Source organism: Amblyomma americanum, chromosome 8 (genome assembly GCF_052857255.1).
Source record: "Amblyomma americanum isolate KBUSLIRL-KWMA chromosome 8, ASM5285725v1, whole genome shotgun sequence".
In the NCBI taxonomy this organism is placed as follows: domain Eukaryota; kingdom Metazoa; phylum Arthropoda; class Arachnida; order Ixodida; family Ixodidae; genus Amblyomma; species Amblyomma americanum.
Genome location: NC_135504.1, coordinates 24,032,967 through 24,176,051, shown reverse-complemented (window position 1 = coordinate 24,176,051; position 143,085 = coordinate 24,032,967). Strand labels below are relative to the sequence as shown.

Here is a 143,085-nt window from a genome sequence, read left to right as displayed (position 1 = left end):
GCAATAGGTCCACCAAGGTCGGACTTTGCTAAAAAATCAGCCCTCTCATTAGAAGCAATGTCAAAGTGTACAGGGACCCAGTGAAAGCGTACTTCGGTAATAAATAATACATAATTGGAATAAATAATTGAAGGGAACGGCTCATAGGGGTATCACTCCATTTTTCGAGCGCTGTCAAAACGGAAAGGCTGTCTGAAAGTATAATAACCTGAGAGAAGCTGCAGGGAATCCCTATTAAGGCCAACTAGCTGGCCAGTAACTCAGCGACAAAAATAGGTGTATAGTCAGGAGCCGGAAATGAATAACTCCAATCAAGAACCCTTGACTAAATGCCAATGGCTGCCTTTTCATTTTGCGGGGAGCCGTCTGTAAAAACGGCAATATGGTTAGAAAAGCTATCTAGATACTCCTCCATAATGCCGTTTAATACACTGGCGGGCAAATTCCTAGCATTGCCTGGGAGGGTGTCATCAGAGGAGACTACAATATCAGCCCGTTGGTAGTTTACTTGTACTACAGAATTTATGGATAGGGAAATTTTTGACGGTAGGGAGGGAATTAGTGAACACAACATGGGGGAGCTTACAGCCAAAAAGTATACAAAGAAGAGAGATCGGTTCGCTGTAAATATCGGGTCAGCCAATCCAGGAACAGGCTCCAAAGACCTTGAAAGCGTCCGCGCAGTGAGGCGCTGAAACCGCGAATTTAGATCAGGTATCCGTTCCTCCAAGGACAGCTCAACATAGCCACTGATTTAGGCAGACTTAAGCAAAGGCGCAGAGCGTGCCGCTCCATAACAGGGGTTTAAGCTTGTGCCTTGGGCACCCAGAAAAGAGAATAGAGCCGAATTCAATCATTGGCCATCGTACGTAGGCCTTATTAAGAAAGAGCAGTGTACCGAGGTGTTGCTGACCCTCACCAACCGGCCAAGGGCATGCTCACCTTTAAGCACAATGCTTCTAATTTGGGGCCGCCATTCTAACCGCGGGTCATACATTTCACCCAAGTATTTAATAGAACCAAATTGCGGGATTAGGATAGAGTGATACGACAAAGAATTGAAAAGAGGGGATGGCTGTGGGAAAACAAAGGCGGCACACTTTTTGCCATTTAAAGTTAACTTCAGGCTGTGCAGCCAAACTTCCAGAACATTTAAATACTCCAGCAACAATTCTGGCAATGAATATTTTTGGCAGAAGCGAAAAAAAAAAGCAATATCATCTACCTACACATAAACTTTGACGACCAACAGTGTTCGGCAGCCAGCAAGGGCGAGCCACTTCATCAGCGACCTCCATGCGCAACCAGAGAAAACCAGGTGGCAGTATTTGCCCCTAGATAGAGAGGGAGAGAAAGATAACTTTTATGTAGGTGATTAATTGCCAGGAGCCGGGTGTTCGGGGCTCCTCGTCCAGGCTCCGCTGGCGGCAGCTCAGTGGCGAACTGTCTGGATGATCCAATCCAGGCTTGCTGGTCCAGGCTGTCGATGGTCAGGGCCTCCTCCTACAGCTCGTGTGTGCCGGGTGCGGCAGTATTAATTTTTTGTCCGGTTTGTCCTGGCATGCCCGAGATGTATGGTAGAGCGTGGGGCTTGCCCCGCGCCAAGGACAGTAACTTGGGTATTGTGTGGGTATGATCGTGTGTAAAATGTAGACTTGGATATGTGTTTGTTTGTACTCTCCTCCAGTCAATGGCATCTGAGGAGGACAGTTGTTTGTGTGGCGGTAAGAAATGTCTTCTTTCTACCCTAAGGTGCTCTAGCCTGTCACCATGCGCTCCTGGGAGGGGGTGGGGTAGGGATGGGGATCCGCCAGGTTTGTGAGGGCTCGGGCTAGATCATTAGCTACCTCGTTTCCGGCTAGGCCTTCGTGACTAGGTGTCTATGTTGTTTTGTGTGAGAGTGTACTTAATTGTGTGCCCGCCATTCAGTGAGGTTTTCCAGCAAGATGACTTGCCCAATCGGTCTTGAGTCTTGATGGTAATGGCACATTGGCCATCATATGGCCAGTGATTCTACTTCCGCAGGGTTCTTGGCATATATTGAAGCTCCAATGATTGGCCTCTTCTCGTTGTCTACCGCAGCAATCGCGAACCTGCCTGGCCCGGCATAGGCCCCAATGTCCACCTTTACTGCTCCTGGGGCTTTTGACAGTTTTTTTTTGTCAGTGCTTTGACTCTGGCTCTTCTTCTACCTTTCTGCCAATCGTGGTACATGCGTTTGAGTACATGCGTTTGCACAGATTCTCTCCCTTGCAGAAGTAAGAATTTGGGACTTTTTATCACTAGTTCGTAGTGCCCGCCATAGCCCCAGTCTCGTCAGAATATCCGTACCCGCTTAAGCTGTGGTTAGGCATTTTTTTGTTTTTGGAGCCTCCAGGACCACCTTCCTGAGCTCATCGAAGGTGTTGTGTACTCCGAGTGCCCAAAGATGTTCCGTTGATGCTTTTGGTGGGATATTTAGGGCAGCTTTATAGGCACCCCTTATGATAGTGTCAATGACCCTTCTATCAACGATTCTAATCTGTTGATATGGGAGCCCGTAGGTTATCCTGCTTAATTACAACTAGGGCTTTGACGAGGCGGAGGGTGTTTTCTCCCTCATCTCTTTCCAATGCTAGGTTACCCTTCTAGTCATTCTTGGTATTTGGTTGACCATGGCCTTGACAGTTCTGATTGTATAACCTGCTCTTAGATTGCTTTGCAACCACAACACCAAAAATTCTGAAGCTTCTCTTTTTTTCTGAAATTTTCGGTTTCCTGGGTATTTGCCTCGAGAATTTACTAATTCGATAAAATTCTTAAGGGCCAGTCCAGTGTGCGGTGAATAATCGGATGATACACTGCAATCGCTGACTTTCATCATCCCGAATATGCCAGAATGTGCTCCTTATCTTTGAAATTTGCAAATGCTAATATTAACCTTATACTTTTAGTGATGCCAAATGAACCAATTCAGTGTACGCGTCTAAACTTCATTTTGCAGAGTTCAATTAACAAACACTTGGCATCATTCCAAATTTCTTCTGGGTTATCAGTCACGCATCTTAGACAAGGTTTGACCTGCGGGCGCTATGCTTGTACGCATGAACTTGTGACAAAAGGTGGGAAAGTTTTTATGAATTTAGTTTGCGACAGAATCAACATTATCTAACTTTTCTATAACTGCGGGAACAGAGAATCAATCTGGTTCAGATTTTAGGAGCCAACTTCTTACTTCTTCGCATGCCTTGTCATATTTCGAAAACTGCATCTAGATTACTTTTAATTCGTTCAGACACAGCTTATTAATAAAACAATATTAGATACATTTCGGCGTGATATCTGAAGCTGAGATGGGCGGGAAGGGAGGGAGGGGAGAGAAACATTTGCACATGACACTGTGGATGAAGCGTTTATTTCTTTTATAGCACTTTTTACCCCTCGGCATATTAAAAAAAAATCTCCGTATAAGACTTGTCACAAGCGTAAGCAACCCAGGAAGCCGTGGATCACACCTATAATCCTTAAATGATATAAAAAAGGCAAGTTGTTCAACAAATTCCTACAAACACGCAATAAAGAGGATTTTTCTCTTTTAAATCGTACCAGAGCAAACTGAACTCTGCTTCAAGGACAGCCAGAAACGCGTATCGTCTCAACCTGTTTGATGGTGTTAGTAACCAGAACCAAGCGTAGCTGAATATGCTTTTAAACCGAATTTATTCAAATCTAGTATATGCAGTTACTATCGACGGCGCCAAATATGATGATTGCAGCCTTACCAATAAGTTTAATGACTACTTTTCTGGACTAGTGGACAGTGCTCAGGACCACGAGGTGCTATCCTATATTAATAAACGCATTAGTAATACTATTTTTACGCAATGCTGCAATGATGGTGATGTACTCGGGTATCAACCAGGTGGCCCTAAATGGTTGGCGATACGTATGTAAAAAATATCAACTGCAGAAGGGAAAAACCGGGTCCGAAGGGCTATGTGTTCCGTCAGTCAACTGAAGTAGAGGTTACAGTGGGAACGCGGCAAGCAGTGAGAAACAGGCATGGGCTGGACAGAAGAAAGAAGCCTCAAAAAGCTCGCAAGGCCAAGAGAAAAGAATTTCTGTCTTGGCGACAATGGGGGAAAGGCGCCGCGTTGGGGGGGAGGGGGGGAGGAATTGAAAGGATAGTAATGTGAAGGGCCCCTCCTGTGCCAGGATGGAGGGGGAAAGGGCAAGCGGTTAAGACGCGCGCGTTTCCTCGCGGAGTTCCGGGGGAAGGAGGAGGTTGCAATTCAAGATAGGGAAGTTGTCGAAAAAAATAAACAGGCTGCAAGCCGCTGCCGCCGCGGAGAGCCCATTCAAAAAGTTCGCGGAAAAACACGTGTCCGCGGCACTCCCGGGACTGGATCATCTGTAAACGCTGTGTACTGCAGCGCGCGGCTCCGCCGTGGGGGCTAGAAAGTAACTTAGTTCTGTAGAAAATATTCAATTTTAGAACTTCACATGCACATGAAAAAGAGGTTTTGGCACCTGCCAACGCCTCGGGCTACTTTTCGCAACGGGAGCTGCGACAAGCAATTAATGCACAAGACAGAACAAATGGACTCGCCATAAATGCATACACACTGTGAATGATTAATAATGTCTTGCAATTAGTGAAGATAATCACATTAAAGAATAAAGAATCAATAAAGAGCACATATAAATAACCAATAAGCAAGACTATGTTTGTAGGTTGCATAATAACCACAAGCATATGCGCAAAACTGAAAGAGAACAACATTAAGGTCATTATTACAAATCCAGAGGTACAGCGACAGATTGATTGAGACAGTAAGGGAAAAAGAAATTGAGCTGAGTGCTTGGAGACAGGACGGAGACAGTGGGCCATACGTGAATTGTACCGTTGCGGACAGAATAGTATAGACCACTTTTCAGCAGTCAAGCTTATATGACGCGTTTGGAAGTGAAAATTACCAGATTTTTACATTTATGGAAGCAAATGCGGTTCTTGCGCCTGTGCCTAAATGAAGGCAGCAGCCTTTCTATTTCTGTTACGATATGCCAAATAAGAGTTAATTGGAACCTGGATCTTATAACCAAGATATTAAAAAAGGAGTGCCCTAGCAAGTTGTATGAAACCGACTAGTTGGGTGCTGCTATGAGCCGTGTGACCTAGTCTGCAACATTTTTACATCCCGAAAAGGTGTTCAGTTTTTAGGCTAATTGGCAATTGTTTCACATATTCGCCTAGGGAAAACCGCGCGATGCAGTAGCTAGCGCCTCAAGACGCACGCTCTGTGAAAACAAAATCCGCTCATTTCCGGAGCGCTGCCCCGACTCGATCGGCGTTGCGCTTGCAGCGGCCGCAAAATATGCGCCAGCAATCTGCTAACCCTTTCGTTGGCTAGTTCTTTTAGGAGGGTAAAAAATCGCTACGTAAATGATGTCTCATTGAAAATATTTCTTATCTGCTTCAAAATTTACTTTTTTTCCCGTGCCAGTATTTAAAAACTTAGGCTTATGATTCAAAGTAATTTTGCAGAACGAGCAACCTATAGACTTTGCCACATGATTTCCAACAGTGCTTATGTAAGGCACTTTCATAATATTTGCCCATGGCTTCTAAAAATTTGTATACAAAATAAATTTCCGGTGGGTGAGGAGTAATGGAATACCTATTACTCATCCACTTTTCTTAACCGTGCAGTAAACATCATGTCATGCTAGGAGGACAAAAAGGCGCCCCGATCATGAAGCATGCCAGGGACGAGCGAAGACGGCTTGCGAACTTAAACGGATGAGCTTATATAAGCGACCACGGCAAGAAGAGGAGCACAGTGGTCGTATCCAAGCAAATCTTGTCTCTATATAGCATGACGAGGTGCAGCAAAAGACTTGGGCACCATACAATAGCGTGAAAAGTTTGCATGGAGTAAATGAAAAAACGACAGTTTCGCTTGGGTAAAGTGATCGAATGTTCGGACGTTCACTGCAGTTCGAGCAAACAATATTGCAGAATACTTCTATTTTTACAGTTACAATTTCTTAATGTAGCGTGACGGCCTTATGATCGCTAAGTGAGTTGGATGCTGAATATCATGGATAATATCATAAAAGAAGGAAGGAAGAGAGGTGCCGTTGTGGAGGGCTCCTCCTTTTTCTGCTTTCACTCCCTCCTTTATCCCTTCCCTTACGGCGCGGTTCAGGTGTCCGCCGTTATATGAGACAAATACTGCGCCATTTCCTTTCCCCAAAAACCTATTAAAATTCTGTCTAACTTGATTGCCGTAATAATAATAATAATAATAATTGGTTTTTGGGGAAAGGAAATGGCGCAGTATCTGTCTCATTTATCTTTGGACACCTGAACCGCGCCGTAAAAGAAGGTTTGGTTTATGGTTTATGGGGGTTTAACGTCCCAAAGCGACTCAGGCTATGAGAGACGCCGTAGTGAAGGGCTCCGGAAATTTCGACCACCTGGTGTTCTTTAACGTGCACTGACATCGCACAGTACACGGGCCTCTAGAATTTCGCCTCCATCGAAATTCGACCGCCGCGGCCGGGATCGAACCCGCGTCTTTCGGGCCGGCAGCCGAGCGCCGTAACCACTCAGCCACCGCGGCGGCTGTAAAAGAAGGGATATAGGAGGGAGTGAAAGAAGAAAGGAAGAATAGGTGCCGTAGTGGAGGGCTCCGGAATAATTTCGACCACCTGGGGATCTTTAACGTGCACTGACATCGCACAGCACACGGGCGCCTTAGCGTTTTTCCTCCATAAAAACGCAGCCACCGAGGTCGGGATTGCCGTACGCTGTGTTGAGTTTGGTTGCGCCGCCTCATCGCACAGCATAATAGATTCTGTACTGCGGATGGCGGTGCGGCCGCCGCCGATGACGGTGACGCAAAACTGAGCGGCTGAGGTAAAAAGAGACAGCTCTAAAAAAGTTTCTAATGAAATCCCCGAAAACATAGGCATAACGCGACCGACTCGTATACACCTGGTCACACTGCTCGGCCGTGTTCGGTGCTGTGTACTTTGTGAAGTCACTCTGCCGCTGTCCCAGCTGCACCGATCGCCACATGACGACCTATTGTACAAACAGTGCACTCTCCGAGCTGGCTCGTTTCAAGGTCCTCCAAGGAATAGATTGAGACACTCAGTTAAACAAGGAGACCGTCAAGTAAAGTTTTCACCGTGCTTTGAATAAAGATTATTGAACCGAGTACTACCGACCTACTTCAGGTAGAACTACACATACAAGAACTCTAGAAAAGATTACAACCACGTAAAGAATTAAACTGCAATATTGCGCTAAAATATCTCTGAGGCGCTTCCGTTGGCGAGGCCTGGTGAGTCGGCCTTCGCTTCATAGGTCTCTTGCGCACAGCTGCCGCCATCTTTCCTGGCACCTGATCCAGCTCTACGGCGTCGTCGGTGCCAGTGTAAAGCAGCGGCCAATCCTGCGATCGCAGCACAACCAGGAGTGTATTTTGGGTAACTGTCTTGAGAAAGAACAAAATCACCCTAACAAATTTTTACACCGTCTATAGACTGCCCATAGACTTCTGTATATAATCTATAGACTGTCTTTAGACGAATCCGAGATAACCGTCTATAGGCATAACGGCCTGTGGAGCGAGTTGGTCCGAGTTATTTTTGCAGTCTATCGGCAATACAAATTCTCTATACAGTCTATAGAATATCTATAGATTTATGGCCATACACTTTTAGTAGACTTTTGTCTGTAGACAGTCTATAGACTATGAATAGACAAGAAGAAATATCTATAGGAAGGCGATAGAGTCTATAAGAAGTCTATGGAGTGTCTATACACCATTTTTAGTAAGGAAATAACGAAAAATATGACTGAGACAGGACGCAAGAAACACAGGGCCAGCACTGTTGCCTGCATTTCTTTATAGTGCGGATTTCTTAATCTTAGTCTCGTCTTCAGTGCTTTCTCAAGCCATGGAACAGCCCCAACTCGCCTGAGATACCTTACACCTAGGTCACAATGAAGGGCACAATGTTCTGTAACGATATCAGCAGAGGGGAATTTGTGAGGAATGAATAAGAATAAGATTGCAGCTTACATCTGCTAGGAAAACTTGCGCTAGCCACCGTCCAGACTCTTAAGTTATGCCGAGAAGTTCCATCACCATTGTTCTAACGAGCCCCTCTTTTTGATTCCCTTGTCTGCTTGTCCACGGGGTCGTAGGATGTCGGAACTATAAAATATCGCGTGTTCATTTTGTGAACGATGAGAGTATTACAGGTAGTTTAAGCTAAGGAAATTTTTTCGGATTAAACGGCGAATGCACAGTGTTATGATGTGGCAGGAACCATCGGCATTCAAGCCCTGCCCGACATGGGCCAGGGAGACGGCGGTGTGAATGTGTAACCAGATGAGTTTGCGCCATTTCAAACGGTCTTGTGATTCAGGTGCGGTTATAAGAATACACAACTCAAGAATGAAGCAGAAAATTACCCCAAGGAAGTCCCTACAACCAATGGCATTGACCTATTGTTAAGACGTCGTTGTCAACCACCTAGCATCTGCCAGAGCCGCTAGCTGCTGTGACAGATGCAAGCAGGTTCAATGCGGTTGACCAGGACATTGTGACAATGGGGGCACTTGCTGCTTTGTTCTGAGTTGTACCACACTAGTGTAGTGAGTGCATTGGAAGAGGTGGAAGGCGCAAGGCCTTTCGATATCAGTCCAATGTGTTTATAGAAACTCCCGCCACTGTGCAGTGGGCTTTTGATTAGTGAAGTCACGACAGTCGGATACAACCAAAAACGAATCGGTAAATGCCCCTCCCAAAGGAGGCCCTCCAGCAAATGTGTGGACGAATTTTCATAAAACACAGCGGTTAATCTGGTCAGGCCGTGCTTAACTACCTAGCTTGCATCTACCAGCCCCCTTTATGGTCGCGCAAGCACATCGAAGTGGATGAACCATTGCGTCACCCTTTTAGACTTGCTATGGTGATATACCAGGGGAAAGGAAATTAACCACAGCCTAACCGGATTAAGCGCGATTTATGTGATGAAAATCGATAGGCGCCACAGGCTGGAGGACTATATTGGGGAACATTTGTCAATTCGTTATTGAGTTGTACCTGGCTGTACTCACTAGCATCCGCCTGACCCCAATTCTACATTTATTTTGCTGCAGTTCTTTGCATTAGTTATTTGCTCCATTATTCACTGCATGCACCGTTCTATCTAAGAGGCGTTTGGCTGCTGGCGGGGCACTACACTATAAAAAAGGCGCAGCTCTGTAGCCGTGTAGAACTGTACATGCGTTGGCTGCTTTCGTGCGTAGGCTGATGTGTAATGAATTCCGTCATTAGCCTTCGTTATCACTTGTTCGCTCCAGCGGAGCGTGATACATCAGGGACATTTTTTAAGCATGTGAGATTGAGAAGTTGTCGGTTAAACTGCATTGGAGATGTGCAGCTTGCGCTGCGTGTGGTCAGTTTACGGAGTTTGGCTATCATAATCGTGGCAGAATGCACCATGCGAATATTTCTTCGAAAGCCCACTTTCTTTAGATTATGAAAAATGCATGAATACGCTAGAACACAACACCTTCCTTGTTTTTTCGGGAAGGATTCGTTTCAGAACAACCTGCTTACTGCAACAGTTTCTGTTACCGACAGCAACAAAGGAATAGAATGTCCGGATTCGCTTAACCCTCTCACTGCTGCATCAAATCTTCAGCTTGCCGAGAGTTCAGATTATTTTTCCAACGCGCTCCAGAAATAGAGATCGATAATTCTTCAGTTTCGGTAATTTTCTTCAGTTTCGATAGGTTTCGATAATTCTTCAGGTTATCTCCTGTCGTCACGACGGAGTCAATTCTGTCGCAACAACAGACAAGTGCGCAATACTTAAAAAAGTATGTCGTAAAGAAAGGACGATAAAAATTGCTGTTGTATTTTGTTTGGGACCAGCTCTTTTTTACAGAATAAAGACAATTCCCATCAGTGAATGCGCCATTGGAGAAATAATTTTATGCGGAACATGGCATATTTTTTACTTAGACTGGGGGATTCGATATATCAACTGCTTGTTTTGTAAAGCATAAGCGCCTAAAAACCTAAAATATCATTACTTGTTTACACAACGACTTATTGCCATAAATGAGTCGAAATAAGTACACTTGCCACCTCGCAAGTATTCGCAGTGTGTAAATTTGATAATTGGACAGAAATTGCAGATTTGATGGTCAATAGAGGGTGAGAATTTCTTCGGTGCAACCTTGACATACGTTCCTATCAAATACCTGTAAATCTCAAATTTTTTCTCCTTATGATTCACACTTCGTGACTGAACGGGTTCGTACGAGATGTTTGCTTGTCTGACCTGGCCTACAGCAGCGACAGGTGAAAGCCTATGACGATGATGGATTTTTATGGCGCAAGGGCATCTGTTGCCAAAGAGCGCTATGGCACAAGGTACTTTTATTCTTCTCAAGGTTGGGTCAAAGACCCGTTTTCCTAGCATTTCACCCTAAATAAGTCGAGCACCGGCTTATTTAGGCTGAAATGCTGTTTGTTTATGATGCCGGTGCGTATACACGGCGGCACTGGGGATCGAACCCCGCACCTCCCGCAAGCTAGGCGAATTCATTAACTCGTCATTGCCTATCACGAAAAGTGTTCAGCTTAAGATAAGGGCAGCGCAGCGAGCCATCGAAAGAGAAACAATAGGTGTAACGTTAAAAGACCGGGAGCGGGCAGAGTGGGTGAGGGAACAAACGCGTGTTAAGGACATCCTAGTTGAAATCAAGAGGAAGAAATGGACTTGGGCAATGCATGTAATGCAAAGGCAAGATAACCTCTGGTCCTTAAGGGTATCGGAGTGGATTCCAAGAGAAGCCAAGCGTAGCAGGGGACGGCAAAAGGTTAGGTGGGCGGATGACATTAGGTAGTTTGCAGGCATTGGGTGGGCGCAGCTGACAAAGGACAGGGTTAACAAGGAGGTTCATGGGAGCGGCCTTTGCCCTGCAGTGGATGTAATCAGGCTGATGCTGCTGCTGATGATGATGATGAGACCACCGTTGCGGTGCCCCTAAGCCTAAGCGAGTAGTGGCTCACACATTCCGGTGGCCAAGTAGGCGACCAGGAACAGCATGGAGGAATACGGTGAGGCAGACGCCGAGGGTCGTCTGCAGCGGGATTGGGCTGGGCGGTTTCTCCTTCACCTGGATGCGCTTGCTGCGTAAGAAGACGAACCGTTTGCGGTAATAGTTAGATGCGCAGCTCTCATTAGATAGCGCGCTGATCAGGCTTCTTGAGGAGGTAGAACAATACAAATCAGACTGACGTTGACGTGAATATGAGCACTTCAATTTGAGGGAAACTGCTGATGCAGCTTTGCTTCCCAGACATCAGTTGAAACGCATGCAGGATTGTTGTGCACAGTATTATGAGACGGTTTCTTGTGAGACTCAATTATCAGTGTGACATGAAAGGCAGCTCATTTACATGCAGCCAGTTTGTGTGCGGAGAAATTAACAGGGTACTAGAACGCAGTCAAATCCAGGCCGACAGTGATCGGCATGTCATCAAAGGCTGAAGCCACATGAGCACAAGAAAAAAAAAACCGTCAATATTTTTGTGCCGTCTTAATTGAACGTACCATTGAGGCACATTAATGCTCGTTACGAATCCAAACTGTGGTTTACGAAACTGCACCATTCTTCAGCTCGTCGTCGCTGTGTCCACTGCTTTCCATCCCCGAATTTCTAACGTTTAATGAATTTTTTTGTGCCAAAGTAAGTACGTGCTAGTGCCGTTTGGTACGATGCGCGTGGCCTATATATTATGAACGTCGTAGCGGAGGGCTCCGAATTCATATTGACCATCGAAGGTTCTTTAACGCGCAGTGAAACCTCGGCGCATGAAGCTTTCTCAATTCACCGACGCAGAAATGCGGCCGCCGCAGGCGGGACTGCACCTGCGAAGTCGTATGCAGAAGCCTTCTGCATAGGAGTTCGCAGGTCTTCGCAGGCCTTCTGCCAGAAGGCGAATGCCACTGCTATCGAGTAGTCATTTAGTAGCTCCTGAGCAGCCACTGAGTAGCCACTGATCGCTCAGTGGCCACTGATCACCGCTTTGGTAACAATGATTTGGTCTAAGGGGGTTCAACGTCCCAAAGCGACTCAGGCTATAATAGACAACGTAGTGGAGGGCTCCTGAAAATTTCGATCATCTGGGGTTGTTTAGCATGCACTGACATCGCACAGTACACGGGCCTCTAGTATTCCGCCTCCGTCGAAATGAGACTGCCATGGTCGGGATCGAGCCTGGGTACTCCGGCTACTTTAGTAATAAGCAATGTCGATGTTACACTATATTATAGTTACTTTGTGGTCTTCTGTGGGCTTCGATATTTTGGGGGCAAAAGTAACAGACCTCCCTCCAAGTTCCAGTCCATGCCGCTCTACGTGAAGGCGCCGCCTGATGAAATACTGCTGGTGTTGAGACCGGCGCAGGGGGCCCGTTTCGACATCGCAAGTGCATTGTCAGTTGGCGCCTCTAGTGGCATGGCCCGGAACTTAAAGGGAAGGTCTGTTATTTTTTGCCCCCCCCCTCCCCCCATGGTACAGACACCATCCTGAAAATTCTTGAGTTAACTTCGAATGCCGCCTTTTCTGCACTCCCCAGGTTCCAAGGCAACCATTACATTGTTTCCTGCAGACACAGCGCGCATGGGACACTCACCGTATGACTTCGAAGGACTCCACCCTCATTGCTCTTGGGCGGGCGGCGAAAGCGAACTGCGCAGAAGAGGGTGTCACGGGAGGGGAACAGTTGAGTACAATGTATGACACATACAATCACAACTGATTCGTACAAGAATAATAAAAGCGGTTTTGGAAAGCATGGCATATACAGCGAGTCCCGAAGCGCCTTCAGTGATATTTCTTTCTAGGCAAGTTGGCTAGTTTTTGCCCGAAGACTAAGAGCAAAAAACAATCATGCGAGAGCCGAAGAACATATATGCTCTGACCACTAGTTGTCACAGCCCTGTCTGTGATAGCTTGCCAGTTGTCAGCGCCATGTGACTCACCTGATGTGATAGCGCCATTTTTGAAGTAATTAAATTTTCGGACAAGCTGGAGATGGCAGCTCATTTAGTGATTACAACTATCGAACACCAATAAATATCCAGGCACGCGCTCTTACCCATTCTCTTATAAGACTGCAGCTCTTGCAGCACGGCAAAAAAGCTGATGGAAGCCCAAAGGACCGGCCAGTCTACGCGTCTTCCGAGACACGAGAATAAGTCCGACAGTTCTGCGCCGACTAGGCTACCCGGAACCGACCACTCCTTTGCAGCAGAGTTAATCACCACGCCATCCCGCCCACAATCACAGCTAAGATCCGAGTCGAGCCAGTTCCAAAGAACATGCACCCCGAGCTCCACGCCAGCGGTAGGACAGCCAGAGTCAAAGCACTCCTGCGCCAATACGGCTCTGACCAAAACGTACTACATGTCGATACGGCTAAATACCCGCCCGGCACCGACACTTTGGGACTAGTCGTTATAACTGCCACTGGTTCAATTGAAATATGGGCTCCATTCGGGGCATGAGCTCAAGCGCGGCGGCTGAGGAGACCGCCACGCGCCCACCCGAGCAGCAACCTCCCGGGCGCTGTCGACGGAAGCGGGGGAGAAAGCAGACACAGAGGGCGCCTTCGCGGCTGTGCACACTTACTCCCACATCACAGAATATTACCGTACACCAAGAAGAACAATGCCACCACTGCACCCAACACTGACAAAGGCCGAAGCTTTGGCATGGCGTCAACTTCCGACTCACACGTATCCTAATCCGTATCAAAAACACTTCTTCCCTACCCTCTACCCAGACAAATGCCCGAGCTGCCAAGAACACCGACCTACACTTTAGCATTCCGTTTGGACCTGCACAATACCACCCGGCGGCACAATACCACCCCATTACCCGGCACAATATCACCCCCCCCCCCTCTTTTCCCCTTGTGAAGATGCCCTGTTAAGCACAGAGCCGACCGACCAGCGCCGGCGTTATTGAGTGGGCCAAGAAGATAGCGGTGGCCAACGGGATCGTGGACTGAGACCCCTTCTTCCTGAGACGGCACGAACTCGCAAGACCAGCGACAGCTGCTCGGGCAAGCACGCAGGATGACGGCGGCACGTGGAGCCCTGAACTGAGGGCTCCACTCAGAAAGACAAGCACACTATAGTTAATAAAACTTTTCCTCCTCTTCCAACAAAACGCTGCACATGATGTATTGATGGCACCTGCGCTTCAAAAATCTTGCAAACATAAAATACAACAGAATTTGAATAATCACGTTTCGCGACATTTATCAGTAGGCTTCCCTGGCCCGGTTATTTAAGCTGTCGCCGAAATCCTCCTGCAGAAGTATAAAGGCGCCCACAAAAGATCTGAACCCCCTCCTTCAAAGCCGGTGGTGGTCCCTTATGTACACCAACTCTCCCACGACCTGAAAAAAAGTGGCTGGCAGGCACAATGTGTCCTTGGTGTTCTCAGCACCCAACAAGCTGTCTAGGCTATGCCCTCCCATCACTGGTTGTGCCAGTAGGGGCTGCAACAAAAAAACATGTGAGCGCCTAAGCTAAATGTGCAATAGGTGCGGTGTAGTGCATTCCCCTCTAATGTGGCGCTTCATGCGTTGGCCAAACTGGCCGCTGTATAAATGACCGGCTACGGCAGCATACCAGAAACAAAGAAAATAATGACACTAGTGCGAATCTCGTGCGGCACCTTGCTTCGTGCACGTGTAGGGCAAGATTTCAGAAGACCACGATTCTTGGAAAGAGCGGTAATAATAGGGTTAGACTCGTTCTAGAGTCTTTAATATATCAGAAAGCTGTCCGAACGGTGTGTCGGTGACACGTCTGTGCACGTATATTACGCTGAATGTGCTTTTCTAGATGGGTTTTTCAATTAACTTGTGCTCTTGACTGATGTGCGGTCTTTGTGCCTGTCTACGCGCATGCTCGACATTCTGTTCTTATATATCCCCTGTACTACAGCATGAATATGCTATATGGCTCATGCTATGGTTGATACCTGGTACCTGATTTAATATCGGCAGCGGGCCCTTGGACCTAAGACATTAAAGTTATTTTGGGATATGGCGGAGTGCTTGGCTTCAAGCAATCTGGCACGGGTCGGCACGGTATTGCACTGCCTCCGGGATCAGCCCGGGGCATATAAGCGCGGCACGTGTTTCATTTTACTCTTTCCTCTGCTATCCTTCACCCCTCCTACTTTCAGCACGCGGCAGCGAGCGTGGCTCTGCTTGAGCCAATAGGCAAGCCCGCGCTCTTTCCTTTTCCTTCTTCCTCTCAGAAACATCAATCAATCAATCATGAATAAACAGTTGGTAGTAGCGCTCGTGAACGTGTTTTTGTGTCCACTATACTCCTTCCCTCATCCGTCTTTTTTTGCGCTTCCTACTAAACATGCTATATGCATACGCGCATACCTGGTTCAAGCTGAGCAGCGTGACGACGATGCTCTTGGCCGCCGATACCCCCTTCTTGTCCCTCTCCTCGGCGGCGATGTGGCTCTGCTCAGCCGACAGGCAGAAGCTGGCAGTCTTGGTCATCTTCTCGCTCGCGTCCCGCTGCTTCCTCTTGCTGCCTTCCACCGCGGTGCCCGGCCGCTTGGGACTGCCGACAGTGCTGCGCGCAACAGAGATAGACACCGTCATAATCACCGTCATCTAAATTAGAAACGTGCAACGACACAATTCAAGACAACAGAGGAAAATTTTCCACTAAGGTGTCCTTCATCTAACGGCGTCAACCTGTTGTCGTGCCCATGCCTAAATTGTCGAGAAAAAAACTTTGAAAATCTGAAAAATTTATGGGGGGGGGGGGGGGGTTCAACGTCCCAAAGCGACTCAGGCTATTAGGGACGCCGTAGGGAGGGCCTCCGGAAATTTCGACCACCGCGGCTTGGATCGAAATCCGCGTCATTCGGGTCAGCAGCCGAGCGCCATAACCACTGAGCCACCACGGCGGGGCTTGAAAAAGATACTGTCAAGCAAATATTGACGTTGATGGTCCATTCTTCTGATATGTAGTAACATATTTCTTTTAAAGCGTTTCCATCGATTACATCGAACAGTTAAGACTGCCTTAGGAAAACTATGGCGAACGCTTTTGATGACAGTGAAAACGATACAAAAAAATGCAAGACTGCCGTCAGGCGGTCTGCGGATATATTGACTGTTGTAGTGAAATCTTACATTATAGGAAAAAAAATTGCGTTCATAAACGGTTTTCCGGTCCAAAATGCTTCTGTACAGAATTGTTGGGTACGTTTGTGGCGTTGAAGGATCCTTACACCTGCACTCTAAAAAGAAATGAGCAAAAGGGGTGTAACCTGTTCTCTGTCGCCCTCCCTTTTCATAAAATGAAATTCGTTAGAGGACAGCTTACTCCCTTTTTTATTCTCGTATAGGCGCATTCGAGTTTAGTTTGTACCAGCAGCCGGGGCAAGCAAGTACCAGGCTCACTGTCCCATCTTGCTAACCCTAACAGTCCGCCAGCTGAACACGGGAATCCTCAGGTGCGACATACTATACTGTGGACGACGCCAGTTACAGCACAGCCATGGTCGTGCATGGTCACACCAGGGAGCCAGTTGTGTGACCATGGCTGTGCACGTAAACAGCCATAGTCACAAGAGCTGCGCAGCGAGAGGTCACCTGGAAGCCGCCTTGAGTCCACCTGCATCCGCTGGAGGTAGCTTAACCGCACCGGGCTGCTGATGCGGCGCTAAGTCGGGCTTCATGAAAGCTCGCTGGACACGGAACAAAACCGGGTGGCGGTGACGTCGAAGATCTTGCACCCCGGCTGCTTAGCGGGATGTCTAGGGCCGACGAAAGACGCTCGGGCACGAGCTGTTGGTCTGGTTGCCACGTTCTTCGCGCTCTTTCGTTCTCTTCAAGGCGCTGCTTGTCTAGTAAGTAAAAAATAACGATAATAATTCAGCAACAATTTGCTCAATGACCGCTTTCAACAACAACAGGAACGATTTTTGTTGAAGGATGCTGCGTCGAATTATGTTCAACTTTTTCACTACTGCAAATAAGTTTACATCGATAACAATCAAGAACAAACCAGCCCACATAACATTTGTGAATGAACGAAAAATTATAGCATTACACAGGCAATTTTATGACCTGTTAGAATTAATGAGAATCGCTGTTGAGCCGCTATGGTGTGACATTACTCAAGCAAGGGAATGAACAATTGGTTTGTTCCTCTACAGGTATTATTTACACTGCAAATCGTTGGCGGCATTAGAAAATGTCCTTTTAAAGTTTAAGGGAGGTACATTCAAGGCTCCTTTGAAACAGTTATACGATGGCGAGATTGCTTTTGAAAAGTGATAATTTATATTCACCCCCACGATCATCAACCGAGCTGAGATCAGAGCTAAGGCCTCCCAGTTAGTGCAGTTAATCTAGTCACTTAACTTACAGGTTCAAACGAGTCAGCGTAATACATTTAATAAATGATTTATCCCGTGTGTGTGGTAAATCTATGAAAAGAACTGAACACGTTATACTCGAATGTGGTGGTATCCATCTGGATGTCGATTCAGGCACAGTCACTCTCCCTGAGGCCCTAGGGCTTAGCAATAACAATGATCGTGTGAACCAATCTGCGCTGGAAGTTAACAAAAAGCGATAGGAAGATTGGCTGCTCAAAAGTAGAGAGGGGACATGTGCAGGATTGAAAATGTATTTAAAGCAAATGGCGAGTTTATAGACCGATTTATAACACCGTTAAAGACTGAATATGAAAAAGAAATAAAAGGAAAAAAGCCGAGAAAGGTGGCAACTGTCATCTCCCAGTTTAAAAGGAGATGCTCCCATCTTCCATAACAATCCATCCACGAGTGCTCAAAACCTGCTTTCGTCAGCCGCTTTGCATAGTCTTCACTGGTAAATGCGCGCGTTTGGATGACAATGTTCCTAGCGCAGCATCTCTCAACGTAGCCCAGCCCCCAAGCAGCACAGATAATTGGCCCAATATTGGATATACATTGGCAATGCCGGTCCTACGTATTGCCAGATTAAAACCGCTCATATCCAATATTGGGCCGATTTTCTGTGCTGCTCGGGACATAGCTGGCCCACGCCGTGTGTGGCTTCGACAGAACGTGGAAGCTCATGTCTGTAAACGTAGCTATAGGAGGCGCGGATACGCTACGACGGGTGCCCAATACATCTGGGCAACAATTGCTGTTGAGCCAGTTGGTAAGCCAAGATCTCAGGAAAACCAGGGGATCCATTGTTGAGACTGTAAAGCTGTGAAAACAGGCTAGTCCACAATTTGAAAAAAAAAACAAAGCGAGGAACAGAAACACCCCGAACCGCACACGTAATCGGCCCAATATTGGAAAGTTCTACTTTCTTTCCGGTCCATTGTAATACCAGCTTTACCCAATATAATTCCAATGTCGTTAGTTGTGCTGCTGGGGAGGAGGCCCCGTAAAATCATTGAGGCAGTGAACATACTATCGCTGAAGGACAAGTGCATAAACAAGCCTTCTGTTTCACTACCAGAAAAAGAACTTATCTGACACGAAATTCGAGGCGTTAGCGGTGCAACCCTCCCACCATGTCTACTGTTTTTCGCACTTTCATCTCTTGAGAGATCGGTTGATCTCTACCTAAAACTTGGCTTTAATCTTAATTGATCCTTTAATCTTTCAATTCTTTTGCGGTCTTAGTTGTTAGCCTGTAAACTTTATATAACTTTTATCGTATTTAGCTTTCAAGACCGTGTTTTTATCACCGTTGGTTTATGGCGTGTTCCTTGTTGGCCGTTCATCTTCGCATTCCTTAATTTCTTTCCTGGATGTGTTATAATAAAGAGCTGTGTAGGTTTCTGCTTGCTTGTGCCGCTCTTTTCATACCCCGAGTCATTGTCATATCTAAATGGTCTTGCTCTGCTGCTGCTGTTGTCGTCAGGAAGAATGAAAAAAAGTGCACGAGCCTGCCCGCAAGCTCAAGCTGAGCCACAATCGCTGCCACGTGCTGAAAGTAGGCGAGTTGAACGACTGGACAGCAAAGATAAGAAAAGACGCGCGCTATTATGTCCCGGACCGATCCCGGGGGCCATACTGGGCAATCCCGTGCCGGAGTGCTTCAAGTGCTCTGCTGGCGCGTCATGGTCCCTGACAGGAAACTAACTACGTTGCACTAGTTTCTTCCGAAATAAAGTTGAAAGTTCAGCGCTTCTGTCTGGGTCGTCCTCTTTCATTCTTGTTCGTTGCCCTTTACCGCTGGTTCCCATATATCTGCGCCATCCACTCCCTACAGGCTGTGCATTACGGCGCTGCAATCAACAAGACAAATTTCAGCGTACATTACCTGCTGCCGTCCATCTAAAGCGCGTTTATCTTCCGACGTCCTCGGCGTGCGGGCGAGCGCCGGCGGTGGTCAGTCTCGTCAGGCTGGCGACGCCACGCCAGGCGTGAATTCGGCCCTTCTACAGCCCGTACACACCACCGACACGGCGCAGCGGCTGCGCCAGGAGACGCGCATGCGCAGAACGTTCGACGCGCCATCTGTCGCAGATTTTCGAAGGAGCGCCGCCCCGACGAGAGGCGGAAGCGGCCTGGCCGGGCCGGCGGAGGCTGACGCGCTCGGCGCGAAATCATCCGTGAAATACACATGCTCAATGTTACCGCCAGTGTGGTCGGGGTGCGCCGAAGCCGGCGAACGCGCCACCGGTCAAGCGCCGTTGGAGTGTAGGGGATCTCGCTTTGGCCAACGTGACATCGTCCTGCCGCGCGCACGCGCGTTATACGTCGGAGTATAAAGGCGCCTTAGGTATTCGTAATGCGTCTGCCTGCAACACGGTGGAAAGCTCCTTTCTACTTTCCGCATTCCTTTTCGAAAGCAAGGCAGCAATGTGGGCTAGTCGGTTGTACATTTGGTGTGAATAACGCGCTATACACTAACAAAACGATAACTGGAAGAACGGGGGACAGAGGACAAGCGCGCACTAACAACTGAGGTTCATTCTGGTACGAGTGTATGCAAAGACATTCCTTCACATGCTGAAACAGTCAATTCATTGTCAACGCCTGTGTCCCACGCTCATTCGTTTCTTGATTAGATGCAACTCCTCACTTGATAACACCGAGAGTGTGCTTACGCAAATTTCTTTTCTTGTTTTAAGCAGCTACAGCTGGCTGGAAAAATAGCGCTAATCTTTCTCGCGTTTGTAACGAAGCGCCGAAAGGGACCTGCGTTACGCGCGTAATCGCGCATTTTGAGCACGTGCGCGATTAATACCGCTGAATGAAACGCTCGAAAAGATAACCACGTCCACACGCACTGATATATGCAACTGCATAGTGTTAACATGAATGAACATTTCAGTTGCCTTGTGCTGAATGCGACAAAGCACCCTCTCGCCGGACACCCGCTCCATGGTGAGCAGGTGCACGTGCTCCGGGCGGGGAAGTGTAATGTATGCAGGGAATGAATCCCCTGCGGTGTTTATAATCAAGATCGCAATCATTCCCAGGGCATATAGCAGCCTGCCCTTGTCACGCTCAAGCCTACAAGTGTTGACAGCAGAAATGGGGTATTCAGAAAGAAAAAGTTTATTTTCGGAACGAAAAGGCAGCTCCATCGTCAATGCTAAAATACAGTCTCGTAGGCGCAACTAAATGGCGGTCAAGCTATAAAAACACGCAGATGCCACTAAGATCAGGCTGTACAGGCAACGATATGTTAAACACAAGACAAGCACAAATGGTCTGTAGACGCTAGGTAACCGGCGCTCGTTGTGGGTTTTGTGATTTGGTGGCGTCACATCGTATGAAACATGCTTCGAATCATTTCTCTCGCTTCAGCTTCGTCCGCCGTGGTCATTTCTTGAACTTTCGAAGTCAGAGCTGAGGTGTGGTGGACTCTGACCAATGAGTCCTCGCAGCGCGCGCTCCGCTCGCCGTAAACCACGAAATGCGCTGCGCAAGTGACGAATGCCACGTTACGGCCGAGGACGCCTTGGATGACTGCTCTCTCCTCTTGCGTCTCTACTTCCCCACCTTTTGACACGCGCAAGTCGATCATGGTATCATTCTGTGCAAAGTCTTCAGCGAGGAATTGGAGGAGCTTAGTGTTTTCGGCGGGGTCGCATGAGGAGAACAAAAACTCGCACAACGTCCTGTCTGTTAGCACAGCTTCGGCCAGGAACCGCAAATTGGCCAGGCCGAAACGAAACCTGGAGACGTTCAGTGTCCGCATGCTTGGGCTTCTGAACAGTGCCCGCAGAACAGGGTTGGGCGACTCTTCCCCCGTCAGGCGGCTCAGGTCGGGTTCGTCGCAACCGGCCAACTCGAGCTCTTTCAGCGAGGTTGCCTCCCTCAGGCATTGGTCCAATGCGCCAGCCAAGGCGTCGTCGAAGAATTCTTGAGACAGAAACAGTCGAAGCGTAGTTAGTTGGCACCAGCGAGGCGTCGTCATATTCAGCAACGTTTCACGGCAGACGACAGGGCTTGGTTCTCTGGAGGAATTAACAGAGGCATGACGTAGCACTTGTGGACAGTCTTCGAGAGCGTAGAGAAGCGCCGGGTAGACGAGGTATTCTGCATCGATGGACACTCTCTGGCACATGCCAGTGTCCCGGATGATTTGACCTACGTGTGGCAAATCTTTCCCAGCTACGCCACCCAAGAGGACAGTGCGGAGGGACTGCACGGACGCGAGGCCTTGAAAGAATATTCCGAAGTCCACTACAGTCAGGTGAAACAAGTCGAGAGCAAGGAACTTGAGGGTCGTGTTCTGAATGAACGCATCAACCCATGGGCGAACACGTCCGGAGATGTGCGGTCCCACGAGCCCCAGGCCATGTTCTACCTCCCGTGCTATAATCGAATAGGGACTGAGCGGCGCAACCCGTATCCAGCGGCATTCGATTATATCGAGGCTTTCCAAAGGGCCATTGCGTGTCAGGAGGCGAGAGAACTGATAGGCGCAGTCCTCATCGAACAGGAAGCCGAGGAACTTCAGCCTCAGTATATTGCTGCGTGGTAGCAGCAGCGCTTCGACTATCGACCTTACTTCGACAGTGGCTACTACGTCTCGGTCGTCCGTCACTGTGAGGGCCTGCAGCCGCTCGCAGTTGCCCACGTAAACTAGGAACCTCGCTGTACCGCTAGGAAATAGCGAGCAGAGGATGCTGACGTGCACAGAAAGCTCCAGGATTGTGCCGTTCCTTCCCAACGACGCGACCAGCCGTTTCGCATGCTCTACGTCGAAGTGTAGACCCGGTATCGACAGCTTAGAAATGTTCGCCTCAGAGTTCTCCAGGAGTACCCGAAGCGGGTTGATCAGGCCTAGAAACTCCCCCCTGTCCACGAAATCAAACTCCTGCAAGTCAGTCTTCGTGGCGATGGCCGCGAATAATGCTGGCCGTATGAAGTTGTAGTCGCGGAATCCACCGAGGCTCAACTTTTGCAGAGTAGAGTTACGTTGAAACGGTTCCGCGACGAGGTGATGAAACTGGCCAAAACTGCAGTCTTCGATGATGGCCTCGCACAGGTCTAGACTCACCACGCAGTGATGCTGGGTGATCAGCAGGCGGAAGAGGAGTCGCCCTTTGCGGCTTCGTTCTTCCTGTTCGTGGCCGCAGCCTTGGTCACGCACTTGCACGAGCGACAGTTCTCCGGGGGCCGTGAGTTCCCGCAGCTGCAATCCCACGTACCACAGGTAGCGATTCCAGCCGGACAGCTCTTGAAAGACGTGGCACAGTTCATCGCTGCCGTCGTACTTGGCTGTGCAAGGACGTGTTATCGGCAAGCCTGGCTGCTCTTCTACGTCGACGTCCATGTCGTTTCCGGCCGCAGAAGCTCCGGCATTTTCCGGGGGTGATGCGGGAGACGCATCTGCAGTCCTTGCAGATCTCTGCCGGACAAGCTTGAGCAACATGACGTGACAGCGATTGAGCGCTCCTAATGCTAGGCCCTTGGTGGTCCGAGCCTGAAGTGTGCGCGACAAGTACGCCTCTCGCGAATATATGCGCTCACAGCGTCGAAAGCGCGCCACTGGGCGTGCCAAGCGTGACGCCATCCTTCAGTCTTTTTTTCCGATTTGAGCGTTCAAAGATGGGTATCAGGCATTCGGCTTGTGTGTTGTTTTTTTTTACACTGACGTAGAAGACAGCGCAGCTTTTTTTTTAAACTGGACTGAACAAAAATCGTGTCTTGCTTATCTTCAGTGCACGCGTCAACAGCGCTCACTATGCGTTATGAAATCGCAATCCTTCGACTAAAGATGATAGGTTCATGGGCGAGTTGGCTTTTCATCAGCCTGAAAGAACATCTTTACGCCTGTCCCGATTATGGCGGCTGTGAAAGGGGATTCGTTACTTGAAGTTCCCCATTTGTTTCTTCTTCCTCAACCATTGCGAGAGAGAGAAAGAAAAACTTTAAATGCATAGAATGTTCGGGTGGGCCCTCATTCCAGAAGCCCATTCTATTGCCCGGTTCACCAGGGAAAGCTTGTCGTCCGAGTGTGAGCTGGACAGCGCCGCCTCCGAGTTCTCGGTTGTTGGGTTATTGATTCCTGGTATAGCTAGGTTTTTCTGGCACGCTCATTCCGTATGGTATAAGTCAGCCACTACTGAGGGCAAATCGTATGAAATTAGAAATATGTTGCAGAATTTGAAAGGATTTATATAAATATGCGATTGCAATTTCCTTAAAATGACCCCTTGCTCCCTGTTTAGATTTTTGTGCGGTTCGGTGCATACTTTCCTCCTTAATCTCGAATGTTAGAGTAAATCCCTGTAGCTTAATAGTGCATGGTCCAGAAGAATTATGTCCCTGCGAATGTTGGGGTACCCGGGGTTATAGCGCGCTGGCTGTGGCCTGAGCGCCTTCGTTTCCAATATCCCCAGAGTGTCCTGGAGTCCATATGACTGTGGATTTAAAGTCTGTACCTTCTTTAGTTCTGAGTATTATGTTTGCGCGTTTACCAACCATTCCTCTTGTATAGTTACGACATGCAGTCTGGAAGTCCGCAACTACACACAAGACCTTATTTGAAACTATCACGAAAGCTGACGCCGCTTCCTCAGCTTGGGCGATTCTCTGGCACCGAATTGATGCCCCAGTAACTAATTTCCCTTGCCCATCCGTGTATGCAATCGTTGATATCCCTTTGACCGGTCCTGCCGCGTCCACATAAATTCTCTTCCATCGCGCCCCATGTTGTCTTGATGGTATTCGCCCTATCCTTGCTTCTCTTATTATGACATTCGGGGTGCATATTTCTCGGAATGGGCTGCACCTCGATCTTGCCTCTAAGCTGATCTCACAAGTCCTCTCTGTCATCAATAGAAGAAAAGCATCTTTGCTCACAGGACCATTCAACCATCGCCGGCCTCCAGGCCGTCTCGTTTCGACGGCTGCCGGCGGCTCCGGCTCTCGCTGTGGATAAGGTGTCGGACGGGTGTTACATAAGGGTGTTACATAAGGGGTGGCCACAATTGAAAGCACAGGTTCACAATAACAGGAACGTTTTCACATTTTCAGCGAAAAGACTTGGGCAAGTGATGATGGCAACGTTGTTTGGAAGGCCGTTCCAGTCTGCGGCTGCACGAGGAAAGAAGGAATTAGAAAAAGTGACGGTGCGTGAGCGTGGACGGGCAACTTGTAGGTGGTGGCTGGTGCGATGAGGAATGCGTGCTGGGGGAAGAATATAAGGTGCGATGTGCATAGGGCTGTGGAAGAATCTGTGAAGTAAAGACAGGCTGGCAATGCGACGACGGAGCGATAAGGGCTCGAATGTGCCAATAAACCGCGGTCAGCTACACCTGCGCGTTCATATTTATTCAGCCAATTCACCGTCTAACGCTATTTATGGACCGTATAATTTAATGTTGAACTGCAGATTAAAAGCGGAAAGACTTCTGAAAGCTTGCTTTTTAGAGCTCGGTATTTTTGCCGAATGGAAGAATATTTGTGCACGCGACTTACTACCGAACGTGCGCGTTCGTGTGCGTTTGATCGGCGGCCAATTCCCCAGATTTTACTTAATCCTTCGTTAACATTCCGACTTCCAAAGGAATAATAAAGATGTTCTTCAAGGGCCCCCTTCATAAGCTGGGCGCCGTTCGACTGGTGCTCTCTTGCTAAGTAAAACTGAAAAACTGCTCCGGAATTAAGCACCCGCAGATGTATCCAGCCAGAATAAGTGGAAATATACAAAGTCCAGTCATGATAAGTTTTATTGCTCTCCGGTGCATTAGCATACTTCTGTAGAGCTTTGCACTGGGTGAGAGAACTGCATGTCGAAGTGCCTTCTCTAAGGACTTTTGCAAAATCTCCGTTGCCGCTTCCACCATGACAGCGCCAAGTACGCACGACAGTTTATTGAGCACTGTGCCGACGCCCAGGGAGCGCTTATTGCAATAGATCTCAAAAAGCACCGATTAATCGATGTATTCGATAAGTTTTTGTCGAAGGTGAGGAAGGTTACTGGCATATGTACGCTCGTTCTGGCATTTCCGCAGCAAATGCTGGCGCTGAAATAAACTGGCGCGTGGCGTTTGCGATATGTTTATTTTTTTTTTGGAACCAACACATTAACGTTCTGTTCTTCCTGAAAGCAGCATGAACTCGCAGGACAGCTCCTCGAAAAACGGCGGCAATTGCGTCGCGAAGTTTCCCATACGTAACAAGCGCGTCCATTTTTCTGACACTAGACCACAGGGATGTTAGCTCTAGGTATTAATTCAATTATACGCATGACATTCGTACCACAGCCGGGTTGTTTAAGAGTCCGTTGACGTCCGTACACAAACTGCGCATCAGCGTTTCGCACTGCGCGCCGATGCTGTTAACGACGACTCCGAAGGTCAGAAGTGGTGGCCATCCTAGTGGTGCCACCTGTCGTTGACAGAGCAAATTGCTCTCTTTAAACAGTCCTGCTTCCTGACAGCCCTATCCTCTGCGATATCGAATGGCCTTCAGTAATTTCGACTACAGTATTGTGAATGCCGATGGGGAAGTAATCTTTCTGTTCCTGCTTTGCGCGTCATTCAGCTCAATGTTTGTGCTCGCTATCTTTCCAGCTATGCGCTGCCACCGAAGGCGTTCAGATTAGCGGATTATCGCTGACACTTGAACCCTCTCTAGTGTCTCTGAAATGCATTGGTACATTGGTGCATGAGCAAGAAAATAAACAAGTGACGTGCCACAGGTGTGGGAGATGATTACGCTGGGCGCTGCTGTTACGCAAACGCCGATAACAAACGCTCAAGAGTGTCAGGCGTTATCCCGATCCGCAGCGCCGCGTCAGCCATGCAGTGCAATTTCGCCGCTCCAGGGGTGTCAGTTGCGCTAATCTTTTTTTTTTTTATCACGCCTGTACCTGCGTCGTAATATAGTGGCACGGGCCCGTTGTTTTAGTCAGTGACGGCACTCCGTCATTGTTCCACCTGTACCTGTTGGAGACAGTAGCGAAAATGCGCTGTTTAAAGATAACGATGTACTTTCCACCTGTCACTTCTGACTATCGCTCTGCTGGCACTGCTTATTTTTGCGGATAGATCAGCTAAACAAGACTGAGGCTCAGCGAACTTGTAATATATTCTGAAGGTTCAAGACGCGCGTTTGAATGAACTTCGAATGGCGAAGCAATACTTGATAATTGTTTTTGTGTGGCGCTATGCTTTCGCAAGATCATTAGATCCGGGCCTATAACGGATACGTTAAATCGTATTTTGAATGAGCACAGCGCTCTTTATTGCACTTGCATTTCATTCGTTTTGTTCTGACTGGCTGACAATGCAGCAGACGACGCCGCTGAGCCCAGCGGTACTATCGGCTGCGCCGTCGGCCAAAGACTCCCGGTAGCCCTTGCGAAAGAGCACAGCACAGCCTGCGCTGCACAGCCTTTAGCCCACGCCCTCTCCCCATGCTTTCAACTTACTCCGATAAGCGAATAAGCCGCCGGCTTGGGAACAGGTGCTGCAAACAACGGAGTATCTCGCATCGAAGCCATCGCCACGTCTGTGCGTGTGTTTCCAGGTCGGAAAGCCCGAAGCGCTTCGCTATGCTAACTTTTATGAATCGTCTGATGTTCGAGCAATGAGTCAAAAGAAAGCATTCTGAAGGGGTTTATTCTGGTTTGGAAAGGAATTTAGTTTAGGTTAGAAAAGAACGCCAACCAAAAATGAAGAAACACGCCGTTTCGGAACCTAATCGGTTCCTTCACCACAAGCTTTACGGGGTTTTGCGGTCAGGCAAACACGGAATCATGACAGCCCCCAAGTGAAGTTACTGGTTCGTCGCCAATACGATGGCCTCACCGATGCTCAGCTACGGTTGAGAAGTGGCGAATCAGTCTCAAAGTTCTGCAAAATCAAGATGCTCTTCAAAACTGCATTCCCCGAAAATTTCCCTCAGGACCCAATGAGAAAGAAACCGCCTGCCTCGCATGTGAGGGCCTGGATCCGTACATATGAGGGGTGGAACCATAGCCCTGCATTTCAGAATGCATACGAATTTGAAATATACAGCGTATTTAACACCGCTTCTCCGTCAAATTCAGGTGCAACCTTTACCAAAAGTAAACCGGGCTGCATGGTTTGCTTCTCCCTCGTTTAGTGGAGTCCTTACGGCTTCCCTGAAAACCAAAATGGCTTGATGGGTGCGATAAGTGTTCCGCTATACAATTGAAAAGAAAACCGGAAAGCCTGGTTAATATTGGCAAAGGGGGTACATAATACTATCAACTGGTCAAGTTGTCTATGATTGTTCATGCAGCGCGGAACACGCGGACTAGAGGCAAATTACACAACACGATTGAGCGTTCGGTACGTCTCCGCCTTTTGCCTGTTTTTTTATGCGTAATGATCGCTTGGCTTATGCGTGGTGTGAACAGCAAGTGCTAACAGAAAGTGCAGACACTTACTCGGTAGTAACTCGGGTAAGTTCGGAGGAGCGCCGCGCCAGCTCCAGCCAATAGAAGGAAGTTCGGGTAAGTTTATTTATTTTTTAATTACAACATACTGCTAGCCTCATTGTGGAGGCTTTCGCAGGCCAGAAATAAATTACATACACACATAAAAAAACTGTTACTGTCAGGTTAGTGCAGGAATGAAAATAGTAATAATTGCTTGCAAAATAACTTGAAAAAAGGAACAAGGCAATGCAATACAATCCGATAAATCATGTACACAGAAAACAAGGTAAAAACAAACATTTCCAAAACAGTGCGCTCATTCTGATTCAAGATTTGGCAGTCCTTTCAGAAAAGCAACAAACGAATTACAGGTTACCACATCTTTCGGCAACGCATTCCAATATCGGATGGCTTAATTGTGGAAAGAACGAAGATTTGAATGTGTCACTATGAAATGTGTACTCGGTAATGTGCTTAGTATGTTTTGTTCTCGAGTTTAATGATTTAGAAAATGACAAGTACTTATTTTGATCTATTTTGAAAGCATCATTTAAAAGTAGAAAAAGAAACTTTAGGCTCAAGAATTTGGCCCTATTTTGTATTGTTAGAAGACCAGCTTTGCGTAACAGTGCTGTAGGGGAGTCGCTACGGTGGTACTTGTTATAGATGAATCTAATGGCCTTTGGCTGAACGTTTCCTAATTGATCAATGCAGTGGTTAGTCGACGGAAACCAACAAATTATGCTATATTCTAGTACTGAACGAACAAGTGAGGTATACGCTAATAATTTGGTGTCAGGTGCAGCAGATGTTAAGGAACGCTTCAACGAATAAAGCGCAGTAAGTGCCTTAGATGTTATATACGAAACATGCCTATTCTATTTTAAACCCGATGAGATCAAAATTCCTAAGTGCTTATGTTCTTCAACTTTATTTAGTTTCTGGTTATCAATGCCATAAGTAAATATTAGAGGATTTTTTTTCCTGGTTACTGTCATAGAGACAGTTTTATCTAAGTTAAGCGTCATCTGCCAGTGTTTGCGCCATTCGGAAACTTTCACTAGTGAGTAGTTAAGAATTAATTGATCCTCATAGTTACTAATTTATTTGTAAATGATACAGTCGTCTGCGAACATACGGACCGTACAGTCGATGTTGTCTGCCATCTCGTTTATGAAGATAATAAAAAGAAATGGAGCTAATACTGTGCCTTGAGGCACGCCGGACACTACTTCAGCACATCCCGAACGTTTCCCTTCATATTCAACGAACTGGAATCGATTTGTCAGATAAGCCTGAAACCATTGTGTTATATTTCCAGAACCAAACAATATGTTTGTGAAACATTTTTGGGTGCGATACTCTGTGAAATGCTTTGGATAGATCGAGAAATAAAATGTCTGTTTGCCCACGATTGTCAATAGTTAAGGCGAGGTCATGAATGGTTTCAATTAATTGCGTTGTAGTTGACAAGCATTTACGGAAACCGTGTTGGCTGCTGCAAATGAAATTATTTACTTCCACGTAAGTCACGATATGTCTCAGAATAATGTGTTCCAGAATTTTACAAGTTGTAGAAGTGATAGAAATGGGGTGAAAATTAGAAGGGCTGTCATAACTTCCACTCTTATGAAGAGGAATTATTTTAGCTATTTTCCAGTCGCGTGGTAATTCACTAGTTTTAAGCGATTTCTCAAATACAAGCCTAAGGTATTTGCATATCCATACTGCGTATCTTCTAAGGAAAGGATTTGTAATATCGTCTGGACCACTGGCCTTTTCGACATCAATGGCAAGCAACAAGGACAGGATGTGAGGTTCAGTTACTGTTATTTCCTCAACTTTTGAGGTTCCATCAGATATCAGTGGGTCTCTGTCTGGTAATATGCCATTGTCAGCAGTAAACACAGATTTAAAATAACGGCTAAACTGTTCTGCTCTAAGTAGAGCTTCACTTGGCGGCAGATTAGATTGCTTATGGGACCTTGAATTAAGGTATCGCCAAAATTTTTGAGGGGAAGATTTCAAGAAATTAGTAAGAGTAACAGTTTGGTATTTTGCTTTCGCTAACTTTATGGCTACTTTGAGTGCACGGGATTTTTCACGAATTTTTTCAGTGTACCCAGGCAATGAAAATTTGTTTCTGAGTTTCGTCAGCCTGGAAATTCTGCGTTTCACCTGTATGATTTTTCGCGTTATCCAGGGGTTAACTTTCCGCACACTTTTGACTTTAGTTGGCACATGCTTTGTCAAGCAGTGCTGAACGTTACTTTTGAAAATTAACCACAGCTTTTCGGTCGACACATCAGAATCGCTAAAATGATGGTGGAACTCGTCATAAGACTGTTACAAAATATTCAAGAATTCTGAAGCCGTCAGAGCGATCGCAATCGCAGACTAACCATCTTATTCTTTCAATGGACTTTATCTCACATGTAAAAATTGACTTGGTCGCCTTGTGATCAGCCAAGCCATCAACTGTTTCCGAAGAAAGCCCTTCACAGGCAATCTTATCACTAACTAAAGCAAGGTCTAGAATGTTTTGGCAGTTCTCGGTGACATGTGTGGGTTGAAGGATAATCTGCTTAAGATCGAAGTTAAAAGTCATGTCCAAAAGGGCCTCTCCGCATGCGCTATCCACATTACCACTTTTGAAGAATTCCCATGATATGCCGAGAAGATTAAAGTCACCGGTTAGTATAATTCTATTTGAGCACTTAAGGTGACGTTGCATGTAATCAATTAATTCTTGCAATACATCGGAGCTAGAGCCTGGAGGTCGATATATTGTCCCTACATAGAAGGCCAGTTTGCCTATGACAACTTTGCACCAAACTGCTTCAATATTGATAATGTCAGGCATCGGTGTAACATGAAAGCTATTTTTTATCAGAATCGCTATCAGAATTCGCAGAGGCGCGAAGACGCTGATATTCAAATTTTGACTATAGATAACTCAGCTTCTACAATGCGCATTAAAAATTTCTTGCTGGGCAATATTCGTGAAGTGGAATCCTTTAAAATCCCGGCATACCAGAAATTTATTACAGCCCCTTTCATAGCCTCTTTAAAAAAGCGCCTTTGACAATAGAGGAGCTTTAATGGCAACCACAGGAATCGTTCACTCCAGACTCGGAGTGTAGGTGATTACCCTTATTCAGCCCAAATGCTGCCTTTTAGCGACCCGTTTGATTTTATTTTTGCTGCAAGTGATATTTTGGACAGTGGCTTGAAACATACGGATGACACTGGAAATGTTTTATTTTAAGTGCAGCATAAGCGCCCCATTTCAGCGCAAAGTCGGCATCGCACTGGGGGAGGACACGAAAGAAATTAAACAATTTGACAGCTGGGGGAGCGGCATTCGAACCCGCGGCGACGCTAAAAAATCAGTTCCGCTAGCCGCTGCATCAGACTGCTACGTCATCACCACAGCTTTGTTTAAGCATGGTATGTAATAATACATATGTAATATTACATTGAAAATATATTCCATTTACATTTACCAAATTAATTACAACGTTTCTAGGAAACGCCACAAAACACATCACAAAAAAGCACAGCTATAAAGCACTAGACGCGAGGTAAGACAGAGCACATCACCAAGGGGGAGTCCCACTAGTGTCTAAAGTCGGTAGGTTTATACACTTCCCTCAGATGAACAATAAGTTGGGACAAATCTTAACATCCTGTCTTTATGAACTGCCAAGCTCTCGAGCTGTGCTTACAATGTGGTCGTCTTCGACAAGTACCCGCATTCACGCGTGTTAAACTGCCAGTCCCTCACGCTGTAGTTTGAAAGAGTGGTCTTCTTCATCTTCCATCCGTGCGGGTGGCAGCATCATCAGAAGATAATACAGCAAACCGCACGAAATGGCGGGAGATTAGAAGCAGTTAAATTCAGAAGACCCAGTGCTATCGCAATGCCATCGGGTAAAGGTAATTAAGCGACCTGCAAAGTTTCCTTGTTCAGAGTCTATTCGGTGCCTATCACTTATTGTAATTGTCGTGGTAAATGCTACTGCATTGTTTTCTAAATATTCTTGGCGTACAGAAGTTTTTGTACACAGGCACAACAACGCGCTGAATCATTTTAGCAGTGCATATAGATAACAATGAAATGTTGTAAGTGCAGGGCACATGCATGCAGTACGTGCCAGAAGTAAATGCAAAGTGATATTTTGGGGCTCAACTCTTAAATGTCTCGGTTTTGTTTCACGTATTAGCTCAAACAACACACACACACACGTACACGCTCACACACAACAATATACATCTAGCCCCTCGAAGAATAATGCCTTGAAGGCTTGTTTTATAGTTTATTACCCAGTAAAACCGCCAGAAGTTGCCGACCACAAAAAAAAACTCGAGTTTTAAAACGACTGTACGTGAGTTGAAGGAGGGCCGACGCTATGATGGCGAGGGAGGACCAGCAAATTTTTCGAAGTGAGGGTGAGGAAGGGCTGGATAACTTTAAATAATGAAGACGAGGTTGAGGGAGGGTCATGGATTCAAAAGTGAGGGTGAGGGATAATAATAATAATAATTGGTTTTGGTGGAAAGGAAATGGCGCAGTATCTGTCTCATATATCGGCGGACACCTGAACCGCGCCGTAAGGCAAGGGATAAAGGAGGTAGTGAAAGAAGACAGGAAGGGAGAGGTGCCGTAGTGGAGGGCTCTGGAATAATTTCGACCACCTGGGGATCTTTAACGTGCACTGACATCGCACAGCACACGGGCGCCTTAGCGTTTTTCCTCCATAAAAACGCAGCCGCCGCGGTCGGGTTCGAACCCGGGAACTCCGGATCAGTAGTCGAGCGCCCTAACCACTGAGCCACCGCGGCGGGGCATGTCGGTTACAGAGAATTCGAATTCCGCCGGACGCCGATCAACCGGACGTCGTCCGGAAAAAACAGCCCTCACTGTACACAAGACCGGAACCTCTACGAACAGAAACCGAAAGGCACACGTAACGGTGCCCGTTTCAATTACTGGTAGATAAAAGTCCGAAAATATACTTAATCTTAATGAAAATATACTTAATATTAAATATGTGCGATGTCAGTGCACGTAAACGAACCCCAAGTGGTCAAAATTTCCGGAGCCCTTCACTACGACGTCTCTCATAGCCTGAGTCGCTTTGGGACGTTAAACCCCCATAAACCAAACCTTAATATTATATATCTTGCTTTGCCGTTGACTCGGAGAGCACTTATTGAAACCTTTCAATTCCCGCCTATATTGCCCTGAAGGTGGCTACCTTTCCCCATTTCTCGAGCTGGCTGCACGATTTGCTCCAGCCATATGATCCCCTCCCGGGGGTTTATGATAGCGATGAGCAGAACCAGCCCTTATCCCAGGCGCGGTCGTAAATCGCACAGTCAGTGCCTGCCTTGCTGCCCTGTCGCCTTTTCAGCGGCAGCACAACCGGCCAAATGAGCAAGCAGTTCGTTTGTAGGCGGAACGTTTCAGAGCACTGCATTCGCGGCGCGCAAGTGGACGTGTGAAATGGCATATTTTTTTTTTTGTATTTCGCGGGCATCTGCAGTGAGGGAATAAAAGCTAATAACTAATAGATGCAAAGTTAGAAATTGTCCAGTCACACGTTTTGCGGACACTTCTACAATTTAGTCGTCGGAATTTTTCGCCTATTTTATTGCTTGCGAAGATGGTTAATGAACCTCGACTAATTATGCAATCAAGCACAATACAAAAAATAGTGTGACTTGCTCCATAAAATAGTTAGCAACATGCATTTTGTCGAGTTGGCTTAAATAATAATAATAATAATAATAATAATAATAATAATAATATTAATAATAATAATAACTTGTTTTGGGGGAAAGGAAATAGCGCAGTACCTGTCTCATATATCGTTGGACACCTGAACCGTGCTGTAAAGGAAGGAATAAAAGACGGAGTGAAAGAAGAAAGGGAGAAAGAGAGAGGAGGAGAAAGGGAGCAGTGGAGGGCTCCGGAATAATTTCGGCCACCTGGGGATCTTTAACGTGCACTTACATCGCACAGCACACGGGCGCCTTAGCGTTTTTCCTCCATAAAAACACAGCCGCCGCGGTCGGGTTCGCACTCGGAAACTCCGGATCAGTAGTCGAGCGCCCTAACCACTGAGCCACCGCGGCGGGTCGGCTTAAAGTGCTGCGACATATTTTTAAACCCTAGCTAAATTGAGCTGGCACACACTGTAGGTGTATATCTTTGTGTCTGATTGCGCAATTTCTTTTTTTTTTGTTAAGTCGGCTTGGCAGGCATGTAGCGCAGATTTTTTTAGGGGAGGGCGGAGGGGCGAGGGGGAAGGGCAACTTGCGTTTTGCACTTTCTGAAAATCATTTGTTCCTTGCGTACGTAGCTTGTGTGCCTGGTAGCTTGCCTCAATCCTCCAGTAAGCTTCTATTGGAGCAACGAAAAACACCTTTTTAACCCTTTTAGAACGTTATTTGTCACCAAGTAATAAAACAGACGCCTGCCTTTCTACTATACACAAGTTACTTCGGATGTAGGAGTTTTGTCTGATGTGGGGCTTCAACAACCATAATGTTTTAGAACTTTTGCTGCGCCAGAAGACAACCGCAGAAACAAATCTAAGTGAGCAAACCGTAAAATGGGTACGCTGTACATGCAGTGATTTGCAGCGTAAAAAAAACGAAATTAAAATTTAGCTATAGTGATGAGATAGCGGATATTGAATCCATTTTCGTAAGCATAAATAAAAACTTACATGGTTTCTTGGCAATTACGAAGAGTGTATTCAATATGCAACGCCCTTAGAATCCATGTTTGAGAGATATCATGAACTGCTGAAAGAATTGGCCACGGAGGAAAAGGACACACAAGGAATTTGTAAGAGACTGAAAACACTTCAGAGAAATGCTCGCAAAGAAGAAGAGTTAGGTGAAATACTTCGATAGGAATTAACTTGTGCGCTGAAGCCCTAAATGTACACCTTGAACTTCGCGCAATTCATGTTTTCGAACACAAAGGCTGAACCAAATCTAACTCTCGGTACGACCTTGTAGGTTTTACTACGCTCGAAAAAGAAGCCGTTGTGGCTGTGAAGAACATCGTCCCGGGCGGATAAATGGAAAACCACGGCGGAGGGCCCGTGGATGTGGAGCCATGATAGGGGCGCAGATAATATTGAGCAGGGGAGAAATCCAAGGAGCTCGTCGCTGCTCGGGAGGCATATCGGATATGGTGGGGGCGGTCAGTGCAGAGTCGGGCGTGGGGATAGCGACCGTGTGAGAGCGTCGGCGTCAGAATACTTGCGGCCCGAGCGGTACACGACACTGACGTCATATTCTTGAAGCCTTAGGGCCCAACGATCTCAGGGCCCAACAACCAAGACGACCTGTCGGATCCTTCAGAGAAGAGAGCCAGCAAAGGGCACGGTGGTCTGTAACGGCATGAAAAGTGTGGTCGTACAGGTAAGGGCGGAACCTTGCAATCCGCCAGAGGATTGGCAAACACTCTTGTTCAGTAATGGAGTCGTTTGACTCCGCTTTAGTAAGACGGCTGGCATAGGCGACCACGTATTCGAAAAGGCCAGGCTTTTCCTGGACGATTACCGCACCGAGGCCGACACCGCCGCTGGCATCGGTGTGGAGTTCCGCGGGAGCACCGAGATCGTAATGACGAAGTATGGGCGGTGAAGTCAAGACGCGGCGGAACGTCTTTAAGGCGTCGTCACTGGCCGGTGTCCAGTAGGCGAAGTTTAGGGGGGGGGGGGGGGGGGGGGGCATTCAAGAACTTTGTAATGGGGACCTAAAACTGCACCAAAATTCTGGACAAAACGAAGAAAGTAGGAACACAGGCCCACGAAGCTGGGCAGTTCTTTGAGATAGGTTGGGAAGTCAGCAACAGCTCGCTGCTTGTCAGGATCCGGTGGAAATCTATCTTTACACACGACGTGGCCGAGGTTGATGAGCTTGCGTGCACCGAAGTGACTTTTTTTCAGGTTGAGTTGAAGGCCGGCGCGTGTAAGGTGGGTCACGACCGGGCGGAGACGACTCAGGTGGGTGGGAAAATTCGGGGAGACGACGACATTGTTACAGACCACCATGCCCTTTGCTGGCTCTCTTCTCTCAAGGATCCGTCAGGACGTCTCGGTCGTTGGGCCCTAAAGGCTTCAAGAATATGACAGAGGTGTCGTGTACCGCCTGCGGGCCGCACGCATTCTGACACCGACGCTCTCACACGGTCGCCGGTGCCGTCGCCTACGCTTACTGTACTCGCGCCTGACCCTCCACTGACCGCCCTCATCATCTCCGATATGGCCTCAAAGCAGCGACGAGCTCCTTGGATTTCTTTCCTGCTCAATGTCCTCTGCGCCTCTAGCATGGCCCCATCTCCACCAAGTGAAGAGTGGATTTATTGATGGAAAACACGGCGACCAACACAGCCAGCGGTCAGACCGCATAGGCAGGCAGTGCTGTGTCGTCCTCATCTTCTTCTCACATATCCAGTATCATTTTTTGCTGTAAAACACAGGGTACCGGACAACACGAAACCTCCACGCGTCAAGTTAACACCAAGCAGAGTTGGAATGCGCTCTGTGCCTACCGAAAAACTGCAAAACTAAGCATACTTCCTGCACCTCCGAGACAGAAGGAGGAACCGCAGGAACAGAAAGTTAGAAAAGGAGTCGCTGTTTCGAAATCAAGCTTTACTTTCTTTGTGTATGATTACCGAAAGAAAAAAAAAAGCGCAGGCACGCGGCGGCGGTTTGGGGTTAGCGGTTATTACAGGCGAGCGCAGCATTTCCAAGAGCCATCATAAATTCCTTCTCTTGATCGTGACACGTTGTGTAGTATGGAGGTCATCATCATCAACAGCCTGACTGCGCCCACTGCAGGGCAAAGGCCTCTCCCACCTCTCTGCAATTAACCCTGTCCTTTGCCAGCTGCGCCCACCGTATGCCCGCAAACTTCTTAGTCTCATGCACCCATACACCTTACTTTCTGCCACCGCCTGCTACGCTTGCATTCTCTTGGAAGCCACTCCGTTATTCTCAAGGAACCCTCCACTCTTCTGACCAGCGGTTGTCTTGCCTTTGCATCACATGCCCTACCCAAGCCAATTTCTTCCTCTTGATTTCGACTAGGATGTCATTAACCCGCGTTTGTTAACTGTTGTGCCCGGACAGCCATCCCGGAATCCACATCTACAAGATCCAAAATTTCTCCTGCGAAAGCCCTTGGACAAGCCAGGTGCTGCGCCGCAAGGCAACCGCGCCCTAACGCTCCCCTGACAAGCAAAGATGCTGCGCCGCCCGGCAGCGGCGCCCAATGGAGAAGCATCGGCGAGCGACATGCCGAAGCGTGCAGCAAATTGCTAGACAGCGAGGCGCCGGTTCCCCTTTCCCCCTGGGAGTCACCGCGCGCGGCTAACTTGAAGCGGGTGGCCAGCGCAGTCGCTGATTGGACCTCTCGGATGGCTGTCAAGTGCTGGCTTTTTATTGGTGCGTTTGAGTGACGACCGTTTCTCGGGGCTATATAAGCCCCAACGCTGCCGCCTGGAGCACTCCGTTCTACCGAGCCCGTTTCAGAGACCGACCCACCGTGAGCCGTGTGCCGCTCACGAGTAGAGTGAGATGTGTGACGCGTTGGAGCCTCGCCGTGCGAGAACAGTCGCGTTTGCTGTTAGCTCTCGGCCCCCGTGCCTATCTCGTCCTGCATAATTCTCTGTACATAATGTATAAAATCTCTTTTGCTCTCACCGACGCCTTACTCGGAGCCTTCGCTACCGACTAGAGGGCTGGCGACGCTCTGTCACAAAACGGGTGGCGAGCGTTACGGGACCACTACAAAGTCGCAACATCGGTGGCAGCGGTGCGATCTCCAAGTCGCAACATCCTTCACCAACATTACCCGCTTCCGGTCCCTTAACGTTACGCCTATCATTTTTCTTTCCATGGCTCGCTGCGTTGTCCTTAACTTAAGCTGAAACCTTTTCGTTAGCCTCCACGTTTCTGCCCCGTATGTGAGTACCGGCAAGATACAGCTGTTGTACACTTTTCTCTTGGGGGATATTGGTAAACTGCTAATCATAATCCGAGAGAACCTGCCATTCGCTCTCCACCCCATTCTTATTCTTCTAGTTATTTCCCTCTCATGATCCGGAAAAGTGCTCACTACCTGCCGTAAGTAGACGTATTGCTTTACCACTTCCAGAACCTTGCTACCAATGCAGGTACGGAGTATGGAGGTACGTCTCTGTGACTATGCATTTTATGTTTTGTTTTGTCATTGTCTGTACCTAGCTTTTGCATTCACGCTGCATGGAGTATTTTCATAAAGTGGAGGTTGCGTTGCCTGCATGCAAACGAGGCGGCGGAATACTCTGAAGCTGACCTATTCAACAAGCTTACGGGAAGGTTTCAGATATCCTTCGATGTCGCATATGTCACGGAACCAACGATTGCAATGAAATAGCAGTAACACATTTGAGCTTAAAGCACTGCTCGCATGAACTCCTGCTTCCCAGTAGCGACAAAAATATTCAGGAAGTCTTTTTGCGATGCATAGGGGCAATCCATCCAGGCATCGCCGAACATTTTCCTTCGGGCGGCGCGCTCTAGACTCTCGAAAACCCGCCTAGACTCTATAGTTTCGGTTTACGCATATCTCTGGCCGCCAGCGAGCGGCGAGCCGACAAACGTAGGAAACCTTCCAGCCCCGCTAGTTCTTGTTAACCGGATTTCCCCTGCCAGTTAGCAGCCAGCGCGCGAAGGCCGCGAGGCATCGCGCTCGTCACAGCCCCCTCTCCCAGCCGGGCTTGGGCAGCTGGGTCGGCGGCGGCCGCAGGGGGGTTGTTTCCGTCGCCGCTCAAGTATTACTGTGCATGTCTCAAGGCCGCGTAGCTCGGGCGCGCCGCGCCTGCTTCCATGCTCCCTATGGGAGCCTATTTCGGGCACGGGTCTCCGAATATCTTGACGCCACCGCGACGCTGGAAATGAATCGAAGACTGCTCCACGAGACGGCGAACAATTTGCTTTACGGGTCGTAACCGGGATAGGGCACTGCACGGGCCGAATTCTGATGCCCGAGCCCGTCCCGAGACTCAAAAGACTGAGCTCGGCCAAGGCCCGCGGCTTTAAGCCCCTATACCTGGCCTGGACACGCTACGGTGTCACTTTACTGAGCCAGGGTCCGGACCGCCAAGGTGGACGAGAGGTCCGACCTCGGGCCCATTCCCGCAGCAGCTCAAGAGGCAAATTGTTCCCTGCGTGCAAGTAGTCTCCGGCAACTCAAGTAAAGAAGTGGGCGAGAAAGGCGTTCAATTCGTAAATACGCGAGAAAAAAAAATGGCTTCGCAAATACAAAGTGAATCGAATATAAGGCGGTGTAGTCCGCTCGGTCTTTTTACAGTGATCTTATCGATCAAAGTAAAAATCTATCTTTTACAGTGATCACCGAACTTCCGAGGGTTGCATAAATGAAAAGGGTTCATAAACGCGCGATAAACTTCGCGTTACGTCTAGAAGGAATCAATTTTTTACTGCTGACGGTGTCAAAACATTAACACGTTCATTAATAAAGTTTACTGTCTGTCTGTCCTAAGTCGTAGCAATAACTTTTTTTTTTTTGATCAGCACTATATCGCGGGTTGAATAATAATAACCGCACTGGGCGCGTTTAACTGGAGACAGAAATAATAAAAGCGCCTGTTTATTACATAGTATGTGTTCTAAGATCCTAAGTACCCTGACCCAATATGATCTATTCCAATGGCGTTTTTCGTAGCGCTGAGATGAGCTTTTGGGAGGCGAAAGCAGGCGCCGAAATGCTATGTTGGAACAGACGGCTGCCCGTCGGCATTCACATCAAGGCCCTTCTCAAGCGGTTCTTATGAGACATCAAATGTTCGGTCATTGGCGGTAACAGAAAACTGAGCAGATGCGGAACGTCTTCCCGTAGATCTGACGGCGTGTGCTGCTGATAGCTGAAACAGCCAAGTGAGTGGTGCTGTATACTTTAGAAAGTGAGCGCACTCACGAAAATGAGCCGATAGTTAGGTTCTACAATCCTCTAATATTTATTTATTTATTTATTTATTTATTTATTTATTTATTTATTTATTTATTTATTTGAAATACTGCCAGTCTCTAGTTGAGACCTTAGCAGGCGGGCATTACACGTATCACAGCAAAGGATAACATTTCTAAAAGCGGCTGTGCAAAAGACAGCTATAAACTTGACAGTTCATAGCAGAGAAAAAAAACTCAAAAGAAGTTGATAGATTTGCACAAGTAACTGAAGAAAAAACATGCTCGTTCGAAAACATGAACATTAACATGTGCACAACACATCGTGTACTCCTTAAAATAGGCAAAAATGCAGAAAAATCTTTCTAACCACTACTCTAGTTTTAAAACACGGCTTCTAGTTCAGTACAAAAATTTGAAAATTAATCAGCGTTAGTTATGGATTCGTCTAGACGGTTCCATTCTCTTGTTACTAGCGGGAAGAAAGAATTTTTGAAAGTGTCACTGTGATAAGGATATTCGGTTAGTGTATACGCGTCCTGGTTTCTTAATGCACGTTTTAGTGACAGTGAAATGTACTTTGGTGAATCGATCTTAAAAGTGTTATTAAGGAGCTGATAAAGAAATTTTTGGTGGCGCGCGCTTTACCCTTCAAGTCCGGAGATCTCAACGTCGCTGTAGTGGAGCAAGGTACTGAATTTTGCTCATTTCCTCTTTAAGTTGTATCGTTCAACGCGGCGAGGCGAACGCTTCCGAACTCACTTGGATATAGCACAGTCAGTGATGCTGATTAAAGTCGCTCAACAAATGAGCAATCTCTCGTTCCGCGTCAGCAAAAAAAAAAGTAGGTAATAGTGGTTATAGGTACAAGTCGGCAAAAGGTAATTAACGACCGGAAATATTTTAGCTCTGGGATTTTTCCTTTTCGAGATGTTTCGGGCAGCAGTCGAAAGAAAAAAAAGTCCTTGTTATTTTTCTCATGTCAGGAGCGTGTAACTAAAACCGGCGCCAAAAATAAGTAAATGAGATGTGAAGATTTTTTTTTTGTCAACAAATACCATGGCCTTATTTCACACGCGCGTCGCTGCTAAAACGCCCCAAGTGCGCTTCATGCTGCAATAACGAATCAAAAACTCTACACAGCCCCTTTTATATAAGGGCCCCAGTCCAGTTCGGGCTCGCGGTTGTGTTGATAAGACCCACCGCACATACCGCGAAGTGGCAGAGAGGGAGAAACGTGCGTGCTCACATGACGCAAAAACATACGCACGCACGCATAGATGCCGCAGAGCTGCCACAGAAGCACGCGACTGCACCCTTCCTCTCAAAATTATCTCCGTTTCCTATCCTCCTCTTCCTCTGCTTGGTCGCACCAATCGCATCGTCGATTCTTCCCGCCAATCCCTCGCCCATTCTCCTCCTCCCTGAGCAACACCGGGAACAAGATCGCGGTTTCCTTGTCTGGCCTTGTCGGCGGAAGTGGAGGAGGCGGTTGGTTGCCTGGTGTAGCTTCCCCTGCTTCTTTGACCCGGACCCGAACAGAACTGGAATTGAGCGTAAGTAGTTTTCATTCGCTATTGTAGACAGTTTAGTGCATACCGCCTCAGGAAGCGCTGCAGAAAGGCCTGGAAAGTGCCTGGCCGGACTATGTTATCCTGACTGCACAAAGAACAGTGCGCTGATTTCCGCGTGTTTACACATAGACATTGCGCTAGCAGCGAAGTTTAAGTATTGTACTGCAATCCAGAGTAGAAGGGGAAAGAGAATAGCGCAGTTAAACTGTACCAGTAATAAATGTACCCGTATATTTTAGACATACAACAACGAATGTGACATCGAGGAGAAAGCTTTGCGCAATGTTAAATTAAGGAAATAAAAAAAAAAGAATACCAAGCATTTCTTTCCACGGGAACGTTTACACCTTATTGTCCTGTTTAGCTTCATTCCTAAGCTTCATTCACCATTGTTTAGTACGTCCAATACTTAAGGGTACCCATGTTATGGTGTTGGTGACGTACGGTTTGGATTACCGTTACGTAACTACGAATAAAACACTAAATCTCCCCAAAATATCCCATCGGGACCTTTGGAATCTCCCCAGGAGGTGCTAGTTTTTCCGAAACACATTCAAAAAACGCCCCCGCTACTAGTAGTCTCGGAAAAGTTGTGCGACCCTGGGAAAGGCCCAAAAGGTTAGTGCTCGATTTCTCGGCTCTGTTTCAGTAAAATAATTCCTCCTTTTACGCGATAGTGTATACAGCTTGTTCGGTCGAAAAGCCGGCGGAGTAGTAGTCGTTATAGCGTGTCGGAAATAATCGGGGGCTGCGTGAAATAAAAAATGTATCATTGTAATTTGTGGTTGTGGTGATCGATGAATGTTTTGTGTGATAGGCAATGACGAGTAATGAAATCATTGTAGTTAATTGACTAACTAAGAATGAAGAAAAACTGAAGAAAACCGGGGTTCAAAGGTGTCAAAATGCTCAGAATGAATAGACAATGGTTGATGATGCTAACTAAGAAATAACTAAGTTTTAATTGAAGAGATAATTCATTGCAACAGTTGAACAAAATATAAAATGCGTTCAAAGGTGTCAAATTGCTTACAATAGGAAGCCTAACCGACTACGCTATCGCGTCGTATACCCTTATGACGGAGCTTAAAGGTGCACTAAAGAGAAGCCTGAACTCGTCTTCTTCGCTAGAACGTTGCGGTTTCTCGCGAGTCTCGTGATGCACCACGCAGGCTTCTATGATTTGTTCCAACGTTTTTTGAAGTCCTAGGTACATTATTTTAAAGCGGTGGCTCTAATAGACGCAAAAGTCAATGTCCAGGATGTGGAAGTTTGATTTTAGTGTGACTTTGCAAAGCCGCTTAGCAACAGCTTCTGGCCCAGGCCACTGCCGAAAATTTACCTCGTCCGATTCGGACGAAAGTCGATGTCAAACTATAATTAATCGTTCCCGACACGATGGCGACCTCCAAATTTGGCCCGTGTCATTTCCAAAAATATGGGCTGAGCCACCCCCAAAATTCGACCTCGACCGATTTGGACAAAAATCGATATTTAACCATAAGTGACCGTACCCGACAAGATGGCGACCACAAAATTTGGCCCGGGTCATTTCCAAAATTTGGCCTTAGCCACCCCCGAAATTTGACCTTGGCCGATTTGGACAAAAATCGATACTTAATCATAAGTGACCGTACCCGACACGATGGCGACCAAAAAATTTGGCCCGGGTCATTTCCAAAATTTGTCCTTAGCCACCCCCGAAATTTGACCTTGGCCGATTTGGACGAAAATCGATGTTTAACCATATGTGACCGTACCCGACATGATGGCGATCTCCTAATTTGGTCTGGGTCATTGCCAAAATTTGACCTTAGTGATTTGGGAATGGTTTTGAACTTTAACAGATTTAACCAAGTTAGGACCGTATCCTGTACTAAGTCTCGAAAAGTGCACCATGGTGCCTCATGTCCACTATGATGGCTTGCCCTTTGACCCTTCACCTGACTTTTTACATTTCACCTTGAATAATTTTCGACGAGATGGCGCTACTATCATTTCACGTGACGTGGCGTCAACGGATGGTGCGTATAAAACACCGCGTAGCTTCGTATTTCTTCTCATTCATGGAAGAAGAGGAGTCTGAAATATCTGTCGAAAGAAGGAAGGAAGTGTCCCCCTTCCTTCGTCTTACATCCATGGTTTGCGGCCATTGACCCGGAGGTACTCAACACGAGGGCTTAAAAAGCCAAGCTGCGCCTCTCCCGCAGTCACACCGTGAAGAAGGGGCCGAGCCGGTCCCGAAACGTCGTGTTTTTCAAAAATTAACCTGGTTGGCATCAGTCATCTTTGTACTAAAATAACCTTTGTGCACAAGAAACGTTCGTTGATGATGTATTTGGGAACCTACGAGGCGCAATTAAAACTGCATGCGCAATTGCGCCACGGCATGCACATTTTTTTAGCATCGGCGCTTGGTGCGAGCAAAATAATAGTCAACGCTTGCTGCGTTCTTTAATTTTGATAGCTACGGAGGGAAACAAAACTGCATTTGATGACACAGCGGAATAGGTTGATTGGATCCTTGCGGCTCAATTACTGTAGCATGCCGTCAGCGGATATGCCATTTGCACAGAACTCCCTGCGTGTCTCGTGCGCCCAGTTTCGATTTTGCGAGGGAAAAAAAAGGGGCCGCATTTCCTCACGCTCTCGAACTTCAGGAAACGACGTATTCGCCGCTTGAGAAACCAATTTGGCATCGGCTTGAGCATGGCTTCTATCCCCCTTGGCACTAAACACATGATTGTGTTAACTAAAACGGTAATTAATATACCTGAGACAACTAGCCACCTGATTACGAATAATTTTATAGGAAACGAAGTCCAAATCGCGAACAGGTTAGTCCTCATGAGTTTTTTTTTATTTAATGCTTCGCATATTTACGAATTTTTAAAGCTGTTCCCGGGGTCTTCCAGTGTGTAAGTCTATTCATTGTTCAACTAAAACTCAGAGAAAAACATTCGCAATAAAAAAAGTAACCATTGTTTCCTGCTCGGAAGGGACATTTGAACAAAGAAATAACATCCTTCCTGCACGGATTGCGCTGATTTCTTGATCCAGGGTCTGGCATTAGCACTATTTATTCGTATAATACTCGTCTTTAATTAATCCAGAGTTTCATGAGGAACGGTCCCATAATGGCAATCAATGGAGTGCATATTGCAACCACGCAAAACGACGAGGGACGAAGAGAAGAAAGCACAGGACAAAACCCGCTTTGTCCTGTGCTTTCTTCTCTTCGTCCCTCGTCGTTTTGCGTGGTTGCAATATGCATTTTGTCCTGTGCTTTTTTCTCTTCGTCCCTCGTCGTTTTGCGTGGTTGCAATATGCATTTTGTCCTGTGCTTTCTTCTCTTCGTCCCTCGTCGTTTTGCGTGGTTGCAATATGCATTTTGTCCTGTGCTTTCTTCTCTTCGTCCCTCGTCGTTTTGCGTGGTTGCAATATGCATTTTGTCCTGTGCTTTCTTCTCTTCGTCCCTCGTCGTTTTGCGTGGTTGCAATATGCATTTTGTCCTGTGCTTTCTTCTCTTCGTCCCTCGTCGTTTTGCGTGGTTGCAATATGCATTTTGTCCTGTGCTTTCTTCTCTTCGTCCCTCGTCGTTTTGCGTGGTTGCAATATGCATTTTGTCCTGTGCTTTCTTCTCTTCGTCCCTCGTCGTTTTGCGTGGTTGCAATATGCATTTTGTCCTGTGCTTTCTTCTCTTCGTCCCTCGTCGTTTTGCGTGGTTGCAATATGCATTTTGTCCTGTGCTTTCTTCTCTTCGTCCCTCGTCGTTTTGCGTGGTTGCAATATGCATTTTGTCCTGTGCTTTCTTCTCTTCGTCCCTCGTCGTTTTGCGTGGTTGCAATATGCATTTTGTCCTGTGCTTTCTTCTCTTCGTCCCTCGTCGTTTTGCGTGGTTGCAATATGCATTTTGTCCTGTGCTTTCTTCTCTTCGTCCCTCATCGTTTTGCGTGGTTGCAATATGCATTTTGTCCTGTGCTTTCTTCTCTTCGTCCCTCGTCGTTTTGCGTGGTTGCAATATGCATTTTGTCCTGTGCTTTCTTCTCTTCGTCCCTCGTCGTTTTGCGTGGTTGCAATATGCATTTTGTCCTGTGCTTTCTTCTCTTCGTCCCTCGTCGTTTTGCGTGGTTGCAATATGCATTTTGTCCTGTGCTTTCTTCTCTTCGTACCTCGTCGTATCGCGTGGTTGCAATATGCATTTTGTCCTGTGCTTTCTTCTCTTCGTACCTCGTCGTATCGCGTGGTTGCAATATGCATTTTGTCCTGTGCTTTCTTCTCTTCGTACCTCGTCGTATCGCGTGGTTGCAATATGCATTTTGTCCTGTGCTTTCTTCTCTTCGTATCTCGTCGTTTTGCGTGGTTGCAATATGCATTTTGTCCTGTGCTTTCTTCTCTTCGTCCCTCGTCGTTTTGCGTGGTTGCAATATGCATTTTGTCCTGTGCTTTCTTCTCTTCGTACCTCGTCGTATCGCGTGGTTGCAATATGCATTTTGTCCTGTGCTTTCTTCTCTTCGTACCTCGTCGTATCGCGTGGTTGCAATATGCATTTTGTCCTGTGCTTTCTTCTCTTCGTATCTCGTCGTTTTGCGTGGTTGCAATATGCATTTTGTCCTGTGCTTTCTTCTCTTCGTCCCTCGTCGTTTTGCGTGGTTGCAATATGCATTTTGTCCTGTGCTTTCTTCTCTTCGTCCCTCGTCGTTTTGCGTGGTTGCAATATGCATTTTGTCCTGTGCTTTCTTCTCTTCGTCCCTCGTCGTTTTGCGTGGTTGCAATATGCATTTTGTCCTGTGCTTTCTTCTCTTCGTACCTCGTCGTATCGCGTGGTTGCAATATGCATTTTGTCCTGTGCTTTCTTCTCTTCGTACCTCGTCGTATCGCGTGGTTGCAATATGCATTTTGTCCTGTGCTTTCTTCTCTTCGTATCTCGTCGTTTTGCGTGGTTGCAATATGCATTTTGTCCTGTGCTTTCTTCTCTTCGTCCCTCGTCGTTTTGCGTGGTTGCAATATGCATTTTGTCCTGTGCTTTCTTCTCTTCGTACCTCGTCGTATCGCGTGGTTGCAATATGCATTTTGTCCTGTGCTTTCTTCTCTTCGTACCTCGTCGTATCGCGTGGTTGCAATATGCATTTTGTCCTGTGCTTTCTTCTCTTCGTATCTCGTCGTTTTGCGTGGTTGCAATATGCATTTTGTCCTGTGCTTTCTTCTCTTCGTCCCTCGTCGTTTTGCGTGGTTGCAATATGCATTTTGTCCTGTGCTTTCTTCTCTTCGTACCTCGTCGTATCGCGTGGTTGCAATATGCATTTTGTCCTGTGCTTTCTTCTCTTCGTCCCTCGTCGTTTTGCGTGGTTGCAATATGCATTTTGTCCTGTGCTTTCTTCTCTTCGTCCCTCGTCGTTTTGCGTGGTTGCAATATGCATTTTGTCCTGTGCTTTCTTCTCTTCGTCCCTCGTCGTTTTGCGTGGTTGCAATATGCATTTTGTCCTGTGCTTTCTTCTCTTCGTACCTCGTCGTATCGCGTGGTTGCAATATGCATTTTGTCCAGTGCTTTCTTCTCTTCGTACCTCGTCGTATCGCGTGGTTGCAATATGCATTTTGTCCTGTGCTTTCTTCTCTTCGTATCTCGTCGTTTTGCGTGGTTGCAATATGCATTTTGTCCTGTGCTTTCTTCTCTTCGTCCCTCGTCGTTTTGCGTGGTTGCAATATGCATTTTGTCCTGTGCTTTCTTCTCTTCGTCCCTCGTCGTTTTGCGTGGTTGCAATATGCATTTTGTCCTGTGCTTTCTTCTCTTCGTACCTCGTCGTTTTGCGTGGTTGCAATATGCATTTTGTCCTGTGCTTTCTTCTCTTCGTCCCTCGTCGTTTTGCGTGGTTGCAATATGCACTCCATCAATATGCTATCGCCTGAGCCGATCACGTCTCGTGTTAAACTGCAACACACTCTCGCGCTGTGCATTGCACATCGTCTTCTTCATCAACTAATACTGCTATCAGACTAATTAATATTCGTGCTTTGAGCTACGTGGCGGTAGTGACAGAGTGATGTGCGCTGCATGCCTTGACTTTGACAACATTACTGCAGAAACGCGGCCTGAAGCTTAGGCCGCCGGCGTACATTGAGTAAATTGGCATTGACGGTGAAAAAGGTGAAGACGCGCGTAACTGGTTCCATGGGTTAGTGGACACCTCAATCGCGCTTTCAGGTACTGTGTGTGTTAAAAGTATCCGAGCAGCCGCGCCGGCGGCCGGAGCGGGCTTGCATGCCGAGGGGCGGCGCTGCTGTCTTGAGCGCTGTAGAGTGCCTCGATGCCAACGCCGGGTGGAGACAACTTAAGCGACGCCGCCATATTGAATCACAACTTGCCTCTCCCATGTACCGCGAATTGCTCGACTGGTAGCCCAGTGTAGCTCTCGCTGCAAAAGGCCGTTCAAGTTAAAGCACTTTGAAGCGCGCCGAAAGCATGAACAGCGCCGTTACAAACGCTAGCGCCGCTGATCCCGTGTGATCCAATATGGCGGCGCCGCTGAAGTTGTCTCCACCCCGGCGCTGGCATTGAGGCACCCTAGGGCACTAGCCGCTGCTCCCCGGCTGCGAGCGTCAACTGGCTGACGTAAGCCTGCACCCTCTGCTTACTCTGCTTGCTTTTGATCAGAAGGAGGGCGAGAGCGCGGGCTCACCTACGTCACTCAGTTTACGCTCGCAGACAGGGGTCAGCGACCAGCTCCGAGGGCAGCAGTGCCTCCGCCTGGCTGAGAGCCCGCTCCTGCTGCCGTCGCGGCTGCTCGGATACTTTTGGCGAGGACGGTCGCAATGATGTCCACCTGCAAAAAATTGTGCTTTCGCACATAATTGTGTGCTTAGTAATGATAAGCCGCCAGCCAATTTTTGTACCAATAGCTACATTACGGTAGCATTTCGAGCCTTCAGCGTGGAGGCGCCGGCACCCTGTGGCTGCGCCGCCACGCTGTCACGTGGTGCGGCGCCGTGGCTGATCGCGTGGTTTGTCACGTGGTTGGTCACGTGACCAAGTTCAACTCGGCCAGCTGTAGCTACTGCGTCACTCCAGGTTTCACCATACCTAAACCACCGCCAATTTTTTTTATTTGATTCCTCTTTTTCTCTCTTTCATGATCCTATATTTTTCGATCAATGTTTCGAATAAAATTCAGTTCGAAGGTAGCGTGTGTTTGTGTCTTGTCTCGTCTTCTTCGTTTTCTTCTTGTCAGGAATGGGTTACCAACTAGCCCAAACCCACACCTTATTATGAATTGAAGCCGCAAGTCAGTGCTCTGACTTGTCATGTTTTCTTTTTTGCGTTCCGGCCTCCTATAGCCAATCTGCCAGATATAGTGCATCATTAACACTGTATTGTATAGCATAGCACTTATTTTACTGCACTGTGTATTTTATTAGCATTGTATGATTTTCTTTGTATTGTGTTTATTTAGTTCGCCGCAATTATATAATGCACAAACAGGAACCTATAATGATAAAATAAATAATGATGATGCTGACGATGATGATGAATTAAATTTAATATTTCGAGTGTTCTGCTTCCTTGTTATATCAAGCATAGTGAGCTTCACCAATTGCATTTCCCCAATAATCTTTCATTTTCGCCGTAGAAAACGCAGACATGTCCAAGCGCTTACACTCAACTCAACCTGAACAACCTCAGCGCCCGCTATCGACGAGTCCAAAGCGCCGGGCAGATTCATTTGTAGGCCACGGACCTGGGACATCAAACAGCTCGCAAAAAGAACAAGGTATTTTGTGTTTCAGAGCACCCACAATATTTCAGCTGCTTGACTGGCGAAATGTTGAACAGCGTCAGGAGCGCAGACGCGAATCCATCCGTGGTGGCCTGCGCTGCCCGAGATGCGTTGAGATGCGTGAAACGTGAACAGTGGGTGGGTGGATGGATGGATGGATGGATGGATGGATGGATAGATAGATAGATAGATAGATAGATAGATAGATAGATAGATAGATAGATAGATAGATAGATAGATAGATAGATAGATAGATAGATAGATAGATAGATAGATAGATAGATAGATAGATAGATAGATAGATAGATAGATAGATAGATAGATAGATAGATAGATAGATAGATAGATAGATAGATAGATAGATAGATAGATAGATAGATAGATAGATAGATAGATAGATAGATAGATAGATAGATAGATAGATAGATAGATAGATAGATAGATAGATAGATAGATTGACAGACAGACAGACAGACAGACAGACAGACAGACAGACAGACAGATAGATAGATAGATAGATAGATAGATAGATAGATAGATAGATAGATAGATAGATAGATAGATAGATAGATAGATAGATAGATAGATAGATAGATAGATAGATAGATAGATAGATAGATAGATAGATAGATAGATAGATAGATAGATAGATAGATAGATAGATAGATAGATAGATAGATAGATAGATAGATAGATAGATAGATAGATAGATAGATAGATAGATAGATAGATAGATAGACAGACAGACAGACGGACGGACGGACGGACGGACGGACGGACGGACGGACGGACGGACGGACGGACGGACGGACGGACGGACGGACGGACGGACGGACGGACAGACAGACAGACAGACAGACAGACAGACAGACAGACAGACAGACAGACAGACAGACAGACAGACAGACAGACAGACAGACAGACAGACAGACAGACAGACAGACAGACAGACAGACAGACAGGCAGACAGACAGACAGACAGACAGACAGACAGACAGACAGACAGACAGACAGACAGACAGACAGACAGATAGATAGATAGATAGATAGATAGATAGATAGATAGATAGATAGATAGATAGATAGATAGATAGATAGATAGATAGATAGATAGATAGATAGATAGATAGATAGATAGATAGATAGATAGATAGATAGATAGATAGATAGATAGATAGATAGATAGATAGATAGATAGATAGATAGATAGATAGATAGATAGATAGATAGATAGATAGATAGATAGATAGATAGATAGATAGATAGATAGATAGATAGATAGATAGATAGATAGATAGATAGATAGATAGATAGATAGATAGATAGATAGATAGATAGATAGATAGATAGATAGATAGATAGATAGATAGATAGATAGATAGATAGATAGATAGATAGATAGATAGATAGATAGATAGATAGATAGATAGATAGATAGATAGATAGATAGATAGATAGATAGATGCGGAGGGAAAGGAAGGGATGAGCCTACTATTCTACTCTTCGGCTTCGCCTCCGTGAATAGTAGGAATGCGCTGTGGACGTGTCGTGAAGGGACCCTTTACGTAAAACTATAAAGACAGAGGACTGCAGAGAAAGCACGGGCGTCTGCTGGAGAATGATTTAATAAGCTAGTGAGGGAGGAAGAGAATGAAAAGGGAGGGAGCAAGTGAGCGTTTGAATGTTGTAGTGAGCAAGCAATCCAGTTAGTGACTGCTTGAGCGTGCAACGGTGTTGATAACCGCGTGATCGATTGTTTGCGTGAATGTGCGGACAACTTGAAGGTATGAGAACACGAAGAATGCAAAGAAAGCAAAAAAAAATTTAAACCAGCAGTTGGGATCATAAATTTTATTCCCTGTTATAGATCATGCTTTAGCCTCTTGGGACGCTACAAAAAAGAGACCACATATGCACAATTACGACCTCACGTTTGACGGTTAATATTCCTTTGCTAGATGCTCTGTCCCTAGCCCAGTTACCTGGAGCATGCCACGTGGGACTTCGACAGAGCCGGTAAGGACATGCCTATAGAACTTTCCATCGGGGGCCTCCCTGGGCGTCGCCACGTTGCTCGTTAGGCTGTTGTGCGCACTTGGCGCTATCGCGATGGAAGCAACGGTAGAACCGGTTTCCAAAGGCTGAGAGAGGAGGCGCTTCGACTTCCTCCTCGCCCGACGAAAAGGTCTACAAGCGCAGGCAGCTGGCGCAAAAAGCACTACAGGTGCTGTAAAATGCTTACTTCTCTCGCTAATCTGCGCTAGTCTATGGGATACGGCGCTGTGATCGAGATTGCAAACTTTATCGCATGTTTTCAATAACGGTTCCACCCGGTGCCCCAAGGCCGCTGATCGCTTTACACTGCTCAAACTTTTCAAATCCAGGGCCGTCAACACGGAAAAAGCCTAAAAGGAACGATCAAGTGGCCGATACCGAAGGACCTTGCAAAGTCTTCATCTATATGACCCCTCTAGAGAGCGGAGCTGCCAGTTCGCCATCCGTGGGCAGAGAAGACAACCCGCTGCCCTTGGGGATGCAGAACTGGACTGTGGTCTTTCTGTGGGAAAAGCACGGCTTCCGAGTTGAAGGCTTCACCAGAATGGAAAAGTGCGTTATCTTCGAGTGGGAGGGGACCAAAGAAGAAGCCTCACGTCAACACGGAGAAAAGGTGCCGTTCTAAGCCTTTCGTTTTGCGTTCTCGTTTTTTTCTGCACATTCTTGAAACCCGTTTTGCGGTATCGTCAAAAATAAGTCCAGGCCATCGAGGTCCACTAAGTTATGGGACAGGCATGCAGGAAAGAATAGCTACAAGTAGTTTTTTGCCTGGAACCAAACGACTGCAAGGCACACTCTACAGCACACAGGTAGTGCACTCCAAAAACGACACATCTGTCAACGGCCATTCATCAATAACAGCTAAAGCGACAGAAGAGCTGATTGGGTAAGCCACAGTACTTTTCACAACTGTTGCGGTACCGCGAAAGAAAATTCATTAAAAAAGCTGGTACCAGCAGACCTCTGGCTCAGCGTCCGGAGCCATTCGTCGACGTCATCCCTGTAGCTCGCGAGACCATTTCAGGGCCAATGCCTCCTCCAGGTAATGTATGTCAACTATCTTCCACCAGCGGTGGCATTGCGAAAAAAATCGACCTAATTTATAACGCATCGGACAGCAGGGGACCCCCTGACCGGCATTGTTAGGTCGCCGTTCTCCCACTATCAAGAGGTGAGCAACAGTTGTACTGTCTGAAACGAGGTCTGTGGGTTAACAGGAAAGGACATGGCGCAGTATCTGTCTCATATATCGTTGGACACCTGAACCGCGCCGTAAGGGAAGGGATAAAGGAGGGAGTGAAAGAAGAAAGAGGTGCCGTAGTGGAGGGCTCTGGAATTTCGACCACCGGGGGATCTTTAACGTGCGCTGACATCGCACAGCACATGGACGCCTTAGCGTTTTTCCTCCATAAAAACGCAGTCGCCGCGGTCGGGTTCGAACCCGGGAACTCCGGATCAGTAGCCGAGCGTCCTGACCACTGAGCCACCGCGGCGGGTGAGGTCTGTGGGTTATTTCTGGATTTTGTCACTTAATAAAAGTTCTATTACATTTGCCGGTTGGCCATAGGGTGGTCACTCTGTGGCCAACCTCGTCACAAGATTCTGCTCGGCCTCTCGAAACCCGCCATGGTCGAAAATTCGGCCTGTCACGTGATCTTATCACGCCATCCTAGGTCACGGAAACCTTGTAGCGTCATCACAACCTGGCCAGTGGACTGTGGGCAAATCGCCCACCGTGGCGGATGGCACTTATATTAGTGATTGGTCGCGAAAGGTTTCCCTGGAAGAGCCTATAGAGAACCACGTTGCTCTTCGAGAGGAACCTGGGTCTCACAACCCTGGGTCTCAGAAGCTGCACGGGTCGCACCACCTATAATCGCAGGGCAGTGGCGCATTGCTTGACCGCTGTACCGCTGTGCAGCAGGGGTATGAGGACTTCCAGGGATTTATGCTCGTAAAGTAGTAGAGTTGGTTCATTCTACTTGGGGGGATGCTTGTAGCGTGACAAAAAAAAACAGACAAGGGACAGAAGATGAACAGGACGGGAGAAGATCGGGAGAAGATGGACCGAAGATAACAGAAGATGAACGTTCATCTTGTTCATCTTCTGTTCCTTGTCTGTTTTTGTCACGCTACTGGCATCCCCTGATGTAAAGTAGAGATGAGAAATTCCACATATATGAGCTTTAATCCATTAACGCTACCGCGTCATATTCTTAAAGCGAAGCTTAAGTGTCTCCTCCAGTTTTTTATTATAGATACCTCAAGGGCCCTTGAGGGCTTTACATGAGGGGTAATTTATGTTACTGTATTTATTTATGTAATTTATGTTACTGTATATGTTATTTATGTTACTGTATTTTCTTCTCATGCGCAGGTTGAGTGCGGCGAGCATAAACTGTCCTTTGACAAAGTACGGGACGTGGTGAAAAAGATGAAACAACGTGGGGAGTTCAAGAGCACACCTGACGTCGCCACAACGGTTCGTTGCCGTAGAAAATTAATACGGCGGTTTGTAGGCTTAGACCACTCGGCATTTGCCGTAACGACGCATGGAATGTGTTCTGATATTAATAGCACAAATGGGGCCACATACTAGTAATACATCGGCTTTTTGAGTGCGCTGGTATATATGCGACGTAAAAGCACAGGTAGCGTAGCTTGCCGGAGAAATACGTTAATAACGTCCAGAGCTTTCGATTTTTGGGAGTCGCTATGCATCGATGCACCAACAGACCATTGTTTACTATAAAAGTGATTGGACATTACACTATAGATGTTGCCCACCAGTCCCTTGTAAAGCGTAACAATTAGCTGAAATTTGGGTCACACTTTTTAAGTCCCACTTATTCGAGTGGAAATGCGATGCAGATGTATACCATAAAAATATGCAGAACAATGTTCCGGATAAACACAAAGTTCCAAGCAGACCATTTTTTTCTCATATCTGATGATACATGGTGTGACAATGGTTTCATCTATTCATGTATACGGACCATCGTTGACACTATGCCATGAAAATTGAGTGAAAGCGCGTTCCACATATTTGGACAAGCGGCTTCAAGGGGTTGAGGCTCGACTTAATCTAAGTGTTACAGCCCGTCGCCGCTGCAGAGTGATCAAGACATGATTTCCTCCAAAATAGCATCCTCACATCACGTGTTTGTGACGCAGACATCTTTTTCATTAGCAGAAGCTTAGCCAGGCCTTTGTTCATCTTGCTCAATTTTTCTACTGTGCGCCCCCCCCCCTCCCCGCCTCCACTGCGCCTTCCCGTATAACTCCATCCAGGCACCGTGAAGCGGCAAGGGGATTTCTTTTAACCTAGAAGTTGAACAAGCACGCGTTGAGGGCTTTTTAGTTAATTCTAGCTGTCAGTCCTTGCGGAGTTTTAGCGTTGCGCACACCGTCTACTGTCACCGCTTACCCCGCCGACTGATGCGCATGCGCATATGGCGCCGACGATAGTGAGGCTGTACGAAAGCGAGCGAGATATACCCTATGCCCCACACAGCCTCGACACCGGCAGGCATCGTCGATAACAGTGCCGCCGTACGGCAGCGCTCCCGCCTACGGTCGCACTGGTCCCCATACTTTTGACAAAGAGTGTACTTCTACCGTTAGTGACAAGAAACTGAATTTTCTGTATTTTAGATTAGGTCACACCACTCAAGAGATATAGCTTTGGAACACAAAATTACTCCAATAACAAATATCTGACCATCGCCTCAGTCGAACATAAAAACAAGAACATGCTTTATTAAAAAATTTTCAGGCTTCAAAAGCCGCGAATTAATCCACAGTTCTAACAAAAAAACATGGATATGTGGGAAATTAAAACGTTTCGAACAATATGTGGCCAGCAATAGCTTTTGAAAACCGGCTTCCACTACTTCTTAATGATCTGTAATCTATTGGCACATCAGATAACATCGCAATGGGTTACATTACAGGGACTCTTAGTCTGGTTTCTTAATTTTTCATATTTGTTCCTTCTTCAAGCAACGAAAAACCAACCGTTATTCAGAATGCTACTATTACTCCATGCTATGTCTGTGTTTTCTGTTAAACTCTGCACTACGTCTTTGCACTATGTAGAACGATACCACAATCACTTGAATTGTTTTTCCATATGCTTATGGTTTTATTGTTTTCTTAAGAATATGTGCCAGGTGCAACTTTTAAGTAACATATTGTCGAGAGTAATGTTTTGCAACACAGTGCTTACCCTTGACAGTGTTTCTTTTCAGTGTTCATTTTTTTTTGCGTCGCTTTATATGCTGTCACCGAACAGGGGTCCTGTTGATTTTTCAGGCTTTTAAATGACAGCATTTAGTTCAGTCCTCCTGCATCTATCATGTATGCCGTGATGTTTGGAGGAAAGGGATGATGATGACATTGAAAATACACTCACGAGACGCTTGACATCGTTTGCATGTTCGTAACCGCTGCTAACAAGTTATGATAAATGTGCAACAGTGCTCGATGGTCTTTAGTCACTTTCAACTTTGCAGCTGCTCGCAAAGCTGGGCATTGAACTTCCAGTTCAAGGAATCCTCTTTGTGGCCTTCAAGGGGCTGTTCGATGTGTTCAACTTCCTGGTGGCAAAGAGAGATGGAGAGAGAAAGACAGACGGAAAGGGTAAGCGAATGGCGTCAGGCTAACATCACGTAGATAGGGTACTGGTGGTCAGGACCTCACAGACCACACAATCCTGTGCATCTCTCAACCATCGCAACCTATAGTGCTACTCAAATGCGGCCCCTGCTCAGCTCAAGGAGAGACCCTCTTTAATCAAGGGCAGAAGTACAATATTTCCATTTATAAATCGAAGAACACCCCAGGGATTTCAACTTCCACATAAAGATTCTTTCTGATCCTGGCACAGAGTGTGTGCGTGCAGCTGCCCTTGGGAAGTTCTCGCCCCGGGTGCAGTCATAAGCTGGAAGCTATGTTTAGCACAAATTCCTGCTAGCCGCAGACCAGAAAGATGCTCTAAATCTCTGCGTAACTGAAATTTTCTGCTGGTAGGCGGTCTCACCATCCCGCCTGAGCAATCGTGTGACTCGCTGCCATGTGCCCCCAGTACTCTAATACCTCACGATGCTGCTTTGTATATGCGCGCTGGAAGCCAGCCAGAAAATCGCACAACACAACAGCCAACAGCATACTTTGACTATTGTCCAACACTTTCTTTTTTGTACCGTCCATTGGCTACCTCCACCATGCACACTGGCCAACTCGTCGAGTTCATATTGCTACTAAGTACACAAATGGCGGCTGTTTTTTTTTATCTAGAATGTTGCTACGGTGAAGCAGTTGCCCGAATTAATCGTGAAGTTAGTCCAATTTCCAGCCGGAAATAGCCATTTCTCGAGGAATGGAAGAATCTCCAGTCACTTGTCTCTTCTTTCTTTCCTTACAAAAATTCCTTACAGTCTATAGACTGTCCATAGACTAGTCCATCTACAACGTATAGATCTATGGCCATACACTTTTAGTGGACTTTTGTCTGTAGACAAGAGTCTACTGAATGTCTAATACGAAGCTCTATGAACAATCTACAGACAACCTATAGATTTATGACAAAACTCTTTTTGGAGATTTCTGTCTATGGACTGTCTGTACGCAAACGTCTACTGGTATAGACTTTCAATAGGCATTACAAAGATTTATGACCTAGAGCTTTCATAAACCTTTGTTACCGGACAGTCCCCAACCATTAAAATATGTCACCAGACATTTTTTCAATCAAAATAAACGTAACTCACCTTAAAAGGTGAGTGCCCGTTTCCGGAGGCGACAAGTAAATCGAGCTCACACGGCGGTAACTAGCGCATAGAAAAATCATCGAGCCCGTGAATGACGGCATAAATGGAACTATAGTTCCATTTCTGCCGTCATTCACGGGCTGGGTGATTTTTCTGGCCACGCCTGTATACCTTGCAGCACACACACAAAAAAAACAGCACACAGCTTGTGAGGAGGACCTTAGTATCACGGGTTGCTCATCGCCTGCCTTTACCGCAGCACAGACATTATCGGCATTATTAGTCGAGAGCCCTATCGTTTTCACTTCCTATAACGCCGCTTAAAAACAAGGATAGGAAGTTAGTCGCTGTGCAAATAATCTGTTATACACACATAAGTAGAGCTCTGCTTACAGCAGTTTAGGAGGCCAAATGAATAAAACAGAATCGTGTAGAGTTTCTGTAAATGGACGATTAAGTTAGATTCAACCACTGACCGAGCAGGTGATCAGATTTTACAAGGGATCGAGTCACTTATCATCCTGCTCACGTTGAATCCATTGGACACTAGTGTTTCAGGAATGCAAAGTTTTTGTCTCAGGTGAACGTGGTGTGATCGTACAGTGCATATTTAGCATATTACCCCGAAGACAGGTGAAAGACACATCACCAGTGATTCCACCAGCTGGCCTTCTTATCAACTCGAGCCTACGTACAGTCAGCGTCAGAAGTCTCTGGAGGACGTGTTACTCAAAGTCGGTAGTTCTGCTATTGATCGGCTGCTGGAGACCCCACTGGTAGAGTTGAAAGGAACAATTTCGTTCTTTCGTCTCCAAAAGTGTGGTCTCTAACTGCCGGCTAATAGTAGAGTCATCGAGTTCGTTTGAGTAACACGTGGTCAGAGACTTTTGACTCTGACTTTACTGCCTATAGGCATTGAATAGAAAAAATATGTTGAAATTGTTATAAACTTCAGTCTAAAAGCACTCTGTACATTGTCTACAGAAAAAAGGATACTGAAATGGTTATAGACTTTAGTCCGAAGTAAGCCTATAGATTGTCTATAGATAAAAAGAAATCAGTGTTACACTCATTGGTCTTTAGATAGTCCATAGACTGTCTGTAGACAACAACAAATTAAGGATGTTATTGACTTTAGCCTGTACATTGTTTATAGACTGTATATAACCAAATCAAATTAAAGGTCTATAGACTTCAGTCGATAGATAGTCTATACATTGTCCACAGACAAATGGAAAGTGCTATGAAATGTCTATAGACGATTTTTATAAGGGTGCACTTCGGCAACGGCGAAACGCCTACTAGACACGCCTATATCCGTGATGCGAAGCAAAGGTGGGCGCACACTCTTTCAGGCCCGCTTTGATTGCCTGACGAGACAGGCCGCCTCTCAGCGAGGCCAAGTTATCTGCTGAGATATCCCTCATGGCACAGGCCCGTTTTATCTGATCTGGCCAACGGCTTACCCTGCAGTTTCAGGCTACGACATAGGTAGACGCTTGCCTCGGGGCAACTTATCCTAGAAAAAGAAATTATTTCCGTAGCCATAAATGTGAAGGTCATGGCGTCGAGTGGTATGTAGCAGGACTGCCAATATTAATGGAGACCTGTCTCTCTTGCTTTCAGAGCGCCGCAGAACTGTGAGTGCTCCTAAGGTCGGCTCCACCTGAGCGCAGCTGCATGAGGCGCTCTCACCATTCTGCACCGTTCATAGCTCTTGCCGAGTAATAAAAATAATCTATTCACATCAAGTTCACGTGGGCTCATTTCTGGTAAGTGAGCGAAAGTGCGCATAGGTATAGCACGTAATGTTGGGCTACTGTAGATCCTGACGAAGACAGCTGGAGGTGAGTGTGCCTTTTGAACTCCTACATCGGCCCCCGTGGGAAACGTGTGAGGAAAGCCCTAAATGGACTTGCCTAAATTTCTCAGCTTCCCCATATCGGCACTGGAAACACCATCAAGGGCCAAGTGACCTGACAGGGTCAATAGTGTCAATGCTTACAAGGTCAGTGCATACCTTCATGCTGCCAACATCGATACCCTGCCGCGCTGCCTAAGAACGGGTTCAGAGTATACGTGGGCTTTACGCCGGAAAACCTCGAGCTTCCGATGACAACATGCAATACAAAATTCCTAGCCTATATGCAGCAGCGTTTTTGGTGGGGTGAGGACTGAGGGGACCACTAAGCGAGACATTTTGCGTATGAGAAGCAAGCTGATCCCCAAGAGTGATGCCCAAAGGGCCAACATATGTCGGGACCAGTATCCCCCCCCCCCCCCTTTCATAGCAGCAATCACCACCACCAAGCAAGCTGACCCTCATTTTCTGGCGAAAAAGTCAAAGAAATACATCGTTTAGATTGGGCCGCCTGAGTAAAGGATGACCCATAAATCCTTCCATGCCTATGTCACATTCAGGCCCTTAGTGTCGGATACTCAACACAGCCTGGCTTCCTTTCGCTGCAGTGAACCTTAGAATATTTGAACTAATGCAAACAAAAGCTGTGCGAATCACTGCGCAGTGTACTGGCGTGTGGACTCTCAGTGATGTTTCATTAAGAAAAAAATTCCTTTGAGATAAGTTTAGGCATAAAATTTCGTGAATCTTATGGGATACGCTGCGCATATCGCTTTAATGACATGTTGATGGCTCAGACCTTTCTAGGAGACCTACGCGACATTCATACCTGAAAAAAAAAACTTCCCCATTTCCCGAAGATATGGTGCAGACCTGCACAAAGGATCTACGAATTCGGTAGTTAATAGGGCAGTCGCGTTGAGCTGACAGTAACCTTACTTGTAAAAGTCGCGCACGACCCTATCCAAAAATCTAACAGGTTGTCGATACGCTGCCTGTACATAAATTGCCATCTCGTTGGGGCTTGGCTTACTGCTGTCGAGTTTACTGGGGCGGGATAACTGATGTCGTACCTAATAGTATCGGTCCTACTGCTGTTGGCATATTGGTGTTTGCCATGATGTACGAGGAAAACGCATGGTTCTTGAGTTGTTCTCGGATTTGCACAACTGTAGCCACGTATAATTCGCGGTACGAGCCGGCACAATATTTCTCTTCTTAACTCGCCTTGCGGTATTTGTATAATAATAATAATAATAATAATAATAATAATAATAATAATAATAATAATAATAATAATAATAATAATAATAATAATAATAATAATAATAATAATAACCTGTTTTGGGGGAAAGGAATTGGCGCAGTATCTGTCTCATATATCGTTGGACACCTGAACCGCGCCGTAAGGGAAGGGATAAAGGAGGGAGTGAAAGAAGGAAGGAAGAAAGAGGTGCCGTAGTTGGGGGTGGGGGGGCTTCGGAATAATTTAGACCACCTGGAGATCTTCAACGTGCACATTAATGTGCAGCCTTGCACATTTCCAACTAATCCGCCTAATGTACAGACATACTATATACAGTGGTTGCCTGACACTGTAACACTCATCTAATTGACCTTCGGCGAACGAATTACGCGATTTGGATGCGTTCCACGAAACGATCGCATCTACACTGATGCGCATCGCATCCAAGGGAAATGCATTGGCGAACATATTTCCCCCTCGGTAAGAGCACAGCTTTTTACTCGGATGTCAACCGGAACTTCACATTACATATAATCTTGTCAAACTTACTGAAAAATAAATCTAAAATTTCGGGCTTTGTTTTGATTGTTTCGTGTCATTGCCCTGCTCAGTCACGGTCACTCGTTCTTACACGCTCGTGTACATTTGCACATTTCACAAATATTGATACGAGGTAAGAGACGTACGGATAAGAGCGGCGAACATTGAGAACAGTCAGCTGCACATTTTTGGCTTACATTCATCGACCTACTGCTTGGACGGGAAGCTTGGCGATGCGCGAGAACCGCGCAGTACGATAAACTCCAGTGCTAATCGCGCTTTTGCAAAACATATTCACCCGCCGCGGTGGCTCAGTGGTTAGGGCGCTCGAACACTGATCCGCAGTTCCCGGGTTCGAACCCGACCGCGGCGGCAGCGTTTTTATGGAGGAAAAACGCTAAGGCGCCCGTGTGCTGTGCGATGTCAGTGCACGTTAAAGATCCCCAGGTGGTCGAAATTATTCCGGAGCCCTCCACTACGGACCTATTTGTTCCTCTCTTCTTTCACTCCCTCCTTTATTCCTTCCCTTACGGCGCGGTTCAGGTGCCCAACGATATATGAGACAGATACTGCGCCATTTCCTTTCCACCAAAACCAATTATTATTATTATTAAAACATATTCAGAAGCCGGCCGAAGGTGAACTGCGAAGATGTGAAGGCGATACACGTGATCTCGGCGATGTATGCACAGATACATGCAGTAACTCTTATGATAAAGTGCATTGCGATTCGCGCTTGGCTGCCCAGTTTCGCTATCGCACCACACCGGAGACTGGATTGCGTTGTTGAAGTGTTAACTGAAAATCGACCCGTGCGTGCAATCAGCAGCGCTTCTTTTCTGATTGCCTCCTTAGAGCGCAAAATATTACATATTTCACTAACAGAGACCTCGGATCCAGAGCTGCAAGTTTGGTGTTTGGTTTGCTTTAGTTTATGGGGGTTTAACGTCCCAAATCGACTCAGGCTATGAGAGACTCCGTAATGAAGGGCTCCGGAAATTTCGACCACCTGGGGTTCTTTTACGTGCACTGACATCGCACAGAACACGGGCCTCTAGAAAGAGCTGCAAGTGTAAAAATTATAAACTAAAGGAACAAATGCATAACTGGACTACATTTAAAATGGATACTGCTCCCTCTTTCAATTTTTGCGTCTTGTATCAATTATTAATGCGAAATCATTAGCTGGCTAGGTTGACGCCGGAGGTGTCCGCAAAATGTGTCGCATGAAGTTGGTCCCCTATGACGTCACTGGGGTAATAATAATAATAATTGGTTTTTGGAGGGAAAGGAAATGGCGCAGTATCTGTCTCATATATCGTTGGACACCTGAACCGCGCCGTAAGGGAAGGGTAAAGGAGGGAGTGAAAGAAGAAAGGAAGAGAAAGGTGCCGTAGTGGAGGGCTCCGGAATAATTTCGACCACCTGGGGGATCTTTAACGTGCACTGACATCGCACAGCACACGGGCGCCTTAGCGTTTTTGTTCAACAATTCCGATAGTGATAATCGGTAATAGGGATGATGATGATGATGATGATGATGATAGGGGTGATGATATTATTGATGATGACAGCGATAGCAAACAAAAGGTCGTGGGTACGACTCCCCTGAAGGTCATGGATTCGAGTCCTGCAGAGGCAGTGGATTCGAGCCTCGTGAAGGTCGTGGGTTCGAATACTGTGAAGTTCGTGGGAAACGAAAAAGGGAGGGAGAAAGAGAGGAAATGGAAATGCCTTCGCATTTCCGCTCTTAAGCAGACAAGTGCAACCCTGTAAGTTTTTCTCCTTAGTTCCCGGTACGACAAGAAAGAATATCCCATTAAGTCTTAAGGAAAGGAAAAAGCGACCGCCCCTTAGTGAGCTTCTCTGAGGATAAATTGAGCGACAGATATTAGAGAGTTTTTGCACCGCCGTACGGCAGACACTCCCGCCCGGCAAATGCCGGTAGGCAAGCACGGCAACGTTACATTGTTCCAGCGCGAAGACACTGGCTTTCGCCGACGCGCCATCTTGTGTTCTGCGCATGCGCAACAGTGTATTGCACCAAGTTGACGGAAACAGGGGGCAACAGAAAGACAACAAACACGTTTCAACAGTACTGTGCGTTGGTTTTCGGTCGTCACTGCGTTCAATTTTCTGGAGCAATAATGCATTGAAGTATTAGCCGCACTGTGCTAAAATTCTCCGGTGCTGAATGCAACCTCCTATTATCCCTTCCCTTACGGCGCGGTGGAGGTGTCCGCTGATATGTGAGACCGATACTGCGCCATTTCCTTTCCCCAACAACCAATTTTCGATTTTCAATGCAACGTCGTCTGTGCCGTTGCGGGGCTCCCTCTATAAGCGGAGGCGTGAACGGCGCAAGCATCAGTTATCGCCGCTGTGCACAGAAGACGCGAAAAGTCCGGCTTTAGTGGGTAGAGTTATTAGTAGCGGGTAGAGTCACTGGAAGCTTTGCCAGTGACTCTAGTTGCGGGGTTAGCGGTGCCATTACACTTTCCTTCCAGGTGAAAATTGAAAATTGGTTTTTGAGGAAAGGAAAAAAGGGGCAGTATCCGTCTCACACCTCAGTGGACACCTTAATCACCACTTAAAGGAAGGGATAACGGAGAGTAATAATAATAATAATTGGTTTTTGGGGAAAGGAAATGGCGCAGTATCTGTCTCATATATCTTTGGACACCTGAACCGCGCCGTAAGGGAAGGGATAAAGGAGGGAGTGAAAGAATAAAGGAAGAATTGGTGCCGTAGTGGAGGGCTCCGGAATAATTAGGACCACCTGGGGATCTTTAACGTGCACTGACATCGCACAGCACACGGACGCCTTAGCGTTTTTCCTCCATAAAAACGCAGCCGCCGCGGTCGGGTTCGAACGCGGGAACTCCGGATCAGTAGTCGAGCGCCCTAACCACTGAGCCACCGCGGCGGGGTAACGGAGAGGGTGAGATAAGAAATGAAAGAATGAAAGAAATGAAAGATAAGAGTGAAAGAAAGGAAGAAAGAGGTGCCGTAGTGGATGGCTTCGGAGTAATTTCGACCACCTTGTGATCTTTAACGTGCACTGACATCGCACAGCGCACGGACGCCTTGTGCGTTCCGCCTCCATCGAACTGTCTTTCTTTTAGCTCCCACCTCACTGCCCTCCCTCACGGTGCGACTGAGGTGTCCACCAAGAAGTGAGACATTTACTGCGTCTTTCATTTTCTGATAAACAACCTCCTCCGGCAGCTCCGAGTAGAAAAGGCAAGCTACGACAGCGCCACCTGGACACTGAAGGTTTCCTCACGTGCATTTGGCCCCAGGCTCAGAAGAAGGCAGCACGCAGCGCAGCGACCACGTCGGTTCATTCGGCCGCCTCCAGCCACAGCTGATATAAGTGCACGTCAGTAGCCTTCTCGCCTGCGCCGCTAACGCAAGTCCCACCCCTTCGTTCCAGCCTGCTTCTTGTACACGCCGCACACAAGGAGTTTCTTGTTGCCGTGTTGTGTGGTAGCACTGACGGAAGTGCCGTGCTTGACAGCGTCTCGTGCAGCCCCAGCCGCACCATGGCTACCGTCGACGTAGAGGTCCCGCTGAACGCGCTCAACATCAAGCCCAGCTACTCTTTCGAGTTCGACTTCGAAGTCAACTTCGACAAGGACCAGAACAGGCTGTGGATGAACCGCAACTGGCACACCTCCGTCTACTGGGTGGGCCTGTACATGCTGGTGGTGTTCGGCGGCCAGGCCTACATGGCGCAGCGGCCGGCGTTCGAGCTGACACGGTCGCTGCAGGCCTGGAACGTTCTGCTGTCCGCCTTCAGCGTGGTTGGCGCCTGCCGCACCATCCCCAAGCTGGTCCACGTGCTCCGCGAGTTCGGCTTTTCCCACTCGGTGTGCAACAACTCGTACATCGAGCACGACCGCGTCTCGGGCTTCTGGACCTGGATGTTCGTGCTGAGCAAGGTGCCCGAGCTGGGCGACACGGTGTTCATCATCCTGCGCAAGAGGGAGCTCATCTTCCTCCACTGGTACCACCACGTCACGGTGCTCGTGTTCTCCTGGTACTTCTACCAGCAGCACATCGCGCCCGCGCGCTGGTACGTGGTCATGAACTACGTGGTCCACTCGCTCATGTACTCCTACTTCGCGCTGCGCTCGTTCGGCGTCCGCATGCCGCGCTGGACCGGAGTCTGCGTCACCTCGCTCCAGATCGTCCAGATGCTGGTGGGCGCCTACGTCACCGGCCTGGGCTTCTTCACCTACAAGCGTGGCGGTGAATCGTGCGCCATCTCGGAGCGCACCGCGCTGCTCGCCATGTTCATGTATACGTCCTACTTGGTGCTCTTCGCGGTCTTCTTCCACGGTGCTTACCTCAAGCCCAAGCGTATGCGAAGGCCGGCTGAGAAGCCGGACTGAACGGACACCCTCCGTTGCCGGTGTGCGAAGACCAGAGGAGAGTTGTTTGGCGATTTACCTGTTTTCACCTTGTCGCACACCTGCGGGGACTGCCGATGGACTGATTCCAGTCGAATAGCTTACGATTTTGCTTGAGCGGGGGTTTTGTGTTCCACGTTTGGTGGTGTCTTTTAGTCTCGCTTGCATCCTAACGTCACGTTTTTCTGGGAGTCCTAATTCCGCATTGTTTATTTCTGTTCTGACCCTGGCACAAGCCACCACCTACTCCCTATGAATTTGGCAATATTTTTCTTCTAGCGTGTTTGGTATTCCGACTATTTCTAAAGTAATGACTTGTTTGGTTACCGAGTAAACCAGTGTTCCATATAAAGCGTCGTCTTGTGCGTTAGTACTAACAGGAACCAGCGTCCATAATGCTGTTTTAGCGGATCATAGTCCCTTTATGCAAACTGTACTTTCCAGAGCACAGATTCACTCATAGAATTATCCATATTTATGTACCTAATGCGATTGAAAGGCTTGGAAGTATTCCGCTACGATGCTAGATTACTTAAAGGTAGCAGTAGTGGTAGTTAGCATGTCCATTTTATCCGGCTGTTAGCCCTCGAAAAGAACCGATTGTGAGAGATTCAATAAACGAACATGCTGTTTTAACCTGCAAGGTGACAGTGTGCCAAGTCATTTCTGCTACTGTTTTGGCGGTGAACAAATTTCAGCACCTCTCTAGATAACAAACACTATGGCCAATAGGCGAACACGGACGTTTTTGGTCATGACATACTACGTCGCCTAAGCAGATGTCGTTCAACCTACAGCTTGGTCGCGCGTGTGTGTACAATGCGCCTTGCACTGTTGACTGATGAAGCCTCTGGACCGGCGAACCGGGTCTTTGAGGCTGGCACTGTCATCTCTATGCATGGGTTGCTCTGTGCCTGCAGTCTGCGCTCCAAGACAGCATGCTAATGTAATGACACTTGTTTCTCCGTTTCAATGAACGCCGGTCTGTGAGCTCCACTGTCGCTTCGTTGGGGTGGGATGCAACTACGGAGCTCACCGGCCGGCGTTCAATGAAACTGTGTCTCTTCGTGTCGGCGTTCCCACACCGGTGTGTCCGTAGAGGACATGCTTTGGGACGCCAATGCGAAGGAGCATCTGCCTCGCCTTTCTTTGTTTTAAAGCGAAAGCTGCAATAGCTTTGTAGAAGCCATTTAGTAAAAGCAATTTAGGGGGTACAATGGTAGCCGTGTGAAGCGTTACGCGTAACACTTTACATGGACAATACCGCCACATACCCCAAAGCGCGACTGACATGTCCTCTACCTTGAGCCGGAGTACTTGGGTTCGAACCCACCGAAGCGGTCGCGTTTCGATGGAGACGAAACGCAAAAGGCTCCCGTATGCTGTTCGTGCGAGACGAGGACGCTGCTGCTCTGCCACAACACCGACTACCCGGGTTTGAACCCGACCGCGGCGGCCGCGTTTCGATGGAGGCGAAGCGTAAAGGCACCCGTGTGCTCTCCGGTGTCAGTGCATGTTAAAGATCCCCAGGCGGTTGACTGGATTGGAAAGCGTTTATTGCCAGCACTGAGCCAATAGTGTGCACTGTACTAGATGGCTTCGAGCCCATGGCTCTAGGCGGCCTTGTGAGCCCACTCAGTGGCCCGGACTTGCGTCAACAGTCTGAGCAGGCCAGTATAGCCTCCCACCGCTCTAGAGAAGGGACTGGTAGTAGGTCCGCCGGTGGCGGCTCCTATTTGCAGCTGCATAGAATGTGGTCGTATAGGGCTATCTCGTCGCATTGTTTGCAAGTCGGATTGTATTGCATTGGATACATCAGTGATAGTCTCGACGGGCTAAAGAAGGCTCGCGTCTAGACCCGATGCCACGTTACCTCCTGCCTTTTGTCGAGCTTCTTGTCTAGTGGCGTATAGATCCTCCTTTCCAGATTAGACTGATTGGTGTAGTCGTGAAAAGGTATGAATGCATCTCTCGTGAAATTCGGGGACTCAATCCGGCTCACTGTTCGGCTGATCAAACCTCGAGCTACACTGTGAGACAACTCGTTTCCCTGTACCCCGAGTGTTTCGGCACACACAGTTCGACCTCTCTTTGGTCCCAGTCTTGATGTCTTAGGTTTCGTTCTGCCTCATGGAAGATCATACCCTGCGCGAAATTCTTTATAGCAAAATTGCTCCGGAGCCCTCCACTACGGCACCTCTCCCTTTCTCCGTTCACTCCCTCTTTTATCCCTTTCCTTACTTTGCGGTTCAAGTGTCGGCCGAGATGTGAGACAGTGACAGCGCCATTTCCTTTCCTCAAAAACCGATTTTCATTTTTATGTCCACTACTTGACGCCATTGCATGACGTTAGTCTTGTGGGGGCCGGGTGTCGGAGTTCAAAGCCCGGCTCCGTAGCTCCTACGTCGGTTCTCTTCCCTATGACGCCCTCGGTAGAGCCAAGCTCGGAGTAGCTTTTTGTCGGGAGCTGGGGCAAAGCAGATAGAGCCACACCCTACCAATACGAAGCGACCTTGGGCCGAGGTTCGCCATGCTCCGTAATTTGGGACGCAGCGTCCAGGTTTTATGCATTAGGCGATATGGGCTGAATTGCGCCTTGGGTAGCTGTTAAAGAAGCCTAGTTTGGTTTGGTTTGTGCGGCTCATTTCGTTTGATTGACTGGTGGAGCGGACACGTATTCTAGAGGCCCGTGCACTGTGCGATGTCAGTGCACATTAGTGAACCCCAGGTGGGCGGAATTTGCGGAGCCCTTCACTACTGCGTCACTCATAGCCGGAGTCGCTTTGGGACGTTACCCCCCCCCCCCCCCCCCCCCATAAACCATAAACCAAAAAAATACAGGATTGCGCTTCAGTCTGCTTAAGAGCAAATATGTGTGTGTGGCTTGTTTCTTTACTTCGTCCTTTTCAACTGTTTCACTCCATTGCGTAAATGAGAGCAATGGACCCATGTTGTAAAGTTGTATACAGCTGCGGGACAGCTCGCCGCTTCACATTTCATGCTCAGTGCGTATCGGACTTCTTTTCCAGCGGTCGGGGCCGTTGAAACCGGATGCAAGGCCATGACGCCGCCACGCGTAATTACACTTCCCATCCTCCTTGCTCCTTTGCCGTCCCAAAGCTGAGCCACGGCCCAACGAACTACGTGCACTGTAGCCTGGGTTACGTCCACAGCAGGTCCAATCGTAAAAGAAAGAATCTGCGTGAGCGGTAAACCTATACGGGTCATTCCGGGCGTAACGTGTAGTCGGGCTCATGTTTTCACCACATAGCATTAGTACCCCTATGTCGGAAAAAAATTTTCCAGCGTTGGCGACCGTTTGAAACCTCGCACCCGGAGCGACCGGTTGGTCCGGCCGCTTCAAAATTTTACGTGGGCCACCTACGTCGCGTGACTTTCTGGCGTCATCAAAACCTGCCCACCGGATTGTAACTGGCTACCGTATCAGTTAAACTAATGATCGGTTACGAAAGATCGCTCGGGAAGAGCAACTTGGGCCGCAAAAACCCGACAGGTGGCAGCACCTTCCGTCGCAAGACGGTGGCGCATCGCTTAACCGATGCACCACTGCGCCAGGCGGGGTATGAGTGCTCCCAGGGGTCTATGAATGTTAAGCAGGGACTTGCCAATTCCGCATATATAGGCATTAACCCATTAACGATATCGTGACATACTCTTAAGGCGAAGCTTAAGCGTTCCCTCCTGTGATTTTTTTTTAAGGGGGAGGGGGGGGGGGGGGGCGGGTTCTCAGCTCGAAGATTAACACTGTGCTATGTCGCACTGCGATGGCCTGTTTGAACGTAGTGTGCAGTGGATAAATCATATTTACATATGGTTTTGTGCATTTGTTCAATTTTACATTTGCCTTCTAAGAAAAATTACGAGCGGATTTTATGCGTGTCGCCAGACGCATGCTATTTGGGATTCGCTCGCAATATAGATAGATAGATTGTTACCAGGAACAAAGAAAAGGAAAGTGCACAGGCCTGCTCACTGGCTCAAGCCGAGCCACAAAGGCTACCACGTGCAGATATAAGGAGAGTTGAAAGATGGGATAGAAAGACAGGATAGTAAAGACGCGCTAAAGACAAGGCCGATCCCGGAGGTAGTGCAATACCGGGCCAACCGGTGGCGGGAGTGAAGCATCCTTCAAACTCTCCGGCACATTTTCAAAAATAAGTCCAATTGGACCCGTAACAGATACTCTACGGGATCCGGACATTCGCTGCGTGCTCTTTCAGAGCCTGATATTTCCCATGTCGCCACATGCGAGCAAGTCATCCTGCACAGTAGTCAACCAAAGGCAGCAGTTACACGCGAACACTATGGGGAAAATAAGAAACGAATGCAGTGCGCACAACCCACAACTATAACAACTTTTTCCGGTGACGAGCATACACAATCTATAACTGCAAAAATGCAGTGGTGGTAGTGGTTGTTTATTAAAATAATAGTAAAAAGGAAGGAAAAGATTTTTGCTAGCCCCGGCATCTGTCATCGATACTGAAGCACCTGAGCTGGGGCAGCGGAAATAAAGGGTAGCAGGCAGAAAGGAGAAATGAAATGAAATAGGTGAGAGGACAGGAAGAGAGGATAAGGGGGAGAAGTAAAGCACGAAACAAATATCGAGAACAAATATATCGTGGGTGTACAGAGCCTTGTGTAATATTTACGCACTTAAAAAGCAAGATTACACCTTTACTTTTTGTGTCGTGCACGTAGGAAAGTGTTTTCATGAGGGACAACCAACACGAACTTTTCTTCGCCTTTTATCGATGTTTCAAATAATCCTCAGAGACATTTGTCACCGTAGTCTATCGTCGCCTGTACCCCTGAATAAGTGCAGTAAGCTGGACGGTTCAATTAAGGAGGGACGCAGTAGTTATAACTTTTTTTCTTATTGATGCTTAAAAATGTAACCACATTTGGTAGACATAAGAAGTTTTTTATACATAATTCAGAATTACATTTATTTTAAGCGAGCTGCTATATAGTTGCTGGGTAAGTACATTAACACACTCGTACAGTCAACCCGAGGCGTTAAGAAACTGCCCAAGTTTATTATGTTAGCACGGTCATGCTCAAAAAGCCTTGCTCTGCGCAATAAAGCTCTCAGCTATTTTTTTTTTTGCATGCCCAATACATACGACAATAAAAGTTCAACTCGCGCCTATTTAATGAAAACGTTTCCTACAGAAATAATTTTAGAAACTTATCGCTTGTGCGAACAGACGAAGATCTCTTTTCTAGAGCTCAATAAATGATTTTCCGACGCGAAGCACTCGAGAGCTTCACTGCCCTCCTCAACGTCTCAGCTTTCATGCGCAAAAAAAAAAAATCACTCTAATCTCTTTCGTTGCGAAATGGTGGAGGGACGAATGATAGCAATCAAAGTAAAAGCGAAAGCGGAGAAATTCGACGTGAAGTCTTCTTTCTCTCATTTGCCGCGTTTATCGCCTCGTTTGCGCTTTGCTTTAGGTGCGAGAGTTGCGGCGCTGCGACCACTAGAAGCTCTGATCTCTCCCTTCATGTTTATACATAGTGATAAAAAAATGACAGCGCTCCGTGGTCGGAAAGCCGCGGAATCCGTGATGATAATAATTGTTTTTTTTTTATGAAAGGAAATGGCGCAGTATCTGTCTCATATATCGTTGGACACCTGAACCGCGCCGTAAGGGAAGGGATAAGTAGGGAGTGAAAGAAGAAAGGAAGAAAGAGGTGCCGTAGTGGAGGGCTCCGGAATAATTTCGACCACCTGGGGATCTTTAACGTGCACTGACATCGAAAAGCACACGGGCGCATTAGCGTTTCGCCTCCATCGAATCCGTGATGCGCTGAAACCATCAGTACGACGTTTCGGTCAATTTCCGTCGACCACGCATACAAAACTACTTTTTAATTTTTCTACATTTATACTGCACAATTTATTGCTACAACAAATAGGAGGACTAGAGGATCACGAAAAAAATGAATTATAAAATCGAGAATTATGGCCAAATTATGACGAAAGCCGGAGTGTACTCTTGCGCTTATGAGCAGTGATCAGCAAGTTAACTACAGTCGGATACAACTTAAGTCTGCAGTGAAGCTCTGCGCACATTTAGTACCGGAGCACAGAATTCCTCCGCGACAAAACTAGTCCGTTGTGAAAACTTCTCTTGTCTGCAAAACAATTAAGAAGCTTATCCCAGGAAAAGAGTTATAAGCTATAGATTTTTGATACATGTCTCGCTTAATAAAGTCAGTGAGAAGCTGTTTTTGTTTACTTTGTCATTGGCTAGCAGAGCAATAATTACGCCCAGTGTTAACAACTGCTGTTTTTTTTTTTAGTTGTATCCTACTATAGCTCCATCTTCGACTGCGTTGCACGCAACCTATCTGTACGGAGCCAAAAGCCGCCAGCCTTGGTCTAATTGCTGCAGCGCCTGGAGATGCCGCGTAGCGAAACGTACATCTTCTCGCTTATTGCATTCTGCCAAGCTGTCTTGTTTTAGACAGCTGTCTTATTTCTGTCTTTTTTTAGACAGGTGTCTTATTTCTAAGACAGCTGTCTTAGAAAGCTGTCTTATTTTAAGCCTCACGTAAATTATATCAAAGTATGACGCCACAGGAATCGTTCGGCTTCTGACGCCAAAACAATATGAGAGAAAAAAATCAATTATGTATTAATTATCTGTCGCAGGCTTCTAGAACAGCACCTGGTGATCCATGTATACTAATGTTTTATGCATCGTGAGCAAAAAAAAATACGCAACGAAACCGTGGTGCCCGCTCTCCTTTAACTTTGTTAAGCTAACTTTTAACAATAATAATAATAATTGGTTTTTTGGGGGGAAAGGAAATGCCGCAGTATCTGTCTCATATATCTTTGGACACCTGAACCGCGCCGTAAGGGAAGGGATAAAGGAGGGAGTGAAAGAAGAAAGGAAGAAGAGGTGCCGTAGTGGAGGGCTCCGGAATAATTTCGACCACCTGGGGATCTTTAACGTGCACTGACATCGCACAGCACAGGGGCGCCTTAGCGTTTTTCCTCCATAAAAACGCAGCCGCCGCGGTCGGGTTTGAACCCGGGAACTCCGGATCAGTAGTCGAGCGCCCTAAGCACTGAGCCACCGCGGCGGGACATTAACTTTTAAGGTGAAACCCTTTCTTGGCTCATGAGTTGCGTGGACGGAAGTTGTATACGCGGAAGTTTGTGGACGGGAGCTTGTGGACAGAATTTGTCCGCACGAACTGTCAATCACAAGTTGTGTGGTAAATAAAACAAAAATATTATAGTTGATTAAGCAACAGTTGTTAAGCAATATATATACAATAAAATAAAAAAAAGAAATTTGAAAAGTAAAAATAAAAATATGAGAAGAAAACGAAAAAGAAAAACCACAAACTGTGGAAAATAAAAGAAAATGAAAAAATGACGCGAGAACGGAGAAAAGGAAAGGCTTTCGCATTTGCGCTCATAAGCAGACGTAGTGCAATCCTGCAATCTTTTTTTCTTTACGACACGGTCCCAGCGCATCTACACGCGCAAAACTTTCTACGTCTGCGATGGTCGCACCAAGAGGTCAGGTAGCCGGATATTTTTTTTATTGGTTTTTAGGGAAAAGGAAATGGCGCAGTATCTGTCTCATTTATAGTTGAACACCTGAACCGCGCCATAAGGGAAGGGATAAAGGAGGGAGTGAAAGAAGAAAGGAAGAAGAGGTGCCGTAGTGGAGGCCTCCGGAATAATTTCGACCACCTGGGGATCTTTAACGTGCACTGACATCGCACAGCACACGAGCGCCTTAGCGTTTCGCCTCCATAAAGACGCAGCCGCCGCGGTCGGGTTCGAACCCGGGAACTCCGGATCAGTAGTCGAGCGCCCTATCCACTGAGCCACCGCGGCGGGGACGGCTTGAATATTCGTGCACCTTAACTGACGGCGGCGCCTATCCTAGCTACCTGTTTTCTCACATAAAATTTTGGGCCGAGCTTCATGACAAGAAAAACAGGCTATGAAAGGGCCCTGGCACAGCTCTCATACTACCCTCTTAGCTCCAATAGGTAAGACGACAAGTCCTAATTTTTTTTTTATTTTGTGTTCTGGTTTCTGCTTTTTTTTACCGCCCATAGGTGCCCTGCGGCAGCTACCAGCTCTCCTAGGAGCGCGTCAAGGGTGCTGCCGAAAAGTTAGGCGCTGACCTGCCCGCCTAAAACCTGACCACGACCAACTGCCAGGCGTTTGTGAAGAAGGTTTGTTTTTAGTTTCCCTCCATGCATCTGCCTGCCCTGCTTGCCCTGCCCTGCCCGCCATTGACTGTTCCTTTAAAAAAATTACAGGATTCCACTTACGTCTGCTTAAAAGCGGAAATGCAAAAGCCTTAGTCTTTCCTCTCTTTCTCTATCCCTTTTTCAATTCCCACGAACTTCACGGGACTCGTATTCACGACTTTTGCAGACTAGGACCCATGACCTATGCGGGACTCGAATTCACGACTTTTTTATGCTCGCGGCCTATAGTGCGCAGGGCATACTACCAGACTCCATCAAGACGATATTGTGGCCGCAGGGCAGTGCGCGCACTCGCGAGCGAACTTTGGTGAGCCTCTGTGCATTCCTCGAACACACGGGCTTGACGTCCCGTCTGTTCTCCGTCAGGTAGTTACACGCAGTGACCGAACGCTCCGCGAGTTCTACCTTGAACGATTAATAACTGGACGCCCCACTCCAGTTGTAACCTACACAGTGCTGTGCGCGTGTGTGATTTAATTCCTCTAAACTGAACTAATCACGCGCACAACCTGGACACATTACTTATTGTGTAAATAGTTTGTACATATTACTTCTCCCCCTATCCTCTCTTCCTGTCCCCTCACCTCTTTCTTTTCATTTCTCCATTCTGCCTGCTATCCTTTATTTCCGCTGCCCCAGCTCAGGTGCTTCAGTATCGATGGCAGATGCCGGGGCTAGCAAAAATCTTTTCCTTCCTTTTTACTATTACTTTTAATAAAACCACTACCACCACCTACCTGTCCTTTATTTCCGCTGCCCCAGCTCAGGTGCTTCAGTATCAATGGCAGGTGCCGCGGCTAGCAAAAATTTTTTCCTTCCTTTTAACTATTATTTTTGATAAAACCACTACCACCACCACCTTTTTTCCTATCCCTGTCATCATTATCGCTATCATCACCACTAACACCACTACATCATCATCGCTATCACCTACTATTACTTTTGCTATCATAATCATCGTAATCACTATCACCGACTATCACTATCATCATCACCATCATCATCATCGCTATCACCAAGTATCACTACTGCTATCAGAACTGGTGAACGAGGACTCCCGTGACGTCACAGGGGAACAACTTCCAGCGACAGATTTTGCAGACACTTCCGGCGTCAACATTAATGCTTTCGAATTAATAAGGGTGCACAGCTGGAAGACTTCTTTTAGGCCTGAATCTATTACTGCATGTGGATATCCTTGTTAGCAGGCTCGAGCCCAGGCGACGCCCTCGACAAGCAATCTAATTGGACGGAATAACCAGGCTCCTGCCTTGGGGAGATTGCTAGAGCGACTGGAGCAACGGATTGCTTAACCAGACACGTGCCAGCACGCTTATCGCCTCCTCCCAAGCTGTCGTATTCCCGAAGAAAAGAAATAAACAGCCTGACTTGGACGGGACGAAAGGAAACAAGTTGACAGATACGCTCTGTAGGGCGTTAGTTTTTGAGCGACCCCAGAGGCAACACGTCGGCGGCACCTTCGAGCGTCTCAATCTGCTGGTCTTCTTGCAATGTACGTGAGAAAAAAAGGCTTTGTGCAGTCCTGCAAAACGCTTATCGTAACCAATTTTCAAAGGGAACGACGCGCTTTCCTGGCACAATTAGGGAAGTGTATTGGCTAGAAGACGACCAGTAAAAAGCAGGGACAAGACAGAACCGACGAAACTTTCACTGCTATTTTTCGTTTCACCGAGGGAAATGAGGGGGGGGGGGGGGGGGGTGGCTAGTTTTTCTGCAAGAACATTTAGTATCGTAATTAAACAAATTTTTAGAGACGCCCGTACTGAAAACGGATCCGCACGAGCCGCAGGTGCGGAATAATTAGTATAAAGAGTGCGAGTGACTAAAATGATTGCAGTTACAGAGAAGAACATGGAGCAATTACGTAGTGCAGAAATTAAGAAACGGAACAAAATGAAGTTAAAATGAAATCATTTTTGTCACCCTTTGGTCTCCGTGCATAACAAAGCACCATGTCATTTTCGATGCAACCATGTACGAAATTCCACGCCCTTGAAATGCGCCCTTTAGTGATGCGTGCTTAGTGATGTTAGTTAAAAAATAAAGCCTCGTATCTACATAGCCCTTGTAGTCCGTGCAAACCTAATTTTTAGAAATATAGGCTCGAATCTTGATAAGTGCACTTTCATGGGCCTGGAAAAATTCCAATTAAGCATGGAAACTTCTTGCTCCCACGTTCTTTGTGTATTACTGGCACCGGAAAACTCACACTTAACAACGCTCATAAGATACATTTCTACAGCAAAACTAAAATGTCGATGATCCGTCGAACTGCTTACACAACGAAGGAAACGACATGATTTCTTGCGGGTCGAGCCTTCGTAGACAAGCTTGCAGCGCCGCCGCAGGGTGGCGTTGATTTCGTAAAAAATCGCCAATACTCATGGCATAACTGAACATTGTCGAACCTGTTATAGTCGCTGAAATCCGACTCGGCTAGCCTTCCAGTGTAAGCTGTTTGCCGCAACTTCACTTTCATCTAACTCTTGGTGAGTGGTATAGTGTAACTGATACTAGCTCCTATAGGATCTGAATGACCACGAGGCCTACTCGGATTATCAGCCGGTTGTGAAAAGATGGTTACGCTTAAATATGAAGAATGTTTAGTGTTGATCCGCTGCTTGGCATACAGACACCCCTGTTGGAGCCAAAACTGACACCAGAAAATCGCACCTCCATTGCTACACCCTTAGCAAAAAATAGGAATGTTCTCACAAGGGCGTTGTATTGTTAACTTCGTCAAGGTAAGCACATCGAGTGGGTCTCACAAATAAGAGGGCAATATTTCATGACAAACAGCCTACGCGCAGACACGACGATAAGGTCACTGTGATTGAAGAAAAAGCTACCGGCCGTCGAGCGATAACCTACAGCTTACTCAGCAGGGGACGCGTTGTTACATTCTGCCAATGCGAGAAATACATATCAACACTCGCGTCTTCTTATCTTCTTAGTATCTCCACGTTGTCTCGGACCGCACTGAGATGCCTGGAGGCCAGTGTCCGAACCCACGTGCCAAGGCTTCGCGGATAACACTGCAAATAAGAGCCGCATCAGTACCACGCTGCGATCTGTTCGAAGGCACACCGCAAGCGTTAGAGGACTGGGACTGCCCTCCGGAAACCTCCGTAAGTGTTTCGTTTCTGGCGCGCAGACATTCACGTGTCTGTGCTGGTTGTTGAAAAGTATATCATTGTGTGCACCGAAGTTTCTTTGTTCTGACAAAGACGTACAGCGGTTTATTGATCACTTACAGTTCATCATAAAGCTGACGCCTTGGAGCCATGTTTTCCTTTGTCCAAATGTCCTCGCGGTACGCCCCAGTGCCAGTTGGGTATGACGGTCAGTGAGGCAACACCATACAAGTTATAAATGGGCACATTAATTTATTAACTATTTCCACTTGCACTTCATGAAGCTTGCTGACGTTGCGATAATTGTGCTCGCCACGTTTAGACTCGCAGTGAAAAGGGCGAAGGCATGGAGCCCCAGTAGAAAAAGGTGCAGGTTGGAGACTGCCCCAAAACGATGGGCCCAATTACACTCCACAACCCTTAATACAGTATACCTGTATAGCCGCCCTCAAAAATTTTCGCAGGCTAAGCTGAATAAAGTCTTAATCTACGAAGCCAGCTGCACGAAGTTATGAAGACCCAGGATGTGTGCTTCGCATATCGGCCCTTGCCGTAAAACTGCTACGGCGCACTAGTACATTTGTGCCGAGAGGGCAATTTTGGTACGGACGCCAATAAATTGGCCTTATAATCCGACTCTGCTGAAATGTTCAGTAAGTGTATCCAGCACAAGAGATACGTGATCTGTTCGCACGACACACTAAGCCCCCTGAATGTCCTGGCAGATGTTGTCAGTAGATGTTGCAGATGGCAGATGTAGTTTCCATAGTTGGTCAAATCACACCCCTAAGCAAATATAGGTTTTGCAATGATGCTTAACCTAAAAAGAGTTCTTTATATCAGCTATCCTACCGCAACTCTTTCATTCTTCTTCTTCTTCGTCCTCTTGAGGCATGGCACAAATTCACATGGGCGGATTGGCCAAGGTGTAGTGGCATAAACAAAGAAATTTCCATGGGAGATTACGACAAAATTTTTGCACCAAGCAGTTTCTTCCACCTCCTCTTGCCAGAGGACATGCAGCGCCCTCGAGTAGCGGCTGCGAGAACGAGCATAAAAAGGCTTTTGTGACCTGTCCGTTACGCAAGGGGGAGGGGGGGGGGGTAAGTGGGGGAAGAAACGTAGTGCAGAGACGGAGATCTGCCCTGAGGGAAGATGCACATCTTCCCCCCGAAAAAATAAATAAATTCCGCAGGTAGCGCAGCCCGCGGAGTGAGTCAGTAAACCTTCGGTCTGGGGATCCAAAACGCTTCCCTAACAGAGAACGCTTTTAAGAGTAAGGGCAGAGACGCACTCTGTCTGCTATTACTTTGCAATTTCCCGTGATAGTATGGAGTGCCATTACATCAGCTTGCCTTCTGATAGCCACTGTTAAACATGTCTCGAAGGCCATGCGCACAATTCAGAAGACGTATATCGGACAGACGCTCAAACATACTTCCTAATGTACCGGGTGTTACAAAAAAGACTAAGTAATTTTTTAAAAATCCTAAATTTTTGAGGTAAAAACATGGCATTCACGGCATGGTATTGCCAGCTTTGGCAGACACAAGAAAATAGGTTAATCATCCTAACTAGTAAGCTGGTTAACTAATTTCTGATAATTAACTTTTTAACTATAAGAGTTAGGCACCTGGTTGCATTTAGAGATCTGTAGCCGGTCGTTAGTAACCGCCATTCTAGTTTTTAGTTTTTAGAAAACGCGATTACCCTTGCTGCTGTGGCTCGACAAAATTTGGCTCTCGACTAGTTACGTGCACTGGAGGGGTTGCTTTGCCTGCATGCTCTTCAAACGAGAATGTATTTTGGTACGAAGTAGCCAAAATTTGTTGGGGCACAGCGCCGAGGGTAATCGCATTTTCTAACTTCTAAAAACTGCTATGGCGGAGATTAACCACCGGCTACAAATCTCTAATTGCCACCAGGCGCCTAACTTTAATAGATAGAAAGTTAATGAAAACAGTTAACCACCTTAGTAGATGAAATGATTCAACTGTTTGATGGTGTCCGCCAAGCCATGGCAATACCAAGCCGCAAAAGCCATATGTTTACCTCAAAAATCCTATTTTTGAAAATTACTTAGTTTTCCCTGTAACACCCGGTATATCTTATTACCTATGTCCCGTCTTAAACACTGGGCAATATATGCATCGTAATTCGCTAAGCCAAATATCATGTCTTTCAACGTTGCGAGATGCTTTCTCTGCGGTTTCCGCATGTCTACTAACTTGATAGGCTGCTGTTGTTTAGATTCAGATTAGAGTAATTGTAAACTTGATCATTCTCTGGCCTTAAGATTATTTTTGTCTTCAGTCACCTTGCTGTTTGCGCTCGACCCCTCCGATCTTGTCCATAAAATTTGGGGCTCTTTATTGCACCGGCTAAAGTAATTACCCTTAATAACTTTGGCGAAAAAAAATCCGTGTCAAGAGACCGTCCTTCGAATTTCTCAGAGTGAAGAAGTTGGTGCTAGAAAAATTTACAAAAAATCTAATAATTTACTTTTGCGCTTGAGGAGTTTTTAGAGACAATGAATATGCATTGTGGTTTTTATTCCCACGGCAAAAAAATAAAAATTGGGGCTCAAACTTTTTGTGTTGCTTCATGTTGCTTTTTCCCCCAAGAAACATCTTTTTGAAATCTTTTTACACTCTTTCGCGACATTGGCGAGCAACAACACATGTTTCGCCCCTTCTCTATAATATGTGCTATCTCAGTAAATGGTTAAAAGTATGATACAGCGCAGAATATTTCAGAAAAAAAAAATATCGAACTTAGTGTGATGTGCTGTCAAAACGTTTGCTGTGCTGTGTTGTGCTGTGAAACGTTTTCGGGAATAAATTTCGTACAGAGGCTTTCCGAGTAAAAATATAAATTTTAGCTCAATTGATAGCTACTTTCATTGAAATTTTGCTCAGCGATTTTTATCGAAGTTTTACTCTTGAAAACTAGAAAAAAATTTTGAAGTACACCGATGCATTTTGAGCCATGGTTTCCCCGTACCACCACTTCTCTGCAGAGCACTGCAGAACAGAGCACCATAACCGCTCAGCCAACGCGGCGGCTAGCAGCAAGGGAAAGGGTGTTGCGGCATATATCTCGATCAGTTATTAATAGTATCAGTACCTTAATATGTAGTTAGCACCACTGCGCTTCTGTATTATCAAAGTGGGATTTTCATGACTGATTTTTATCGATATTGATGGGGTACTATCTGGGTCATACATTCTTGATAACGCGAGGAGACTGAATTTTGAAGCGGTATCAACAGATGCTACAATGAAAACGCGCTGTTCTGTAGCCAGGGCTCTTCGTTTCGTGGCGTGTGCCAGCGGCACACGCCCAACATCGTACGTCGCGTCGCGAGGAGCACAGCCTCATGCAATTTCCTTTTAATGTACGATCTAAATTACGCTTATAGCCGGAGGATAACTGAAATATGGTGGCTCACCTACATGACGATTTTCAATGGCCACAGATTGACTTGCTTGTGTTGTCTCCATAACCACTGCCGTAGTCACGAGTTGGCTGACGTCTTACGTACAGCGCCTTACCGCCGCTATCACGACACCGCTTTCGCGCTGCCTATAGCGATCGGCCCATGTAGCAGCCGTGACGACAGAATTATGTTTCCCTACGTCATGCGTACTCAGCCACTGCGATTAAGCCTTCGTGACAGTATATACTCATGGCGCCGTGGACAGATCTTGATTTTCCAGCCGGCCAACACACAGGCTCCGTTGACGAAGCCTCTTGGACCGCTCTTATCTCTTTAACGTTTGCTGCAGCGCGCTTCCCGGGCAGCGTACGACTCTCGGGAAGCGGCAGGAGCATGCCGAGCAGTGCAGTGGCTGTGCGGGGCAACCATGGCTCGAGGTGCAGGGTTGAACTTCAATTTTTTTTCTCTCGCTTAAAACAAAAAAGGCTCCGATAAAAATTGCTGAGCAAAATTTCAATGGAACTAGGTATCAATTGAGCTACAATTTGTAATTTTACTAGGAATGCCTTTGTACAAAAATTATGCCCGAAAACGCTGCACAGCATTTTTTTTAAGTTAGTCGTTTTTTTTTTCTGAAATATACTGTGTTGCATCATACTTTAAAACATTTAATGAGATAGTATACATATTGTAGAGAAGCGGCGAAATATGTGATGCTGCTCGCCAATATCGCGAAAGAATATAAAAAATTTCCGATACGATGTTTTTTTTGGGGGGGGGGGGAAATAATGACGTAAAGCAACACAAACCCTTTGCGCTACAAATAATTTGGCTGTGTGATTAAAACCCATAAATGAGTATTCATTATCTCTAAAGAATTTTCAAGCGCAAAAGTAAGATGTTTGATTTTTGCAAATTTTTTTCTGACAGCAATTTTTTATCCTTTGAGAAATTTGAAAGGATGTGACAGGACCAGAAAAATTTTTTCGCCACAGTTTTTAAGAGCAATTACTTTGGCCAGTGCGATAAAGAGCCATAAATTTTATGGACCAGATCAGAGGGGGTCGAGCGCAAACTCTGGTAGGTTTGGCATGCATGGAATGACCCTGCAAAGTGAATCAGCAAATATAGTTGCCTCCAATAGGCTACTTTAACCGGCTGCTCGATGCATCTTGCCAACAGTATGGATGTAACAAAGAGCCACGAAGGATTGTCACGTTCGCTTCTGTGCCTCCTGTTAGATTAGCGCTGCTGATAACCAGAATCGAAGTCTTATCTGTTATAAGAACGGCTTCTTCGGGACTTATCAGAGACGTTCTTCGTTTCTTCGGGTACACTGCTGCAGTCGACGCAAGGAGCACTACCTCTGTATATACTGTATATTAAGGCGAAAGCCTTTAATGGCTCATACTCGCGGCCACAACCCAGTCCATCCGTACGTCTGTTACGCTCTTCAGCAACTCGATAAAAAACAATATCTTTGTGCATGATGGGATTTGGACCACCGTCATTCCGTTCCGCTGCCGAGCGTGCTAAGGACTACGCTACTTCCTGCTTTTTTTTGTATTTATTGTGACTACACTACTTCCTGCCAATGCATATGTACTTGTTCTTGCCTAGGACGCTGGAGAGTGTTTGCAGAAAGGCGTCGAATCAGACGGATGCCTCCCAAACGCCCTCCAGTGTCTCCAGCATTTAAGATTCGTAAAACAATTGTTTACTTAATAAACACATTAACCACATGACAGTGACAACACCACGCTAAAGGCTTTCGCCTCACCGCACTTTAGGTCAACAAAGTGTGCCCCCCCCCCCCCCTGAATTTTTATAATATTCCTTATCATTTCTGTTTAGTACTGTTAATCTTTGATCCCAGTCCTGGAAATAAACATTGACCTATCGATCGATCGATGACTGACTGACTGACTTACTTACTGATTGATTGATTGACTGATCGATCGATCGGATCGATCGATTGATCACTGCAACAATGGGGGCTCTTTACCGCCTTGGATTTCCTAATGAGCACTCAAAAAACAGGAGGTCCGCGTTTGCATTTCTCGTCCATCGAAAAACTGAAGGATGTGAACGCTGTCAAGACTGAAGGTGAACTGGAACAAAACAGCGCAAAAACACGGGACTACAGAAATACAGAACAGAGGCACAGAGATGTGTCTGTGTTCTTTCTTTCTGTAGTCCCGTGTTTTTGCGCTGTTTCGTTCCAGTATTATGAACCAACTAGCCAAAAAATCGTCTCCTTTCCAGAAGATGGACGCTTGCAGCCCAAACTGAAAGTTCGGACCGGTGTAATTTCATGTATCGCAGGTCAAAGGCTCAAATTGGAGAAGACATGACGTCCGAGGGCAACGACCTCTGCCAGGTGAACCTGCACATGACCCCGCTCCAGGCGAGCCATGTCGCACAGGAGCTGGACCACTCCGGCGTGAAGCTGCCCAGCTGGATCCAGCACTGGGCCATCATCTTCCTCTGGGAGCAGAGTGACTGCGCCCTGCGGGTCGAAGGCATCGAGGAAGAGGGCAAGTGCGAGGTCAAGGTGCGCGAGATGAGCTACGAGGAGGGTCTGCAGCAGCCCGGCACAATGGTTAGTATCCCATTCCTCCCTTTCGGCGTGAAATTTTCCAAGGTAGAGGAATTCAAGATGGCGGCCCCCATAGTAAATCGATATAGCAACCCATTTGGTGATTTATTGGTGACGTCATTAGTATACCGAATTGGTGATTGATTGGCGATGTCACGTACTTATAAACCCAAGATGTCGGCCAATAATGGTAATTAATTGATTGCATCATTAATTAATCCAAGATGGCGCCAGCTAATGCTCGTTACTTCGTCTTCCAGATTGTGGCGGCATCTTTTTTTCCGTAATCAACAGCACTGGCGCTGGCACTGTTGTACGCCGCAAACAAAAACTCCTGCGATAATCCTCTGCACAGAGATATAGTTGACCGCATGTTTATGGTTTATGGTTTATGGGGGATTTAACGTCCCAAAGCGACTCAGGCTATGAGGGACGCCGTAGTGAAGGGCTCCGGAAATTTCAACCACGTTGGGGTTCTTTAACGTGCACTGACCTCGCAGAGCACACGGGCCTCTAGAATTTCGCTTCCATCGAAATTCGACTGCCGCGGCCGGGATCGAACCCGCGTCTTTCGGGTCAGCAGCCGAGCGCCGTAACCACTTAGCCACCTGGTTGAATGTTAATGCGTGTTTTATCTCTGATTAAAAATCTACTCCACCTTAGGGGATTCCCCTGAACACTGGACCAACACCGTTCCCACTTCGATCAATTCACTGGATCAATTCGTGGTGGCCCTACCTAATGTTATAGCCTTCCTGGATAACACAGTTGGTAGAGCGACTGCTCCGGTAGGGCAGTGCTCCCGGTTTCGAACCCCAGACCAATGCGAAAAATTTAAACAACGAAGTTTCTACAGAAGCTCCGAGCTTTCCTTAGCCGTACGGCTACGCTTTGGTGGATGTCAATGAGTCATCACTCCCTTATTACAAATCTACTCCGCATTGGGAGTTACCCCTAAGCACTGGACCAACTACCGATTAAGCGTTCGTAGATGTCTAACTTATAGAGACTTTTGCATTAAACCAGCGTACCACGACTTCGTGATTCAGTTGTTTATTGGAATAAACGAGTGAATCAAGAAGTGCAGTTGCAATGGAAGGCCTTTATACGCTGTAGAGAAAGCGCTTATTCACTTCATTCTCTACTCCCTTACAAAATTTTTAGGCAGTCTATAGGCTGTCCATAGACTTCTGTCTATAGTGTCTACAGACGTTCTATAGACAAATCCTAAAGAACAGTCTATAGGCAATCTATGCATTTATGGCCATACACTTTTAGTATACTTGTCTATAGACTATTTACAGGCTATGAATAGACAAAAATAAATGTCTCTAGCAAGGCAATAAAGTCTATAACAAGTCTATAAGACTGTCTATAGACCATTTTTATAAGGTCTGCAAGCAACGAAAATGGGCATCGCTTACTTGTGCGGAGAGACAAGGGCGAGCAGAGATAGAAAAGCCCAAAATACGGGTGTACGGAAATCACAGCATATTTGACGAATGTCTGCTCTTCCTTTGTCTACAGCTTACTCATCCGTGCATTGATTTTCATATAGTCTGCTACAACTCAGGAACGCAGTGGCTTTTCCCAGCCAAGGGACCCGCTTCCAGCCAATGGCGTCGGACAAATCTCATGCCCCTGCTAGCGTGACAAAGCAGAGATCGGCGCCACAATGGAGTGAGGGGTTCATCCCTGATTATAGAGAGAAAGGATTATTTACTTTCATCTACCAGTCCTTGCTTTGTCACACGAGCCGGGTCATGAAAATCGGCCGACGCCATTGGCTGTAAGGTGGTCCTTTGACGGGGAAAAGCCACTATGTTCTTGAGTTGTATCCGAATACAGCTACTTCCCTCAGTCTCCGTAGCCTTGAGATCTGTCGGGGGATTATGAGTCTGAATGGACAGCTAGAAGTGGCAAAATTTACCGAAAAAAAAACACCGCTGCCCAGTAAATGTTTCTGCGGTAATTATAAAGTGACTTGACAAGCTTTGCTGCAGGGCTGTTTCTTCAGCATTCCTTTCTGGAACGTACTGTTCAATCTTTTTTACTACACACAGGTTGAGTGTGGCACGTACCAGCTGACCATCGAGCAAGTGAAGGAAGTAGCATCCGAGGAAGGTGCCAGTCCCCCCGACTACAAAACTCTGACGGCCAACTGCCAGATCACGGCCCAGAAGGTCAGTTCGCTTCACTGCCTACAAGTAAAATGGAATCCTGCGCGCCTTTGTGACACCAACCGCTTGAGGCCCCCGTACGCATTAAGAACACTCCGGTTATTCGCGTTCAAAGGCTTTCTTTTCAGTTGATGCGCTGCCGCGAAAAATAGTCTAATCCGACGCGCGCTAAGCTTTGAATGGAATGCCCAGATTTCCTGGATACCTGTGTTCCTAATATGCTCCCACAAGGAGCAGAGTTGCGCGACTCCACGCTGCTCGTCACACTATTCGCGGAGTAGCGATCACGTGATACCGCTGACGTCAAATGTTCCAATTCGTGTCAGGAGGGGGCCAGCCGCTCCCATCTTGAGCGCAGTCTGCTGTGTTATCCAGAGTCCCGCAATGGGCACTGAAGGGGTATTGTATAGCCACCAACAGGAGGAGGAAGGGTGCCTCCGAACTGCCTTCTCATGTGGCTCCTGCCAGACAGATGAATTGAATGAATTGGTTTTGAGGAAAGGAAATGACGCAGCAACTGTCTCACTTATCTCGGTGGACACCCGAACCACGCCGTAAGGGAAGGAATAAAGGAGGGAGTGAAAGAACAAAGAAAGCAAGAGGTGCCCGCAGTGGTGGGCTCCGGAATAATTTCGACCACCTCGGAGGGGGCCAGCGGCTCCCATCTTGAGCACAGTCTGCTGTGTTATCCAGAGTCCCGCAATGGGCACTGAAGGGGTATTGTATAGCCACCAACAGGAGGAGGAAGGGTGTCTCCGAACTGCCTTCTCATGTGGCTCCTGCCAGACGGATGAATTGAATGAATTGGTTTTGAGGAAAGGAAAATGACTCAGCAACTGTCTCACATATCCCGGTGGACACCCGAACCGCGCCGTAAGGAAAGGGATACAGGAGGAAGTTAAAGAAGAGAGGAAGAGGAGCGGCTTTCGCGCAGAGCTCTGAACAAAATGGCAGACTTTCGTGCAACCTTGCTCCTTGCGGGAGCATATACAGGAACACTTCTGGATACCAGTGTTCCTGCGCATGCGACACCTGCATGCGACTGTGCAGGCGCAGCTAGGTCCACGCATACATATGCGTATCGCTTTAGTGGAACACGGAACGCGCTATGCTAAAACTAGGTACTTTTGTTGCCCTACAGTGATCCGCTTACACGAGGACTTAGCTGCGTCTGCACAGGGGCAGCTTTATGATTGCAGCTCACTCTTCAGGGCCATCTGTGCGTGCCCACTTGGTGCCTCTAGGAAACGCGCATGCGCGGATAGCTTCCCGCGGTAGCTAATCTTTGATCGCGTTATGCTAAAACACTATTAAAACGCCGCAGATATAATTCCTCATAAATCCCACGGCTGAGTATGCAGCGCGCAGGAACACTTGGTCAGCGGCGACACCACAGACCCTATAGCACATGTGGGTTTTACTTCTCATACGTTAATCTTAAGCGGGTACAGGCACAAAATTTCCAATACAAACAAACGATATGGCTTAGTTTATGGGCGTTAAGAGATTCCTTCTAGCGAGTTTCAGGCGCAGGCATTGAGTGAAACACAATTTAATACAATTTTGAATGTTTCCGAGGAGCCACTCGGAACTTCCACCCATGTCGAGTGATGCCAAGGAAGGGGCATTTTCACCAATTATTTTGACGTCACCGAGCCCAGTGGTTGTTCTCAGGAACAACCAGTGCTTGCCGTTGGCGCTGACGTCATCAGGAATGTGGTAGTCCAGGTTTGCCGGTCGACTGCCATGTCAAGGTACATTTCAGCGCTGGCGCCGACGGAGACCGAAACTGCAGCTGCAAAATCGTCTGTAATGAATTATTAATGATGCACTGCGGTGTTTTGAGCCCATTTGCATAATTTATTGGCGCAAAGTGCTTTCTCGAGGCAAAAAAATTGATACCCTAAAACTTTTTATCTGTACCCCTTTAATCTCTACATTCTTGTTCATACCCCATTTCACTCATTTTACCCGTTCTTCCGTTCTTCTGCGGCGCAGCGTCCACTTTACTTGCGATACATTTACCGCGCTGTTTACATCCTTCAGAACCCTCTACTGTCCCACATAATCATTTTGTGGTTTTCCTGTGCAATTTGCACTGATGCAGGTGCTTGCGGACTTGGGCATCACTATTGGCACAAAGGGCGCCTTGGAGACGGCGCTGACCGTGCTGCTCAAGTTTGGAGGAGAAGACGCTGCGGAGAGGCTGCAGGACGCCCTTAAGGAGCGAGGGAACGCCGCCGTAGCCCAATGATGGGCGATACAAAGCTCATGGACCCGCACGGCATACTCATTCGAAACGAGAATAGACATGATGCCTTAAGCTTGTCATTCCTGGGCCCATTGCCGCAAATGTGTTTATGAAAGCCATGCAGAACCTGTATGATAGAAGTTTAAAGAAACAGCAGTTGGTAACCCTGGGTGACGGTCCGCTGCGTCCTGCATTACTCCGCTGGATGCTTACAACAATAAAGGCATTGTGCTTTTTAACGCTTGACTACATTATACCCCTGTCACACGGGCATCGCAAAGGCCTTTGAGAATCAGGTCCTTATATCCAAAGGCGTATATATCCAAAGGCGTAAGGAGTGCAGCTACACGGCACAAATGTTGCGCCTATGCCGCTAAGGGCCTTGGAGGCGGAGGCGCCCGTCAGAGACCTTTGGAGCCCAAAGGCGCGGACTTCGAGAACCTGCGATCGCAGTGCCACCCAATGTCTAAAAGTAAAAGCAATGAAAAAAATATGCAGCCACCAATGTTCGATAACATCTTTTTAAAATATGGAATGTGTGTCTGGCTTTGCTTTTTGTACGGGTGTCTATATTTTTGCCAAGATTTCAACACAGTGAAAGTTTTGCAGCAACACCGGGTGCCCCTGGTGGCCAAGGCAATACACAAAACCTGCTGCTGCTGCTGATGAGAGCAGCTGTCGCAGTTCTTTCAATGAACCAGTTAGAATAAAAAAAATTGTCTGAACTCAACGAATGAACAGAATACCCCACTTTAATTTTAAAGCACTCACTTCAGTGCCTCGAGCACCACAGCGGGTGCTAAGCCTGAACGACAGTTTAACCTTTGGGCTGCACCATGTAGCTGCGTCGCTGCTCCTTTAAGCTTTCGCTCCTTTGGTGAAAAATGGTGCCTTTGCTGGAAAGGCCTTAGAGGAATGCCTTGTGACAGGGGTATTAAACAAGCCAGGTACCAAAATTCTAGAGGTTATAATTTTATTCTTGCGATTAGTTTTTATTTAAGTAACAAGAAAAGTTTTAACAACGAGCTACCTTTTTGTCGTCAAAGAATTCTATGCGGCGGTCCCGAATGTGGGCGGAGCTTGCGGACTTGAGTTGCATCCGACTATATACGCACCGCACGCAACATATAGGGGCGCCACTGAAAGCCGCCTATCAGTCGCTTTCGAAAGTACGCTAGGGAAGGTTGTTGGGGCCAACCATACGTGTCTACGAGGATGGCCGACGTTTGCGCATGCGATTTCTCGGTTTTGTAGCGATAGCTAAGCATTACGGTAGCATTTCGAGCCTTCAGCGTGGCGGCGCCGCCACCCTGTGGCTGCGCCGCCACGCTGTCACGTGGTTGGTCACGTGGTGCGGAGCAGCTGCCGGCGGCGCGGCGCCGTGGCTGATCACGTGGTTCGTCACGTGACCAAGTTCCACTCGGCCAGCTGTAGCTATCGCGTCACTCCTGGTTTAACCAAAGCTAAACCACCGCCAATTTTTTTTATTGCTCGCACTCATTTCCTCACGCTGTAGAAAGCAGCATAAGGAATACAGGTGCCAACAAAAGTTTTCGGAAAACCGAAACTGCACGAAAAGCTGAATTTTCTCGCTTCCTGGAGGCTGGATAGAGAATTGAAGGGTGCATTGTGCACGCCGAGCAGGGAGTTACAAAGTGCGCACTTCAGTTCGTAGAGGAATCCTCACACTTTCTAGCATTGAAGTTTTTTTTCTTCGTAATTTCCACTTTCCGAAAACATTTATGGGAACCTGTACGCCATTGCGTAAAAGTAAATATGCTCAGTAGGTTGCAGCTATATGGGAGAACTCAATGCCACCTTCGAACGATGCCACCTTCGAATATTCGAACGATCGCGAACTATTAAGTAGCAATAATAACAACAAACAGCACAGGCTACTGCCTCTAATAGTGTTCTACTCTAAAAAAACATTTCTCACATTTAGCCTGCGCATATTTATTTTCCTTGATAGCGTATAGCATGGTTTACTAATTCTCTGGCGTGTCAAAGTGGTTTATGTTCTGAGTTCACTTACCTTATGACGGTAACATCAATTACAGCACTGTGTAGTAGAAGACATCAGAAAATACAGACCTGCTGCAAGATTTACCACAACAATGAATTCTTATCAATTCCAACTGAGAAAAGTGTACTTGTAGCTCTTTTGGGGATTTGAAGGCTACCTATTTGTGTATATTGATTAAGACCGGTAGATGGTGTTTTAATGATTGCAATTTGTACTGAGTGCGAAAGTATGGGACTAGCCAGGGTTCGGAAATTCGAGTTAAAGAAGGAGTAGCTTAAGGTTGCAGCAATGCCATCGAAAGAAGGAAACTCTGGCCGTCAAGCTGAGAAAAATAGAAAACATATAGCAAGTGGTGTAATGGTGATTGTCAAAACTAATAATATTGTATTTTGCAAAGGGATGTCTTGTCGTAGAGTGACGATCAATATTAGCTATGTAGCTAATGTACCTTTTTTCGCACAGCTATTATCTTCTCAATGTTTGCTCTTGTGGTGCTTGCCCACACCAAACTGCAGTAGCTCATGTGCGGGGCAAATAATGCGTTATATAACTGAAGTTTAACTTTTTTCGGCAGAACAGTACGACATCGGGACATAGCTCCAGTGACTGAAAAGATTTTTTTTTCGCACCGCCCAAAGCCACGCGAGCGACTGCGATATATGTTGCACGCTTTTGTCTAGTGCGTGTTAAGCAAAAAACTCTTATATTCAATAAAAAAATATCTCCAAGAAAATAGTACACCATTTAGCACCTTACTCTGGGAGCGCCAAATTCACCCAGGTGTGCGCCGATTAAAACGACAGCACCCCAGCGCTGCTGCTGTGCGTACACAAATAGCTGCTGAACTCTCCTTATCTGAAATGAACACTTTTTTTTTGTTTCTCCGATTCTTTAATTCTCTATTTCAGCTGCTCACTTCTAATCTAATCTCGCGTCCTTGGCCGTGGCATTCAGCCAACTGATTACGTGGGCGCATATATCGGAAGTGGCTTTCGTAACGGCCGTCTTTAGCACGTTACTCATAGCAGTAATGTCACAGTAAAATGGACTGCTAAATAAAGGAACATAAAAAGATAATCTTGGCGTCATTGCCGCTGGGAGCAATATAGATCTTGTTCATAAATTTGTTATATACTTCTCTATAATGAAGGATCGAGCAAGCAGGGTATCACTAACAAACAACGACGGTTCGTCATTTCATTTAATTTTACCGCGAGGACAGAGTTGTGCATAACTCACTTTGCTTTAAACTAAAACGATGCTGAACTGTACAAGGAGACTATAATCTGTAAGATAGAAGTTTTCGGTTCTCAGGGCACATCAAGCCGGCTGCAGATATGCGGTAAACTAAGGTATGAGTTTGCCACATTTAGTTGGTCAGATAGACAGCACTAAGCAACTTTGGCTTTGCATTTATGGTTAGTTTGATAACCGCTATTTATCAATTATCGCTCACCAATACTACCATGAAATAAAAAACTGCTAGCGGTTTAACATTGCTAACCACGAAACAATGTCTGAAAACAGGTTTTTGCAGCTGAACACGCCCGGCCGCGGTGGCTCAGTGGTTAGGGCGCTCGACTACTGATCCGGAGCTCCCGGGTTCGAACCCGACCGCGGCGGCTGCGTTTTTATGGAGGCAAAACGCTAAGGCGCCCGTGTGCTGTGCGATGACAGTGCACGTTAAAGATCCCCAGGTGGTCGAAATTATTCCGGAGCCCTCCACTACGGCACCTCTTTCTTCCTTTCTTCTTTCACTCCCTCCTTTATCCCTTCCCTTACGGCGCGGTTCAGGTGTCCAACGATATATATGAGACAGATACTGCGCCATTTCCTTTATATATAATTTATAATTCGTTTTTGGGGAAAGGAAATGGCGCAGTATCTGTCTCATATAACGTTGGACACCTGAACCGCGCCGTAAGGGAAGGGATAAGGAAGGAGTGAAAGAAGAAAGGAAGAATGAGGTGCCGTAGTGGAGGGCTCCGGAATAATTTCGACCACCTGGGGATCTTTAACGTGCACTGACATCGCACAGCACACGGGCGCCTTAGCGTTTTTCCTCCATAAAAACGCAGCCGCCGCGGTCGGGTTCGAACCCGGGAACTCCGGATCAGTAGTCGAGCGCCCTAACCACTGAGCCACCGCGGCGGGGGCCATTTCCTTTCCCTAAAGCGCGATTGAAAGCGCGTTTCCTTTCCTTTCGTGACTTGCGTACAGATGGAAGGTGATAAAGACGAGGACGTGCAATGCACAGCGCGAGAGTGTGTTGCAGTTTAACACGAGCCGTGATCGGTTGCCAGACTTTCGATGTTTTGGAAGGAGGGGGCATGTAGGGGTATGGTGGCCTGGTGTTTTGTGACGTAAGCATGCTTAGACTTTCCTTTTCGGCACTATTTCCGTGCAATAAAGAAAAAAAAACTTCGTCGATAGCATAGAGTGCTCTCGTACAGTGGCCAGCGCAGCTGATCTGTTCGTTCCGCCGCCGGTTCGAAACCCTGTCGCTGCCATATTTATTTCTCCAGGCTGCCCAAGTCCACCCTCATTCAAAGTCTCGTTTATTTCCCGCCATTTCCCGCATCACGTGACTAACTTTAGGGGCTTCACCCCACACCCGCATTTTTCAGGCTAACAGGCCAATAGTGCTCTCGAACTAAAATAATTTCTTCCTCTTCTCTCTCCTCGGCCCGCCTCCGCCCCCTTCTCCACAAACCTTCTGAGCGCGCTCGAAGTACAGACTACAAAGAGGAGCGCAGGAAATCCTCTGTGTCTTGCCCAACCGGACGGTTAGGCAAGGGGAAAGGAGGTTCAATGGGGAGAGTGAAGAGAAGCGGTAGTGCTCCGCCCTGCAGGAAACGCAGTGCAACCATATAAAAAAGTATGCATGGGCGGCGCCGCCTGTAGAATCGATAAACATTCGCTCTGCTATAGCCGTCCCGTCCGGCTCCTCGCTCACCCGGCCAGACGCTCTGCTTCGCTTCGTGGTCCGAGTGAGTAGTCTCCCACAACGGTCCGGATACAGCCCAATGGGCACTGAACCTTCCTTAGACGTCCTGCAGACATCATGAACGTCCACAGGACGTCCATGGCGTTTATGATGTCCACAGAACGTCCACAGGACGTCCAAGGGAGTCCACAGGCATTCAAGATGTTCATGATATCCACAAAACGTCTAAAGGACGTCAAAGGGGTTTCAGTGCCCATTGGGAGAGTATATACGCTTTCTGAAAGTGCGTTCAGCAGAGCACAGCGTCTGCTTTTGCGCTGCATATTCCTGCACTACTGTTACGTGATTGGAATTGACAAGGCAGCGTTTCTGTTAGCAGTTGTGGTGCATGTTTACGAATGGACATAGGACAGAGCTAGGACAGACGCTAGAGCGTGTGTCCGCCTATAGTGTTTACGTGCTTCCCTACAAGTTCATTCCCGAAATCCTGTCTGTTACTTCCTTCAATCAGCACGCGTCATAATTCGGATTGCAGGCAGCGTGTCTTTTAGCGCGGTCAGCGTTTATGCAGCAGTCCTTGGCCAGCTGTTGCATGTCTGCTTTCTTACTTGTTTGCGTGGTTTATAACTAGTTTCGTTTTTTTCCTAAACTTTATCAGTCCGTATCCTTAAAGCTCATTTATCTCAAGGCTGCTTGTCACTTCACTGTCAACCAAGTCGAGTTTTCTTCACAATTTCTTCCTCAGTTTCTTCACGAATTCTTCACGATTTCGTCATTTCTTTCCTTCCACGTCACCCGTCTCCAATTTTCTCACCGCTTTCTTTTCTGTCCTCCACTATTCTTTCTGTTTCGTGAATTCTTAGTGCGTTGTTTATCACCAAGTACTATCGATTCCAAAAGGTTATTTAAAGCGGCTAGTCGATATAACCTGTCAATAACTGGCACGCAACAATTAAAGAAGCGCGAAAAACTGTCGCGGTCGCTCCTGGCTGTTTCTAGTTAGGTTCATTCTGCTCACCGCATTGATTCGAACTGTCGTCTCTAATGGGGCTGATTTCGTACGGGAAACTCTCCTTTGTTTTTGCAAATGCACCGCTGCAGTTCACAAAAACCTGGTCCATGTGGAGCCGCTCTGTACTGACCGTTTGCTTGATGTTTTGCTTCTTCCGTTCCAGCTTTGGAACTAAGGATTGACTGATTATTGGCTGAGGAGTTATTGATGTTATGATGACCTTTAAAGTGATCTCGGCCGCTTACTTTTTATTTAATGTTACTATACATACAGGAGGACCGTCCCCCTCAGTCTCCGACTTCCGGGCTCCCACCTGTTTTTGATTTATATGTATATATGCCACCCGCCGCGGTTTCTCAGTGGTTAGGGCGCTCGACTACTGATTCGGAGTGCTCGTGTGCTGTGCGATGTCAGTGCACGTTAAAGATCCCCAGGTGGTCGAAATTAATCCAGAGCCCTCCACTACGGCACCTCTTCTTCCTTTCTTCTTTCACTCCCTCCTTTAAACCCTTCCCTTAAGGCGCGGTTCAGGTGTCCAACGATATATGAAACAGATACTGCGCCATTTTGCTTTCCCCAAAAACCAATTATTATTATTATTATTATTATTAATATTATTATTATTATTATTATTATTATTATTATTATTATTATTATTATTATTATTATTATTATTATTATTATTATTATTATTATTATTATTATTATTATTATTATTATTATTATTATTATGTATCTATGCTAATATGAGTAAAATATTTATTTATTCATTGATTGATTTAGTGAGTGACTGACTGACTGACTGACTGACTGACTGACTGACTGACTGACACTGGTGCGAAACCAAAGTCGTAGAGGAAGGGATGTTGATTCATTTCAACCACCTCGGGCATAGCACGTGCACAAATCTCAGCCCGCGACTTATTTTCCATTTTACCCCAGCAAGAAAATTGGTGGACACCGGAAAGAATGAAACGGGCTGTTTAGGCCTGCAATTTTACGTATTGCAGGTGAAGCGTCCGCATATCAGCGAAGCAGTCCGCCTAGAAGATAGGAAGCCGGAGGACACAAAATGGCGTCCGAAAGCGACGAACTCTGCCAGGTGAACGTGCACATGACGCCGCTCAAGGCAAGCCACGCCGCCCAGCAGCTGGCAGAGTCCGGCGGGAAGCTGCCCAGCTGGATCCAACACTGGGCCATCATCTTCCTTTGGAAGCATATCGACCGTGCCCTACGGGTCGAAGGCATCGAGGAAGAGGGAAAGTGTGAGGTCAAGGTGCGCGAAATGAGCTACGAGGAGGGCCTTCAGCAGCCTGGCACAAAGGTCAGCATCCCACTCCTCCTTTTTTGTAAGATAGACTTCCTCCTTAGTGAAAGGCATTGGCGCTGGCCTTGCAGTACACCGTAACCACAAACTCCTCCTATCATCCCCCACTCAGAGATATTGTTGACCACGTGTACTTGATCCATAAGGGACGCGGCCTTCAAAGGGCAACCCTTTGAAGGCCGCGTACTCTGGAATGGTTCTTCGGCCTTGAGCGAAGGTGCTTTTGAATATGTAGCATCTGTGCTCACATGATTCAGGTGGACCTGGAACTTGGCGAACTCATGCGGGACGCGGAATATACATGGCGTGGTACAGTTACTGATGTCAGTCCTTCGCCTTATTGAGGATCCTATTATTTTCGGAGTTGTATTACAGCGTTCCACCACCAACTAGCTCAAAAACGAATTCTTCTACTGCATTACAGCGATAGCTGCTTGGTGCCCGTCCCTGGCTTTCCCGTCGCCATTGGCTAGTGCCCACCGGTTGTGCCAATAAACCTGGTTCGCATAAGCCTACGGGTGACCTTGTTTGGAACAGTGCCCCTGCACTGGCAGGACCTCACGTGACTAAACGTATAAACAGCTATCGCTGAATCTCGTGTTACGTAGTCGTAAGCGTCCTGTGAATTTTTTTCATTATTCGATAAGACTGTGGTCGTGGCTACCGCGTGATGTATACCATATCTTCAGCCCGGATGCATGAGGTACACCCGCCGTTACAGGCCACTGACGAGAATATTCCAAGGGCCCTAGGTCACCACGGCATTGTTGTTTCTGGATTGGACATCAAAGCCCGTGTGCGGGGTGCGACATGTCTGCGTTTAGAAAGAAGCAAACTTACCTGAGCGCATGCAGGCTCCCAGTTCTCAGCAGGGATCATCGTTTGGCGTCTACAGGCTAGAGACTTGCCGAACACACTTGACGGAAGTGACCGTCCCTTAAATGATGATGACGATGATTATGGATTTTCATGACGCAAGGGCATCTACGGCCAAAGAGCGCCATGGCACAAGCTATTTTCGAATTCTCAAGGTGGGGTCCAGGACCCATTTTCCAAGCATTGCACCCAAAATAAGCCGAGCACCAGACCAGGGGAAAGCTTGTGCCCAATGCATCCCCGGTGGGTACCCGGCGGCACTGGAGATCGAACCCCGCACCTCCCGCGTGCGCGGCAAATGTTCAACCACTTGGGCACCGCTGCGGTCGTCCCTTAAATGAGTACACAACTCATGCGGCTTAGAATGGACACGGCGCTTCTCTTCTGCGGTGCAGACTCTTGAGTGAACGTGTAGGCCTCGTCACCATCGAATTCGGGACTATATTTTGCCGTGGAATGACGTTTGTGCTTCGATTCCTCAACCTTGATTTCGATGACATAAAAAGCTTATATTTTCTTGCCTAAAATGACCGCTACCAGCGCCGTAGTCGCTGCCAGTTTTTGTCCTTGCACCTTTTTCTTTTCTTTATACAACATTTCAAGGGTAACTAAGCCTTTTAAAATCGGTTTATATAACAGTTCGCAGTTGGCTGCAAGGTATTTATGCGGCATGTGTGAAGTACGAGGTATTGCTGTACTTTTTGCCCTCATTTTAAGAAACTGCCACCATGTCATTTAAGTTGTGAAAGCATTTTGGTAGAATTTAGTGCGCATGAAGAATTTCCAAACATCAACAGAAAACAAAAGTCCCGAAGAATTCTGGTCTCGAAAAAAAAATCGTTTACAGGATATATTGTTCCAAGCTACAGGCCGAAAGTACAAACCCATGGTAATCGGGTCGGCATGGACACATTCTATCACACCTTCAGATTCAAACAACCGCATTTCTCTTCAGCCATCATTCGCCAACAATGAATGCATGCCTGCTGACCTCAATGATTATGTTAACGCTCTACGGGACAGCAATATGCCGTTGAACGCTTATGCGCCTCTTGGAATGCAGCCAATCTCGACAGCACTTGACGACATCTGTCATTGCTGGAAGAGAATGGCGAGGCTAGCAGAGCACGCTATTGCCACTGAGACTGCACGAGACGATACAGCATTGTTGAAGCCCGCAGAATTATTATTTTTTTTTGCGACAGCAGAAAGGCAATAGAAAGGCACAAGTGCTGGGGCCTGTTGCGACAAAGGAATTTGTGAAACCCGATACTTAGCTTCGTAATCCAACGGAAGAAGCGTGCAGGTGAGGAGAGGACATCCCCCCTCATTCTCTGGCTTTAAGCACTCGCAGCCAGTGGGGGCGAACACGTTTAGAAGGGTACAGACACAAAATTTCAAACGCAAATTATATTTGGTTTATGGGGGTTTAACGTCCCAAAGCGACTCAGGCTATGAGAGACGCCGTAGTGAAGGGCTCCGGAAATTTCGACAACCTGGGGTTCTTTAACGTGCATTGACATCGCACAGCACACGGGCCTCTAGAATTTCGCCTCCATTGAAATTCGACCGCCGCGGTCGGGATAGAACCCGCGTCTCTCGGGCCAGCAGTCGAGCGCCGTAACCACTCAGCCAACGCGGCAGGTGCCCAAACAAACAAATTATATCATCTGTTTCATAGACATAAGGGGGTGGCTTCTAGCACGTTTTAGTTTGAGGTGCTGAGGAGTACACAGTTTAATATGATTAATATGTAACCGCACAGTTTAATATGTAACCGCTCGGCATTTCTACCCGCGTTGAATGACGTCAAGGTGCACTTGCCCCAGTTATTGTCCCAGTTATTGTGACGTCACTAAACCTATTAGTTGTTGTCAATAACAACCAGTACTTGCCGGCTGCGCCCACGTCAACGCTATTCTGGTGGTCCAGGCTGATGATGATGGTGATGTCCTCAGGCTTAATGGCTGGTCGACCGTGAAGTCCGGGTGCACTTCACAGCTTCACACTGGTACCGACCGAGACCCAAACTGCCGGTAGCTATAGAATCGTTCGTAATCAATCATTAACGCTGCGCACTGGAAAATATGCCAAATCATTGTGTTGTGCGTTGCTTTTAAAGCAGATATTTCGAAATCAGAAGGACAGGTCACACATTTTTAGGATACAGCGACGCATAACCAAATAGCGGCATAACGGATAGCTGAAGTGATTATGGGTGGATCCACGCCACCAGCGATCGAACACTGAACATTAACGACTGTGTGACCAACGTCGTACCTTTTTCCGAAGAGAACATATAATTACAAGGCCATGGTCCGTGTCCGGTGTTCAGTATGCACGGGTCTTATTCTGACTTAAAAACAATTTTCTAAGAGGTTTGCTCGCTCTCGCTACATAGCCCGGAAAAGCCAGGCGAACAACCAAGCCATAAAACCACGTTCACGCGCTTATTGCCTCAAATATCTCATTAACTCAAATACGTGTAAGAAAGGCACTGGATACGTTTCAGGTCCATGTATAATAGAAGTGGCCGGCGAAGATTCAATACTGAATACAAATACGGCCTAGGTCAATGGTCTACAAAGAATTCTGTTTAGTTCTAAGCCATGCTGACCAGTTGTTACGTCACACACGAAGTGTCACATAACTGGAGAGGGTACACATAATTCTTCGTTACAGCTGCTAGACTACCGGGTTTTTTTAGGTTCATGTCAACATATACTTCTTCGACACGTGCGTTTTGTCGGCAGTACACGAATCGATCGCCTGAGTAGACAGCTCAAAACTGAAAGTAATCACCTAATCACCCAATCATGGGTTGAGGTAAGATGTCTTATTCAACACGGCAGCCTAATTCCTTTCTTTCCACGCCCTGCTCAATACATCCTAGTGCGAAAGCTTTTCTTCAACACGGTCGAACCCTACCAAGAATCTTGTGTGAATCTTGACCTTGAGGTTGACCTTGGCCAAACCTAGCATAACAGCCCCTGCAGAAATATGACAATTATTGCCACGTCTGGGTTTCGAAACCGAGGCGGCGCGAACAGACAAGCTTCGCTGGTCACGGCATGACAGCAATATGCTATATCACCGCAGCCGATCATGCCTCAGGTTAGACTGCAACACATTCTCTAGTTGTGCATCGTCGTCTTAGTCAACTTCCATCTGTGGCGCGAACACATCAGATCAGCTTAACTTCCATCAGAGCTTAAGCTGAGCCTAATATCTTCGCAGGACTTGCTGATGACCTAGCAAATCAAAATCAGGAGCCAACCAGGCTAAACGCAAGTTTTCGCTTGTCTGCTCAGTTGAACTACGTTAAAACCCTGCCTTTTTTTCCCTCCCCAAAGGTTGAGAGCGGCGCGTACCCGTTGACCATTGAGCAAGTGAAAGATGTGGCGGCCAAAGAAGGCGCCAGCCCTCCCGACTACAACGAGCTGACGGCGAGCTGCCAGACCACGGCCCAACAGGTTTGCACATCTCGCTGCCGACGTCGTGAAGTTGTAGTCTGCGCTACGCTGTCTATATAGCGCCTCTCTTGTTTTTTCCTCCCAAACCAGAAAGTCAAAGAAAAGTATTCAAAATAAGCGCTTAAGAGAGATTAAGGGGGCTCTGAAACGACTTCCGAGGAAAGCACATTAACTCACTTAATCACTGCACTGTGTTGCCATGAAAACCAGAGCCAAATAATACTCTTCTACACGCAGCAGACGACCCACAATCACGCGTCAAAGTTGGCGAGCCCTTCCCGGCGACTTCGTCATGCTCGCACCCTCCTCCGTCCCCCGCATCTGCGTAGAAGAGGTGAGAGGTGGCCATTGGTTAGATTCTTTCAGACGTCAGGCGCAGCTACCGTGGCCGCGGCTAATAAGTCGCTTAGTTCCGGTGGGTCGAGAAGCTCCGCTCCCAGAGGGGGGTCGGCGGAGGAGCGCCTATGTTCCAGCGTGCAAAAAGTGATGAGAGCAGAGGGAAAGGCGCGAAGACGCTGAAATTCAAATTTTAACTCGATAACTAAGCTTCTACAAAGCGCATTTAAAAAATCCTTGCTGTACACTATTCGTGGAGCGGCGTGCTTTAATATCCCATGGGCATCCCGCAACTTTATTACAGCCCCCTTCACAGCCCCTTTAAAACCCTGCTGCTTTTTTTTTCCATCCTTCGGGACCCTCATTCCTCCTGGATAATCTCTAGGTGTTTCTGCTTGCAATTTGCACTGTTGCAGGTGCTTGCAGACCTGGGCATCACCATCGGCACCCAGGGTGCTTTGGAGACCGCGCTCAACGTACTGCTGAGGTTTGGAGGGGAAGATGCTGCGGAGAGGTTGCAGGCTGGCCTGAAGGAGGTGGCGCTGCTACCCCCTTCATAAGCGACATAGAGATCAACACGCAGGGAAAACTCGGTCCAAGTGTGCATACACAGAGCCTGATGCCTGTCGCCTCGGCGCTCAATGCTGCCAATAATTTTGCGAAATCCATGCGGGATTCGTAGGCCTGATAATGTATTCCTACAGTCGGACACAACTCAAGAACGAAGCGCCTTTTCCCGTCACAGGACCCCGTTAATTCCATAACTGGAATTTTAAATCGCAACCGCTATACTCTTCCAAAAAAAGTTAAACTAATGGTCTATAACGCTCTCTTTGTTTCCCACCTAAACTACTCTCATTTAGTCTGGGGAACATCAACAAAAACTAATCTGTTGAAGCTTGAAAGGCTACAGAAAAAAATAGTACGAATAATTGAAAACGTTGAATACACAGCGCCTTCTTCAGATATCTTTGCTTCGTTTAATTTATTGAAAGTAAGAAATATTTACGAATACAAATTATGCAGGCAGTACCGTTTAAGTGTCCAACGAGAGAGTACAGTTTTTACTGAAATGGAAGAACTAAAAGCCAATTATCCCATCTACAGCAGCAGAACTCCAGAACGATGGAAAGTTCCAAAATGTCGTACTGCCTATGGACAACAAACACTCCGGTATAACCTTCCGCGATTATTGAATGCTGCAGAAAAAGAAGGCGCTGATGTATCCAATATGTCTCTTCCAAATATGTACAAATATTTTGCTACTCATACTCTTTTTTTGTGAATGAACGCACAGGTCTATCTTTATGTTCAATTACATTGCATTGTTTACTTTTCAAAAAAAAAACGTTTTTCCAGGAGTCCAAACCCAGTGTTTTATTGACTCTTATTTAGGCTTATTTTATTTTGTGATGCGATATAGTGCTGTTTATTTTTTTTATTTTTTTTCCCTCTTTGCAACAAAAAAAAAATGTGACTGTCTATTGTCCCGCTCTGCTGCTGTATGCACTCTAAGGGGGCGGAGGATTTTTCAAGCCACAAATGTACGGCTTTTCCCTCCGCCTCCTTCCACTTCTTTGTGGAGAATAGAACTTGTATGTATGTATGTATGTATGTATGTATGTATGTATGTATGTATCCAATGGCATCGGCGGATTCCCATGTGTCTGCTATCGTGACAATGCAGAAAGTGGCAGATGAAAGATGGTAATCACCTTCCTTCATAATTGGGGACAATCCCCTCCCTGCATTGTTATATTAGCTGGGTCATGAGAATCGGCCGACGCCATTGGCTGGAATGGGGTCCTTTGACGGGGAAAAGCAGCTTCATTATTGAGTTGTATCTGACTGTAGCAGTGAATGCTCTGTTCTGTGTGGTTGTACAGGATTTTGTTATACATGGACAAATGAGACTTTTTTGTTCATCTCGTGACTAGCATTCACCGCTGTTAATATTTTTCGATCCATGAAAGTGTATCAAACTTTAAAAATAAAGTTTCTGGGCGTAATATTAAAAAACAAATTTTTGCAAGGCACTATGTGCCTCATCCTGACTTTGAGCGCATTTGCGTGAGAGCGGCTCGTGCCTCACAGCAGCGAGTACGGAGTATGTCTGAGTCAGAATACATTAAAACGGCGGGCGGCGATTGTGTGCTACTGTGCTTGCACGGTGGGCATTTGCAGACACCGGTCGACGATCGGTTCCGTGCTTTACGCCGGCTAATACGAAGTGTTTAGCTAAAACTCGGAGTTCACTTTCAATAAAAAAAGTGCGACTCAACCGGGCAATCAAGGAAACTTGCTAATGCCCCCATACCAGCTGGTCACAGTCCTCTGTCATCTTTGCGGTTGCCATCTTGGCTCGAGCCAACTGCAGCGCCGCCTATAGTTCGCGAAAACTGCCATATTACCAGCAAAGCAGTGGTATTTCCATGCTAATTAAAACATTCAGCATTTACACAAGCAAGAACCAGCATCCCACGGCAAACTTTCTTGTATTCTACAGTGGCAAAAGATAGCATGGACGCAGGATTTTATTATTGTACTTGCATTTTAACAATCTCGATCCAACCCACAGAACTTCCCAAATAAAAAAGTGAAGGAAATATAGGAGTGAAATGAAACAATCTGAGGGCATTTTAACTCATGCATGAATAACATCACTTCAGGATGTACACCTAGTCATTCCTAAAAATGAGAGAAAAAGTTGAAATATGGACTGCTATACCCAGCTTTTCATGGAACCTAAGCAGGCTGTCTAAATGAAGTGACCAAAACGGAACAAATCACAAAAAATTCTGTTGCGAATTAAACACTGAACATGCAACAGCAAGTAAGCAGCTGCTTGCTCAGGTGCGTCTATAGGAAGAAGTGCATTGAGAAACAAACAAATGTTGTAACTGAACAACTGAGAACATTTTGAACTGAACATCACTGTCTGACAAAATGTACCACAGTATGGACATCGTTACATCACCCACTTGAAATGTAAGCAAAAGGACAACAGACAAATGAGAAAGCACACGACTTACAACAGTGGTGACATTTTTTCATGCTGACTTAAAAAAAAAGGAGTTTTTCAATGTGAAATTTGTACGAAACTATCAAGAGCTTAGTAATAGCACTGAATTACATAAAATACCTCATTTTCAGTTTCAAAAAGTAGTAATGTAGGCTAGTGGTTCGTGCTGGCAGTGAAAAATTGCTGCACAAGTGAAGGAGACAGGTGCTTGATCACCTGACAATTTCTACGTTGCCATCTGTTGTTTAAGTGGCATATCAGCAGTGGAACACTCTGTCTTGAATGAGTAACGGCAATGGTTCTATTCACAAAAACATACAAAAAAGTACAGAAAAAGAGGTATAAAAATATTCCCCGCACCAATAAAGAAAAAAATCCAGAAACATACCTAAAATAGTACTGAGGTAGGTACAGGCATAAACCAAGATGCCACAGGAATTATAGGCAGAATGTTGGTCATGGAAAACTTGTTCACAAGTGACCGCATATTGTTCATTATGTCTGGTTCACTTAAGAAGACCTAATGCAGAGCATGCATTGAACATACCGACCAAAGTTTGGCACTTCCTTTTCGATTCAGCCAGGCATGTTTAAAGTTGCTTATTAAGCACTTAAATACAACAAATACGCAAAGGACATAAAACAAACAAGTACTAGACCAAACATGCCCCTAACCTTGCACATTACAGAATGTGAGTGGATAATTTCCAAACAAGCTTAATTTCTTTTTGCAAATAATTGCAATTATTCTCTTATTGTACTTGCCAAAAACAAATTACACCAGGATATTATTCCTTGTCTGTAAGTGAAAAGGATGATATTCGTCTCCAGCATATACCTATAGTCTTTTCTCCTCAAACTAACCCCGAGTCTTCTCTCTCTAAAGTGCTGAGGAGGAATTTAATCGACTACAAATGGAATAAATGTATTTATAATGATGCACCAAATTTTATTAAAGAAAGCACATAATGTTAAAAATAGTCTTATGTTATGTGTCCACCTCTAACTAAAGTGTTCCAGTCCAAGACTAGTGGGACACAAGGGGGGCAAGGGACTAACTATCTTGCTAGTGGATCATTTAGAGGAGTCCCAGAAAATAATAGAGCCTGTAACCATCTCAAGACAGAGGAAAGTAAAATATTTCAACATGCCAAACCACACTTGATTAGGAAGTGTGCGTTGGCCATAGCTACAAAAGTGCTCGGCCATTGTTGAGAAGAAAAGTTATTGTTGCCGGATCCCGTAGAGGAAGGAAAGGATTTAGGAGAGGCCGTTACGTCACACATTTTGAAGCCAGAAGTGAGGGCTCCGTAATGCCAGTTGGCTCGTCACGCTTGTCGTCTTGGCACACCTGCACCGTGAACAGAGGCGAACAGACAATCTCGCATTCCGCCAGGTTGCCAGGAGCCAACAGACATGCCAGTGATGCAGACGATTCCGCTGCACCATGGGCCAAGGAGTCCCAGTAGTCCTCGTGAAAACGTGTGACTTCCGGCACACTATTTTTCATGCAGTTCGGATAGCGAGGGCTTCTTCCTAAGCTTTCCTTCCCTCATGCCAGATCCCAAAATTTCACACCAAAAATGTTTGAGATTATAACGCATGTCATTACCACAGAGAATAGGAAAACTGCAACATACAAAGAAAAATGTAATGAGCGAGTTCCTTAACTGCAATTATAAGCATGAGGTTTATATGCAACCATATTTGAATACAAAGCTGTCCCTCACATAGAGGCTTAAGTGAGCACGTAAATGGAAAAAATAGCTGTGCATTATGTCAACATCCCAAGAGTACAGAACTTGCTTGGAAGAAAGGAGCTACAGACTGGCATGCCGCAAGAATTCCCTGATGAGAAAAGATTTACGCTTGCAGTTCATTAAAAATGCCTCTAACAGAATTCAATTAAATTAATTTTCTGGTTTCTAACATTTTTGCCAACTTCAGCTGGCAAAATCACACGGTTTGCCAAATAACCGGTGCCAAGTGAGACAGACGAGACGGAAGAACCGAATTTTTCTCAGAAGTCGAAATATAAAGACATTGCTAACTAGCCGCACCACTAGTGTAAAGGCGCTCACAAAATTAGACTACTTTGCGGTCAGGAGTCTAGGTAGTTTTCAGACTTGGATTTCATGTTGTCGTTCAGTGCTGAGAACAGCCCAGTGTCCAGCAGCGATCAATGGGTAGCTTAAGAAAGCTGCCCATTGAAGGCACCATATGCTCCGTTTGGCAAATGTGCAAAGACAAATGGTGCACTCAATTAGTAGTTGCAGGCCACGCATTTTTTGCATAGGTCATCACGTGATTACAAGCAACAGTACTGCTTTGCCGAACAGAGCTGGACAAGCGAGAACTGGAAGATAGAGCGCAAAAGAGTCATGCGAGTCATTATAAAACAACCCCCCCCAATACCAACTGTATTGAACACTTACTCCAGCTGTCTTTCCACAACTGCTGGTAAAATTCATAGCTGTCACCACAATATACGTAAAAACCAAGCAAAAAATTAAGGGGGGACACCGCAAATAAGATAGCCAATTTGGTCAAAATTTTTAATTTCCCAATTTTTTTCTAATGCTTGAGTCTTCAAGTTTCTCGTGACAATAAATTATAGCAATGTATGAGCAACAATGTTAGAAAATGATGCTTTTTTTATGTGTGGTCTCAAAAACTGCAAGCGAACCCAGCTTCTGAAAAGTCCAGCGTGTTGCAAACTCTGTGGGTTCTTGACAACAGAGTACCACCATATGAGTATCGCCATGAAGAAGAGAGATTAGAAGATCAGAGCTTTAGCTGGTTGCAGTTCTGCATCTCCCTGATCAAAATCAAAAGCAATTTAGTGGATAAACAAGAGAAACAAAGGAATAAACATTTAAGGTTAGCACTCATCGTTCAGCATCTCGCAACAAATGACTGTAAAAGGATTATTTCTTGTGAACGAATTCTGAGATGTTGATGACTGTAACGAAGCTCTCGATTTTTTAAAGTTATTCTTGTAAGAAATCTTTTATTTAAACGAGTACTGGGCATCTAAAACAAGAACTAATAGACGTTATTAAATGTGCCGTACTCCCGCCCCACAAAGCTTGTACACCTCCCTAAACGGTTCAAGGGCAACAATAGATAAAAAAAATATGACATCTACTCAGGTGCATGTAGCAAGAGAGAAATAATTTACGCCTCTCTACAGACACCTGAATAAGTGAGATGCATATACGTTCTTTCACATTGTCACACATGGAAGGCAAGCACAGGTTGACAATCTAGTCATAAAAGTCTTACCTGTCAAAGCAGCACCCTAACCTTAAATGAAAAGTCAATAGGAACCATATGAAACTTCTTGTGCACAGTTAAACACTCCCAACGACTTTTATGGGTTCATGGGCAGAAACAGAACATTTCCCTATGCCACGGAAGGTATGAATGCGGTCAGCCACACAGTCCGGTCCTCTTGGATCACAAGGAGAGATTACGTGGCTGTCTGTGCACTCATGCAACCGCGCGCTAACGTTACGAGAAGACAACAAAGTCCATAATCTTAACAGCATGCATGGATTCGTCCCTGCATTGCAACAGGCAAACAAAATGAAACATTGGAACCAGGATAGATTGTTGAAGTAGAAATAAATACTAAACCCCTTGTCCTAAAAGAATAAAGAGAGACTAGGTGTGACAAATGCCCTTCACAGCATGCATCACTTTGACAAGTATTAGCAATAACAGAAACACACAACTTACCAAATATTAAACACTTCATTTCATTCTTACGAATCGCTGAAAAATTTGTCGCTTCATGATTACACAAATTGCTGCGCAGTCATGGTTTAAATACACTGGCTTCTTTCATGCAATTCATGCCATCAAGAAAGGTTCCTTAATATTACGCTCAATAAAATCTATACATCATCATCATTTTAAACACCAGAGTACGTAGTACTTCAATATGACCTTGCTCGTGAAGAACAACATGAATCACATGCCCATACTAAAAATTTATACTAATTATAACAATTTTTTTAATAAGCATGTTTGATTAGCAAACTAGACAATTCGCATGCTACAGAAAGTCCAAAATCTCGTGCCAAAATTCACCGTGTTGAATGCACTTCTTCCTTCCTAGAGTAGCGCAGCAATGACCAGTCATTACTCATTTTCATTATTATGAGCACGAGCATTAATGTTGGGCAAAAATAAACTTGTAGTGAAACTAGAAGCTCCCGAGACCAACACATTCTCAGCATTGTGCGCATCGTATAAAACGTAGACAAATGTAAACAACTTTTCCATACTCGCTGGCACTTGCAGTTTCAAAATGGAGAAATCCATTCATGCACACACAGACCACTAAGTCCCGAAAATTCGTTGTGTCCAGAATCACGGTTAGGCACCCGGCACGATCACTACGACAGTGAGCGGGTGCCTAAGCGCACAAAAGAGTTGACGTATAGCACATTGCGCGACGCTATATTACAGCGCTCACGTGGCCTCATGATTGCACTTTCCGTAGTCTACTGAGCAGCATCCTGCGTAATGTCCGTTCCCGGCGCTGAGCTTCGGCCAGCTTTGTCGTTGGAAAGAGGCTCAACGCAGAGGAACGTAGGCGCCACGCCTGCAGCTTGCGCAAGTTCCGCAACAGGCAGTGCCGTGAGTCGCAGAGTGTTTCCAGCAACTGCCACGCCACCTCATGACGGAGGTGCTTCAACACAAAACGCACTAGCTGTGCAGTTGTGATGAATCCCGAGTACTGGACGCTGTCTGCTTTCCTACAAAGAACAACAGGCAAGGAAAATAAACTGAGATTAATTCGTTCTCCAAACAAACAAATAAATGAATGTGCCAAAATAAGACTTTACTGCGTGTATTACTTGCACGCACAAAGAGGCTTGCCCAATATCACAAAGCACACGACAATTTGGCTTAAATTTGCACTCATCTTCATATAGTAGAATCTCAATGATACGATCCTCATGGGGTGGTGAAAAATATTCATATCGTCTGAAATTCATTTCATCCAAAAACGAACAAAATCCACATGCAGAAGCAAGGTAAACGCATTCATGCAGGTCTGTTTACGGCGAACAGGATTCACTGCTTGCGGTGTCTACCACACGACCGGCGATCACGTGTCACCAATATACAGGCAGCACTTAGTGATCCAAAGTGCGGTCATGGCTCGCACGCTCATATCATACAGAGTGGCACTACAGTGTGCTCGAAACAGCCAAAATTCTGCACGCTATGCACACTCCACCTTGGAAAGGAAATTTTACCAATTTGTGCCATCCTGAAATTCGTATCCCTGTGATTGTATCGTAGAGATTCTGCCGTACATCCTTTGTGATTATTTTTCTTTTCATTTCTGCAATCTAGAAGTACCGATGTATTCAATGTTACTACAGCTGCATCATTTAGTCCTCGTCAATTCTAGGCATATCTACCATAATCACATCGCTATGTGCAACATTTCATATACCCTCTTTTACATAGTTCTCTCTTTATTTGATCAGGTGTATATTTTCCATGACTTTCGAGCGGATCTTATGGTAACTCTTACTCCTTTGCCTTCTCTAATACTGTGGACCTTCTTGTTATCATAAATAAATAAAAAATGTTACACCACAATTACTGCCGTAATGAGCTTAAGAAGAGCCACCCAAAAGGTCAAAGTACATATTCTTCATAAAAGTGCACAATAAACAGTACAAATTAAAAGTCACACAAGACCGCCTGCTTTGCCAAATAGTAAACCAGCTGACAATCTCAATCAGTTTAAGTTAATCATTTTTGTAGTGAAAGCTGTCAGAAGGGCACCCAAATATTTGCATGGGATCCGATCTTGCCTAAAAAAAATGACATCATCATTCTCTCTTTTCTTACACCCACATCTTTCCTTGCTCTCAGCCTCACTGACGACTGCAGTGTGCCGTTTTGGTGTACCATGGGTACACCAGAAACCGTTCAGAGCCCCTCTGAAGAATGTCAGCACAACCTAGAAAACCACGATCAGATGCATTACGTTCACGGCAGGATAAAAGCCTCTCCTAATGGTTCGCTATTTGCTTCCCACATGCACAGGCCACGAAAATTCATTCTCTCTCTCTCTCTTACACACACACATGCACGCAACAATGCTGCATTTCGTTTCATAAGGTCATGCCATGCTAAATATGCTTACATACCTCAGTGGCATTTCATGAAATACGTACTCCCTAAAGGTCTTACCGCACAAATATATTATAGACTATTAAATATCATCTCCACTGGGAAGCTGTGCCACCCATTGCAAAGTACACCACTCAGGCAACCCTTCTGGTCCATACCAAGTCGCAACAACTTCATGACACCCAACACTGCCACTGCCATACAGGTTACGCCACAGCATAATCCTCCACAATGTTTTCCATAAGGTTAGGACAAATATTTTACCACACCACTAAGCACACTATAAGAGGAGGAAAGCACGAAGAGTTAAGAAGACACTACACACATCCTTACTTTGTTGAAATCCCGACATGGGAACCTAATCTGATATCACGCATGCTGCATATGACACGTTCGACTGCATCAGTCTGACATTCCAATAGGCAGCACTCACTTGCGTGAAAAGAAGATGACAGTAGGATACTGCTGTACGGTGAACTCCCAGGGAAGATCATTCTTGTATGCATCAATCCTGAAAAACAAAACACAAAGTCTGACCTTGCTTTTCAGAAAAATAACAGGACAGAGAACATACATGTAAGCAGGCTGCAGGCAAAAGCACTGATGGCAACTATGGGCCCAGTGATTCAGCCAACAATGTGAACTGTATCTGCAGCCGACACACCACTACGGCTCAGTGGTTGCAGCGTTTGGCTGCTCCTGCCAAAGACGCAGTTTCGATACTGGCCACGGCAGCCACTATTGGATGGAGGTGAAATCTAGGCGAAATACAAAAACGCTCGTGTGCAGTGAGATGTCAGTGCACGTAAAAGAACCCCTCGTGGTCTAAATTAATCCGGAGCCTTAATCCAGAACCCTCCAATACAGTTTTCCTCACAGCTAGCGGTTCGACTTTTTGGTTTAAACCGGAAAAAAAAAGAGATAACAGCATGCCAAGTTGAATTTTCAAATCAGAAAAGCTCAGTATTCATGACATGCATGCCACAGCTAGTTGGCTATCAAGCCAGAGTCAAACTCAAAGGAGAAAATTATCAAAGTGCGAGAGCCAGGGGCATGGTGCGAAGGTGTACCACCGGATTAAGTAGTGTAGCAGTGTATTTTAAGGCATTGCTCCCCTACCTTACGCTGCTCTGCACGTTCTACTTTGTCGCCGAAAAATGCGCGCTAACACAGCTCAGTTCACTATCATCACACGCTTAGGGCAGCTACTTGGGTTAAACAGGTGTCACCACTGCATGTGAGGGGACTCAAACTCGTGCATAAGCGGCAGAAAAAAGTATCGTGTTTTGGCTACTGCGGCAATTGAGCAGCAATTCCATCACTGTCGTTGACACGCGGACCACGTGATGCCCTGCCCTCTCGCTCAAGCTAGCGCAATAACTCAGATTACACAGCAACCCACGTTTTCAAAACTGACATCCACTTGCATTATTATTAAACGGTTAAATCATTTACCTCCCATTAGTTTCTTTTTTAATAGGTGATAGCATTTCTTTCTCTAAGCACAGCGATAAGCACGTTACCAGCAATTAACAACAATCTGTGCATTAACATTTTGCAGTGCAGCGGCACGTATGTATCCCCCTTGCTTCAACTACCGGCAAACAGGAAATGGTACTTCTGCGCCTGCTCACTCTCTCTATATGTGATTACATAATGTTTCCACTACAACAACAGAAAATGGTACCGCTAAATAGGATATTTTTACGTGTTGAATATTACCAAACTATCAAACAAGCCATTCAGTGTGTTTTTATCTTTCCCTAATAGGCCTCCTTGGTGTTCAGAGTTTTTTTTACATGCGTGTATGTACAGTTTGACGATGCCCAGTTTGGCAAAAAAAAAATTGAAACTTGTTGAGCTTTTCAGCCTTTTTCCATCAGCCAACTACCACATATAATACCCCTTGAAGCAATTTTCAATGCTAAAGGATGATGTCCGAAAGAGGGACGTACGGATATGCACCACATTAGGAGGTCTTTATACAAAATCATTGGTACAACTGTGCACCCATTTTTCGAGAAAACCAGCGGTCAAAGTGGCTTAAAAACAATGCCATTCAAAACACAGAGTGCTATTTTACCATCTGTATGCACGTGAAACATGCATAGAGCTGGTGCCTTACAAAGGGTTAATTATAGGTAAATCGAATGCTGAAGCTGACAAAAAGCCAAGATAAACTGTAAGCGACTTTCCACTGCACATGTAAATAACACATAATTAGGGGTGCCAGAATAGTAATCTTTCAAAAACTAATTCAATGTGAGTAGTACAGCTTTGCTACCAAATCGAATACAAATAATATTAGCTAACACCAAATGGAACGTTAACTAGATAGTGAAACAAGCGAATAAAATAGAAATCAAACATTGTAACGAATATTCGCACAAGTGGGGAATATTCAAACAAACAATAACCAATAACAACCAATAATAAGCTAAGCACTAGCGGCAGAGCTGGAGTATGGTGCTATCATTTATGCAGTTGTAGTTAACAGCCGTCAAAAAGACACAAAACTGATCTCCCCCAGGGACTGTGCAGCACAACATCACTGTATTATCCTCATGACCGTCATGCCACATGCTTAGGGAAACTGCCATTTTCTAGTGTATGATGATGACAAAAAAAAAAAAAAAAACAACTAGCTCCACCTATCAGCAGATGAGAGGAGCGAAAGCCGTGTTTGAGCCCTGGCGTCCTAGATAGGGCATCAAGGCAGGGTCTGCTGAACGTTTAGGAGCACTGCAGAGTCTCAATTTCGGAGACCATGTATGAGCATTGTGAACAATCGCCACACGAAATGGAGCATGTCACGGAGCTGAACCTTCGATCCCTATGCTATGCTGTGTCGGAACAAACCCTATTTGTGAAACAGTCATCGAAGAAAACTATAGCCTGCCTTATTCAAACATTGCACAAGTTATTCTAAATGTTTTAAAAAAATTGAGTGCGTATTCGATTTGCTTCGAATAAATTTTAACAGGCACTATTTGATTCACTCGGCAAATTGAATAGGAGCACATTGGATTCAATAGTTAAAATTTTCTAATATCCGAAAAAACCGGCAACTCATTCGTAGGAAATAAATGTCGCTGCAAGCCAACAAAAACTGCGTTCTGAAATAAACGCTTACAAAAAATTCATCAAATTTTCAAAAAATAAAAACAAACAAGAAGCCCAACCCCTACTCACAGCCCACATTTCGCTTAGGAACATCCTGGACCAGGATTAATTTTTCTTCAACTACAAAGTTTCTCCGGAAGCTGTAAAGCTTTGCTCTGGAATCGTATGGCTCCGCTTGGGTGGATGCTGATGAGTAATTACTCCCTTAATATATAAACCTGCCAATTTACAAATGGTACCTGCAGCCACATGACTGTCGATGCACACTTACAACATGGGTGTTGCAAAATCATCCTGCCACTTTACCGTCTGCATCAGTAGAATTGCAGGCACCAAAATCATTTTAATAAAAAAAAATTGCAAAAACTGTTTTTTTGTGACTTACCTCACTGCACTATCATGATCATGAACTAACTGCACAGTATGTACAGTCAAGGCCACAATAATGAGGAGCTCGACTGAGTGATTGCCGCCTTGCCTATTGAATATTTATAATCATGAGCAGCGACAGCCTGACATCGCACAAAATATGAGACTCCACCATGTCGCCTCCATCAAAATGCGACTGCAGCGGCCGGGTCAGCAGCCGAGCACCATAACCACTGAGCCACCACGGCGGCTTAGAGTTACATATATCTGGGTTCGACTGTACTGTAAATTTCTAATGACGCATGAAATGAAATTTCAACACAGTTTTTCTATTTTCTAAATCTACCGTCAACCAAATCAATCATTAGGATGACAACAAAACCCCATTACGATATCAATACAAAGGGTGACATTGACCTCACCCAGCTAGTGTAAAGCATTGAATTATGAACAGACTAAATGCCACAGGGGAGGATATCCACCTTGCTACACACAGTATAACAGAAAAAAGGTGTGGAGTAACCCACTGAACTGCAGGCATCTGAATGCTAGCTCTATGTTCTGCACTGCCAGATTATTCAAAACACTGCACTTTCTCGCCATTAAGTACCAACACATCAAACAATCAACACAACCTGATCGTCATTAGACCATTCCATAACTTGATCATTCTCCAGCTAAGCTGCATAAGAATACATCATCGATTCTATTCCAGCAGCGACTAAAGGCTGCATTACACTGACCTGGCAAAGAGAAGGCCCTTGAACCCTTTGAAGAATTTTGCAGCCGCAAAGAAGTGGTGGTAGATGGACTTGCAGAAGCCACACCAGGACGCATAAAAGAGCACGACGGCATCCTGGAGCGGATGACGCACACAATTCAAGAAGTCATCATCAACGGAGCAAAAGCTGCACTGAGAACTCTTACACTCAACACGCAGCATGCAAGTGATGGCAATGAAGCCACAAATTTGTCAAACCACGAACGGAACTCCTCTGATGAGGTCATCTCCTCAACATTTTCGCAGGCTTAAGGAGCCATGCTTGAAATGATGAAACCTCGAACATGGTGACAGACACCATTGCACTCAAACACGAAAAAAGACAATGGTAGTTCACTCATATACCGCACTGTGGCGTGACTACCTTAGTTAATCATTTTGTCAAATATAATGTTGCTTATTTAGTTAGCTAGCCAAACAAACTTCTTTGAAAGTTGTCTTTTGAGGCTATAATAATGGCCTACACAATGCGAGCTCAAGTGAGGTGAGAACGCTAACGTTGATCCTGTGAAACATGCTACTCTCCATAACTCCATTCATCTAACAGCAACTGTAAACAAGTACAGGAACTGTTAAAAGCTAGTGGAATGTGACATCGGCAAAAATTTTTAATTTCTATGCATTCACGGTGCACTGCTGGAAGTCTAACAGCGTACTCCGCAACTGATAAATTCACAATTCAGTCGCACAAATCTATTCGATTGTGTGCAATAAAGATGCTCATCAAATTCTTTTTTTTTTAAATAATAATTGCGCTCCATAAACTTTTGACTGTGCATGCAAATTCCTCATGGCAAGTATGAAAAGAGCTCACAAACGATGAATTAAGGCTTCCAAAAGCACTTCAACTGAAGAGGAGAGGCCTAGACTCTGCTCACATGTGTAGTGTCGAGCATGAGTTGCCGAAAGGCCTTGCCACTGAGTTCTGCAACGAGGCCGTTGCTACGGTCCACCTTGATCGAATTCGGCCCAACCGAGTTTAAATGGCGGTCTAGGATCCTATCAGTGAAGTCAACCACAAGCTTCTTCAAAGTTGGAGCAGTGACTGGTCCACGAATGAGATACTGGGCTTGGTCCTGGAGTTAAAAATAAAAAACGAACAGAGAAAGAAGCATTCTGGAAATCGCTCGATACTGCCCCAAAATAAGTTTTCAGCAAGTGGCCGCACACGACATCTTTAACCTTGCAATGCTCAAGACATTACAACCCTTCCTCACAACATTGCTCAAACAGCCTTTCTCGACATATTTGCCAAATAAAAGGATATGTGTCACCTACCAGAAATGCAGGAAACACGAAAGAAGCTAATTCAAATATACCACATTTGTTTAGTGATACTCTGACCGCCCCAGTAAGTGTATGAATTTCACTGCAAAAGTTGCTTCCATTTCACTGCATCCCTATATTTCAAATGCGTGACATGCAAAAATTGAACCACGCAAGATAGGAGAAAATTGACAACAGGTTCAGAAAGAACTGGCAAAGATCTCTCAACTGTGAAATCTTTAGTAACCTGGCACAAATACTTTAAAAAAATTTTTGTTCAGGAGCATGTCCTCTTCAACACCTTAATGTTTGCCTCATCATTTCATGCCCCATCAAAATTAGAACACACAATGGAAACACACCTTCGCAGCGTAAATAACTGCAGTAGGCAGTCCATCAGAGAGGAGGCCCGGTGGTGCAAATTCCGAGTGCCGGCCATCAAGAGCCACAAAATTGACAGTGCTGTTGGTGCGGCAGCCAAGCCCTGAAAAGCGGCCCTTCAACTCACATGCCTGGTAGTCCTGGGAGAGCTGATGCAGCTGCATGAGAGGAACCACAAAATTTCAGTTGAACCACAACTTTCAAAAAATGCTGAAATATTAAACACAGTTACACCCGGATATAACCAAACTGAGAGAAGTCCGCAATTTTCGTTACATGCAGGTTTTCACCAGACGCAGTTTTCGTATGAAGACTTAACAGGACAATGCATTTGAAATTTTCATTTGAAGGTGAGAAATAGATGAGAAAAAAGAATGTTGAAATCTCCTTACAAATGTTCATGGTAAGTGTCTCCTTACAAATGTTCATGGTAAGTGTCACTTACTCATAGTCGCCAACACGGAGAAATATTTTGCAATTGCGCTGATAACATGATGGTGACAACCACCGCCAACATTTCCACTGTGACTCGCATGATGCCACTATGCATAGGGTGGGGGGCGGCAGAGTAGTTGGAGGCATTTCAGCTGTCGTCACTGGAATTGCGCAAGCAACCGAGTAGCGGCGATGGGCGTGCACTGTTTGTCCTGTGCCTTTTTTGCTTTGTCCTGTTGTTTTACGCTGAGTTTCAGCGTGAACTGCTGTAGTGCCACTTGTTGCGAACTATAATAAAACTGAAAGCAGCAGAGACTCCCGCGTTTGCCAATGACGCTGGAGCATGGTGCGTTATGTCAACTGCCTTCGCTAGTTGTGATCGCAGACGTTGCTCTTATGTCTGCGTGCGTTTTGTTTTCATAAAATTTTTGTGTGGTTTGGCTGAATTTTAAGTAGCGCAGTGCTAGTTAATAGATAGTCAGTGTAGTTAGATCAGTATATCAAGGCCAACAGCCACAGCACCATTATTACATGGCGTCCAAAAACACACGTACTTCAAAAGGGGCAGCAGAGAGAAATTTCGTAATAATGAGGAATTTGCTATACAGAAGTTCTTTACATCCAAGCTTAACTGCAGTCATTTAAAAAAACTTGAAATGCTAAGTAGAATCTGAACGAAATGATCCTGACTGATACGGTCAACTTTCGGGATGATACGAACTTGTAACATGCCCTGGCCAGAGTCCGTTGTGTGCAAAGGGCAGAAATTCAGTTGTTAAAGGGACACTGAGGAGAAATTGAAGTTGGCTTGCATCGATAAAATAGCAGCTCCTGATCACAAAAACGTCACTCTTACTGAAAACAAAGCTCTTGTAAGGTAGAAAATAGCAAGAACCAAATTACAGGCCAATCTCGCAAGTACAAGCGTGATGACTTCCTAGGACAAGTGGAGCCACCTTGGAGGAATTATCCTTACTTCATGGAAGCCACAAATCTCTGAGGCTGGCTAAAAAAGGTTGCGCACCGCACAGCTAGCTGTCAGAAATCACGGAGTCTGCGTTTACGTCACGTTTTACGTCACTCTATTTTGTGACGTCATAAGAGTTGCCGTGCCGTCATAAGAGTTCCCTGAGTTTGAATCAGTGCGGTGGGAAAAACTTTTTCATCTTCGAATCCAAATTTATTTGAAATAAATGCATCTTTCGCGCCCGGACAAGCGGCAACAAAGCTATGAAGTGCCGAACTATCAGATATTGCTAACAAAAAAAAAATGATAGAGTTCTCCTCAGTGTCCCTTTAAGAACAACCCCAAGCCCCACTGTGGATAATATGAAAGCGCAAGCCACGACCGCACGCCAATACCGTGATCGCCAGTTGTGCGGTGCACACCGCAGGTCAGCGATGGCCGTAAGAATGCCCCGTCAGACGAAAACAGATTCACACAAACGCTGCAGATGGTTTTTGTTGATTTGGATGAAACAAATTTCAAGTGAAACAAATATTTTTGTGACCCCGTGAAATTCGTATGATCAACATTCTACTGTACATGAAAGGTGAAGAAAGAGGAGAGAAACAGAAAGACAGAAAGGCAGGGAGTTTAACCAGGCGATGCCCAGTAGGGATGCCCAGTAGGCTACCCTACACGTGGGAAGGGGAACAAATGGAAAAAAAAGGAAAGAAGGAGTAATAAAGAAATTAGTTTTTCACATGTGCATCCACCACTATGACAAGGAGACAGTGGGCACACACAAAGTTTATAGTCAGGAACTCAACCCGGAGTCCTTTAAGAACTTCGGGAGTGCCTTCACTGCTTTCCTTTTTGCGATGAAGGTTTAGATTAAGGTCCCAGAATCTTGTTTTCTGTAAGAGCAAACGTTGGTCCTAGACGCCCACAGTAGTATTAAAAGTTGGGCCATTTGGCAAAAGCACATCACAAGAACACCACAGCCCAGTGCACACGGAAAATAAAACGAGACAAGTATTTGTCATATTCACTCGTGACCGTTTGGCATTTGTCAAGGTACATATCCAACAATGATGAAAAATGCTGCTCACTTAGGACCTGTCTTCCAAAAACTGTTTGTAAAGTATCAAAATTTTACATTTCTGATTTGTTAATCCACTCTGTTCACTTTCGTTGCAGAAATCCTTGTCGTGCTCTGCGACCCAGATGAGCACTTATCTGATAAGACTTCCTAGGATGTATACTGTTTCAAGCAGCACTATTAAAACATGGGCTATGACCTTCCACACATTGATTTTCGTGCCCTTGCACAACTTCAATGAGTGGGATGCTTCAGAAGCAAAGACATCACATACAGCAGTTGGTAACTGCACTCTGTGTTGTGTCCCTTCTTCTCTGTCCTGTCTGTCACGCTGTTACGGATCACTGGTAACAGCAACATTGTTCCTTGCCATGTTTCTGCTGTGTTGAACAGGCTAACTGAAACAAGTTGCAAAGAATAGACAATTTTCCTTAAAATGCTTCTTTCACAGCCTATGCTTACGCAACCTTTTCATCAAGAGCAGCACAGTCAATTCAAGTAAAATGACTAAGTACCTCAAGGTATTCGGGACTTCCGTGCTCTGTGTATACAACCAACGCAGACTGGTTCTCGACAAGCCTCGATAAACTCTTGCTTTTTAGGCCTGAGGGTGATATCCAATGAAGCGTCCGCATCTGCATGGAATTCACAGGAACAATGAAGCACAGTGACTTAAGGGCCAAATTTTAACACACTCCTAGGCTTGTGCAGTTTCCCTACCTCATTCTTCCTTAACTCAAGAAAGCATTGGAGGGATCCGTCTAATTTTAGAAGCGGCCTTAGCGCCTTCTTGGGCAAGGAGGTTCTCAAAGCAACGAAGAACCGCTTACACGTGTCTGGTGTCGTCGGGAACATGCGTCTAATAATATAAATATGCTTGTCTAAATAAAAAACAAGCATGCATCTATAATCTTGCCTTTATTTTGAGTTATGTGCCCCTATCTGCACTGAGTTTGCATTTTACAAATGCTGTCTCAGGGCTCTAGATGATTTGGCAGAAAAATATTGCTATCCTGGCAATGTCAAATTGCTAACAGTGCAGCAGAACTTAATGTTCACACACCACTCTTGGAGACAAGTATGTGTGCATATCACTATATGCAAGCTCATCATCATCATCATCATCAGCCTGACTACGGCCACAGCAGGACAAAGGCCTCTCCCGTATCTCTCCAATTAACTGTCCTGTGCCAGCTGCGGCCACCCTATCCACGCAGACTGCACGATGCAGATAGAAGTCTAGTGTGGACAAAGCCACCATTTCGAACTCTACGCTGCCACAGCTGTCAGAGCTGCCGTACTGCGTATGAGCAGAGTGAGTGGTTGCGCAGCGAAGCATGGTTTCAGGTCAAGGAGCTAGGTAAGAAAGCAAGAAGATGATGTTGTGCCTAACTCAAGAAAAGCAAGCTCCAAGGGAGGCTTCACTGAGGGAACGGAGTGAAGGTAAGCGAGACACTCGTTGAGGAAAAGAGCATTCCAAAACTTGGCTCTAAGTTGCATAACCTGACTGGAATACAGAGAGGGATACCTCACGAGCTTTGTTGAACGTCCAATCAAGTGCCGTCTTGTAGTCGACGCCTTTCTCGCTGTAGCCCTGAAAAAAGAAGAGAAAGCACAGGCCAATCACACATTAGAAATGGCTGACACTACGTCACAATGAGTTCTGCATCACGTGCGTTCTGGTCAACTGGTTTTTTCCACCATATCATCATTGCACTGAAACAAACTACTACTAGGATCCTGTGATCGACCAAGGTTTTATCCGTTCATTTATATTTCAATCTCCTGCTACCAAGAAGAGAATTCAACTACTTCCGCTCAAGCAGCATTTGTGATGGCCACAAACTCAAACATGAACAATTCATACATAATAAGGTGGACACTCCTTAACAGTTCAATACTGACCCACAGAACCATCACATGTGAAACTAGTTTCTTCCCCAGTTAATGATAAGTGAATTAAAGCTTACGATACGCAGCTAAGCAATTGAAGTGCTAAAGCAGAGGACAGGTAGTGATGCGGGCTATGAGAGTGTAATAACTATGAGAATAAGAATGGGGTGCAGTGCATTTAGCAGGTATTCTCAGGTCATGAATGGCAGTTTACCAGTATCCCTAAAGAGGAAAGTGTACAACTGTATCTTAACAGCACTCACCTATGAGGCAGAAAAGTGGAGCGTAATGAAAAGGGGTGAACTTAAACTCAGGACAACCAAGAGAGCTATGGAAAGGAAAATGATATGTGCGACATTAAGAGACGGGAAAAAAGCAGTGTGCATAAGAGAACACATGCACGTTAATGAGTCGAAATCAAAAAGAACAAATGAGCATGGACCAGCATGTAATGTCATGGCAAGATAATTAATAACCATTAAAGGCATCAGACTGGATTTCAAGAGAAGACAAGCATAGCATGGCGCGGCAGGAAGTCAGGTGGACGTCTGAGATTAAGAAATTTGAGGCGATAAGGTGACCACGGCGGGCACAGGTCAAGGTTAATTGTAGGGATGTGGAAGAGGCCTTTGTCCTGTAGTGGATGTAGTTAGGCTGACGATGATGACAAACGATAAAAAACGGGTTAAAAACCAATGTAAAATTGCAGACTCAAATAATTATGCATAAAATCCGTTTGCACATCAGCACATCATTTTAACCACCTCCATCTTATTATGTGCCCTTATTATACATTCTAGTGTGTCTGCATACGTACCTAAGGGAAGCGTTAAATGGCATCTCCCAATCATACACCAGATACTTCATACGGAGCCAAGGGCAAAAACACTCTTCAGCACCCTAGTATCCATTCAGTGTTTTCATCAGAATTAATTATTAAGAAGATAATCATGTCTCTGAAAATTTTTCTGCTTTTAGTTTTTGTTGCAACAATTTTCAGACCATTGTGAAGGAGAAAAATCTTGCCCTACACATAACTTTTAATCCCACTAGCAGCACACGGATGTTTATTTCTTCCATTTAATAATCAATTTTCTTTCAGGTAAAAAATGATTAAGCTGCAAATTTCTCATTCATCAAAACAAAAAAAGCACGCCACTTCACGAATACTGTCCAGCAAGAATTTTTTTTAATCCGCTTTGTAGAAGCTGAGTTATCTAAACTCACAATTTGAATTTCACTTCTTCGCGCCTTTCCCTCTCCTCTCGTCACTTTTTGCAGGCTGGAAGGTCGGCGCTCCTCCGCGGGCCCCGTATCTGGGAGCGGACCTTCCTGACCTGCCGGAGCTGCGCGGCTTATTGGCCGCAGCCATAGTAGCTGCCTCAAGTCTGAGAGAATCTAACCAATAGCCACTTCACAACTTGTATACGCAGGTGAGAGTGACGGAGGAGGGCGCAAGCATGAAAAGTCACCGGGAAGGGCTCGCCAACTTTCGCACGTGTTTGTGGGTTCTCCTCTGCATGTAGAAGTGAATTATTTGGCTCAGGTTTTCATGACAACACAATGCAGCGATTGAGCGAGTTGATGTGCTCTCCTCGGAAGGTGTTTCAGTGCCCCTTTAAAACGTGGCCGATATCACATATCCTTTGTTTCATGCTTTCGAGCCCAAGTTTTCATATTGTTAATTTTTCACCTGTGACATTAACTACACAGCTTTTGTGACTTTGTGTAATGTTTACGGCATCCACATAAGATATAAAATATTAGCTCATTTGATTTCACCGTGTTGGTGCATCTTCTCTTGTGCCCCTAGTATACTGCACAGTGCGAGCATCACTGCAAATGCTGCAATAAGCACAAACTTTTTGAGAGTCTTGAAAAAAAACGGAGAGCAGGCACTCTGTATGTATCATCCCTGTCTTCAAGTTGACATCATTTTCTGTTGCACCAGTTTCCGTTGAAGTAGCCCGCAGTCGACCCTTGACGATTTCTCAGCCCACTAAAAAAAATAAACTTTGAACCCCACAACAACAGCCGCAAGTGACCACTCACCAGCGACACATTCCAGGTGAACAGTGTCACCGAGTACTGGGCGCCGATCTCCTCTGCGGCGCGGCTGTCCACCACGACGGCGAACGCTACGTCCCGCCAGGGGTCGCGGCTGAGCGCCTGAATCGCGAAGCTGTAGAAGCTCTCGTAGGCCCGTCCGTGGGGGTCGCCCACCGTGCCCACAACGACCGCCGTGTGTCGCCGCAGCAACGGCGCCAAATCCTTGGCGCCGGTGACACGCACCAGGGGCGACGTGACGTGCCTCACGAAGCCCTCGAGCGCGCGCGCCGTCGGCGTCACGTTCATGGGGAAGACGACGTCGCCGACGTCTCGGACGTGGGCGACGACCACGGGGAAGAGCGTGGCCGTGTACTGCTTGCGGCACCGGCCGTGAATCCACCAGCAGTTCACAGCGCCGAAGGCGACCTGGCCCCGGAACCGGAACGCCAGGTTCTCGAAGACGTCGCGCGCCCGCTGACTCGCCGCGTCCCAGGGCGCGTAGTAGAGGACGAGCGAGACGTCGTACTTGTGGAGTCGGTCAGGATCCAGGTGTCCTCTGCGCGATACGGCACCATTTCACGGTCTACGGACAATTGCAGTTGGCTGTATTATGTCCAACGATGTCTTTTCAACGTTGCAGTGGCGCTTTTCAGATTTATAGTTTTCTGTACACTGATTTTGACTAATTCTTACTTTGCTGACTCTAAGCCTGAGGTAGATGTCATGCCTGTTGGCGTTGTAGGTAGTTTAACATGCAGATAAATAAATAAAAGGAACTGGAGGTGAGGCGGTCGCACAAGACGCGCGCGCGGGCCCCCGAGATTTGGTTTTCACTGGTTCGGTGCTGTCTTCTAATTTAATCCGCTTTATCTACAATACAAACGAGGACGACACAATATAACGCCCTTCTGATAAAAACACCGAACCTCCCTTGTACTCCTCTACGCTTCAACGACCGCTCCCTCTCTTTTTGCAAATTTCGTGTTTGTATTTCCCGCAATTTTCTGTTTCTGTAAGCGAAAGCGTGGGATACAACGACGCGAGCAGACCAGGGTCGCTACGTAGCACGACCTGGATCTGTAACTCATATTTACTTTTTTTTCCAGGTGTGGCCGCTTTATTTAGAAGGATACACCTTTATTATTTTAAGCTTTAAAAACCATTAACTCCGCTAGTAAACAGCAACTCACTCGAATGCATTGGCAGTAAAGTACTCGGCTTTGACAAGACCTCTTTCCCGCACTAGACTGATTGACCAACTGTTGTTTGTCACGTTAGGGTCGTGTAGCTCAGTTACGTACGACTTTTATAAACAATGATTTCAAGCAGGCCACGTTGCCAACGCTTCGCAGATGCTGGCGAGTGTGTACCCGACCGGCTACACACCTGTACGAGTCGTTGACGGGCGAGTATTTCGAAAAGAAGCGTCGCGGCGGTCCGGCAGGCCGTGTCTTCTTTGCCGTCTCGTGCAACGCCGCCCAGCTCGCGAGGAGCAGGAGCGTTAGGAAGAACAGCTCGCGTGCGTACGACGTCATTGTCCTCCGGCGTTGTCCGATCTTACCGAGACTGTCCTCGTCAACGCGTGTTTCGGACTCGGAGCACTGCTCCTGTGGAGCGACACGTGGATTAGCGTCGTCGGTTGTCGGCTCATCGCTGTCACCACTGCTAGTGTTTTCGTCGATCTCTTCCATCGTGACGTCATTGCACCGACGCCTCACCGAAGCTTCCGCGACGCTCAGCGTAACGTGCGGCAAGCTTCGGACCCTATGCAGCCACTGTTAGCACGTAGACGGCGTGATCGGTGGCGCGACAAGGGCTGTACCTCGAAGGAAGAACGCCGAACTTCGCGATCGGTTTCGATATCTGCCGATTAGACGCCGCCATGTTGGCTTGGCGTTGGCGTGGCTTGCCTCGGTGCGATTTGATAAGCCAGTTCGCTGAGGCCTAATATTTTCCTGCCGAACCTCCCAAAATTATAAACAAATTTTGACGTGACTTTACTTTATGCAATTATGTTTGCATTTAGTTTATTTAGTTTAAACAATTGTGGTAAAACATTTCACCAAAGTAGGACATACAAGAAATGTGGCTGGCAACAAAAGGGCATCGTTCAAAATGGCGACAAGGTGAAATCGAAACTGCGCGTGGAACGCCTCTTGTCCGAGATGAGTGGATACGCGAATATTTTCCTGCCCGTTCAGCTGTGCCAAGGCACGGGGATCCTAGTGGGATGTGCCGACGACGCAGCGACCAATATATCATGCGTTGCATCGCTCTTGCTGCCCGATTCCAAAGCTACGGATGCCACAATCGACGTGTTCAGGGACGCTCTGGCGCTGTCCTTAGCTCGCAAGTCGTCATTCTTCGTGGGACTTTTGACGAGGGGCGATGGTCACGTTGCGCTAGTCGCGCACGCCAAGGAAACGCTAGACTTCTGCATCCAGGTGAACGAGTACGGACACGTCGTGCAGTCTTTCGTGAGACAGCCGTCTACCAAGACGATGGTTGTGCTCTACGACGCCGACGCGCTGCAGCTCACTCCCAGTTTTCACGAGCCCGGTGTCAATGCTCTGGTTGGCTGGTTACTTGAGTGTCAACGGTTTCGTCTCCCAGACAACGTCGGGTGCTCTGCGGAAGTTGTGTATGCGAGCTCTCAGAATGAGGAGATATCTTTCTTTTGGCAACCTGCGATCTGTGCGGGATCGCTGGTTCAAGCTGCGAAGGCCACTATGACGCACAAACTTCCATCCCGGTGAGTGACAGTTTCTACCACCACTAGCCACCTATGTTCTCGTTACTCTGATCTTAGGGTTCCTGCTATGGATTGACTGAAAACGTAGCCACGATTTTTACTTGTTTGGTTTTGCCACGGGAATTGTCAAGGGGAAAGCGTGTTGTAACAGTGTTGTAACCGTTGTAATAGTGGCCGTGGATGTTATTAATTTAATTGTAATGAAATAAGAGCTTTCATAAAATTAACGAAACTTTCCAGTCAGGAAGGCTGAGGCAATCGCCGTACACCGAAACTTTTGGCGTATACTTTGCGTCAGTCTATATCAAACTTGTACTTCATGGGAAACCAACGTGGTTGGGAAAATTTGTAACGAAAATGCGAGTGCGAACGTCATCAATTGAACAAATACGGGGGATAATGTTTGTCGATTGTCTGTGTCACGCAAATGAGCCTTATAAACTACCTCTGTCGTTTTAGCGCGATCCAATGGTGAACTCTAGAAATTAGAGTACAAATGTTCCTTGCAGACATTGAGGCGCGCATATATATATATATATATAATGTTGCGGAAAAAATTATAAGGACGACTACGATACTCCCTAATGCAAAATTTAAGCATGCTCTGCAGGTGTTCTCATTTTGCGATATATTGAGGGAAAAAATTTGAGAGATACGTGTATGTATGTAGTACATTTACAAAGCAGTCTTTATTTTCCACGGACAATCTTTCTTCAAGTAACACTCCTCACCTAGTTTTTGTGGGCGGAGAAATGGATGGAGATATGTTCAGCCTGCTGCAGCAATACCTGGTTCAAAAGCAGACGGTTTATACTGGGAAGACTACTCTGTGAGTGGCGGGGCCGACGCGGACAATGTATGGCCTGCAGCACATTTCACAGCACCGCCCGCCAGCGGAGCGTGGCGCAGCGCATGTCGCCGTGGGCAAACCTCCCGTGTACCCACCCTACCTTCGCACATGTGGTGGTGACGGACGCCGCCGCTCTAAAGAAAGGCGCTCACCACTCTGGCGCCATCTATGAGCGAGCGGCGGTACTTTCGTTCGCTCGGCACAACCGGCGCGCTCCCCTTGCGCTCGGTTACACCGACGGCGACGCGGCTGAACGCGCGAATTGGCGCATAAGTGCTACGCTCGAAAACGTGTGCGTGTTCGCTTGTTCGCTGTTTTTTGGTGGAAAATTTTTAGCCCGCTTGTGGTTTCGTCACACTTTTTACTGTACAATTTTTTTCTAGTTATTCTTCAGCGCTTGTGTGGCCGTCTTATCGCAATTTGTACTCATCTTGTACAGACAATGCCATTACTGTTTAGTCCACAAGACCCTCTGTCTACCGGTGCAGCACTGCACTGTAACAGTGGCGCCACATCCTCTCCTCCTGCGCTGCTGCTCTCTCCGCTGTCAACTGTGGCTCCCCCACAGCAGAAAAGGCGCGTGAAACGTGTTGCACTCGCGTTGTTTGGCACCATGGGGCAGGAGGAAGCAGTGAAACAAGCAAGAGAAAAGCGCGCGAAAACACGTGACCGCTTTCGGGCAATGGTATGATCGAACGTCGAGGGAATGCGCAGGGAAGGAGGGGGCGTCATGCTTCAAAGGATGGCGTTACTTTTAGTTCATTGGGGGGTTTTACTCCACTGCAGCTCCACATTCTTGGAGGGAGAGCAGATCCTTCCTCACCCCTGCGCTGCTGTGGAGTCTCAGGGGTGCCGGAAGTGTCCCACTACACGTATTTGGCTCTAAATGCGATTCCTGTGGGCCAAGCGCTTTTGCCACAAACGTAATACCTTTGGTTGGTCGATTGGCTAGTTGTTAACAACTTTATTGGACCCACTTCAACGAATCAGTTGAGGGCGGACGAAGGGGGAGGGGGATGAGCAGGACGGCAACCGGCCCTCGGCCGCTCTAGGTGACCGGGCGGCCACGGCAACCCTCAAAGCCCAGCCCACGATACGAAGCTGTTGTACTGGTTGTGAGCTGCTCAGAGCAGCCTCCCACCGCTCTTGTGATTCCATCCCTTGAAAGGGTTGTTTAGGTTTCGGACCAGGACCAATATTTCTTCAACTGCGAAGTTTCCGAAAAAGCTGTATAGCTTTCCTTTGTAGCCACATGGCTGCGCTTGGGTGGATGTCACTGAGTAATTACAACCGTTGTCCGTAAAGTTTCGAGACTGACTTAATTTCTTCTCTAGAAATGATTCCCTAAAACAAATGTTGGTGCGTATGTGTAGCGCCATCTTTTCGAGCTAACCTGAGCTATTTATGTTAATTTCTTTGGAAGCCGCTAGATGGCACTACATATAGAAAATACGTTGGCACTAGTCGTCTGCGCATTCTACTGTGAGTGAATGTGGAGTCGTCTGCGCATTCTACTGTGAGTGAATGTGGAGAGATGGGCGTTCACCTCGAATGGCGTGTAAACATAAAATTCTGTGAAGTCGAGAGTTCGACGAAAACTCGTCTGGTCGGGGACAAACATGTTGACGAAGAAGGAGCGCCGACCAAAGAAAACAAAAACAGACGTTTCGCTGCTTTTGTTTTTTGTTTTCTTTGGTCGGCGCTTCTTCTAAAATTCTGTGTGACGCTTATGGCAACGAGACATTATCGCGGGCGCGAGTTTTCAAAAGGCACGAGAGGTCCGTTTCGGGACGAACTACGGTGGAAGGCGACACAAGGCAGGGGTGCCCTTCAACCTTACAGAATGAAAACAACGTGGCTCGGATTACGGAAATCGTACAGCAAGACCGCACCATTACAGTCTGCATGCTGTCAGATGCTCTCGACAGTAGTAAGACAACATGCCACCATATTTTGCGTGAGAACTTAGGGAAACGAAAGCTGAATGCCAGACTTGTGCTGCACTCTTTCACACAGGACAAGAAGGACACTCAGGCATCAGTGAGCGCTGATTTGCTCTCCGAGGCAGAGGACTATGCTGCACTCGTCGACAGCATCATCGCTGAAGACGAAACATGGTGTTTTCAATACGATCCTCAAACAAAGAGGCAGAGCGCCGAATGGCGGTCCACAAGCTCTCGGGCGTCGAGAAAGGTCCAGCGACAGAAGACCAAAACAAAGACGATGCTGATAGTTTTTTTCGATGCCAGAGGTGTCATGCACCACGAGTTCGTCCCACAAGGGCTGACGGCGAATCAGGAGTTTTATATCCGTGTGCTCCAGCACATGCGTGATGCACTGCGACGCCATCGCCCTGACGTATGGGCATCTCGACAATGGAACCTTCTCCACTATATAACGCAAGGCCGCACACTGCTCTCAGCGTGACAAAATTTCTTGCCAAGCACAGCATTACTGTACTTCCCCATCCGTCATACTCGCCTGACCTCTCCCCATGCGATTTTTGCCTGTTTCCTCGTGTGAAGGTTGCTGGATGGGGAGCGTGGAGGCCATTCAAGATGCCACAACAAAGGAGCTGACAGCCCTGCAAAAAAAGCGTTTTCCAACTGTTTCAAGACCTCGAGAAGCTTTGGAAGCTGTGTATAGACTGCAAAGAAGAATATTTCGGAGGGGTGCTCCGCAAATGATTTTAATGTTAGACGCATTTTTTAATGGGCTCAGTCTCGGAACTTTACGGACAAACATTGTACGCCCTTATTATCGGAGAATCCTCCCTGGTGGATTCCCCGAAACGTTTGGCCAACACTTCAACCATATTCATGGTGTGGCTGTATGCATGCATACTCGGAAGCGCAGCTATAGGAAAGGACAAAACCTCGAATACCCTTCCTTCAGCCTCCCAGGCACCTGTCTTTAGCTTAGCAATATGTGGTGATTTTGCTTCTGTCTCGGAGAGGAGCGGGAATTTATTGCCCTGTGTGGAATAAGTGCAGGCGTATGGAAAGAGGCCAGAATGTGCCGTGTTCACATCAAAGTGTGCCGTGCTCGCATTAGAGTGAATGAAATGGCGTCAAACTGTGCACAAAGCATGCCTCGAAGTTGTGCAAACGTGGTGATTCACGTGACCTTACTTCACTGATTTCTGCGGCTCCCATCTCGTCTGTGGGGAGCAAAAATCGATTGTGGGGAAAGGAAAGACTGCAAACCACATTTTATGTTCATGCACTAAGCTCGAACGACTAACACAAAAGCATTGCCCACAACGTTACGATGAACACATCCCGTTGCACCACTCTGAAGGTTACTCCTGGAAGAGAAAGCTCTATAGTTGGAGATTCCAACCTTTTTTACGCTTTTAAAGCAAGCAAAGGCTCTGAAGAAATTCTGAAATGTTTAATCATATTCGTCTCTTCCCGCTGTACAAACGCACCAACCCTGCGTTTGGCGCATGATGGCCTTAGCTTACTTTGCGCCATTAACCCCAGCATAACACTTCCGTCCAGCCAGTGGGCGAAATTTATAACTGGCGACACATTTTGGCGTCACGGGGTTTCTAATGCTGTCCCGTTAAAACTGCGGTATAATCGCTGCTTCGTCATTTTAATTCACTACGACGCTAAAAACAGCGTCAAGAGCCGTAACGTAACAAGTAAAAAAGAAGCGATTATGTTGCAGTTTTTGTTATGCTTCTCGTGACTTATACGGGCCTTTGACGTCATAGCCATTACTCGGCTGTTGAAACCGAAAAGGGTCAGCGAATAAATTCAGTTAACTATATAGTGGTCATATGCGAGCACCGCGTGGCGATGCGTGTATGTTGGTATCTTGCGCGTCATTGCAAACAAGAAAACAGGCAACGAAAAATACTACTTTAAAGGACCCTGAAATGTTTTCGATTGGCATATTCTAGTGCAACAGATGTAGAGGTGGCCTTTGTGGGTATTCGAGCAAAATTTGAGAGCTCCGTGTGGACCCTATAATTTAGATTTTTTTTAATTGCTGCTCGCAGTAGCTCGCAACCGATTAGGGCGACACCTCACCTTACTGTGCGGCGTCCCCTACCCCGATGATGTCACTGGGCAGGCTTGGCGAGCGAAGGCCATGCCCGTTTGGATGCCTATATGTCCACTTAAATTTGCAGAACGCGGTCCCAGGCTTGAATCTGGCTGGTCACTCTCTAGGACAATGGTGGCAAGGAGGTGTGAAGTATGTTGTCGTAACCTTATGCTTTTTTACAGCGAAGCTGTATACCTCTACTGTCCAAGGAAATTTATCGTTTTGTCGTCGGCGTCAGAAAAAAAAAACGTCAGGCTAAAGAAAAACCACGTGATGGATGATAAGGCGCGTGTGAACAATGGGAACACTGTTGGACGCGTTCCGGTGAACATTAGGTTTGCATCTGCTCGAAAGGGGTTGATGTCATTGAAAGCCCTCCTGTCAAGTGCAAACCGCATATTGTATGATAACGGCGCCTGCAAACAGTGCGATGCACGTTCCTTCTCCCCGCGTGTGTTTCCCGGTAAAGATTACGGTTGCGTTTTCGTGTCGTTGTCGTAAGCAAAAAACAAAAACAAAAAACGCCAGGCTAAAAATTGAATGCAAACAGCATATCTCCTTTGAAATCATTCGTACAGCATTAAGTACATTTCACTTGTCTCTGGCTTCGCTCTTTCTAGAGCCACGTGTGTGAATTTTCTAGTGACGTCGCAATGAGTAATTGGGTGTCGTTTTACAGCTTCACTGTCCAACCGCCTTCACAGCGTGGACTGGGGTCACAGTCATTTTTGCTCTCTTTTTTTTTTGCGTGGAAACTAGCGTACCTAGTGACTGCCCTGAATTAACTCGAGGTTCTCCGCAGGGTGGCAGGAATACTGTCCACGTGTGCCCAGGCGACGTCCACGGGTGCGCTGATCTGCAAGCGGCTCGAGGACTTCGCCGCCGTCGCCGACAGCGTGCGGACGAACGGACGCATCTCTCTCCGGTAATGCGGTGGGCTTGCGGAACTTGTGCACTGTGGGGGACAAAAGTCTCCAGGACGTGCGGAAAGCGATATTTAGGCTCATTGGTGACATCTCTGCCAACGGTCGGCTCATTTCACACAACCAGGAATTGCTGGGCCTTAAACTGGCTTTCGCGGTCAGATTAAATGGTTATTTATTGTTATATTATTATCCACCGATTCGGCAGTCACGCCCACGCGTCTTGGAGACTTGTCCCGATAAAACTTCCCGGACCTCTCAGGTGTACCCCTGCCCCGAGTGGCTATACGATTCTTTTCACACTCCGCGTGTGGGCATGCGCGTCTCTTCTCCTCTGCCCTCTTCCGAGTTTCACCGGTTAGAGTACAATCTTCCAGCGACAGATGGCGGCAGCTGCAAGCACACACTTGCCACTGCGCATGCGCAGGCGCGGTTGGTGCCCCGTGAAAGCGGATTGTGCCTGCGGTACCCACGTGGGTATTGTTCTCCACCAGTTCTCTGTATTGCTACTAGAGGGCGCAGCATGCGCCGTGAGAGAAAATAGAGTCTAAGAGAAAAGCGAGGAGTGTGCCGTCCTTGTTTCTCGCCAGAACAACTGGTGCCGCCCAGAGAAGCAACCTGGGAGGTAGGTGGCCCAGCTAGGTCACGTGACCTTATGGCTTCATCGCAGCCTGCCCACCGGATTGTGAGCAAACTGCCCACCAATCAGGTGGCAGTTAAATTAATGATTTTTCACGAGAGGCTACTGGGAAGAGTAACCTGGATTGCACAAGTCCCACCGGTGGCAGCACCTGCCATCGCAGGGCAGTGGCGCATCGCTTAACCGCATGTAGGTTATCGTGTAAAGAAAAGTTCCCTCGTTGGTTGACAGGGTCGTAACATCATCAGCACTGCCAAATTCAAAAACCTGGTGTCTAGAATGTTCCAGTACATTTCATTGGATTATCCCGTGGAATTATACTAATCCTACCCACTAATCCACCCATAATCTATTTTCTAGGGCGGGGCTCCTTGCAATTTTTTTAGAGGGGGGAGGGACTTCAGAATGTTTTTGAATGTGGTTAAGAGGAGCCCAGAGTTTTCAGAAGAGTCTTCTTCCTGGTGTTTGCAGCTGCAGGAACCGGATGTGTAGCATCCTGCTGGACTGCCTACTGGGCGCCTGCCTCGCCTGGGCCGTGCACTGGGACAACGGCTTCTCGGAGGAAGTGCCCTGGGCCTCCCTGGAGTGGACGGAGGTCGGTGTGGAGACACTTGGGGCAGATTTATGTAACTACGTTTCACGGTGGCAAAGATGCTACTTTTATTAAAAAAGTGCTTTTACAAGCTGTAGAAAAGACAAGAGAGGGAAATACATGTGTTGTCGCCACCGGCTATTTTCGCGAGCAGACTGCAATGACGTCAAGAGTGATTTTCTGGTGCAGATCCCAGAGGCTGTGCTACACCGCCATTCAGTTTCAAACGATGGTCACGGAGACCTTTTCAGTCTTGACGTCACGAGTTCGCGTCGAGGGACGGGGAAAAAATTGTTCCATTTTTAAATCTAATTTCGACAGCATACGTGTTTTTTCTGCTTAACAAGCCTCCGCATAAATCGATTTTTACTGACGACAAAATTAGGTGGTTCGTCCTCAGCGTGACATCGGGAGCGCACTCTATTTTTTTGCTTTGCAGACGGTGGTGCAGCACCTGCAGGCTCTCGTCCAGTGGCTGATGGGCGCCCCCGCCGGGCTGAAGCTGAACGCGGCGCTGAACAACGCTTTGGGCCGCTTCTTCCTCTACCACATCAGCCTCTGGAAGAGTGAGTTCACTCTCTTCCATCGTCCTACCAGAAAACCCCCGCCCTCACTTCTCTGCAATTTATTTTTTCGTAGCGTTGCAGTGGTTGTTAATCTATGTTTTAAGTCAATGTACAGCCTTTGCCAAAAGTTTTGAGCCCAGGTGGTTCGCTTCTGAGCCAAACCGTGTAGGTCGTAATGCATCTTCTGCGCTCCAAATTTCCTGACGGTAAGAATATTCCTGGTCTTGCCTCACTCAATGGGTAGGACTCTGGCGACTGCTGCGCGTGTCCCACTACAAGGCTTAGAAGCAAACCTCGTGGGCTCTAAAGTTTTCACAAAGACTTTACCTCCGTCTGTGTTGCTTTTCCGGAGTTATATTTCTTAAGACTACAAATGAGCGCGCACAAACGAGGTGTCCGTGTCTCGTTTATGTGCGCACATTCGCGGTCTGAAAAGGCGCGTTAGCCGTGGTCGTGTTAAGGCCAAGCTGCCCCGTTAAGGCCAAGCTGCCCCATTGCAACCAAATGGTCGCGGGTGCATGGACAGCGTACGTGGGCGTGGTGGACCCGTGGGTGGGCGCCCTGTTCACCCTGTGGCCGGGCAGCCTGACCCTCCACCTGGCGCTCGCCTCGGACCTGCTGGCGCTGGCCACGGTGCACATGTACTGCTTCTACGGCTACGCCTGCCGCCTGTACCAGGGCTGGGCCCGCGCCCTGGCCGCGCTGTGGCGCCTCTTCCGCGGCCGCAAGTGGAATCCGCTGCGGCGGCGCGTCGACTCGCATCGCTACGACGTCGACCAGATGTTCGTGGGCACGTTGCTCTTCGGGGTCCTCTTCTTCCTCTTCCCCACCGTGGCCGTCTACTACGCCGTCTTCCTCACCGTGAGTTGTGCCCCCCCTCTCACTCTCTTTACCCTACACTCTATCTTTCCTTGTAAACGCCACAGACTCGGAAACACAAAACCGGTAAGAGGGGAATAGGCTGTCCTCTAGCGCTTGGGCAGGGAATATGTAATGCGAAGGCAAGACAACCGCTGGTCCTTAAGGGTAACGGAGTGGATGCCAATAGAAGGCAAGCGTATAACAGGGGGCGGCAGAAGGTTAGGTGGGCGGATGAGATTAAGAAGTTTGTGGGGATAGGGTGGGCTCAGCTCCCAAAGGACCGGGTTAACTAGAGAGACACGGGAGAGGCCTTTGCCCCGCAGTGGGTGCAGTCAGGCTGATGATGATGATGACCTGAGGAGTGAAGCATATATATATATATATATATATATATATATATATATATATATATATATATATATATATATATATATATATATATATATATATATATATATATATATGCCTCCAATGGTACATGTCGCCTGCAACGCCAACCGTATACCCTAGCGGCAAAAAGGCGTAGCAGTAGAGTTCATATTTGTCCTCAGTGCTGTTTTTCAATATAAAACATGGCCGCCGTGAACAAAAGGCAGACTTTTCGATTGATACAGAGTCGCTGCGGTGGCTTAGTGGTAAAGGCGCTCGGCTGCTGGCCCGAAAGACGCGGGTTCGATTCCGGCCGCGGCGGTCGAATTTCGATGGAGGCGAAATTCCAGAGGCCCGTGTACTGTGCGATGTCAGTGCACGTTAAGGAACCTCAGCTGGTCGAAATTTGCGGAGCCCTTTACTACGGCGTCTCTCATAGCCTGAGTCGCTTTCGGACGTTAAACTCCCATCAACCATCAACCAACCTTTTCGATTGATACTAAAGAGCCTGATTTAAGAGTCCACAAGGGCATGGAAGCAAACTCCTTATGTGCTACCATGAGCTGAAGTCAACCAGCCTTTATTTTTTGCTAGAACGTTTTTGCAGGCTAGTGTTTGCGTGCTTAGCTGGAATGTTCCGTCTACTGCATTCTGCAGTCTGTGTGTGTGTGTTTTTTTTTTTTGCGGTATTCCAGCTTATTGAGTTTGCATCGCCAAGTCGATGTGCAACCGGCGGAGCAATGCGCACTTCTCAGCAATACGCACTTTTTCTCTCGGCCTACGGTTGCACACTCCCTACTGGGCCCTTTCTTTGTTGTTGTTCTGCCGTCAGACACATTTTTATAGCTCCGCGGACGGCTTCAGTCGAAAGGCCGCTTTGCGTGGCTTCGGACACGAAGACACGTTCTGCCAACCCTAACATTGCTTTCGTTTCTTGTACGTGTCGGTGTTGTTCGTTTGTTTTTCTAGTCATGCCCACGTTACGGGAACGACGGGTGATTCCTTCTATACACGCTGATAACTCACGGGCGAGTTACACGCCGCAGCCATTCTATTTCCATTACGACGCCACGAATTCCCATCTGCGGCCAAACATTCTCGCTTGCGCTAACTGATGTGGCCGGTGGTATAGTTATGGTTGACAACACGCGTTGCTCGCCAGTGCTGATTGGCGGGGCTCGGCAGGTTTTGCGAGCCGTGAGACGGGATAAACCGACGCCAAATGCGGACACGTATAGCGATGGAAGCATACACGGCATGCAAACACTGGGAAACAAGCAAGCAGGGCTCGATGTGGTCGCAAGATTTGTAAGTTATGCCAAAACGTAAGCGTTGGTTCTCGCGACGAGTGCGTCCCGCGCATGCGGCGCTGGCCGAAGGAAAACCTGTTTCAGCGCTTTGTAGAGGCTGGGGAACAGCACAACGGACGGCGAGTTCAAAGCTGGGTTTGGAACTTAATCGAATCACGCCAGCCGTTTTTGTACGTGCGGGGTCGTCCACTCTTACTGTGAACACGCGTGCTCGAGGGCGAGCTCTTGAGAGCGCCAGTGCGTCTTGTACGGTCGCGCATCGAATCTGAGTGGCGCAGACGCAGAGGGACATGGAGGTTGTGTTTCGGATCGTCGGCCACTCCGCTTCGATGCACTGGCTGCTTGAAGGACCCGGCCGCGCGCGCGCGTGTTCACCTTAAAAGGGGACAACCCTGTATACATCCGCGAGGAACAGCTGCGCCGGCCGTTGCTTCCTTGCGGACGCATAGGCGCAGTTCTGTGCACAACTGTGCACGACGTGCGTTTATTGTCGCACCACTTTCGAGAACGTTCTGGTCTCCCGCGCTTTTACACGCGGAAATGTGCTACGGCGTGCTGCACTTTTCCATTTCACACTGATCCACGCACACGAAAGTTCTCGAGAGGAGGCGGCCAAGAGGCCCCACATTTGCATTATTCACCTGCCGAACAAGATATACCTTGGCTAGATGCGTCTAATGAGAGAACATTTGCTGGTCGTTTTAGCGAGAAACCATGTGAACAGAGCAAGCGTCCTGTTTGTAACGTGATTTTCTTGGCGGCAGTCTTAGTTCGAGCTGGGGTTTTTAGAAGCGTTGACTTGTTAGCGCCTGTGCGTTGTCTGTGTTTTCCGCGTGTTTGTCAACTGTTTTTGTTTCTTTTTTCACCTTGTTCTACAAGATGAATTTCTTACAGCTTGCCCAACTGGCTGTCATATATATATATATATATATGACAGCGGGCACTGAAACCCATCTGTCTTGCTGGCGAATTAAGAACGGAGCCGTCGTCGGCGACTGCGACCGACGCTTTCCATCGAGCGTGGTTAGATGGCCATGACTGACAAGAATGACATTGGAGAATGACAGCTCGCGACATTACGCGGAATCTATGGGTTTGGTCCGCACCTGCCGCATTTGCTGGTGTTCTACTTTCTGTACAGTTATGTCTTATCTGTAATGATTACGTGGTAATCTCGTCCTCCAGTCAAGGCCGAGATTACTAGGTAATCATTACGGATAAGACATAACTGTACATAAAGTAGAAGACCAGCAAATGCAGCAGTTCCGGACCAAACCCATGGATTCCGTAATGTCGCGGGCTGTCATTCCCCAATGTCAGTCTCATGCTCCAGTCAACCGCAGTGGTGGCCGAGTGGTTGAGCATCCGCCTCACCTGCGGGAGGAGCGGGGTTCGATCCCCAGTGCCACCGGGTACCCACCGGTGATACAATGGGTACAAGCTTCCCCTGACCTGATGCTCGGCTTATGTAGGGTGAAATGCTTGGGAAATGGGCCTTTGACCCCACCCTGAGAAGTCTAAAATACTGTGTGTCATGGCGCTCTTTGGCCACAGATGCCCTTGCGCCATAAAAAAAAGGAATGTTCTCACAAGGGCGTCGTATTGTTAACTTCGTCAAGGTAAGCGCGTTAATGCCCAGTTCGCTTGTACACTCAGCTTTCGGAGACCCCGTAATTGAGGTGCATTTAAAATTCAATTGAATGATGCTGAAAAGCAGCCATTTGCTATCTATTTCGACCTTGCGGGTCAATGTGCGATGGTAATGGGGGTTTTTAAGAGTCTCACACAGTTTGAAAGCTTAAAATAGTTATTTTCGTGGTAGTAAATTATGCGGGTGCCCGCTTGCTTTTTCTTTTTTTCTTCTAATTTGTGGGTCATGAGAGTTTTAACCGGGTTCCCATCCTCCTTTCTCTCTCTGTCCTCTTGCAGCTGCGCCTGGTCGTGCTTTGCGTCCAAGGGGTGCTGAGCAGGGCAGTGCTGGTCTGGGACTCGCTCCCTTTCTACACCCTGGCCGCGAGGACGTTCACCGGACGTCCCGTTGTGGGTGAGTGACGAGGGTGTGGTGCCGTGTCCCGAGACACTCTCGGCCTGCGTGCAACCGAGCGGACCCTGCGCCTGAATGGTGCGCTCTTAATAAGCAGTTCATTCCGCCGCCCAGCATCACTCTCCCACACGCCTCACAGCTCCAACTGTTCCCCCCTGTACTATAGCCAGCGCTGCACTCACTTTCGTGCTCTGCAACGCCGCTGAACTGCCTCCGGTTTACTGCGACTGCAGTTAAGAGCACGTTTTCCAGTTCTGCGGCGCGGGCGTTTTCGTTGGCGGCGTACCGTGAAGGAAGAGTGCGAGCACGAAGGAGAGAATAGGTGGATACAAAAATTTTGAAGTTTGTAAAAGGAACCCTGGAATGAGTTTGGGAGGAATCTGTGTAGATGGCCTTTGTAAGCATTCGGATTAAATGTGAAAGTTCTGCGTTGGACCCTGTAATTTAAAAATATTTTTTTAAAACTGCTGCTGGATGGATGGACGGACGGACGGATGTTGAACCCTTTTAATCGGGTGGTGGCTCAAGCCACATAGCCATGACTTGTGAAATCTTGTTCTTGTCTTGTTTTTAAGACACCAGTCAGATAACCTTCGCTTGGTTACTTCTATCCGCTTAAAATCTACTTTCCCTTCACTGTCCTGCTCACTGCTCGCAGTTGATTAAGGCGACACCTCGCGGTGAGTTCTTAAGCGCCCCTACTCCGATGACGTGAATGGGCAATCTAGGTGGGCCTTCGCATTGGGCGTTCTCAATTCAAGTGGCCGGGATGGGGCGTGGCGGGGTGCATTCCCGATCTGTTTTTTTTATTTTTTTTCTGGCACGTTGGCGTGTTCTGTGTTTAAGGGAGAGGGGGAACATCACTTTTAAGTGCCGATATCTTTGACGTTAATGAAGCTTTCTCGCTTTTTTTCGTGGTGTGGTGACTAGTGATGGAATACCGATCCCTGGCATGCTTTTGCTATCCTAAGTAAATATTGTTTCATGGTCCCTTTAAGAGCGCATTTTTCGTTTCTGCGGCTTACCACGACCGAGGACCGTCGGAACGAATTAAAGGAGAAAAGATGGGTGGCGATGCGCCGAGTGCCCCTTCCTAGGAGGATATAAAAATATGCAAGTATTTTTTTATCTCCTTGGCAGCTGCACGGATTCGTGGCATCCTCCGTGCGCAGCGCCGCGAACTAGAGCTTGCACGGGAAGCCAATACATTAGCCGTCACTACACGGAGCGCAAGGCAGTGATGCCCACACACAAGACAACAGAGCCATGTCACGAATCAATATAAACCGCAGAAAGCAACGTTCATAAGGTAGCAAAAAAAACAGAAACAAACGAATAAATGTATATTCACCACTGTCACGTGACGCCACCGTCACAGGTGTCACGTGGCAGGTCATGTGACCTACTGACGTCATCAAAATCTGCCCACTGTGGCAGGTGGCAGCTGCCCCATCGGGGGGAATTTCATCGACGCTTTGCAGACAATCCGTTCGGCACTGTGTGTGTGGCGTTCGTGAACGTAGCTATGCAAAGGAAGCTTTCGCTTCTCGCCAGGGTTAACCGAAGTTTAAGCCACAGCTAATTTTTTTGTTGTTACCTGACCCACCTTCTGCAACCTTTTACATCGAGATCACTGCGAATTCTCCTTTGAAACAACTCACCCTTACCGACATCTTTTGCCATACGGGCGGTGCATCAGATGATGCACCGCCCTCTGTTGCGCACACTAAAGAGAGAAGAGTAAAAAGGGAGTAAACTGTCCTCTAGCGTACACCCTCTTACAAAAGGATGTGCGCTAAAGGTCCGATTACTCCCTTTTAATCGCATATAGATGTATTCGTGTTTAGAGTGCGGGATGAAACGTTTTGTGAATTTTCTGGACCTTCTGGGGTCCAAGGGAGTGTTCTGGTGGAGCTGCGATAGACGGGATACGAATGCCAGTCTTCTTTTTCTCGCAGGTGATCTTCTGTTCCACGCATTGTCATCGGGACCAGAATTCGCGCTGTACATGCAGGTACGTCTGCAGCGGCCGTTAGAGCAGGTTCGCAGCCTTCAGGTTATGGGGAATGCATTGTGCGCCTAATATTTAAAGTGCAAACATTTTATGTGGAAAGAAAATGCGCGGTAATTGACCTGCAGTCGCGTTGGACACCATAACCGCGCCGTGAGGAAAAGGGTGGTGCATAATAATAATAATAACAATATTTGGTTTTGGGGGAAAGGAAAAGGCGCAGTGTCGTCTCATATATTGTTGGACACTTTAACCGCGCCGTAAGGGAAGGGATAAAGGAGGGAGTGAAAGAAGAAAGGAAGACGTGCCGTAGTGGAGGGCTCGGGAATAATTTCGACCACCTGGGGAAGGGTGGTGCAGGAGGGAACGAAATGAGAGCGGGGGGTCCTTAAGCATGCACCGCAGTCGGTCGTTTTTGCATTGCGCTTCTGTCGTATCGCGCCCGCAGCGGCTGGGATTCGATCCCACGACCTCGCGCTTTAGCAGCCGGTCGATTTATGAGCACTTCAGTCACCGCATATAATTCTGCGCCGACGGGCACGCGTCGTTCATTTCGTTTTGAGCCAGAGGACGATTAATTGAATGCTCGATATTTTGAGGGGTAACCTTCGAAACATCCGATGCCCTGCTGTCTATAAAATACTATGTAATACATGCACGTGGACCCTGAAGAATTGCAGTGAAGCCCCGATAATTGGTTAATAATGTTCTTTTCTTTGGGGGGGGGGGGGGATGGCGCACTATCTGTCTCATATATCGTTGGACACCCGAACCGCGCCGTAAGGGAAGGGATAAAGGAGGGAGTGATAGAATATATAGGTTTCCATTGAGGAGCTGCTCTCGATGCTATAAATTCATAAAAACTCCGATAAATTGATTCCGTCATGATTATCTGAGCCGTGGTCGGGAGCCAGTTTCGAGCCGTTCACTTTCGCACTGCTTTCGGAATTTTGTTCGTGTCATAAGGGAGTAAGTAATTCCTCATTGGCATCAACCCAAGCGCGCACACACGGCCACAAAGGAAAGCTATACAGCTTTCTCAGAAACTTCGTAGTTAATGAAAAGTTCGCCCTGGTCCGGGGTTCGAACTCGGGACCACCGTTTCACACCGTAGCAGTCGCTCTACCAACCAAGCTAACAGGAACGGCTAGCTTACGGTAGGGTGCGAGCGAATTGATCAATAACTCGAAGTGGGAACAGTGTTGGCCAAATGTTTAGGGGAATCGTCCAAGGAGGAGTAGATTTCTAAAAATTGGTGGTGGTTTAGCTCTGGTTAAACCTGGAGCGACGCGATAGCTACAGCTGGCCGAGTGGAACTTGCTCAGGCGAACTGCAAAGTCTCTCGCCGCTCCGTTTCGGTGGGCGTTCCTTCTTCATCTTCGTCCCACTTGACACGGCGCATGCGCACAGCTGTTGCAGCTGTTTCGCCGGTGCGCCGCCGGCAGCAGCAGCTGCTCCGCACCACGTGGCTGGTCACGTGACCAACCACGTGTTGGGAGGCGGCGCAGCCACGGTCACGTGCCACCGCCACGCTTAAGGCTCGAGATGCTACCGTCATCTATAGCTATCGCTACAATAAGGGAGTACTTATTAGACCGCGGCGGCCGTGTTTCGATGGAGACGAAACGCAAAAGGCGCCCGCGTGCTGTGCGGTGGCCCAGTGGTTAGGGCGCTCGGCTACTGATCCGGAGTTCCCGGGAGGGTTCGAACCCGACTGCGGCAGCTGCGTTTTTATGCAGGCAAAACGCTAAGGCGCCCGTGTGCTTTGCGATGTCATTGACGTTAAAGATCCCCAGGAGTTCGAAATTATTCCGGAGCCTTCCACTACTGCACCTCTCTCTTCCTTCTTTCACTCCCTCCTCTATCCCATCATTTTTTACGGCGCGTTTTAGGTGTCCAACAGTATCTGAGACAGATACTGCGCCATTTACTTTCTCCAAAAAACAATTTGTTGTTGTTGTTGTTATTATTATTATTATTATTAGCCGAGCGGCCCTAACTACTGAGCCACACCGTCTTCTTTTGCTCCCTCCATTATCCCTTCCCTTACGGCGCGGTTCGGGTGTCCACCGAGATTCCTGTATGTGAGACAGTTACTGCATGATTTTCTTTCCTCAAAACCAATTTTCATTTTCATATTTTTTAATTATTACTATCCACCCAAGCGCAGCCATACGGCTACAAAGGAAAGCTGACCAACTGTTGTGTCCCTGGTCTAGCGGTGCCAGTTGTAACGTTTTTATGACGTTGCCGTAATTGAGTGAAAGAGTACGTCATTCGTTCGTATTTTCTTCTACGCATGAGTCGCCCGTGTTCCCGGTTGTTAACTAGCGCCACCACGCGTGAAAGGGAAGAAAACACTGCAGGCTCTCGCCTCGTCGCAGGTTATCGGTGGCGGCGTGAATCTGCTTCCGGAACCTCTGGGCTTCCCATCCTGGAAGGACCTGCTGGCCGACCTGGTGGTCGGACGCATCGTCTACCCGCTCTGAGGACGCTGCGCCGCCGCGTTCCTTTGTCCGAGAGAAGCCCGCGGGCGGCCGAAACGCAGCGGAGAAAAAGAAGCGCCATCTGTGCTCCAGTCGCGCCTCATGAGCGTGGACTGACGCTACAGGAGACGCGCGCTGTTAACGCTAACGCAGAGTTAACGTAAGGGATATACACCCTAAACACGAAATGAGTAAAAAGGGAGTAAGCTGCCCTCTCCACTGATCCGGATCATGAGAGGGAATTAACTAGAGGAACAGCAATGGGGTAGAGCGCATATGGCAGGTTCTCTCGGATCATGAATGGCAGTTGGTACCAGTATCCCTCTAGGGAAAAAGTGTACAACAGCTCTGTCTAACCGGCTGTCACGTATACGGGGCAGAAACGTGGAGGCTAGCGAAAAGGGTTCAGCTTAAGTTGAGGACAACGCAGCGAGCCATGGAAAGGAAAGTGATAGGTGTAGCGTTAAGAGACCGGAAGCGGGCAGAGTGGGTGAGGGAACAAACGCGGGTTTATGACATCCTAGTCGAAATCAAGAGGAATAAATGGGCCTGGACAGGGCATGCAATGCGAAGGCAAGATAACCGCTGGTCCTTAAGGGCAACGGAGTGGATTCCAAGAGAAGGCAAGCGTAGCAGGGGGCGGCAGGAAGTTAGGTGGGTGGATGAGATTAAGAAGTTTGCGAGGTTACGGTGGCCGCAGCTGGCAAAGGACAGGGTTAATTGGAGACACACGGGAGAGGCCTCTGCCCTTCAGTGGACGTAGTCAGGCTGATGATGATGATGTTGTCCTCTCGTGCACACTCCATTTTATAAAAAGGAGTGCGGTAGAGGACAGCTTACTCCCTATTTACACCCACATAGGCTTATTTGCGTTCAGGGTGCGCGGACACCGATATTTAACCTCCGGTTCCTAGTGCGTGGAGTGATGGAAGTGTCTCCGTTTGCAACGGAAAACGGCGTTTAGTTCCGTAATTAATGCGCAGGAGGATTTGTATCTAAAGGCATTTTATTTTAACTACGGTGGTTATAGTTTCCCGGAGACTGTGGTACCCTGTGTGACGTCACGAGCTACAAGTGGCGCACCTGGTTTTAAACGCCTTCTAGAGAGATTGCACGGGGTGCTTCTCACAAAAATCCGCGTTGAAATCGGCACTTTTCGTCCCTTTTCGGTGACGGTATCTTATTCAAGTGCTTCGCACGTATCTCGCGCCTGCCTTGTGACGTCATGACGCTCGACAGCTGCATAAACCGAAACCAGTTTGCATGGTAAAAAAAAGTTATAAAATGAAGACTCAGTGATAGAGTCAGCAGTCTTGTTCGCGGTGAAGAGTTTTGACGGCTTCTGTAAATAAGGAAAATGGTCGTAATGTTTGTGTCTCTGCACCTTGAAACGCCCGTTGGTTTTCGTCATTGGTTCGAAGAAGCGAGCGCCGTACTACGTTAACTGCTCTCTTCCACACGGCGCGCGTTATAAATGCGCTACTACAAGAGTCCATCTTTGCCATTTCATTAAGGGGCCACAGAAAGGGGTGTTTGAGCTTGGCTTTAAAATGTTCGCACTATGTAGAGTACGGGCCACCGAGCGTTCATGCCGCGTACGAGACCTCAAAATCGAGCGGGAAATTTGCAATAAATTTTTAAAAATTCCCGCTTTCGCACCTCGCGGCGACGCGCGGTGGCGGGCTTTTGCGCGAAAACCTGGCAGACGACGTCACGTCTTGCAAATGACGTCAGCAGCCGGGAGTAGTCATTGGTTCACAGCGCCGAACTCTTGCAGACGTCACGCGCTACCGCGGCCACTCCGCGCGCTCCGCAGCCGGCGGAGGGAGGTAGGGGAGGGGCCGAGTGAGTGGGCCGGCGGAGGAGCGCCGCCGTTTTGGCGTGCGAGAGAAGAGGGAAAGGCGCGAAAACGGAGAAGTTCAAATTTTGTCTGCATATAGCTCAGCTTCCACAAAACGCATTAAAATAATTCTTGCTGGGAGATAATTATGAACCGTCGTCTTTTAACATCCCAGACATATCGCACCTTTACTGAGACCCCCCCCCCCCTTCCTGGGTCCCTTTAAGTTATGCTGCAGTTTGTTTCGTGCCTTTATTTTTCATTGCTCGCCTATGGACTGTATCGGCGATGAGAATTTTGCCGAGTTAATAATTCGACAAAATGAAAAATTTCGTACTATCCCTCCGCGCAGAGCATCTGTGTATACTATAGACGTAGAAGTTTGGAAATACCTCCCGTCGTGTATGCATCAAGCAGTCTTGGAATCGACGTAGACATTACCGCGTATGCTAGCCTTAGCTTCCGTAGCGTATGTCTTTAGCTGCCGCATTGAAGCAGGCAACAACTCCAATTTAACGAAACTAACGCTATGTGTGGACGGCAGTAATGCAGCGCTGTCGCTTTTACGTGGCGATTTACTCATTCCACGAGTATGGTCTTGTATCTCTTGTCGTCATTGTTGCGTGTCGTCCGTCCATCCATGTCATTTCCTTTGCACGCCTGTGCATATGTATGTCCTCTCGCTAGTCTGCCACGACCGGACGAAAAGGTCTACACCGGAGCTTCCCTGAATATGTAGGAACTTCCGTGTTATGTGCGCTTCGTGCATAGTTGTTTTACAGTCTTACCGCTGTACATAATCCGAATACGTACGCAATAAAACGGATGTGTTACTTAATTTTCTATGTCTGCTGTTCTTATCACTCGTTCTATGCGCCTTTCCTTACAAAAGTGGTCTTCTTGTAGATATTTATTTTCTATTCAGTCTGTAGACTGTGTATAGACAACATTCTACTAAAAGTGTATGGCTACAAATCTATAGATTGTCTATAGGATTTGCATTATATAAACTGTTCTCTAGGGTTTGTCTATAGACAGTCTATAGAATTTATAGGCAGAAGTTTATGGACAGTCTATAGACTGTCTAAAGTGATTTTTGCAAGGGTTCGCCTTGCCCAGAATAGGCGTCGCAGACGAGTCGTATATGTCAACGAACCCGACGT

At 46.8% G+C, this 143,085-nt stretch overlaps 6 protein-coding genes and 1 pseudogene across 6 annotated transcripts; 5 read left to right on the top strand and 2 right to left on the bottom strand.

Moving 5' to 3' along the window:
• Positions 1-11,083: 11,083 nt before the first annotated feature.
• On the bottom strand, positions 11,084-19,520 carry LOC144102224 (uncharacterized). Its single transcript, XM_077635536.1, has 5 exons — positions 19,407-19,520; positions 16,728-16,981; positions 15,498-15,696; positions 12,717-12,772; positions 11,084-11,207 (listed from the first exon to the last, which is right to left on the bottom strand). The coding sequence occupies exons 2-5, from the start codon at positions 16,811-16,813 to the stop codon at positions 11,084-11,086; spliced, it is 465 nt and encodes a 154-aa protein (XP_077491662.1). The 5' UTR covers positions 16,814-16,981; positions 19,407-19,520.
• Positions 19,521-41,383: 21,863 nt separating this feature from the next.
• Positions 41,384-58,887, top strand: LOC144101135 (uncharacterized). Its single transcript, XM_077634172.1, has 6 exons — positions 41,384-41,520; positions 49,164-49,304; positions 51,695-51,978; positions 53,743-53,847; positions 55,880-56,006; positions 58,763-58,887. The coding sequence occupies exons 2-6, from the start codon at positions 49,175-49,177 to the stop codon at positions 58,804-58,806; spliced, it is 690 nt and encodes a 229-aa protein (XP_077490298.1). The 5' UTR covers positions 41,384-41,520; positions 49,164-49,174; the 3' UTR covers positions 58,807-58,887.
• Positions 58,888-64,286: 5,399 nt separating this feature from the next.
• On the top strand, positions 64,287-65,663 carry LOC144100146 (very long chain fatty acid elongase 6 pseudogene; annotated as a pseudogene).
• A 10,806-nt stretch (positions 65,664-76,469) lies between these two features.
• LOC144100145 (uncharacterized) lies at positions 76,470-87,259 on the top strand. The gene is made up of 4 exons (XM_077633175.1): positions 76,470-76,621; positions 82,392-82,668; positions 84,729-84,848; positions 86,953-87,259. Exons 2-4 carry the CDS (start codon positions 82,417-82,419, stop codon positions 87,097-87,099), a joined length of 519 nt encoding a protein of 172 aa, XP_077489301.1. The 5' UTR covers positions 76,470-76,621; positions 82,392-82,416; the 3' UTR covers positions 87,100-87,259.
• Positions 87,260-91,971: 4,712 nt separating this feature from the next.
• Positions 91,972-99,849, top strand: LOC144100144 (uncharacterized). The gene is made up of 4 exons (XM_077633174.1): positions 91,972-92,112; positions 94,092-94,405; positions 98,638-98,757; positions 99,510-99,849. Exons 2-4 carry the CDS (start codon positions 94,154-94,156, stop codon positions 99,651-99,653), a joined length of 516 nt encoding a protein of 171 aa, XP_077489300.1. The 5' UTR covers positions 91,972-92,112; positions 94,092-94,153; the 3' UTR covers positions 99,654-99,849.
• Positions 99,850-101,609: 1,760 nt separating this feature from the next.
• On the bottom strand, positions 101,610-122,509 carry LOC144101133 (thioredoxin domain-containing protein 11-like). The gene is made up of 9 exons (XM_077634170.1): positions 122,009-122,509; positions 120,626-121,178; positions 118,209-118,274; positions 117,196-117,315; positions 114,182-114,358; positions 113,432-113,629; positions 112,516-112,628; positions 108,714-108,791; positions 101,610-106,881 (listed from the first exon to the last, which is right to left on the bottom strand). The coding sequence occupies exons 1-9, from the start codon at positions 122,311-122,313 to the stop codon at positions 106,605-106,607; spliced, it is 1,887 nt and encodes a 628-aa protein (XP_077490296.1). The 5' UTR covers positions 122,314-122,509; the 3' UTR covers positions 101,610-106,604.
• Positions 122,510-122,727: 218 nt separating this feature from the next.
• On the top strand, positions 122,728-142,760 carry PIG-Q (phosphatidylinositol glycan anchor biosynthesis class Q). Its single transcript, XM_077634169.1, has 8 exons — positions 122,728-123,374; positions 129,083-129,205; positions 130,315-130,438; positions 130,875-131,001; positions 131,528-131,862; positions 135,471-135,585; positions 137,544-137,599; positions 139,981-142,760. The coding sequence occupies exons 1-8, from the start codon at positions 122,788-122,790 to the stop codon at positions 140,083-140,085; spliced, it is 1,572 nt and encodes a 523-aa protein (XP_077490295.1). The 5' UTR covers positions 122,728-122,787; the 3' UTR covers positions 140,086-142,760.
• The last annotated feature ends 325 nt before the right edge of the window (positions 142,761-143,085 follow it).

Bases quoted from the DNA above. Each gene is read 5' to 3' on its own strand.
- LOC144102224 (XM_077635536.1), bottom strand. From the start codon at position 16,813: ATGAAGCCCGACTTAGCGCCGCATCAGCAGCCCGGTGCGGTTAAGCTA. The intron at 15,697-16,727 runs GTGACCTCTCGC...TGTTGCGCGCAG, and splicing joins GGACTCAAGGCGGCTTCCAG to CACTGTCGGCAGTCCCAAGC. The intron at 12,773-15,497 runs GTATGCGCGTAT...TCTTCTGCGCAG, and splicing joins CGCTGCTCAGCTTGAACCAG to TTCGCTTTCGCCGCCCGCCC.
- LOC144101133 (XM_077634170.1), bottom strand. From the start codon at position 122,313: ATGGAAGAGATCGACGAAAACACTAGCAGTGGTGACAGCGATGAGCCG. The intron at 117,316-118,208 runs GTATCCCTCTCT...AATTCCATGCAG, and splicing joins CGTTCAACAAAGCTCGTGAG to ATGCGGACGCTTCATTGGAT. The intron at 112,629-113,431 runs GTGAGCAGAGTC...CATCCGCTCCAG, and splicing joins TCATGCTCGACACTACACAT to GATGCCGTCGTGCTCTTTTA.
- PIG-Q (XM_077634169.1), top strand. From the start codon at position 122,788: ATGAGTGGATACGCGAATATTTTCCTGCCCGTTCAGCTGTGCCAAGGC. The intron at 123,375-129,082 runs GTGAGTGACAGT...GGTTCTCCGCAG, and splicing joins ACGCACAAACTTCCATCCCG to GGTGGCAGGAATACTGTCCA. The intron at 130,439-130,874 runs GTCGGTGTGGAG...TTTGCTTTGCAG, and splicing joins CCTCCCTGGAGTGGACGGAG to ACGGTGGTGCAGCACCTGCA.
- LOC144100144 (XM_077633174.1), top strand. From the start codon at position 94,154: ATGGCGTCCGAAAGCGACGAACTCTGCCAGGTGAACGTGCACATGACG. The intron at 94,406-98,637 runs GTCAGCATCCCA...CCCTCCCCAAAG, and splicing joins TTCAGCAGCCTGGCACAAAG to GTTGAGAGCGGCGCGTACCC. The intron at 98,758-99,509 runs GTTTGCACATCT...GCACTGTTGCAG, and splicing joins GCCAGACCACGGCCCAACAG to GTGCTTGCAGACCTGGGCAT.
- LOC144101135 (XM_077634172.1), top strand. From the start codon at position 49,175: ATGTCCAAGCGCTTACACTCAACTCAACCTGAACAACCTCAGCGCCCG. The intron at 49,305-51,694 runs GTATTTTGTGTT...TTTCAAATCCAG, and splicing joins CAGCTCGCAAAAAGAACAAG to GGCCGTCAACACGGAAAAAG. The intron at 56,007-58,762 runs GTAAGCGAATGG...TCTTGCTTTCAG, and splicing joins GAGAAAGACAGACGGAAAGG to AGCGCCGCAGAACTGTGAGT.
- LOC144100145 (XM_077633175.1), top strand. From the start codon at position 82,417: ATGACGTCCGAGGGCAACGACCTCTGCCAGGTGAACCTGCACATGACC. The intron at 82,669-84,728 runs GTTAGTATCCCA...TACTACACACAG, and splicing joins TGCAGCAGCCCGGCACAATG to GTTGAGTGTGGCACGTACCA. The intron at 84,849-86,952 runs GTCAGTTCGCTT...GCACTGATGCAG, and splicing joins GCCAGATCACGGCCCAGAAG to GTGCTTGCGGACTTGGGCAT.